This window comes from Xenopus laevis, chromosome 3S, assembly GCF_017654675.1.
Source record: "Xenopus laevis strain J_2021 chromosome 3S, Xenopus_laevis_v10.1, whole genome shotgun sequence".
In the NCBI taxonomy this organism is placed as follows: Eukaryota; Metazoa; Chordata; class Amphibia; order Anura; family Pipidae; genus Xenopus; species Xenopus laevis.
Window position 1 is genome coordinate 20,544,938 of NC_054376.1, and position 128,965 is coordinate 20,673,902.

Consider the following 128,965-nt stretch of genomic DNA (forward strand, 5'->3'; position numbering starts at 1 on the left):
CCGCTTTTTCTGTTGTATTATCTGGCGGCTCAACTAGTGTATGTAGCATGGAGCCTTAACCCATCAGCTGAGAACGCTGCCTTCCCTATCTTGGCAGAAGCAGCCGGGTCGGTTGAGGCACTCACCAATACTATACTCCGGGGAACTACCCATAGAGGATGTCCCCCCTCAACTCTAAAGTTGCTACCTTCAATTTGGGAAACAGCCCTTAGGTACGACAAAACACGACAAATTGATGTCTCCCCCTACACACCTATATGGTGCAATCCTAAACTAAGACACTTTCTGACAATACCGGACCCAGCACTTTGGGCAAGATTTAATATCAAATACCTTGGCCAGCTTTATGACAACCAAGGGTTTAAATCATATGAGGATCTGGCAACTGAGTTTAATCTTCCAAGAAACATGTGGTACAGATGTTTTCAAATAAGACATGCAGCATTTTGCCAATTTCCGACCGCCCCCAAGTTGTCCCTCTCCTTGCTTGAGGAAACTCTAAGGTCACCGAATCAGGGGAAGTTAGTGTCTCGCATTTATAACATTCTTAATAAACAAAGGGGCAACCCATATGCACAATGCCATACCAAATGCAAGACATACCACACTTAGATCTGGATGACTGGGATGATATTACGCATTCCTATCTGCCTTCAGTAATAGTTAGCAATGATATCCTAATACAATACCGTATGATACATAGAACCTACCTTACTCCGGCAAGGCTGCACTCCATGGGCCTTAAAGCTGATAATATATGCTTTAAATGTGGGATAGATCCGGGCACTTATCTCCACACCTTTTGGACATGCCCGCAGTTGATCAAATTTTGGGACAAGGTAGTTAACTACGTCACACAAACTCTTAATATACCGAGTGTGCGGACACCGGAGGCATGCCTTCTAGGTTTGGTTGAAAATATTACATTTGATAAATACCAACGTATTTTATTGAGGTTGCTGTACTTTTACGCAAGGAAGGCGATTACCCTAGTCTGGAAGTTACCCAGAGCTCCCTCCTTAAAATGTTGGAAATCTCTAGTGAATGCAGCTCTCCCCCTATACAAATTGACGTACCTAAGTAGAGGTTGCCCGGACCGGTTTGGAAAGATCTGGGGCCGTGGTTGGATGAACTCGACACAGCCTCTGTGCAGGACAATGGTTAATGTGCTACAAGATATTTATACTGAGTCGGTTATGTTGCATCGCTCTCGGCCTACCCCCCCCCCCTCTTTTCCTTCTGTTACCCTTCCCTCTATTACACCTGCTATCCTTTGTTAAAAAGGTTAAAAATGCTTGTAACATCTTTTCCTGTTTCAGTCTAAGTAGGTATTGCTGCGGTGATGGACATACAGGGACACGATAGACTGGTGTAAATTTGAACTGTTTAATACTGGGTTTTTTTCATGGATGTATCAAGCTTGAAAATAAAAACTTTAAAAAAAAAAAAAAAAAGACAGACTGCTTTCTCTGTCCTAGGATTGAGGCATTAGAAGAGAAGAAACTACTGAAGGAAAACTCAGTGGCAGAGGCTCCAGCAAAATACAATGAAGTAAAGATTAATCTTAAAACTGGGCCTATATGATGCAGAAATCCAGGAAAACATTGCAATTCAGCTAGAGCTATATTATGAATTACCTTGTGGCAAGCAATAAAGGTGGAATCATTACTAGATATTTATTAAGGGGCAGATTTACTAACGATCGAAGTGAATTTGAGGAAATTTTCGAAGTAAAAAAATTCGAAATTCAAACTAATTTTGGATTTAGGATACTACGAATTTGAATTTACTTTGACTTCGACTCGAAGTAAAAATTGTTTGAATATTCAACCATTCGATAATCGAAGTACTGTCTCTTTAAAAAAACTTTGACTTCAATACTTCGCCAAATTAAACCTGGCGAAGTGCTATGTTAGCCTATGGGGACCTTCTACAACATTTTTCGAAGTCTTTACGAATAAAAATCCTTCGAACGATCGCTAAAATCGTTGAATGATTTTTATTCGACCGCAGGATTGCCAAATTTGTTGAAAAAACTTCGAATTCGATATTCAAATTCAAAGTTTTTTAATTCGATGGTCGAATTTCGATGTTTTTTGTACTTCGAAATTTGACCCTTGATATTTCTGCCCCTAAGACTTATGGGACATTCTGAGATATTTTCTGATCACCTCTGTAATAATGCCAAAAAGAGTGAGACTCAAATTCCCACCCATCCAACTATTACAGTTCACCAGGTGATCCGTGGAGAATGAACGGCCTATGCACATTCCAATATAGGTTCAGAGACAGTTTGGTTGATTAACGGGATTCTATGATGATTTTTATGGTGTTGTTTTTATTTGTAAATTACACTCTTTACACTGCATGTTACACTCTTAACATGTAAAATTTCATTCCTAACCCAACAAGTGTATTTTATTTTAGTTGTAATATTGGTGCGTAGGAGCCATCTCAAGTCATTTTGCCTGGCCATGTGCTTTCAGAAAGCACTTTAGGATGGAACCGCTTTCTGGCAGGCTACGGTTTCTCCTACTCAATGTAACTGAATGAGTTGCATTGGGACATGGATTTTTACTATTGAGTGCTGTTCTTATATCTACCAGGAAGCTGTTATCTGGTTACTTTCCCATTGTTCTGCTGATGGGCTGCTGGGGGGGGGGTGATATCAGGGCCGCCATTAGAAATCACGGAGCCCCGTACAACAAAATTTTTGGGGCCCCCTGGGCCCCGCCCACACTGACGACCAAGCTCCACCCCATATCCCGCCCACTCCACATCGCAGTTAAAAGACCACACAGACATCAGCGCTAAAAAAGTAACCCCCCCCACACACAAATTGTAAAAAGCTATTGATGGTCAGGGTCCCCTTATAAAAAATTGGGGCCCCAAAAAAAAAAATTACATTTTTTTTTTTTTTTAAAAACATTGGTGGCAGGGGCCCCCTTATAAGTTAAAAAAAACTTGGGGCCCCAACAAAAAAAAATTAAAAAAAACTAAAAAATAAACAAACATTGGTGGCAGGGGCCCCCTTATAAGTTAAAAACAAATTGGGTCCCCAAAAAAAAATTAAAAAAAAAAAAAAATTAAAAAAAAAAAAAAAACTGATGGCAGGGGCCCCCTTACAAGTTAAAAACAAATTGGGGCCCCAAAAAAAAAATTGGAAATTTTTTTTTTAAAAAAAAAACAAACATTGGCGGCAGGGGCCCCCTTATAAGTTAAAAACAAATTGGGGCCCCAAAAAAAAATTTGAAAAAAAAATAATTTTTTTTGAAAAAAAAAAAAAAAAAAAACTGGTGGCAGGGGCCCCCTTACAAGTTAAAAAAATTTAGGGCCACCAAAAAGAAAATAATTTTTTTTTTTTTAAAAAAAACAAAAAAAAAAAATGGTGGCAAGGGGCCCCTTACGAGTTAAAAAAAAAATTGGGGCCCCAAAAAAAAAAAGTTTTAAAAAAAAGATTGGTGGCAGGGGCCTATAGAATATTAAAATAATACATTGGTGGCCAGGGGATTAAAAAAAAAAAAAAAAAAACACAAACTGGTGTTCAGTAGGATTGAACTCATGGCTTCAGTACTTCAACTTCGCCTCCTTTCGTGACTTCGGGTCTTTTCACCGCTTCAGGACTTCAATTTCGGCTGTTTTTGTGACTTCGGGTCTTTGCGCTGCTTCAGGACTTCGGCTGTTTTCGTGACTTCGGGTCTTTTCGGCGCTTCGTGACCGACTTTTTCCGTGACTTCGGGTCTTTTCGGTGCATCGGCTTCGGCTTTTCGGCACTTCCGCATTCGGCACGCAAGAGGCAAGACGTACGGCTCGGGCGCTCGTAAGGGGGGCTCGGATCTAATGCCCCCCTTCATGCCCGGGCCCGGTACGCTTGTCCCCCCGGTCCCCCCCTGATGGCGGCCCTGGGTGATATCACTACCAACGTGCAGTGCAGCAGTAAATAGTGACTGAATTTTATCAGAGCACAAGTCACATGACTGGGGGCACCTGGGAAATGGACAGTATGTCTAGCCCCATGTCAGATTTCAAAATTAAATATTAAAAAATCTGTTTGCTTTTTTGAAAAATGGATTTCAGTGCAAAAGTCTGCTGGAGCAGCACTATTAAATGATGCATTTTGAAAAAAAACATGGTTTCCCATCACAGTATGCCTTTAAGGCTTCTGCTTAGAACAACCTACTGCCTCAGATAAATGAACAACAGAAAGATACAGGTAGCCCCGGCAATATCTGCAATGGAGAAATTCATCAGGAGATTGCTGTAAGGGGCCCGAAGGCTCAGATAGAGGTAGCGGACCAAGGAGGAAGCACAGTCTCACCAGATCGAGGTATCCAAGGGGTTAAGAGAAGGCAAAATCAGGTCCAGGCAATAAGGTCGGTACAGGCGGCAAAGGTTCAATACACGGTATAAACAGGCAAGGTCAAGATCAGATAACAGAGGAATATAACGCACCCAGGAACTCACTAAGTGGAACCTATTGTAGGGCAAAGTCTGAAGTGCTCTGGTGCCTTAAATAGCCCTTCATTGGCGCCAAAAACTTACGTGGTGACGTCATCACACTGGCGTCTTTGAGCTGGCGTCTTTGCGCTGGCCTCCAACCCGGCGCTGGCGTCTTTGCGCTGGCGTCCAATCCGACGCTGGCGTCTTTGTGCTGGCATCTAGATGATGACGTCACTGAACTGCGCCCAGGACGATCCGCATGGAAGGAAGAGGCGCCGCCATCTTGGTACGGAATGCAACCATGCTGGTAAGCCTTCCTTACAATCGCATTAGTGTCATCAGAAAGTTCCTTTCCAAAAAAACCCCCTGAAGTCATGGAAGACACAGAGACATCTTAAAGAGCCCAGTGAAAACAGCTGCAACACAAAGAAACTCCCTAATCAATGTCTTATGTTAACACGGGCCACCACTTGTTAATTAAAGGGGACCTTTGGCTATTATAAAAAATACAGTGATATACTGTATAGTGAATGTTTCATAAATTAGTTTTATCGTTTTTATTATAGTTTTTAGCTATCAAACAACCCGACCATGCAGTCTGAGGTCCTTGTGAAATAAGACTTTGCAAAATCTGTTGGTGACTCACAGCATGAGTATGTTTACCACGTTTTTATTTTTAAACTGAACTGTTCCTTTAGATCTAGAATATCTCCAGAGACAAACAATCAAAACTGAGATAGGTGGAAACTAAGAAGCAATAATATAGCAGGTCTGCCATCAGTGGGGTACAGTAATACTGCAGTCAGATGCCTCATGGTAGAGCACAAAATAAAAACATCACTCATGGGCAGCGTCGGACTGGGGGGCCTGGGGCTTCTGAGTCGGGGGAACCCCCCTTACTTGCCATAGAGAGTAAAGCTACTGAGATGCCTCAGTTCAAGTCCTCCAGTAATGGTGGCAAATGGTCAACAATTATAAACCGGAGTTTTGTGACCCAGTATTGCTGGATTTTGTGGCATTCGCAGAACACATGTAGGGAAGGTGCCACTATCTAAATTACATTTGAGATAAACATCAGGGTAGCTATGACACATATGTGCCAATCTGTGTGGAGTCAGGTACACTCTGTTTTAAAATTTGGCATGAATAAAGCAGTCTTTAAAGGAGAACTAAAGCTTAACTAAAGAAGTAGCTTGAAATGTTGTACATTATGTTTTGGGCTTCTGTACCAGCCAAGGCAACCACAGTCCTTTAGCAGTAAAGGTCTGTAACATAGTAACCTGCCTAACTGCCAGTTGATCAAGAGGAAGGCAAAAAACCCCATCTGAAGCCTCTCAAATTTGCCTCAGAGGGGGAAAAATTCCTTCCAGACTCCAAAGTGGCAATTGGGCTGGATAGTTTTGTGTCATCTGCAAACACTGATACATTACTTACAATACCCTCCCTCTCCCCTAAGTCATTAATAAACAAGCCTAGCTGTCCCCCCGGGGCAAATGCCCCTAACTCACTACTTACCCTTCCGTGCAGATTCAGTCCAGCAGAGTTCACAGACGCTATCATCTCATGAAAATTGCCGAAGCGCTGGACTCATTCTGGAGATTACCGATTCGGCTGAAGATGGCACCCGGGAACTTCGCTGGACAGAATCTGCACAGAGTGTAATAAAGAGTATGGGGCATTTGCAGGGGGGGGGACAGCTAGGATGGGGGGGGGGAGCTGGGTCTATGTAGGGTAGTGTTTTTTTTTTATTAAGGGTTTGTTTCTCCGTTAATTGGCTTTTGGCAGCTGCCAGATGCAACTAAGATACTTAGTAACAATTTTGAGATAAATAAGAAATTGTAACAATTTAGATAAGGAGGTCCTTGGGAAAAGTTAGACTCGCAGCTTAAAGGCAATTTGTCTTCATTAAGGGATACTGTCATGGGAAAAAAAAAAATTTTCAAAATGAATCAGTTAATAGTGCTGCTCCAGCAGAATTCTGCACTGAAATCAATTTCTCAAAAGAGCAAACAGATTTTTTTATATTCAATTTGGAAATCTAACATGGGGCTAGACATTTTGTCAATTTCCCAGCTGCCCCATGTCATGTGACTTGTGCCTGCACTTCAGGAGAGAAATGCTTTCTGGCAGGCTGCTGTTTTTCCTTCTCAATGTAACTGAATGTGTCTCAGTGGGACATGGGTTTTTACTATTGAGTGTTGTTCTTAAAACTACCAGGCAGCTGTTATCTTGTGTTAGGGAGCTGCTATCTGGTTACCTTCCCATTGTGATATCACTACAACTTGCAGTACAGCAGTAAAGAGTGATTGAAGTTTATCAGAGCACAAGTCACATAACATGGGGCAGCTGGGAAATTGACAAAATGTCTAGCCCCATGTCAGATTTCAAAATTGAATATAAAAAAATCGGTTTGCTCTTTTGAGAAATGGATTTCAGTGCAGAATTCTGCTAGAGCAGCACTATTAACGGATTCATTTTGAAAAAAACATTTTTTCCCATGACGGTATCCCTTTAGTAAAACTGTAATAACTTAAAAAAACACAGAAATATGTTCAAACGTTAACCTGACAAATTTTGTAAAATTAACAAAGTTGAGAGGTATGGCCCGTATTTCACTAAGGGAAATGCCCACGTATTCCAAGAAAAAAACTAATTCTACAGAGCATAACCCAATACTCAGTTAAGCGCTGTGGCAGCGCCAGCATACTTCTCCAGGCAACCGTTTAAAGAAGGCGCCGAAAACGCGCCGAATATCACGTGACGAAGACGTTCCCCCCAGACGTTCACGTGTTCGTGACGTCACCCACGGCCTCTTATCAACTGGGAACTAGCAGCTCCCGTCTGCGGACGGATCGCCTTGTACCGGAGCCGCTCTTAAAGGGGCCATGCACCGCGAGAATGCCCCGGCACCCAGCAAGGGGTGAGACAGCGGGCCAGGGCATGGGGAGGAGGCTAAAACAGTTGGGGGAAAATGTCTAAAGGGCACCTGTCACTGGGGGCAGTGATAGAGGGGGTGGGCAAGTGCATAGCTGGGGGTAAATGTGTATATGTAAATGAACTGCCCTTTGGTGTATAATACCTTGGCACAGCTGAGTGATCCTGGCTTTCTGTATGTGTGAGTGCTGCCATTATTCCCTCTCTGACAGGGGCTGCCCGCCTGGCTGGCTCTGTTCCTGGCACTCTGATTCTGTCTGGGCTTGGCCCATTTTAGTGCTACCACAAGTACCAGGCTGAGGTGAAATATTATGGGCTCTTTATGAGTGTCATGCTGTTTGTGACTGTTCCATATTGTGTGTGTGTGTGGCCCAGCCAGCCAATCAGAGAGAGGTATGGGAAGAGATGCCATAGTGGAACGCATAGTTGCTTTCAACTTCATAGGATCAGTACAGTGTGTGCCCACATAGCCAGCCTGCATTTGTAGCCTGGTTACTTTAAGTATGTTTTACAATAGCTCATTCTAAGCAACTTTTCAATGAATTAATAATTTTTAATTATTTGCCTCCTTTTACTGATTCTTTTCAGCTTTCAAATGGGGGGGGTCACTGACCCCATCTACAATGCAAATGCAAAAAGCAAATTATTATTGTTATTGCTACTTTTTGACTCTTCTTTCTATTGAAGCCTCTCCTACTCCATCTCTTATTCAAATCAAAGCGTGGTTGCTAGGGTCATTTGGACCCTAGCTCCCAGACAGTTGAAATGTCAAACTGAAGAGCTGCTATATAAAAAGCAAAATAGCTCAAATAATAAAAAAAAAAAAGAGAACCCATTGCAAATTGGCTCAGAATATTACTCTCTCTACATCAGTGATCCCCAACCAGTAGCTCGTGAGCAACATGTTGCTCTCCAACCCCTTGGATGTTGCTCTCAGTGTCCTCAAAGCAGGGGCTTATTTTTGAATTCCAGGCTTGGAAGCAAGTTTTAATTGCATAAAAACTAAGTATAGTGCCAAGTAGAGCCTCTGGTAGGCTGCCAGTCCACATAGGGCCTACCAAATAGCCAATCACAGCCCTTATTTGGCACCCTAAGGGACCTTTTCCTGCTTGTGTTGCTCCCCCAACTCTTTTTACATTTGAATGTGGCTCACGGGTAAAAAAAGGTTGGGGATCCCTGCTCTACATCATGCTAAAAGATAAAGGAACAGTAACACCAAAAAATCAAAGCGGCTTAAACTAATGAAAATATAATGTAGTGCTGTGCTGCACTTGTAAAACTGATGTGTTTGCTTCAGAAACTCTACTATAGTTTATATAAACAATCTGCTGTGTAGTCATGGGGCCAGCCATTCAAAACTGAAAAAATGAGAAAAGGTACAGGATAAGCAGCAGATAACAGATAAGCTCTGTAGTATACAATGGGATTCTTCAGTACGTATCTGTTATCTACTATGGGGCAAATTCACTAACATTCGTAGTTTCGCCAGGCGCAACTTCGCCTCACTTCGCCAGGCGTAGTTTCGCCAGCGCTCCGCAAATTCACTAAAATCCGAAGTTGCACTCAGGGGTAGCATAAGGTTGCGAAGTTGCGCTAGCATTGATTCGCTATGTAAAGCGAAGTTACGCTAGTGAAGGCTAATTTGCATACGTCGCGAAATTCAAATTTCAATGGAGGAATACGTATCAGCACTACAAATGCCTAGAAAACCTTCAAATCAGCAAATAAAAATTTTATTTTGCCCTACACATGTGCCCACTGTCTAGGTAAGTTGCCATGAGTCAGGAAATGTAGGGGGGAAGTTCAGTACACTGCGCAAGTTAGTGAATTTGCGTAGTTACGTCGCTAGCGAAAATTCACCAGGCGTAAGGGTGCGAAGTAACACTAGCGAAACTACGCCAGCGTTCGTTAGTGAATTTGCACAGTAACGAAAATGCCAAACGCTAGCGAATTAACGCTAGCATTCGGCGCTTCGGCGCTTAGTGAATTTGCACCCCTGTATCCTATGCTGGAATGGCTGCCCCCATGGCTAAACAGCAACTTGTTTATAAAAACTATAATTTTGTTTCTGAAGCAAACACGCCAATTTACCAATACAGGGCAAGAGTACACTATATTGTCATTCTTTTAAAATACTTTAATTTTTTAGGTGTTACTGTTCCTTTAACTCAAAGGAAACTTGCAATACTTGTGATTGTAGAGCTGCCATACTGGTTGGTCTGAATACAGATTAGGAGACCTCATCAATAGATATTACTGTAATTAGCACATCTTTTCTATGGGATGCTGGGAGATGTGTTAAAAGTTGAGAGAAAGATGCAGGGTGTAGGTGTGTGCACATAACTTGGAAATGATCTGCATGTATGAATCAGGAATCTGAGCACTGTTGTGATACAGTGGCAGCTTTACAGTACCGGGCTAAGCATTTCTTCTCTGCACCCATTCACATTGCTGACTTTGTACTTGCAACTTTGTTGCAGCCAGAAATAGACTGATTGTCATTGTGGTTATTCAGGCTCACTCAGTATTATGATGTTCCCATGTGGGAGAGAGGTGTCTGTACTGATGTATCTCACTTTACCCCAGCCAACAGCTACTTAAGGGAATGTGAGTTTAGGGGATTCTGTCATGATTTTTATGATGTCGTTTTTATTTCTAAAGTACACTGTTTACACTGCAAATAATTCACTCCACTATATAAAATGTAATTCCCGAATCAGCAAGTGTATTTTTTTTAGTTGTAATATTGGTGTGTAGGTGCCATCTCAGGTAATTTTGCCTGGTCATGTGCTTTCAGAAAGAGCCAGTACTTTAGAATGGAACTGATTTCTGGCAGGCTGTTGTTTCTCCTACTCAACGTAACTGAATGTGTTGCAGTGGGACCTGGATTTTACTATTGAGTGCTGTATTTATATCTACCAGGCAGCTGTTATCTTGTTTTAGGGAGCTGCTATCTGGTTACCTTACCATTGTTTTGTTGTTAGGCTGCTGGGGGAATAGGGAGGGGATCATATCACTCCAACTTGCAGTACAACAGTAAAGTGTGACGGAAGTTTATCAGAGTACAAGTCACATAACTGGGGGCAGCTTGGAAACTGACAATATGCCCCATGTCATATTTCAAAATTAAATATAAAAAAATCTGTTTGCTTTTTTAAGAAACAGATTTCAGTGCAGATTTCTGCTGGAGCAGCACTATTAATTGATGTATTTTGAAAAAAAAAATTCCAATGAAAATATCCCATTAAGGTTTTTAGTGTAACAAATAGCTTGTGAGTGGGGCACAGCAATAGATAGAGTAGACCCAGAAGCTGCATGGGACAGCTTTTGCAAGAGCGTAGTTTGGGTTCCTATATGACCCCAAGGTTTTAATGATGCTGGTGACATAAACTGTGGGACCAATGATTTCAGTAATGTCACTGCTTGGGCAAATTAGGACTTGTCCTGCCAGCAGTTTCCTTCTATTTTGTCTTTGTATGAGAAAGGCCTGTATTGCTTTATTTACCATAAGTAGTATTAGTTCAGCACAGCACCACGTAGTTAAAAAAATGCCTTTATTCAAATTCTCATGGCAGACCCGTTCAGCAACGTTTTAGGCCTATATATGGCCTTTTATCAAGCAGGCCTGAAACATTGCTGAACGGGTCTGCCATGAGAATAAAGGCATTTTTTTAACTACCTGGTGCTGAACTAATTCTACTAATCTGAGTGGAGGATGGACCACTGATGGTACGTGCACCTTTTTGCTTTATTTAACATAAACAGGTATAGGACCTGTTATACGGAATGCTTGGGACCTTGGGCTTTCCAGAAGACGGATCTTTCCATAATTTGGACCTTTATACCTTAAGGGGCGGATGTATCAAAATGTGAGATTAGAACTCACCATAGGTCACAAAGGTCTTGAATTTCCTCCAAACTCTATTGAGATAGTCTTCTAACCTTTTCCAGCTTTATGGGCATCAACAATTATTTTTCTGAGGTCCCCAGATACCTCCTTTGTTTGAGCCACAAATATGTTGTATGTGTGTTCAGGCTTTGCTGAATCTCCCTTCTTTAAATAAAAACTTACACCTGATCATCCCATTGACTGAAAACACCAGTCTCTTAGAGGTCCATTTATTAAAGGTCGAATTTCGAATTCATGTGAGGTTTTTTTTCACTCTAATGAATTTGAATACATTTGAAATTCGATTTGGAGGTTATTTAAGAAAAAATTCTAACATCTAAAGCTCAAACTAATTTTACCATCTCGAAAACTTGAATCAAATTACATTCGAATACGACTAAACTCGAATCAAGTTTTTTCTCTGAAACAAACTCGAATGTCAGGAAGGCTTTTAACATCTTCAAATGAACCTCTCCTATTGACTTCTACAGTTAGGTTCATAAATCTTTGGACAGAGACAACTTTTTTTCTAATTTTGTTTTCTGTAGATTACCACAATGAATTTTAAATGAAACAAATGTACAGCCATCAAGAAATATAATAGCCCTAGTTTAAATCAGGGGTGTCCAACCTTTTGGGCCACATTGGAAGAAGAAGAATTTGTGTGGGCCACACTCGAAATACACACAAACACTAACGCTAGCTTTTGATTTATTTTATTGTAAAAGAAAAGAGGGTATCCTAAACCTAGTGAGATTTTTGACATTGTGTTTGAGAAACTAATGTATCAATATATGGTTGACTGGAAGTAGTTGCAATTCTCAATGAATTTTCAAGGTGCTCATCAGATAATTTGGTTCTAATTTTACTCTGTGAGTTCATTCTTGAAAAAAGTTGCTCACAAATGTAAGCGCTGCTGAAGAATGCTTACCTGCCTTTGTAAGTAACCGAACGCTCACTTGTTAACCGTTTTTTCTGCTCTAGGCAGCCACACACTGCACACCCCATGTCAAATTTAAACCACACATGCACACAATTAGCAACCGCGTACATACGATCTCTGTGCGTGACATTGCAACATGACGTTTCCTGGATTGACGGAAGTCCAAGCTGGGCCGCATTCATATCCATCCTGGGCATCATGCGGCCCTCAGGCCGCGGGTTGGACACCCCTGGTTTATATAGTCTCTGTAAATTTATATCACAGGCATTCCCAGCAACTTCCTAACTTTTTATGCACTTCTAATTAGTGCTGGAATGTTAATTTCTCTTATTTATATAAACTTATATTTATTTGTTTTGATGTGGCGTTGTTCCCTTTGACATGCTTAGCTTTCTTACCTCAATTTCTGCTAATTAAAAAAACCCGGTGGGCCCTAGCTGTTTTGTGCCCCGCCCTGCTTTCTGCACCTGCTCTCTTTACATCCCTCCCAGACATTCAAGTTTTTTCTTAAATAAACTCCCATGAGTATATTACAATTTATTAGAGTAAAAAAAAAAATTCACATTAATTGTACCTTTGATAAATATCCGTTTCAGATGGGATCTCGGAATATTGGGATATGAGTACTCTTGTAAAGATAGCAACATCAGCCATAAAGAATGACAGAACTGCTGCTTAATGTGAGAGAGGAAGGGGATTGGATTACGCTTCCCCATGGAAATAATAGTTTTTCACTTTTCCCCTTAAACCCCTATGTGACATATTGGTCTCACATACATATACAAGCTTTACTTTAATGATATGGTCTTCTTGGGGACAAAAAAACTTTACTATTTTATCTAGTGTTTTACCCAAATTCTATTCAACAAGAAGCTCTCTGCATTACCCGATTGTAGCACTGGGCTCCTGGTTTTAATTATTGCCAGGGAATTATCTGTAAGGAGTTTGTATGTTTTTCCCACAGCCATGTAGGTTTCCTGTTGTTGTGCCAGTTTTTACCCTCCGTATAAAGGTCTGGGATCTGTTATCCAGAAAGCTTTAAATTATGGAATGACTGTCTCCCATTGACTCCATTTTATACAAATAATCCAAACTTTTACAAATGATTTCCTTTTTCTGTGTAACAATAAAACATGTATAGAGATATGATTAATCCTTATTGGAAGCAAAACCAGTCTATTTATTTCATGTTTACATGATTTTCTATTAGAAGAAGATCCAAATTACAGATAGATCCGTTATATGGAAAACCACAGGTCCCGAGCATTCTGGATAACAGGTCACATACCTGTACTGGTACATTAAGGGCTTATTGTTAAATTGACCTAGCATTTGAATGTGTGGCAGGAAATTTAGATTGTAAGCGCCGCAGGGCAGAGGTTGATGTGATGGAGCACTGCGCTATATAAATAAAGGATGATACTAATAGTAGCACACACTTTTCCAGAAAGTGGAGAAGTGCCTGGTTCCACAACTGGTGCCTCCCATGCAAGTGGCTGTTTTTTGCTAGGGATGCAGGTTATGAAAGTTTGAACACATTTCTGTCGTTTTTATGTGTTATTACAGTTTTGCTAATGAAGGTGAATTGCCCTTTAAAGGACCAGTAACATCAAAAAAAGTTAAAAAAATTTGAAGTTATACCATGAAAAAGAACCCACCAAGACAAATTAAACTTTAAAATCCCACAGCCTTTAATAAGAAATAACTTACCTAAACTCCGCTTGTGCTCCTCTTCAGAAAAGGCGATCCATCGTGCAGCGCCCAATTTCTCCTCTCTGCCTTCCATATATAGAAGATAGCCAGGGAGGAGAAATCAAGTTCCACACGATGGATCATCGCTGTGTCTCCTTTTCTGAAGAGGAGAGCAAGCGGAGTTTGGTAAGTTATTTCTTAATAAAGGCTGTATGATTTTAAAGTTTAAATTAATTTTGCTGGGTTTTTTTCGTGGTATACTAACGATTTTTTAAAAAAAAGATTTTGATGTTACTGGTCCTTTAAGCTGAAAGTCACAGTTTCCCCAAGAAGAAGAAATCCAGCAGCACACTCGAATTGATGCAATAATCCGTAGTGTTTATTAGCCCATATATGAACAGACAAAAGGGCAACGTTTCGGGCCCTACTGGACCCTTTATCAAGCCTGATAAAGGGTCCAGTAGGGCCCGAAACGTCGCCCTTTTGTCTGTTCATATATGGGCTAATAAACACTACGGATTATTGCATCAATTTGAGTGTGCTGCTGGATTTCTTGTTCTGGATGTGAAGTGTACCCAAAAAGCAGGCGAGGGTCTTCCAGTTCAGGATCTGAGACCCACACGGGTTTAATGAAGGTAGAGCACTCCTAAATACTATTACTGACAGTTTCCCCAAGAGACCTGCTTATCTTAAATTGGTGTAATTGTTTCTTTGCTTATCTTAAATTGTTACAAATAAGTGCACCTGCCACGTATTCTGGGCTCTCGGCCAATAGCAAACTAAGTTTTAGAAACATTGTATCTTTTTTTGGCTGTTCAGTGCAGGAGATCAAATAGAAACTCGGGACATTTCAGTAACAATCCGGGACTGCGGGTTGAGCTTTCAAAATCGGGACTGTCCCACGAAAAACGGAACAGTTGGGAGGTATGAGATTTGGTTCAGCAAGGTACGAATCTTGCTGAAAAAGGCCAAATTCTGGTCATATCCGAGACTGAATCCTTGATGTGGTACATCCCTAGTTTTTGCCCTGGCTGATATGAGAAAAATATGAACAGTGTGTTATTATTATTACTACAGGGACTGTCTACCTTTTGGCAAAGTGATAGGACATTCAAAAAAAAAAATGCTTTTCCCAATACCCGATTGGGTGGAAAGACTGGCATGCCTAAACTTCTTGTTCATCTGCATAAGTGTTAAGGATTGTATAATGCAATGCAAATGGAAAATGAAAAGACCAGGCATGTTCAGAAGCACTGGATCCCTAATAACATCCAAAATCTCTCTCTGTTGCTGAATTTCTGCATCTGCATAAATGAGTTTGGGATCAGCGGTCACCTTTTTCAGAGGTGCAGCTCAATTCTCCTGTATCAGTAGGCACAGACTTAATTTTATTACAGAAATAGGAGGCCTTTTAGATTCAGCCTTCAAAATGCTGAGGGCCTGGGTTTTTCCAGATAACGGATCTTTCCGTAATTTGGATCTTCATACCTTAAGGGGCAGATTTATTAATGGTTGAATTTCGAAGTGGAAAAAACTTCGAAATTCGACCATCGAATTAGATTACTTCGACTTCGAATGTCGACGTTTTTTTTTCTCTAATTTGCCAGTTTTCGGTCGAACGAAAATCGTTTGATCGTACGATGAAATCCTTCTAATCTAAACTATTTCATCGATCGATCGAACGATTTTCCTTCGACCTCTAAAGACTTAGCCAAATGTTGGCTATGGGTTCTAGGGGGTCCCCATAGGCTAACATAGCAATTCGGCATATTTAAGATGGTGAAATGTCAAAGTCAAACTTTTTTAAAGAGACAGTACTTCGATTTCAAATTTAGGCCTATTCGATGGTCGAAGTACCCAAAAAATAGTTTGAAATTCAAAGTTTTTAACTTCAAAAATTGACTTCGACCCTTAGTAAATCTGCCCCCAAGTCTACTAGGAAATCATGTGAACATTAAATAAACGCAATAGACTGGTTTTGCCTGTATAAAGGGTTTCCAGTTAGATCCAATACCTATATTATTAAATGTGCTTGTTTTGTAAAGTCCTACCACTTTGGAGTTTCAGGTAAGATTTTTTTTTTTAAAAAAAACAACTATATTGTGGAGAAGTGATATCAATTTTATTACCACCTCAGTTGTGGTAGTTTTGTTGGAGGCCTGAATGTTGCTCCTTGTTCTGTGGCTTAGTTCCTACACAGTATAAAATATAAATAATATCTATAAAATATATCTAACCACACACAAACACCTGTGTACAGCTTCTCCTACATTCTGATGTGACTCATGCTTTGCTAGGGTACACAATGGTGTATGGCTTGTGTAGCAACATGGTAAAAGTGTTCCCCTAATCAGTAAGCTATTCTAACCAATCAGGAGTCAGGTTTTTCTGGTCTAGTTGAGTTCTAATAATGAAAGCAAACATCTCATTGGTTGATCTTAATTCGTGCAATCAGGCAAACATTTGACCATGTTTTCCTGCACCTTGTAAAGTAATTGTGTATTCTGAATGTTCTGCTTGTAGCAATTTGTACAAAATACAGGTATGGGATCCATTATCCAGAACCCGTTATCCATAAAGCTCAGAATAACCGCATGCTCATCTCCCATAGACTCCATTTTACACAAATAATCCAATTTTTAAAATATGATTTCTGTTTTCTCTGTGATGATAAAACAGTAGCTTGTACTTGATCCAAACTGAGATATAATTGATCCTTATTAGAAGCAAAACCAGCCTATTGGGTTTATTTAATGTTTTCATGATGTAAGACATGAAGATCCAAATTATGGAAAGATCCCTTATCAGGAAAACCCCAGGTCCCAAGCATTCTGGATAACCGTTCCCAAATCTGTATTCGGTTTAAAATATTAGTGTCATGATCCGGGCGGCGTGTCTCCTCCCTCCGGTGTCACTCCCAAGATGGCGCCAGATTTGTAAAAAAAAAAGTGCGCCCAGTTCAACGGATCCTTGCCCAAGTATAGGACGTAATTGCTATTTTGTTCCTGGGTACCTTATGCATTATTATAACTGTTCTTGGAACCTTGACTCCTGCCTGAAACTGTCTCTGTGAACCTGCGCTGCCTGCCTTCTGAATTCCTGCCTGGACTTTGACATTGAGATTGCCTTAACCCTTGTCTGTACCTGAACTTTGACCCTAAGGGCTTCCTCCTTGGTCCTGACTCCCCCACTGGGAGCCAAAAGGCCCCCTGACATTATACTTGGGCCATGGACCCCACTGAGGAAGCTCAGCCTGACTTCGGCAGGGCCTTTTGTGGTCTGCATTCTCGCATGGAGGCATACGAAGCGTGGCAGTCCTATGTTTGGAAAAACTGTCCATTCTTACGCCAACTACATCAGTGCCAGTTGCCGCAGCTGCGGTCCAACAGTCTTCCACTACTGGTCCACGTATTCTGGCACCACCTCTCTACAGTGGTGATCCTCAAGCCTGTCGTGGTTTTGTGAACCAGTGTCAGATCCGGTTTGCCCTGCAATCCTGTGAATTAGACTCCGAGCGAGCTAAAATGGGATTTGTAATTACTCGCCTGGCTGGAAAAGCACTCGAATGGGCGTCTCCGCATTGGGAGAAAGAGTCTCCTTTAATTGATGATGCCAAAGCTTTCCTCCAAGAATTCCGGACGGTGTTTGATGCATCCGGTCGGGTTGCGACCACATCTTCCCGCTTGTTCCAGATTCGCCAACGGAATCGCAGCGTGGCTGAATATGCTATCGAAGTCCGTAAGCTTGCTGCAGAGACTAGTTGCAACAATGATGCCTATCATGCTGCAATGGTCTCTCTATCCGCCTAAAAGACGACCTGGTCTCCCGTGAATTACCAACTCAGGTAGAAGACCTTATTGCTTTGGCTGTCAAGGTCGACACTCGGCTGAGAGAACATCAAGCAGATAGGGACCGAGTCGAGAGATTTCAACCCATGCTGGCTCCTCGATTTCAAAGACCTCTGTTGCCTCCTTCTCCTCAGCAGACTTCTGTGATTCCACCGGAGGAACCTATGCAGATTGGAAGAGCACGTCTCTCTGAGCAGGAAAAACTCCGGAGGTGTTTGGCGGGGCTTTGTCTATATTGTGGTGGTCAGTCTCACTTTGCCAACTCCTGTCCCATGAAGCCCAAGGGTCCTCTTCTTCAAAGTAACCATGGAAAGACATATGTCATCAAGTTCCCAAGAGAATTCTCATCGGTTTCTTCTGCCTTTTCAGATTCGTCTGGCCACTAGGACTATTGGTTCTGCCGTCATTGATTCTGGGGCTGCCGGGAATTTCATGGACGCTCTCTTTGCCAAGTATATGGAGGTTCCTTGAATCCATTGACCACTCCCCTTTGGGTTACAGCTATTGATGACAGACCACTTACTTCCAAAATAATTTCCATGACGACTGGGGAATTGCCGGTGCAGGTTGGGACTTTACACAAGGAGAAGTTGTCGTTCCTGATTATTTCCTGCCCCTCCGTTCCTGTCGTCTTGGGTCTACCCTGGCTTCGTCTGCATAACCCCACCATTGATGGGTCCTCTGGACAGATATCTCGTTGGAGTCCATTCTGTCAACAGCACTGTCTTCCAGTGAATCCCCTCCAGAGGGTGAATGTCTCTTCAACGGATCTGAAAACTCTGCCATCCTTCTCCAAGGAATTCTCTGACGTTTTCTGTAAAAAGTCTGCAGAATTTCTCCCTCCTCATCGACCCTACAACTGCCCAGTCGAGCTCCTTCCCGGAACCATGCCCCCCAGAGGTCGCACTTATCCTCTCTCTCCTGCGGAGACTGCCGCCATGAAGAATTATATTCAAGAAAATCTCCAGCGGGATTTATTCGTCCTTCTACTTCTTCGGCAGGGGCTGGTTTCTTCTTCTTGGAGAAGGACGGTGGTCTGCGACCCTGCATTGATTATCGTGGACTTAATAAAATTACGGTTAAAAACCGTTACCCTTTGCCTTTGATTGCAGAACTTTTTGACCAGCTGAAAGGGGCTAAAATCTTTACAAAGTTGGATCTACGTGGGGCGTACAACCTCATCCGCATTCGTGAAGGTGACGAATGGCCTTCAACACTCGAGATGGGCATTATGAATCTCGTGATGCCCTTTGGCCTCTGTATTGCCCCCGCCGTCTTTCAGGAATTTGTGAACGACATATTCCGGGATCTCTTGGGAAAATCCGTGGCCGTGTACCTAGATGACATCCTGATCTTCTCCAAGGACCTAGAAAGCCATCGCTCCCAGGTAAAGGAAGTACTCTCTTGTCTGAGAAAGAACTCTCTCTTTGCCAAGCTGCAGAAATGTGTCTTTGAGGTGTCCAAGATCCCTTTCCTAGGTTACATCATCTCCCCAGGGGGTTTCGAGATGGATCCAAAGTGTCTGCAATTCAGGAGTGGCCCCTTCCGCTGAGTGCCAAGGCGATTCAGAGATTCATTGGATTTGCTAATTATCGGCAGTTTATTAAGGGGTTCTGTCTCGCATTGCACCTATCCTTACCCTTATCGGTAAAGGGGGTAAACCTAACTCTTGGCCCCCGTAGAAGCATTTCAGTCCCTGAAGGATGCCTTCACTTCTGCCTCGGTCCTCCGTCATCCTGATCCAGAATTATCCTTTTTCATTGAGGTGGATGCCTCTGAGGTTACATCATCTCCCCAGGGGGTTTCGAGATGGATCCCGCCAAAGTGTCTGCAATTCAGGAGTGGCCCCTTCCGCTGAGTACCAAGGCGATTCAGAGATTCATTGGATTTGCTAATTATCGACAGTTTATTAAGGGGTTCTGTTCTCGCATTGCACCTATCCTTACCCTTATCGGTAAAGGGGGTAAACCTAACTCTTGGCCCCCGTAGAAGCATTTCAGTCCCTGAAGGATGCCTTCACTTCTGCCTCGGTCCTCTGTCATCCTGATCCAGAATTATCCTTTTTCATTGAGGTGGATGCCTCTGAGGTTGGAGCTGGCGCTATCCTGTCCCAAAGACATTCTGCGATGGTAAACTACACCCTTGTGCCTATTTCTCCAAAAAGTTCTCTCCTGCAGAGCAGAATTACGATGTGGGGAATTGTGAACTCTTGGCAGTCAAGCTTGCTCTCGAGGAGTGGCGTCACCTCGTTGAAGGATCTTTGATCCTGGTCACGATCTATATGGACCATAAGAATTTAGAGTTCATACAAGCTCTCAAGAGACTGAATCCTCGACAGCCAAGGTGGGCTCCCTTCTTTTCCCGCTTCAACTTTATCCTGACTTATCGCCCTGGCTCCAAGAAAAGCTGATGCTCTTTCCCGAAGCTTCTCCCCGGCTGATCGTTGTTCTGAAAGGCAAGAACCAATTGTTCCTCCTGTCAAGATTATTGCATCCCTGTTTCCTCAATTTGCTGAACAAATCTTGGCTGGCCAGTTTTCTGCTACTGCTGATGCTCCCATTGAGATGGCATTTGTACCCTCTGAGCTTTGTCTGCCCATCCTACAACAGACGTATTGTTCCAGACAAGCTGGACATCCTGGTCCGACTACATGGCTTTCCAGCAGAAATAGTCTCTGACAGGGGATCCCAGTTCATATCCAGGTTCTGGCGTTCCTTATGCAAAGCTTTGGGTATCTCTTTCTAATTCTCTTCTGCCTATCCCCCTCAAACTAATGGGGCAGCGGAGTGAGTGAACCAAGCCCTTGAGCAATTTCTAAGGAATCATGTCTCCCTCTGTCAAGACGACTGGTCCGATCTCCTCCTGTGGGCGGAATTCGCTTATAACAATGCTAGTCACACTTCCACTGGAAGATCTCCTTTCCTATCGGTGTATGGTCAGCATCCGCAAGCATTCCCTCAGGACTTTCTACTATCTGACGTCCCAGCTGCTGATGATCACGCGGCCCATATGTCTGCTATTTGGGCTGCAACCAAATCTAATCTTGAAAAAAGTGCTTTGGTGCATAAGACTTTTGCGGACCGCAGAAGGAGATCCTCTCCACCATATAAAGTTGGAGATAAAGTGTGGCTCTCTTCTAAGAACATTCCTCTAAAGATTCCTTCTCCCAAATTGGGTCCAAATTTCATTGGTCCTTTTCCTATCTCTGAGATTATTAATCCTGTGGCTGTTCGGCTTCAACTTCCCCCTGAGATGCGACTTCCCAATGTGTTTCATGTCTCCTTGGTGAAACCAGTTGTTTCCAACCGCTTCTCTTCTAACCAGTCTCCTCCTTCTGTCACCTCCGTGGATGGCCAACAAGAAAATGAAGTAGAAAAGATCTTAGATTCTAGATTCTCCAGGGGATCTCTCCAATACCTCATCAAGTGGAAGAGCTTTGGTCCTGAAGAATGCTCTTGGGAGAAACACTCTGATGTTCATGCTCCCCACTTTGAAAGGGAATTCTACTCTAAGTTTCCTCAAAAGCCTAGACTTGGTGGTCCAGTGGCTCCCCGTGGGGAGGGGGGGTACTTCATGATCGCCGCCTGAAACTGTCTCTGTGAACCTGCGCTGCCTGCCTTCTGAATTCCTGCCTGGACTTTGACCTTGAGATTGCCTTAACCCTTGCCTGACCTTGTACCTGAATTTTGACCCTAAGGGCTTCCTCCTTGGTCCTGATTTCCCCACTGGGAGCCAATAGGCCCCCTGACAATTAGACCAATGATGCTCAACAGGTGGCCCTCCTGTAGTAACGGTGGTCCGGTTGCAGAGCAGCCCTTCAGCCTGGTAGTCTACAAGAATTTCAGTGGAGATAAATCTTTGCCCTTCCGCTTCCCGAGAAAGTGAAAAGAGAGAGAGGGCCAGATGAGCCTGAGCATGTATTGTCTATACATAGTGTGACATGCCACTCGCCGCACACGACTTTTATGGGGGAATTAGTGTTTGGTAGGCAGGTAGCGTAGGATTTTGGAGCTTAGAGACAGGGACACCAAGGTTTAGGACAAAAACACAGGTTTATTAAGCACTGGACATTCCCAACAAAAAGGCAACAGAAAAATGTTCAAGTTAAAGTTCAACTTCGCTGTAGAACATGCAGGGTACAGTTCAGTAAATACACTGCAAAACATTCAGGGTTTCCCCCCCCCTCTGGTCGCTCACCATCAAGAGAAACTCACCCTCTTGCACCTTGAAGTATTTGGTGGCTTACCCTCCTGGGACTCAGACTCACTAGCCTCTGCCAGTCCTTTCCTCTTTCTTTCCCCACAAGGGATTTAGGCTCCAAGCTCTGGAACTCTCTTGCTGGCAGCAAAGCTTCTTCTGCCCAGCTCTGTCTCTCACAGCACCTCACTTCCCTGGAGAGCCCTGAACTGTGCCCACACAGCCCTTTTACATGGTCAGGTAGATCCTCTCTCAGCTGCCACTTAATTACCTGGCTGAGAGGGAATATTAACCCTACCTGAGCCAAGTATTCCTTTGCAGCACATACAATGCAGTTTAAATGCACTCTTTTATGTGCCTTTTTCTCTAAGACAGTGGTGTTTTCCAAACACTCTGTCACAATAGAAATAGAATATTTGTATTTTATACAGCTGTTTTTTTAAATATATAGTATACCCATTTAATTTTTAAGTACAACCTGGTTTTCAAAATAGTTCGGACACTAAAATATAAAGAAAAAGAGAATAGGAGGATTTGCGAATCATTTAAACCCTGTATGTAATGGAAAACACAGGTATGGGACCTGTTATCCAGAATACTTGGGACCTGGGGTTTTCTGCATAAGAGACCTCTCTGTAATTTGAATCATTAAAAAGTTACTTATTAAAATCAATTTCCTGATGTAGTAAGTATAGAAAAAAAGTCAGACCAAACTAGAATCTATTATTTGGCCTTATAATTATCATTAAAAAAACTCAACAAAATCGGTTCGGAAAAAAAACTCAAAAATTCGGATTTTTGCTAACTAAACCTGATTTTTTTTGTGTTTTATGCCCAAAATGCTAAAATTTTTCATGAAACTTCTTAAAACCCCCGTTTTTTTTTTTTTTGGATTTTTGTTTGAAACTCCGCGCAGACCATAATATCTTCAAATTTGAAATGGGACCTTTACCATCGAGTTCCACAACTTGGAGATGGAGTATTTTTGGACTTGGACTTTTAGCAGCAACTCAGGTGACCAGTTTAGCACCTGGACTGTAATGTGTACAGAATGCATTTTGGCGTTGTCTTGCTGATATAAACACAGCCTTATTCTAAAAGACGACACCAGGATTGTCACATATGTTGCTCCAAAACCTATATCTATCTATCTATCTATCTCATTCAGTATTAGTTTTTTTCGCTGATGTGTGTGCATCCCATGGCATGTGCACTAATGCCTCCCCCTCCCATAACATCACATCCAGATGATCCTTCTCCTCTTGAGCCCTGTTGCAGAGTCCTGCATTGGGTCGGGTACCTGCAGAATACCGACATGGAAAAGAGGTAGCAGCACTCCCATCATAGAATAAAACCGCCTTTATTTCAGAATTACATCTGGCACAGCAACGTTTCGGACCTCTTGGTCCTTTTTCAAGCTGACAAAGTATAAAACTGCAGAATGTAACTTCCTTAAATACCCACATTAGCAATGCCCTCTAGTGGTTGTACTTATCCACCGAGTATATTTTAAACTTAGCAGTAACCATCTGTAACCAATTACAATTACACTTTTTAAATACAATGTTAAAGTTCACTTATTTGTTACATAAGGCTAACTTAGCTTCTTGTTGCTTCAATAGTATCTAGTAGTCACTAAAAGAGAAGCAAAGCAATGTGTCATATTAAAATCAGTTTAAAAATCAAAATGCCATATTTATAACAGAGGATACAATTCATATTCCTTATTCAAACCACCAGGCATTAGGGTACCAAGCTTCCTGATCCAATTTGCCTCAAATTTTAATAGTTCTATATTGTCATGACTGGGGCACCTGGGAAACTGACAATTTGTCTAGCCCCAGATTTCAAAATTGCTAATATTGAAAATAGTATCCCTTTAAATATTGTCTATGCTTGCATCAGTGGGAAAACTTTGTGGATCTGATGTCATGTTAGGAGTAAGGGTAAGGCCAGACGAGGAGATCGGGGAGATTTTGTCGCCTGGCGACTTATCGCCACGTCTTTTGCGCGACTATCTCCCCGAACTGCCTCAGCGTCTTTTCCCCATAGGCTACAGCGCAAAATCGCCTGTGCTAATGCACACGCGGCGATGCGTTTTCAATAGTCGCCCAAAGTTGCCTCACTGAGGCAACTTTAGGCGATCAGGAAGCTTGGTACCCTAATGCCTGACGAATCTCCTCGTCTGGCTTTACCCTTACTCCTAACATGACATCAGATCCACAAAGCATGGTGACCAAAAAACAATGTGTTCATTGTCTCTTAAGATCTTAATCAAAAATAGTCGGTGCACTCAAAATACCTGATTAAAGCCTAGGTGCTAGAACATGAAGTCATGAATACGAATAAACCAAAAGAGTCCGCACTCATAGATCTTGTGAAGAAAAAAAGTGAATTTAATCAACGTTTCGGCTCTTAAACGTGAGCCGAAACATTGATTAAATTCACTTTTTTTCTTCACAAGACCTATGAGTGCGGACTCTTTTTGTTTGTTTGTTTATATATATATATATATATATATATATATATATATATATATATATATATATATATATATATATATATATATATATATAATCTATCTGTGTCAAGCGACCGCACTATTAAGACCGGACTTAGCTTAATCTTTGTGGGTGCTCGGTCAAAAAATTCATATAGAGATTTGCTTGCAAAGACCCGCACACAAAAGTTATTTTCTTCAAAATTAGTGATTTTATTTAGTACATAAATCCGACGTTTCGGCCCACATTTGGGCCTTTTTGAAAAATTTGAAGAAAATAACTTTGGTGTGCGGGTCTTTGCAAGCAAGAGCTGCTTGGTATAATGTTTTCACGTTAGCTCGTACCTCTTGGTAACCTCTCTGATACACCTCTGTTTGTGCTTAGCCAACCAGTTTGGAGGGGTAGCCAGGGTCTTGGCGTTACAAGATACTTCAACAGCTTGAATGTGTTCCAAGATATATTTGGCTTCCCTATGTGTTCTGAAGTTATTGAACTAGTACACTATAGCAGAGGATGAGCCACAGAACCGAGTTTTTGACTGGAACAGTAATTAGATTTACTTCATTAAACAAGTTTTTTTTTTGTTTTTTTTTTTAAATTAAAGATTTTTATTGATTTAAATAAACAAGTGAAAACATACAGTGTTTTGAAATAAAGCCATCGTATCATCTTACTAGACATACGAGCCTTCAGTAAACATTTGGCAATGCTTCTTGTCACTTTTTCGGTATGTGTGGGATGTAGTAACCAAATGAAAATTTATATTTTATATAATATATATGTTATATAATAAAGCCATCATATCATCTTAATAAGTATATTGGCCATTAATAAATATTTGGCAATGCTTCTTGGCACTCTTTCGGTATGTGTGGGGAGTAAAGAGGATGGGGTGTGGAAGAGGGAGAAATAGAGATAGAAACGAAGGATGGAAAAAAGAAAAGTGGAGGGAAGAGAGGAGGGGAGAAAAGAAAAAATAAATAACACTGAGGGAAAGATGTCATTCAATCTGTTGGGTTATTAGTTAACGGGTGCTATTTCCATTTCTTGCTGGAAGGTTTACGATTCTTTGAAGAGAATCCATCTGAGCCACTTATTAGAAAAATTTGTAAATTGTGCATCTGTTACTGTGGAGAGCTCTTCAAAATGAAACTATTCCTGTATTTTTATCAACCATTCACGTGTGGTAGGCAGTTGCTGGGATGTCCAGTGTAAAGGAATTAATAATTTCCCGGCGTTTAGGAGGAAAGGTTCAGGTGAATTATAAAATTGTGAGAGAGGCTTATCCAAATGGAACAGCAAGATGTACGCAGGATTGTATGGCTGTTCCCAGGATTTCTTCAGAGATCTGTAGTATTTTATCCCAGTAGGGGCGTATTACGGGGCATTCCCAAAAGATATGTACTAAGGTACCTGTGGCGGATGAGCAACTCCAGCAAAGGTCAGAGATGTGTTCTCATATTTTCTTTAGACGAGTTGGAGTATAGTACCACCAAGTCAGTTGGTCAATGGTAGTAGTGGGAAGGGATGCCTTGACATTTCACCTGATTTTTTGATTTTATCCCATACTGCCATAGTGTTTTTTAAGGTGGGGTGATCTTTGTATGTGATACGGCGATGTATAAGGTTAATATCAGATAGGTGTATGTGGCTTGTTGCTCTATTGAGATCCAGCTCTTAGTGTCAGCATGATGAGACCAATCGAGTATTCTGTTAAGGATTGCTGTATGGTAGTATCTAAGTGTATTAGGGAGTGCCAGTCTGCCAGCTTGTTTGTTGTTTGTTAGAATCTTGATCTTAATTCTGGGATGCTTGCCCTGCTAGATGAAGTTCCTGATTGTCTTGTCTACTTTGGCAAAAAATCCTTTGGGGGCAGGTAGGGGTATTGCTTGAAATATGTATAGTAATCGTGGCATTACGTTCATTTTTATGACATTTATACAGCAAATCCATGAGATGGGCTTATCCTTCCATTTGGTGAGGTCTGCTGTAATTTTTGTAGCTATTCTAGGGTAATTTAGGGATGTCCAGTTTGAGTAATCATTTGAATATGCACTCCCAAGTACTGCATGGGGTTGTTGGCTGTACTGAAAATTTGTCCCAAGAGAGGATTTTGTATGAGCTGAGAGATATAAGTCAAGGGCAAAGGATTTTTTGGGGCTGATTTTGAAATGACTGAGATTCTCATATGATTTTACTTCTTGTTCAAGGTTAGCAAGGGAGTCTTTGGGACTGGTCAGGAAAAATAGATCGTTCGCGTATGCTGCCACTTTGTGATGCTTATCTTGAATGTGGATGCCCTGAATTTGGGGGTTGGATCTGATTTTACAAAGCAATGACTCTAGTGTTAGTATGAGTAATGTGGGGGGACATGGGGCAGCCTTGATGGGTTCCGTTTCTTATCATGATTGGGTTTGTTAGGAATTGGTTAACCCTAATTCTGGTGTTCGGGGAGTGATATAGGGCGTATATCCAACGCTTCATGTTATTGCCGAATCCATAATGTGAAAGGCAAGACAGCGTAAAGTTCCCGTTTACTCTGTCGGTTTTTCTGCATCGGTAAAGAGCATTAAAGTTTGTTGGTTATTTTTTTTTAGCCATGTAGTTTTAAGTTTATCAGCCTATTTAAATTATCCCTAGCTTCTCTGCCTGGTACAGAACCAACTTGGTCCAAATGTATAAGTTTGTTAAGATTCTAGAGAGGTTATTTTTCCAAGCAAGTCCTGAAATTTCTTGTCTCTGTCTCGTTTACGTTGTGTGCCTATTTGGATAAGTTGGCCACGTATTATACATTTATGTGCCTCCCAGGTGATTATTGGGGATACCTCTGGTGTGGTGTCTTCTTTGAAATATAAGCCTATTTAAGTATTAAGGTCTTTTACTATTGTTTTGTCTTTAAGTAGAGATTCATTGAGGTGCCAGGAGAATGTTTTGGGTTGTGATGTGGGGATTGTAAGTGACATCGAGACCATTGCATGATCGGACCAGGTCCTAGTGTGAACCTCAGTTTTTATTACATTTGGAAGTAAATTGTGGGATATAAGTATGTAGTCGATTCTAGTGTACTGTTGAAATCTGTGTAGTAGTAGGTATATTCTTTTTCCTTAGGGTGTTGAACTTGCCACGCATCTATCACTTGTAGTTGGTGAAGTGTGTTTTTACAGCGGGATATCTGACGATATGGTATGCTGGATCTGCCAATGGAGCAATCAAGAACTGGGTCTAGGGGGAGGTTAAAGTCTCCACCTATGATCAGTGTTCCTTCAGCAAAGTTGTCTAATTTACTTGTTATACGCTGTAACGCGTCATCTTGCAAAGTGTTGGATAGGTAGATGTTAGCAAATGTGTACTGGTGGTTAGCAAGCTGGCCTTTCACAAACACATATCTGCCCTCTTTATCTCTTATGCAATCTGCCAATTGGAATTGTATATTTTGGGAGAAATATTCTATATAGGTTGCTGCGGAGTTGTAAGGGGTGAACGGGGGTAGCCCCGTGCCTAGGGCTAAAAACATAAAGATAATATATACAAACATAAACCATAAACAGTGGGGAATAAATCCCAGGAAGCAATAATGAGTCAAACCAGTAAGTGTGTGGCGGGAGGGGCACCCATGATGAGCGAATTTTCCTCATTCTGCGCTTTAAGAGGTCATGTTGGTATATTGTTTAAGTTAATGAGGTCAGGAAATGTTATCTAGGGGCTTCGTATTGCATCAGATATTCCCCCCCCCCCCGACATGCACTTGATTGCTTATTTCTAATATCCTGATATGCTGAAATGTTACTGTTTTAAAGTAGAAAAAATGGATGTTCACCTTTATGTTAACATATGGAGGCAGCTTTATCAAAATTAATTTTTAAATATTTTCCGAGTTTGAAAAAAATTGATAATCTCAGTTGTTCACTTATTTAAGAAACAACTTGAACCTCGAAAATGCATTCGAAAACAACGTGAACATAAGAACATATTTTGAATGTGTCTGCAAAATTTCTAATTTATCGCGAAAACTGGAATATTAAAAGTACAGTAGAATACCACTTTAACGTTTGTCAAGAAAACAAGCAAAATAAACACTGAATTTGGGGAAATAAAAATGTGGTTTTTTTTTGCGCTCAATAAATCTCAAATGTCAGACAGTGTCTATCCATTTTCATTTATTTTTAATTGCATATATTTTTTTTTCTGGCCATCTCCTATTTAACATTTTTAGCAATAATGGCTTAAAGTCTTTTAGGGGTAGCTTTCAACAATAACTTTGCCCATTTGTAGACTTTCTCTAGGGGAAGCTTTATTTTGCCTGGAAGATGTATTTGAGCTCACCCTATTAAAATCACTAGACATCATGTCTCTCTACATGCAGGATTTGTGCAAAAGGCAGTTATTTTGTTTGTACTGAAATAAGTTGAGTAAGCTCTAATACATCTGCTAGGAAAGGAAGCCCCCCCCCCCATAAGAGATATTGTATCTAACTGTCAATGAATATCTGACACCCAACTGCTGCATGAAGAGAGAATGAAGAGAAACAGATGCTGAGAGAGGCATATGAATATAAAAGTTGATTATTTCGGAAACGGTACAAAATGTTTAATTGATCATATTTATAAAGTTTCTTATTTCATTATGATGATGATATTACATTTTCATTTCGCAAAAGTTTCCATTTAAGAAAAAGAGATCACCTCAGACAATATTAGATTTGCACATCTATTGGTTTGAACTTTGGTGAAAAAGTTCTTGGTCTTATCCAACCATAAGATCTTGCCCTTTCATCTAAACTTTCCAGAAAACTTTATAAATACATATTAATAATAACTCACTATATGCTTTAGATTTTTCCTTTGGCTTATGGCTTCCTTTGTACCACCATCCCACCCTTCTCCTACACTTAATATCCTTAGTGGGCAGGTAGGTAACATAGGTGGTTAGATGAATCTTCCACATCCTAATAGTTGAACTAACAGAGCCCACTTGTACTGCCAAACACTTTCGTGACACAAGAACAAGAATTATAACAGATTACATCACCAAGCATTCTTGATAAGAATATATTTTACAGGTTAATAGCTCGAATGTAAATTCAAATGTGAGATTTATCACACCTGTATCATGGATTCACTACCTAAAACCTGTCGAGTTAATTTACAAGTCAACGGCAGAGGTCCATTGAGCCATTTGGAGATGTTAATAGCCATCCTCACATTCAAGGTTTTTTGGGAGAAAAACTTGATTCGTACAAATCAAATATGATTCAAATATGATTTGAATTTTCAGGTCAGAACCATAGAATACTAGACATTCAAGTTTTTAATTAAATAATCTCCCAGTCGAATTGTGAGTATATTCGAATCTAAATAAATTCACATGAATTCGAAATTCGACCCTTTGATAAATGGGCCTCTAAGCGATTTCAGGAAGCCAAAGCAATGTATGTGTGTTACCACCGATTATTCACTTTTTATTGCTGGTGGGAAAGCATTTGAAGTAGATTAGTTGCCCGTAGAAGAGGAGATTTGTTGCGGGGGACTAATCATAACCACCATTGCCCTTATAAGGATGTTTTTTATTGAATTGTGTGTACTTGTTCATTGTGTATGTCTATAGATTCTTACTTTAAAATATCAAATAATGCAACTTATAAGGTTCTTAAGGTTGGCTTAAAAATTAAAGAATTATAAGACTCAATATACCTATTATTATTATTATTAGTTGTAGATTTCTGTTGAGTATTTACTAATGGTTCTTCCATACTCTCTCTCTCTCTTTTGTTTTGCCAATTTCCCACTCCCTGTTAAAATGTTTTTCCTCCGTATCTAAACCTTCTTCTATGCACAATGCTTCTTTACCTTTATTTTTTTATTCCCTCATTTCTAATATTATTTTATTTGGTCCCTTTTATACCTCTTTTTAGTTCTTTCACACTGTGATTTCAGTCTACTCACATCTGTGATAGTTACCTGCTTTACATTTCACCCTCCTTTGTCTATCATTCCCTTGTTCCTTGTCTCTCCACCATCTTTCTCTCCTGCCTTCGTCTCTGATGGAGGAGGACCCTTCTTCGTATCACTCTGGCCATGAAGATCTGGATAATATACCCTTTCCCCGCCCTTCCATGGGGCAGAATGAAGCCTGTCCTTCTTCCATGCCCTGCCCTAGGGGTGTAGAAATTGTCTTGGTAGGGGGTGGCAAACCTGCCATCGGGGTTTATCCTGAGGAGAGCAATGTTATAACATCCTTCTTGGAACTTGGAAAGGAACACCGAGAAGGTGAGCAGCGTCATACTATGTTTTTTTGCATCTTTTCTGGAATATCAGTGTGTGTGGTACTGAGATGACATTAGTGTGGGATTCGTCAGGTTCAGTTGCATGTGTAGCTGCAACAGAAAAGAAAGTAGTAGTTGTAACAGCTCTGCAAGGCAGGTGAAATTTACTTTTTACCTTGCATCTTCAACAAAGCAACAGCCACTAGTGTTATTGTGCAAGTGTAGAAGAGCACGAGTTGACACTGTTGCAAAATTTTGGACTCATTTTTTGCGCTTTGCACTTTTTCTTTGGTTAGTAAATGAAGTGTAGAGTCTGTAATTTAGTCTGTATATAAGTGCGGTAGCGTCCCTAACCCATTTTAGCCTGGCTGTTAAGAGGGAAAAATTCCAGTAGGACTGCTCCATGCTTACTACTTACTGTTTATATAATTCTAGTGAATTATAAAATCATTTAATCAGTTATTTAACTTGATAGCCATACATTTCACATATCAACACTACCACCAAATAGTTCTGCTATCCTTACAGCAGAGACTGAAAGCATATTAAAAGTACACCTTTATATATTTGGACATTTGTAATTTTGATATCATGGCTGCCAATCTTCCTCCAAATAATAATAACTGAACCCTGAGTGATATGCATTTAGGAAAAAAAGAACTGTGAATGAGCCAGTAAGCAGTACTTGCTGCAAATGTGTTTATTCCAACACATTTCCAATTTGCAGCAAGTACTGCTTACTGGCTCATTCACAGTTCTTTTTTTCCTAAATGCATATTGCTATTACACCTGTGGCAGGGGTGTGTACTGCAGAATTGAGCCTATAATTGTTCCACACTTAGCCACCTCTACGCTTTGATTGAACCCTGAGTGATTTGTAGCCCTTTACTGATATGTGAAGTTTTATGTTACTTTGGGTTCTGTTGACCTGCAGCTTGTTCATTGGGACCACCAGGATAACTCTGTACATAAAATATACTGTGCAATTTGGGTATGTTTATAAAATTTGCACTGAACTTCTTGGTCAGCTGATTTGTCAGATCAACTCTTGAAAGTGTAGGTTTGTGCAGTCCAAGTTAACCATTCCATTTCACTTTTATTCCTGAATATTTTACTATTACTGACGGTGATTTGTGATTTTTTTAAATTGCCCAACAAAAGTAGAATCCACGATTTGATCTTATTTATTATTTAAAAAGCGGTAGAAAACTCGATAAAATCAAGCCGAATTGTACAAGTTTTCCCAGGCTTTTTCCCAAAATCCCCGAATTTTCAGGCTAATTCCAGTGCCAGGGTATAATTAAATTCTTTCACTAAAAATTCTGATTTTTATAGTAAAAAAACTAAATTTTTTTGAGTTTTTAGTCTGGTGCATATTTTATGTTTGATAGAACATTGCAGCCCCTTCACCCCCCCCCCCCATAACACATTTTTATTATAGGTTACTATTTGTGTTCTGCTTGCTAGCAGGGGATGTTTGTAGCTTGTTGTAGCAAATGTGATCAGGTCTGAAGATTCAACATCCACATCCAGTTGAGTCCAGAATACTTATAATATGACCCAGATCTGACCCTACCCATTCCAATGTTGTTATCAATAGGGAGGGGCCAAAGCAATAAATCAAAAAGTGCACCAGGCAAGAGACCAATTGTGTCTTTCTACCCTAATACTAACCTTACCATTGACAATGTTTTTCAGCCTAAAGCTGCATGTACAGTGAGTAGGCCAACCTGTGCATCACTAATATGCATCCAAAATTTCTGTGTATATGTATATCCCTGCAATATATATTCCATTCATGTGACATAACTGTTCTTCTGTTCCTTCAGGAATGCGCCTGACTCACCCCATGGAGCCTGATGGAATGGCCCGTGGCCTTATGGGATGGTGAGGATTGTATATAGGGTGGGAAATTGGTCAAATGATGTGTAATTTTCATGGGTATGTTTATCTTATAATTAACTTTAAGTATGATGTATACATTAAAATCAAAATTCCAGTTGGTCTTCTTTTTTGCATTTTATGTGAGTGGGGGTTCCCCCCCCCATAATTATTTTGTCTTTTTTTAATCTCAAATTTCTGTTGCTATGGTCAATGCACCTGAATGGTGAATTATGACCCTTGACTGGCTGCAAGAGGCATGATTCTTGTATAAGCTTCACCTCATATAAAAGTTTCTAAATATAACGGATTAAAAAGCGCCTTGCTTCAGTATCATCAAGTTGCTCTTCACTGCCCTCCTCTCAGCAAGCCATCTCTGTCCCTACGTGCATGCTTTGTACTAATTCAGTTTTATTGACAGAGATACTGTATAGCTGTAATACATGACTGATACTGTCAGGGGGCCTATTGGCTCCCAGCGGGAGTAGTCTTGACCAAGGAGGAAGCTTATGGTGTTAAATTCCAAGTTCGCAGTACAAATAAGGCAGAAGTTCAATAGGCAGGCAGATTAATAGCAAAGTCGAGATTCAGGCAGGTTCAGAAGTCCAGAAATCAGTTTAACAAGAATTATAAAGCACCCAGGAATGTTCCAAACAAAACCTATAATCGGGCATTGAACCGGCATCATGGGTGTCCTTTTATTTCGAATTTTCGCGCCGACTGTGTGACGTCATCTCCGCTAGCGCCGTAGAGGAAGGATGTGCCAGCAGGCGGTCCTGACAGTACCCCCTCCTCCACGGGGGGCTGCTGGACCACCAAGCCTTGGTTCTGGGGAAATTATCTGTAGAATTCCCTTACCAAAGTGAGGGGTATGTACATCGGAGTGTTTCTCCCAAGAGCTTTCCTCGGGACTGAAACCCTTCCACTTAATTAGGAACTGTAAAGACCCCCTGGAGAGCCTGGAATCCAAAATATTTTCTGCCTCATACTCTTGTTGATCATCCACTGAGATAGATGAAGGGGAAGACTGATCTGACGAGAAGCGATTGGAAATTGCTGTTTTTACCAGGGAGACATGAAACACATTGGGAATTGGCATCTCAGGTCGGAGTAGTAGTTGGACAGCTACAGGATTAACTATCTCTGAAATGGAGAAAGGACCAATACATTTTGGACCCAATTTGGGAGAGGGAACCTTTAAATGAATGTTCCTAGTAGATAACCACACCTTGTCACCAACTTTGTAAGGAGGAGAGGATCTCCGTCTGTGATCAGCGAAAGTCCACCAAAGTGCACCAAATCGCTCTTTTCCAAATTTGCTTTGGTCGCAGCCCAAATAGCGGACATATGGGCTGCGTGATCATCTGCGGCGGGGACATCCGACAAGAAGAAGTCTTGTGGAAAGGACTGAGGATGTTGTCCGTACACTGTCAAAAAAGGGGACCTCCCACTGGAAGTGTGGCATGCATTGTTATGAGCGAATTCTGCCCACGGGAGGAGATTGGACCAATCGTGCTGACAGAGAGAGAAATGATTCCTCAGGAATTGTTCTAATGCATGATTCACCCGCTCTGCTGCCCCGTTAGTTTGGAGATGGTAAGCAGAAGAGAACCGAAGAGTGATACCCAGAGTTTTACAGAACCTAGAAATGAACTGAGATCCCCTGTCAGAGACTATTTCCGCTGGGGCCATGCAGCCGGAAAATGAGTTGAATAAATAACTGAGACAGTTCTACCGCTAAGGGGAGTTTCCACAGAGGAATGAAGTGTGCCGTCTTACTGAAGCGATCTATAAGCACCCAAATGACGGTGTTCCCTTTTGAGGGTGGTAACTCTTCAATAAAGTCCATAGCAAGGTGAGTCCACGGATGAGAGGGAATGGGTAGAGGTTGTCATAGACCACTGCTACAGTATGGCTCGCTTTGGTGGTAGCACAAACAGCAACAAAGTCTTTGACATCTTTTTGAATAGTTGACCACCAGACTAAACGTTGCAAAAGCTCTAGAGTCTTTTAAGGACTGGGATATCCAGCCTGCCTAGAACAATGGGTTTGTTGCAAAATGAGGAGGCGAAGCTCAGGGGGTACAAACACCATCCCATCCCGAAGGAGCGGAAGACTGACCAGACAAGATTTGCTCAGCAAACTGAGGAAAAAGGTTAGCAATAATTCTGGCCAGAGGAATGACTGGATCTTGCGCTTCAGAATGAAGATCCACTGGAGTGAAGCTTCGGGATAGTGCATCTGCTTTACGATTCTTGGAGCCTGGACGATAGGTCAAAACAAAGTTGAAGCGGGAAAAGAAGAGAGCCCACCTCACCTGTCGGGGATTCAGTCTTTTAAGAGTTTGTATAAATTCTAGGATTTTTTGGTCAGTATAGATGGTGACTGGGTTAGAAGGTTGCGGCACTCCTTCGAGAGCAAGCTTCACTGCCAAAAGTTCACGGTTCCCAACATCATAGTTTTGCTCTGCCAGAGAGAATTTCTTGGAAAAGTATGCACACAGATGTCATTTCCCACCAGCAGAATGTCTTTGGGAAATAATAGCACCTAATAGCACCTGCTCCGACATCGGAAGCATCAACTTGAATCAAGAAGTGTAATTGAGGGTTAGGATGACGGAGAACCAAGGCTGAAGTGAAAGCATCTTTCAGGGACTGGAAGGCTTCCATGGCAGGAGTAGGCCAGGAAAACCCTTTAATGAATTGCCGGTAATAGTTTGCAAATCCAATAAATCTCTGTTTGGCCTTAGTACTTAAAGGGATCCTGTCATCGGAAAACATGTTTTTTTTCAAAACGCATCAGTTAATAGTGCTACTCCAGCAGAATTCTGCACTGAAATCCATTTCTCAAAAGAGCAAACAGATTTTTTTATATTCAATTTTGAAATCTGACATGGGTCTATACATTTTGTCAATTTCCCAGCTGCCCCTGGTCATGTGACATGGGCCTGCACTTTAGGAGAGAAATGCTTTCTGGCAGGCTGCTGTTTTTCCTTCTTAATGTAACTGAATGTGTCTCAGTGGGACATGGGTTTTTACTATTGAGTGTGTTCTTAGATCTACCAGGCAGCTGTTATCTTGTGTTAGGGAGCTGCTATCTGGTTACCTTCCCATTGTTCTTTTGTTTGGCTGCTGGGGGGGAAAAGGGAGGGGGTGATATCACTCCAACTTGCAGTACAGCAGTAAAGAGTGATTGAAGTTTATCAGAGCACAAGTCACATGACTTGGGGCAGCTGGGAAATGGACAAAATGTCTAGCTCCATGTCCGATTTCAAAATTGAATATAAAAAATCTGTTTGCTCTTTTGAGAAATGGATTTCAGTGCAGAATTCTGCTGGAGCAGCACTATTAACTGATGCGTTTTGAAAAAAAACATGTTTTCCGATGACAGGATCCCTTTAAGTACTAAGGCCAAACAGAGATTTATTGGATTTGCAAACTATTACCGGCAATTCATTAAAGGGTTTTCCTGGCCTACTCCTGCCATGACAGTATCCCTTTAAGGGAAGGGGCCACTGTATAGCCTAAATCTTGACGGTGTCCAGCTCGAAATCCTCGGGGGAAATGACATACCCAAGGAACGGGATCTTAGACACCTCAAAGATGCACTTCTTCATTTTGGCAAAGAGGGAGTTTTTCCTTAAATGAGAGAGTACCTCCTTTTTACAAGTCTTTGGAGAAGAATAGGATATCGTCTAGGTACACAACCACCGATTTCCCGAGTTGATCCCGAAAAATGTAAAACTCCTGGAAGACGGCAGGGGCATTGCAGAGGCCGAAGGGCATTACGAGATATGCGTAATGCCCAGCCTGGGTGTTGAATGCCATCTTCCATTCGTCTCCTTCACTTATGCGGATGAGGTTTTCTAACATGGTGAAGATTTTAGACCCTTTCAGTTGGTCAAAAAGTTCAGAGATAAAACGCAAGGGGTATCGTTTTTTTAACCGTAATTTTATTAAGTCCTCGGTAGTCCATGCAGGGACGCAGACCACCATCCTTCTTTTCCATGAAGAAGCCAGCCCCAGCCGGAGAGGTAGAGGTACGAATAAACCTCCACTGGAGATTTTCCTGTATATAGTCCTTCATATGGAAAGGTTTCCGCATAAATCCCACCTTAGCCCGCTCGTTGGAGAACTGCGAGGGTTGAAACTCGAACTGGATGAAGCACTGGGTCTCAAAGCCTCTAAAGGCCTGAGGATCCCCATTATAGCGGGGTGGTGGAAGAATGCAGGGTTCACTAGCTGAAGAGACCGCAGAAAGAGTCGCAGAGGGAGGATTTCCGGCGACTGAAGTGGCGGATGGCATCCGAGAAAGGAGAGTGTCCAGTACTTGCCCAATGCGGACTTGGTGACCTTCATAAGCTTCCATGCAGGATGAAAATCCCCGGAGAGCTCTTTCTACATCAGGCATAGCTTCCTCAGTGGGGTCCATGGCCCAATTATAATGTCAGAGGTCTATCGGCTCCCAGCAGGTTTAGCTTGGACCAAGGAGGAAGCTTAGGGGTTAAAGTCCAAGTCCAGGATCAGGTTTAGTCATAGTCAGTATCCATCGCTGGCCTCAGGACGGTCCTGACAGATACATGATAAGGGCTGTCCAACAACAGGGCAGATGTTGCCCTCAAATGGATTTTATGGCCCTTTGTCTGCTCAGAGGCTCCATAGACTTCACACTCAAACATGCTGTTTGAGAAATAATCAACCCACTACATGTAATATGTTGGACAGTACTGGATAAAGCAAGAGCCAAGATGTATTTCACCTCCATCACATCATTCTTGGATTTGGCCAAAAACCAAATCCTCTATAGCAGAATCAGCCTGAATCGTACCTATCTAAGGTAAAATTCAGCTGTCCAGAAGCCTGTGCATGCATGCTATATTAAAATCATATATATATTTTTCAAGATTATCAACTTGAATTATATAATGAATTCCCAGGTCACTGGGTGCCGTGTTTTTTTCTTTACTGGAAATAGAACTGAAGGTATAGGTATGTATGAACGGCACCTGTTCAGCCAATGCTGGTTTTCAGAATAAACTTGTATTCTGGTACTGTGAATGTGAATTTTAAAGACAATACTTGTTTGTTTGTTGAATGGCTCAGGTTCATGTAGCGTGACCTTTACTTTGTAATGACTGGGGGGTTAATTATTAAAATGTGAATGCCAAAAATTCGAGGTTTTTTTTTTTTAACTATAAAATGCAAATTTTTAGTGGAAAAAAATGTTGGGTTTTCGCTCGATTTTATCGAGTTTTCCTTAATAATAAGTCAAATCATGGATTCTAGTTTGGTCTGAAATTTTTATTTTCAAAAATCAGAAAAATTCAGATTTTTATAAATAACCCCTTAAACTGCAAATATTTTTCTCATTGTTTCTAGTCATATGATGCCATGTCTGTCAAATTCTATATTGTGCTTTTACAAAATATTAAAAAAAAAAAAAGTCCTGACACTTTGAAACATAAAAAAGGCTGGGAAGTAATTTGCGGTGCCCATGTTCTTTCCCACATACTTTAAAGGCAACTAAAGCCCCAAGTACCCATAATAATTAAAATGCTGCACTAATAACCATGTACTGGATTATTCTTAATACTTACCTTTGGGTGCTGCTGCCCTCCATAGGCTTCACACACGCTAAAGTACTCTGCGGGTTGCAGGTAGGAGTTTAAGGAGCGGGTATAGATGCGGGTCAGCGGTTCTCCGGGTTTGCAGGTCGTGGGTCAGGTCACGGGTCTTCTCAATAGTAAGTTTTACTACCTCCCGTTTTGCTCCTTTTTTTCTGATCACGCCTACTTCTAATGATGTCCCTTCCGGTTTACAATGACAGCACTTCCTGTTTCTTGATGGTCATCGGGTCGTGGATAAGGTACTTGCGGGTCGGGGGTCCAAGCAGGTAAGTATGCAGGTTGCGGGTCGGGTTTAACAAATTGGTTCCGCGCAGGACTGTACCTCTAACCATTACCGCTCTATGCAGTTTCAGCTAGTTCGTCCCCACTTAAAGGAAAACTATACCCCCAAAATGAACACTAGCAACAGATAGTTTAGATCATATTAAAGAATCAAACTGGAATATATATTTAAATAAATATTGTCATTTTAAATCTCTTGCCTTGAACCACCACTTCATTATGGTCTCTGTGCTGCCTCAGAGATCACCTGACCAGAAATACTGCAACTCTAACTGTAACAGGAAGAAGTGTTGAAGCAAAAGACACAACTCCTGTGTTAACTGTCTGTTAATTGACTCAGGTGACCTAAGAAGTATAGTTTGTTTGGTTTGTTTGTGTGCACAGTGAATCGTACAATCTCAGGGGGTGGCCCTTATTTTTTTAAAATGGCAATTTTCTATTTATGATTACTCAATGGCACATACTACTAGAAAAGTATATTATTATGAAAATAGTTTATTTACATAAAGCAGAGTTTTACATATGAGCTGTTTATGCAATATTTTTTTATAGAGACCTACATTGGTTGGGGGGGGTATAGTTTTCCTTTAATGTTCATTGTTAAGGTGGCCATAGACATTACAATTACAATCTTTCCAAGAAAGATTGTTTCAACACACATGTGTAGAGCTGAATTTGTCAGATATACAGGTAGAATTCTACCTGTATCTAATGATTCAGCACTAACAATGGCTGATGTTCAGGTGCCTTCAAAGGCAGCCAATCAAAATTTTCCGGCGAGCCGATCGATATTCAAGTCTTCTGTCGATATTGGTTGGCTCGTCTCCTGCCATACATGCACCGATCATTGGATAATCATACGATATTATTGCTGTGCAGTCAACTTCTTTCAACTTCTTTCTCTTCATACTTTATACACCCAACCCAGAGTGGTGTGCTGAACATTTGCTTGCCCAAGACACCTAGAGGATGTGCACCCAACTAGAAAAAAAGCATAAGCTAAATGCTGTGGTATGACGGTCTACATCTTGCTCCTTGGTTCAGCAGCCCAATGCCTTTTATACTCTTAAAATTAAATCTTTTCCTGAGCCTGACAACAGAAGGAAAAATACTCTTACCAAATTTTGGAGGAATGCCAGTCTAAAACTATTAGAAATGGCCGTTCGTTGTCTTTTAGGGTAAAAATCAGGTTTACTTTCCCTTTGTAGGCAGCAAAATCCAGTGTTTGACAGTATGTACAGAATTAGATTTGAGTATGCAGCCTATAGTATAATCGTGTGGTTTAACTTCCAGACCCCATATGTATGTTATCTGTGGTCTAATAATGATGTTTGCAGAGGTGTTAACTGGCAATGAGCCAGATTCAGTTCAATGAGAAAAAGTTATCTCACGGTTTACCACATAAAAACTAATGGACAAGATTCAATTTGAGAAGAAAAACCTTTTCTACTACTTCTCGTTTTTCTGAATTGAATTGCATCTCAAATTTAATTTTCTCCATGGGTTTTCATGTGATAAACCTTTTTCTCACTGAATTGAATATGGTCCATGTGATAAACCTTTTTCTCACTGAATTGAATATGGTCCAATATAAGAAGTTACTCTCTTTTTTCTTTATATGACTAATCACTTTCTGGTTTTTTTTTTTTCAAAAATTTTTTGCAGCCCTGAACAAGACCATCAAACTCCCACTTTAGCCTCTCCAAAATTCTCTTTAACCCCTGATGATTCTCGCTCTCTGTATCAGATGAATACCCATCCAGCTTCTAATCTTGCTTCTCCATGGGGCTTTCCAGCTGGAGATCCACAGGATGAAGGGGACAGTGGAGAATTGGATGTATCTTCAGATGGACAGTATGTGCAAGATAGGGGGTATGAATGGGCCTCAGGGTTAGAAGATGAGGCTGAAGATCAGTCTGATCATATGATGGTTAGATCAGAGCTAACACCCATTACCATGCCAGTATTCAGAAGAGCCCTACAGTTGGGTGGCATGCCAGGATCCTGGCAGGTAGACAGCTATTCAGAAGAGGAAGCACAGGTTGAAGTGGAAGAGGAAGAAGAGGAAGAAGAAGGCTCAGTTTACACTTGCATAGAATGTAGTATCTACTTCAAGAAAAAAGCTCATTTGCTGGAACATATGTTTCAGCATTCACAAGAAGGGGACAGTGAAGGGTTTCAGGTGGGGGAAGGTTCCCAAGCCTGTAGCGAATGTGGTAAGGGTTTTGTGGATGAGGGAAGCCTTGCAGTACATCGACGTCTTCATCAGGAATCCAGGCAGAAAATTATAGAAGAGATAAGCAAGTTGGAGAATTTGGCAGATGAGGGTAGAGGTGCCCGTTTACAATGCCCAAAATGTCTTTTTGGCACAAACTCTTCCAAGGTTTTTGTCCAGCATGCCAAAAGCCATGTGAAAAAGGGCACTAACGATGGTCGGGGTGGTCCAACCCCCTTAAAAACTCAAGGAGAGACTGTAGAAGGAGGTGAAAGTTCTGAGCTGATGAATGATGACACATGGAGAAATTCAGAGGCTGGGTCTGACACTGGCCCAGTATGGAATGAGGATGTGCACCAGGAAAGCATGGGTTTTTTGGGACAAAGGTTGGGTAAGGCAAAAAAGAAAACTCTACCCAGAGAAAGTTGGAGTCTTAAAAGTGGGCTATGGCGAGAGGGCGAAGGTCATAAACCCACAAAAAGCCCCAGATTGCCTGAGGAAGCAGTAGCACTTAAGAGGCAGTATCGCAATGCTTTAAAGGCTGGTGGGGGTAGAGGGGAAGGGGAAAAGCGGCAACTAAGAGAAGAAGTTGCCATTGTAGTACTGGAAAATATAGGTCCCTTCAGAAGAAAAGAGAAAGGATATAGGGCTTGGGGTTATGGGAAAAAACTCTCTGGGAGTAGCGAGAGGACACGACTGCACAGCAATGAACATCGGTTGCCTAAAGATACATGGGCAGAAGATGGAGAAGGAAGTATTCCATTGGATGTTTTGTTGATGGACCCTAATTATGAGGGCCAACTTGAGGCACTTGGGCTTAGGAGTGAGGAACGGGAGTGCCCATATTGCCCTGACCGCTTTCACAATGGGATAGGTCTTGCCAACCATGTTAGAGGCCATCTAAACCGAGTTGGAGTCAGTTACAATGTACGTCACTTTATATCAGCAGAGGAAGTCAAGGCTATAGAGCAAAACTATTCCTTTCAGAAGAAGCGCAAGAAAGGTAAGCATAACTTAGCCACTATTATACACAGAATAAATCTCATTATGAAGTGCTGTGTCATAGCCTGGATTCTGTTTTCTGCTTTAATTTACCTCTGTTAACTGTACCAGATTATTCCATGATTTATTTGAGGCCTACTATTGTCTTAATTTACAATATATCATTATATATACCAAGGAACTGAGTTAAATATCACTTGCTGCTAGCTAAGTGGGAGTTAGTAGAATAGCCTAGACTAGAAAAGTTGGTTAAGCAGTACTGCCTATCCAGTCTAGATCTGCATGGCATGACATTTTGGATGAGTTGTATAATGCTGAAGGCGAATGGTTCTGCAGTAAGAAAGCTAGATGAGTCCAGCTGTGTGGTGTAGGGCAAGTGAGACCATGTTATAAACTGCATTGTATGTGATGGGCATGAAGTAGTACCAGCTACAGGCTCTGTAATGCACTACAGGTGGTAAATATGGAATTAAAAATTATGTTTAGCATGGTATGACTCATAGACTTGGTAGCTGTATGATTGATGCTTCTGACCATATAACCTTTTATGATGGAGCAAATATGTTGACATTGAAACGTTAGGACATGATAGCTTTATACTGGATGCTTATGATCATGTTATCCTCTATGATGGGTGGCATTGGACATGTAGCTTTATTGGCTGAAGTGATGTACTAATAGTAGGTTTGGCATGGTATGGCTCATGGACTTTGTAGCTGTTACAATGCATGTTTTTGACTATGGTAGCCACTATGATGGGTGGAATTGAACACACATATCTCTGTGCTATACACATGGTGGGGACTGTACCTCCATATGATAGGTAATAGAGCTCAGAAAGCTACATGTAGAGTAGCTGGGCAAGTGAGAGCCTGTATATGCAGAGCACTGCACATACCTGTTTGGTACGGTACAGTACACAGGGTTGGCTATGGCTGATTAGAGCTTTATGATGGGTGTTTGACCAGTCATGCTATATGTCTGACTGGATAAAATAGTGTGGCAGTTAGGTTTGGCAAGTTGGTGAAACTGTGTCCACTGGATGTAAAAAAATTATTAATTCCTGTCTGAAGCTGGCCATAGACATTCAAATATTAGTGTTGGTTAATATGATGAATCATCAGATATCGATCATTCAGGTTTGATGCAATGATCTAAAAATAACCATTTTAAAACTGTAGGATTAAAGTAGGAAAAATAACAAATCAGATGATGTTCTGGGTATTAGTTGACAGACAGCAATTGTATGAAAGTTATGTCCCGGAAATTGTAGTGACAGTTTCCCATAGATATCTTCAGATGTTGGCTAATGCAAAGATATTATCATTAGCCGAAATTTTCGAACATGTATGATGGACTAAATAACTGATCGCTGTGGTATGGATGAGTTAATGGGGTTAATGGGTGAGTCAGGATGATTAATGCAGGACACAGTTAAGATATACACTTACATACACTGTCTTGAGTGTGTGCCATTATCCTAATGTAAAACTTTTGCATGATGCTGGGCTGAGTAGCTCAGGATGTCAGGATAGATTTGTTCAGCAGTGTTGTCAAACACAGTAGTACAGAATGCCAGGGAAGCTGGGCTGATCAGAACAGAATTCTGTGTGAACCAGTTAGATTGGATAAATGGCAACAAATAATGACCGGGATGGGTTGATTAGCCCAAGATGTATTGAAGCCAAGCTGAGTAGTAGATTAAGTTATTAGGAAGACAGGTGTGACTGGCTGAGTAGCAGGGGATGCCAGAAAAGCTTGGTGGATTGGCACAGGATATTGTGGGATCTAGGCTGCATAGCATAGATCATAGCATAGGGTGAGCTGAATAGGCTTAATAGCACTGTTGGTAGAACTGGGCAAGTTGAGCGAGAAGCGCAGGATGTCGGGTGAGTTGGACTGAGTAGCGCAGGATATCGTGTGAGTTGGGCTGAGTAGCTCAGGATACCGTGTGAGTTGGGCTGAGTAGCTCAGGATGCCGTGTGAGTTGGGCTGAGTAGCTCAGGATGCCGCGTGAGTTGGGATGAGTAGCTCAGGATGCCGCGTGAGTTGGGCTGAGTAGCGCATTTTGCCAGGTGAGTTGGGCCGAGTAGCGCAGTTTGCCATGTGAGTTGGGCCGAGTAGCGCAGTTTGCCAGGTGAGTTGGGCCAAGTAGCGCAGTTTGCCAGGTGAGTTGGGCCGAGTAGCGCAGTTTGCCAGGTGAGTTGGGCCGAGTAGCGCAGTTTGCCAGGTGAGTTGGGCCGAATAGCGCAGTTTGCCAGATGAGTTGGGCCGAGTAGCGCAGTTTGCCAGGTGACTTGGGCCGAGTAGTGCAGGATGCCAGGTGACTTGGGCCGAGTAGCGCAGGATGCCAAGTGAGTTGGGCCGAGTAGCGCAGGATGCCGGCTGAGTTGGGCTGAATAGAGCAGGATGCCGGGTGAGTTGGGCTGAGTAGCGCAGGATGCTGGGAGAGCTGTGCTGGGCAGTAGAGGATTCCAGGTGATCTCCTCTCCCCCCTCTGCAGTGGCGAACTTTGATCCCAGTACATTCAGCCTGATGCGGTGTGAATTCTGTGGTGCTGGCTTCGACACCCGCGCTGGCCTTTCCAGTCACGCCCGTGCCCACCTGCGAGACTTTGGTATCACCAACTGGGAACTCACAGTTTCTCCCATCCATGTCCTTGCACGACTTCTTGCCCGCTCGCCCGGCCGTCCTCTTCCCCAGTTTTCATCCTGGCACCAGGACAATGATACAGACGGTAAGAAGTGTTTTGTGCTTGTTTATGCCATGACCAATGACATAACATTGCATCATAATCTGCCTGCTGTCAAGTCCTGTTTATTTCATTCAATCACACTGTTACCCCATTCCCTGCCTGTGATCTGCTTACATAACCACATCAGACTTCTTTAATTCCCTGCTCGACATTTCATGGTCTTATAACCATAATGCATTTATTGTGAATGTTGTATCATTATTTTGATATGCACTACTGAGTATTCTTGTTATAAATGTTTTTTTTTTTTTTACCCAAGAAAAATAGTAATGCCTAAATATGGTAGAGTTTTAGAAATACAGCTGTTTTCAGAATAATAGCAGTTTGTTTAAAAAAGTTAATAAAGCTCATAATCCTTAATAGCTTTTTTTTCCATACACACAAATGCATTGGAAACACTGCACATTCTATTCCATATCAAAACTTGAAGAAAAATTGATCAAATTTGTTTTATTGCTTTACAGAAAGTGGGAATATTACGCTGTTCTAAAAAATAGCAGTGTCTGCATTCTTCTTTACAAACTCAAACATCCACTGTATAAACTGAAAAATGTTTCAAGATTTTGCTTTCCTTTGAATGACTGAACTAATATTAAGTTTTATAAGCAGTGTTTCTGAGAACTGCTGCACATCTGTGTTGTATGGAGCCCACCAACTTCTGGCACCTGTTACATTCAACAATTCTTCTGCATTTCTTGCTTTTGCTTCAGAAGCAGCATTTTGTCACCCCACAAGTTTTCTACTGGATTATGGTCCGGGGATTGGGCTGGCCACTCCATAACATCAAGTCGCACAGACACCACTATTTCCTCTTGCTTAAATTAATTCCCAAATTCTTCAGACATACAAGGAATATTTGTTCAATATATAATTAAAAAAGGAGAAAAAGCAAAAGAACCTTGTTTGTGACTGTTTAATCTCTCAATTACCAACACCCACTTAACAACTGTTTTCAATGCTACTTGGATGAAAAATCTCTTAACGACCAATTAATTACTTCTGACTATAAGTTTATCACTTGTTAGCTAACCCAATTGATTTTTATTAATCAGTGATTGATTTAGCTGAAATATATATATATATATATATATATATATATATATATATATATATATATATATATATATATATATATATATATATATATATATATATATATATATATATATATATAATATACAAAGATAAATTAACACACCGTCAATTCTATGTATAACAATTAATCGGTGAAACTAAAAATGAATAAATTAGAGTGATTACTTATAAAGTGCAAGTGCTTTTCAATGAATTATTTCACTCCAGATCCATTTTCAATTCAGTATATACGGTAACTTCATTCATTCATAAAGTGACCAGTGCTCAAAATAAATTAGTATGCCATCAATCCTGTTTCAGGGAGCTCGGATGCTCCCACCAGGGAGGAGGTCAGGATCTAGGAGGAAGCCCTCAGAGGGATCAAAAGTCGCGGTGTCCAAAGGGTTAATCAAAAGGATAGTCAGAGTCCAGGCAAGGGTTCAAGGGCTGGCAGAATAATCTGCAAAATCCAAAGTCCAGGCAAGGGGTCAGGAACAATTAGGAATAAGAACCAGTCTTAAATAGTTCACAGGAAACCCAGGATACACACCAGGAAGGTATACTATACTTGGGCGCCATTCTGGCGTCTTGGCTTCTTTAAGCCGACGTCGATGCGCAGGCGCTCCTGCCCGCGCTGACGTCATTGCGCTGGCGCCGCTGGCGGCCATGGGCGCCGCCATTTTGGGAGCGACGCCGGCGGAGAGGGACACGCCGCCCGGAGCTCCTAGGACTGCTCCAGGCGGCGATCGTGACAGTACCCCCCCCCCACCGGGGGCCACTGGACCACCAGGACTTGGCTTCTGGGGAAACTTGGAGTGGAACTCCCTCACAAGACGAGGAGCATGAACATCAGGATGTCCTTCCCAGGAGCATTTTCAGGGCCAAAGCCCTTCCACTTGATAAGGTACTGAAGAGAACCCATGGAGATTCTGTAGTCAAGGATCTTTTCCACCTCATATTCTTGTTGACCATCCACAGAGATAGTAGGAGGGGGAGGCTGGATAACAGAAAAGCGGTTGGAGGTAGCGGGTTTCACCAAGGAGACCTGAAACACATTGGGGATTTGCATCTCAGGGGGAAGCTGAAGTCTGACAGACACAGGATTGATCACTTCTGAGATGGAGAATGGACCCACAAACTTCGGACCCAATTTAGGAGATGGCAACTTCACCCGAAGGTTCCTGGAAGACAACCAGACTTTATCACCAACCTTGTAGGGAGGAGAGGGTCTAAGTCTTCGATCTGCAAACGTCTTGTGAACCAGAGCTCTCTTCTCCAAGTTCGACTTGGTTGCAGCCCAGATAGCAGACATGTGGGCTGCATGGTCATCTGCAGCCGGGACGTCAGATAAGGCTTGTGGGAAGGCTTGAGGATGCTGACCATACACCGACATGAATGGAGACCTTCCAGTGGAAGTGTGGCAAGCATTGTTATGAGTGAATTCCGCCCACGGTAGGAGGTCAGACCAGTCATCTTGACAAAGGGAGATGTGGTTCCTTTAGGAACTGTTCCAAAGCTTGGTTCACTCGTTCAGCTGCTCCTTTTGTCTGGGGATGATAAGCGGAGGAGAACTGGAGAGTAATACCCAGATCTTTGCACAGGGAACGCCAAAACTTAGCTGTAAACTGGGAACCTCTGTCGGAGACAACTTCCACAGGAAAACCATGCAACGGAAAATATACTGGATGAAGAGCTGAGACAACTCCACAGCAGAGGGAAGCTTCCGCAGGGGAATGAAATGGGCCATCTTGCTAAAGCGGTCAATCACAACCCAGATCACAGTGTTTCCACTAGAGGGAGGAAGTTCAACAATGAAGTCCATTGCTAAATGAGTCCATGGACGAGAGGGAATAGGCAATGGTTGCAATAACCCACTGGGGCGAGAATGGATAGGCTTGGATGTGGCACAAAAGGTACAAGCAGCAACAAAGTCTTTGACGTCTTTTCGGATAGTCGGCCACCAGACTAGGCATCGAAGGAGTTCAAGAGTCTTTTCAGGACCAGGATGTCCTGCTTGCTTGGAACAGTGGGTCTGTTGAAGAATAGGCAGACGTAGCTCGGAGGGAACAAACGCCATCCCAATGGGGGTATCCAGAGGAGCAGAAGACTGACCAGCCAAGATTCGTTCGGCAAATTGAGGAAACAGGGATGCAATAATCTTGGCGGGAGGAATAATTGGTTCAGGCCTTACAGGAAGCCGATCCACCGGAGAGAAACTTCGGGAAAGAGCATCGGCTTTCCGGTTCTTAGAACCAGGACGAAAGGTCAGAACAAAGTTGAAACGGGAGAAGAATAGAGCCCACCTGGCCTGACGAGGATTCAGTCTCTTGAGAGAGTGTATGAACTCCCAAGTTCTTATGATCCGGATGAGGTTGTACGCCCTACGGAGATCCAATTTAGTGAAAATTTTAGCCCCTTTCAATTGGTCAAAGAGTTCAGCAATCAGAGGCAAGGGGTACCGGTTTTTAACTGTGATTTTATTAAGGCCCCGGTAGTCAATGCAAGGACGTAGGCCTCCATCATTCTTTTCCACGCAGAAGAAACCTGCCCGGGCAGGAGAAGTAGAAGGGCGGATAAACCCCCCGCTGGAGATTCTCCTGAATATAGTCTTTCATAGCGGAAGTCTCAGCTGGAGAAAGAGGATAGGTGCGACCTCTAGGGGTCATGGTTCCAGGCAGAAGATTGAAAGCACAATCGTATGGTCGATGTGGAGGAAGAAATTCTGCAGACTTCTTACAGAAAACATCGGAGAATTCCTTGTAGAAGGAGGGTAGAGTCTTCAGATCAGACGTAGAGATATTAATCCTCTGGAGGGGTTCAGCAGGAAGACAGTGCTGCTGGCAAAATGGGCTCCAACAGGAAATCTGCCCTGCGGACCAATCAATGGTGGGATTATGCAGGCGCAGCCAAGGAAGACCCAAAACAACTGGAACGGATGGGCAGGAAATAATTAAGAACAATAATCTTTCTTTATGAGTCCCAACCTGCACAGGCAATTCCCCAGTCGTCGTAGAAATAAACTCAGCCTCCAGGGGTCTGTCGTCAATGGCAGTGACACGAAGAGGAGTAGACAATGGGAATAAGGGAACTTCCATATATTTGGCAAATAGAGCGTCCATGAAGTTCCCAGCAGCTCCGGAATCAATGAAAGCTGAGCTGACAATGGTCTTAGTGGCCAGACGAATCTGTAAAGGAAGGAGAAACCTGTGAGTGTTCTCTTGAGACTTCGGAGTAGTGCCCCCTACATGAGTTACCCTAGATATACCTCGGGGAACAGAACTCGTGGGCTTCACCGGACAAGAGTTCGCAAAATGAGACTGTCCGCCACAATACAGACATAGGCAAGCCATCCGTCTGCGGAGCCTTTCTTGCTCGGAGAGACGAGCTCTTCCAACTTGCATAGGTTCCTCCGGGGGAGAAGTAGAAGCTTGAGTAGCTGGAGTATGCAAGAGAGGTCTTTGGAAGCGGGGTGCCAACAAGGGTTGAAATCTTTTACTGCGCTCCTTCTCTACTTGATGCTCTCTGAGATGAGTGTCTACCTTAATGGATAGTGCAATCAGATCTTCCAGCAGGTCAAGGAACTCCCTGGAGACAAGATCATCTTTAATTCGAATAGACAGACCTTGATAGATTACGGCCTTATAGGCATCGTCATTCCAGGAAGTCTCAGCCATCAAAGTTCTAAAGTCAATAGCATAGTCACTGACACTGCGGTTTCCCTGCTGGAGTTGCAGAAGACGAGAAGGGGCATTTGTAACCCGACCCGGGGCATCAAACACAGTACGAAATGCTTGAAGAAAAGCCTTAGCATCAAAAGTCAGTGGAGAATTCTTCTCCCAAAGAGATGTTGCTCACTCAAGCGGTTTTCCCACCAAACGAGACATCACATACCCCACCTTGGAACGTTCATTGGGGAAGTGCGAGGGTTGAAATTTGAACTGGATCTGGCACTGTGTAGCGAAACCTCTGCAGGCTTGTGGGTCCCCACTGAAGCGAGGAGGAGGCGGAATGCGAGGCTCACCAGACGAGGAACCTGCGGTAGACGACTGCCATGGGAGGATTTACAGCAGTTTGGGAAGCAGGGGGCGCTGGAGGCATACGAGAGAGAATGGTATTCAGTGCCTGCCCTATGCGATACTGCTGGGCTTGATATTCCTCCATGCGGGATGCCAGTCCGCGGAGCACTCATCTGACATCAGGTGTAGCTTCCCAGTAGGATCCATGGCCCAAGTATAATGTCAGGGAGCTTCCACCAGGGAGGAGGTCAGGATCTAGGAGGAAGCCCTCAGAGGGATCAAAAGTCACGGTGTCCAAAGGGTTAATCAAAAGGATAGTCAGAGTCCAGGCAAGCGTTCAAGGGCTGGCAGAATAATCAGCAAAATCCAACATCCAGGCAAGGGGTCAATAACAATTAGGAATAAGAACCAGTCTTAAATAGTTCACAGGAAACCCAGGATACACACCAGGAAGGTATACTATACTTGGGCGCCATTCTGGCATCTTGGCTGTGCTTTTATGCGCAAATTTGGCGCCATAGTGACGTCATTGGCGTCTTTCCGCCGACGTCGATGCGCAGGCGCTCCTGCCCGCGCTGACGTCATTGCGCCGGCGCCGCTACCCACGTGGCGGCCATGGGCGCTGCCATTTTGGGAGCGACGCCGGCGGAGAGGGACAGTCCTAGGAGCTCCGGGCGGCGATCGTGACATCCTGTATATAGCTATTAATCTATAGAAAATTAATTAAATAAATTTGAGGGATTACTTATAAAGTGCAAGTGCTTTTTCCATTAACTATTTTCACTCCAAATCCCATTTCAATTCATTCTAAAAATTAATTAATTTATCAAGTGATCAGTGCTGATAAGTTGGTATAAAAATATTAAGGTCTATTGATTTTGTATCCTAAGTTGCTCCTTGATTAAAAACCAAAAAATTGAAAATAGATAGTTGTCGGAGTTACTCCCATAGAGTCTAACTCAATTATATCTAGTCCCTCGGAGTACCACAAAGTGGGAGAAGGCAGAAGCTGTAGGGCTGTGGTCTCAAAATTAATCTTTTCTGTTTTCAATTGGAAGAAGGCTATTATACCCTACAAAACCGGAAACCCAACAGATCTTGGAAAGGAAAATCGATTAAGGTAAAAGACAAGAAAAGTTTGTACGCTAAATATGCTTTTGCAATCTCCAATCACTCTCCGGTGAATAAACCTTCTAAAGTAATTTCTTGCCCTGACGCGTGTTTCGTCAGCAGCTTTATCAAAAGGCAATTACATGTCTTTATCTGCATTTTTTATAGCTGCATGGTATCCTTTGCATAGGTTTCCGTTCTACTGAGCTTCACTTCCACCCTCCTTCACCCCTTACATACATACTTCCACCCTTCCATTACGCATGCAATGGGGGCGTAATCAAGAGCCGAGATGATTATAGTGACACGGTCAAAGGGAGGCTTTCAATTAGAAAACCCTCCATCTTTCTTGTCGCCGATTCCCCATACAGCACATCACATCTGCCAATGTGAATCATAGGTACCACCTCTATGACTGCTCCAACTAAATTCGTCATTGGCTTTATGAGGGGGAGACCAAATATTGAGGGTTTCAAAATATGGGACGAGTCACACTAGTTTCTATTTTAATCATATATCTGATCCTAAGGGTTAGGATTATGTTTTTTTCTCTTCGGTCAGTCTAAATAAAGGCTGTAAAGAGATTATTTTAATTTATACTACATGGGGAAACAGTATTTAGGTTAAACATTCAATAACTTTCTCTCTTAAGGAGTTCTTGCTCCAAGTTGCCACCTCTAATTCCCAGTTATTGGATATTTAACCAAAATATTGTTTCCCCATGTGGTATAAATGAAAATAATCTCTTTACAGCCTATAGACTGATCGAAGAGAAAAAACATCATCCTAACCCTTAGGGTCAGATATATTATTAAAATAGAAACTAGTGTGTCTCGTCCCATATTTTGGATCCCTCTATATTTGGTCTCCCCTTCATAAGGCCAATGATGAATTTAGTTGGAGCGGTCATAGAGGTGGTACCTATGATTCACATTGGCAGATGTGATGTGCTGAATGGGGAATCGGCGAGGAGAAATAAGGAGGGTTTTCTAATTGAAAGCCTCCCCTTGACTACATTACTGTAATCATCTCGGCTCTCGATTACGCCCCGACTGCATGCGTAATGGAAGGGCGGAAGTATGTATGCAAGGGGTGAAGGAGGATGGAAGTGATGCTCACTAGAATGAAAACCGATGCGAAGGATACCATGCGGCTATAAAAAAAAAACGCAGAGACAGAGGGACATATAATTGCCTTTTGATAAAGCTGCTGGCAAACGCGCGTCAGGGCAAGAATTTACTCATTATTTATTTTAAAAAGCTTATTCAACGGAGAGTGATTGGAGATTGCAAAAGTATATTTAGCGTACAAACTTTTCTTTTCTTTTACCTTAATCGATTTTTCTTTCCAAGATTTGTTGGGTTTGCGGTTTTGTAGGGTATAATAGCCTTCTTATGTATAGAACAGAAGAGGAGCTTGACAAAGGGGCGTGACCCCGAAACGTTACAGTCCGCACAATAAACGAGCAGGTAACACTGCAATTTGAATGCCTGTGCGCCGATCCTCTTCTGTTCTATACATACGTGAGTCTGCCGGATCCTTTGGGATTGTGCACCGGGCTGATCTGGTGAAGGGTGTGCGTTGGTTCCTTCTACTTTGGTGATAATAGCCTTCTTACAATTGAGAACAGGAAAGATACATTTTGAGACCGCAGCCCTTCAGCTTCTGGCTTCTCCCACTTTGTGGTACTCCCAGGGACTAGAAAAAAATTTAGTTTGATTCTATGGGAGTAACTTACCCAACTATCTATTTTCAATTTCTTGGTTTTTAATCAAGAAGCAATACAAAATCAATAGAACTTAATATTTTTATACCAACGTATCAGCACTGATCACTTTATAAATTAAATAATTTTTAAAATGAATTGGAATGAGATTTGGAGTGAAATAGTTAATCACTCCAATTTATTTAATTAATTTTCTATAGATAAATAGCTATATACAGGATTGGTGGCATACTAAATTATTTTGAGAACTGGTCACTTTATGAATTTATGAAGTTATATACTGAATTGAAAGTGGATCTGGAGTGAAATAATTCATTACAAAGCACTTGCACTTTATAAGTAATCACTCTTGTTTATTCATTTTTAGTTTGATAAATTGTTATACACAGAATTTATGGTTTGTTAATTTATCTTTGGATATATATATTTCAGCTAAATCAATCACTGATTAATAAAAATCGATTGAGTTAACCAACAAGTGATAAACTGATAGTCGGAATTAATTAGTAGGTCGTTAGGAGATTTTTCATCCAAGTAGTATTGAAAACTGTTGTTAAGTGGGTGTTGATTTTTCCTTTTTCTCCTTTTTTTAATTATAAACTCCATAACATCAATCTTGTTGGTCTGGAACCAAGATATTGCTGGTTTACTAGTGTGTTTGGGGTTGTTGTCTTGTTGAAACCCCCATTTCAAAGGCATTTCCTCTTCGACCAAGGCAACATGACCTCTTCAAGTTTTTTGATGTATTGAAACTGATCCATGATCCCTGGTATGTGATAAATAGTCCCAACACAATAGTATGAGAAACACCCCCATATCATGTTACTTGTGGCACCATTCTTCACTGGCTTCACTATGTACTGTGGCCTCAATTCAGTGTTTGTTTGGGTGTCGTCTGACAAACTGTCTGCAGCCCCTACACCCAAAAAGAGCAATCTTGCTTTCATCAGTCCACAAAATGTTGCACCATTTCTCTTCAGGTCAGTGTGTTTTTTGGCAAATTGTAAGCTCTTCAGCACGTCTTTTTTTCAGCAATGGGACTTTGCGGGGGCTTCTTGCCGATAGCTTGGCTTCACACAGTCGTCTTCTAATTGTAACAGTATCACAGGTAACTTTACACCTTCTTTGATCTTCCTGGAGCTGATAATTGGCGGAGTCTTTGCCATTTTGGATATTCTTCTATCCATTCAAACGGTCGTTTTCCTGTTTTCTTCCACGTCTTTCAGGTTTGGTTGCCATTTAAAGCATTTAAGATCATTAGCTAAGCAGCCTATTAGTTTCTGCATGTCTTTATATGTTTTCCCCTCTTCAATCAATTTTTTAATCTTTAAGTACGCTGTTCTTCTGAACAATGTCTGGAACGAGCCATTTGACTCAGATTTTCAGAGAGAAATGCACTATAACCAGCAGACAAAAGAGCAAAAAAAGGGCCGCAAACAGTTCACCGCTCTCCCCTCAGGCCAGGTGCTCAGTCAAACAGTGTCCCCACTGTACACACAACAAAAATCGAAAAGCAGAAAGCACATCTGAAAATGGGGTTTATTGGAGTTCCTGCTGGAAACCAGCAGACACAACATTTACTTCTTCCTTCTTTAAACAAGGGCTGGAATTGACAACTGTTTATTTACAGAATAAATGAGCTCACTAATTGAACTCCACACTGCTATTATTTGGAAAAAGCTATAATTATTTGGAACACTGCTATTATTTGGAACAAGCCTCAATGAATGATTAATTATTTGCAATGTAGAGGTATAATTTCTACCAAAAAAAGTGATTGATCAGGTTACTGATGTCAAACTGCTATTATTCTGAACACAACTGTGTATAAATTGGCTATTCTAGTGAACATGGAGAATAAAATCCAAGGGAAAGTGCAAAGGAGTGTTAGCTTGCACTATATGGGCAAAAGTATCCGGACACCTGCCTATCCAAAATTGTATTCTGACAACCAGGGTTTTATTAGGAGGTTGGACCATCCTTTGATTTTCTAAAATCTCACTGCTGCTGGTATGGCTTTCCACTGGACGTGGAAACATTGTTGATTAGGTTTGTTTGCGTTCGGCCACAAGAGCATTAGTGATGTTGGGGATCAGGCCTAGCTTACACTTAGTGTTGCAATCAACCCATGGGGCTTCAGTTGGGTTGTGTTTAGAGCTTTGTGCAGAACAGTCTTCCATTCTTCCATTCCCATATCAGCAAACCGACTCTGAACAAACCGCAAACCTTGCCCAAACTGTTGCTGTAAGGTGGGAAGCACATAATTATTGAGATAGTCATTGGGGCAGATTTACTAAAGGGCAAAGTGATGCTAGCGGAAATTCGCAAGAAATCCAATCTGAAGGGACATCGCCAATATACAAACAGGCGTAGAGGACAATTCGCTAGCGAAAGAAACCATGGCTAGTGTAGTTTCGCGCCCTATCGTCAGGCAAAATTTTGCTCAGGCGAACGATCGTTACCCCCACAAATATACTAAAGTGTGAATTTTACAGAACGTTACCTCTCTCCACCTTAAACCTGGTGAACTGATGAGATGAAGCTGTATCCTCCTCAATCTTATGTCAGTGACATCATATCTTGTATGCAAAAAAGTCATAAAAATGGGTTGGCCCGTGGATGGGATTTCTGACGAATTTTTGTTAGCGACGGACACTTCACCCTTTAGTAAATCTGCCTCATAATGTAACATTTCTACCCTACTTCTCTGTTAAACTTTAGTTTAGTTCTCCTTTAAAGTGACCTCTACACCTTAGAACTGCACTGGTAAAACTGGTGTGTTTGCTTCAGAAACGCTACTATAGTTTATTTAAACAAGCTGCTGTGTGGCCTTGGGGGCAGCCATTCAATGCTTATAAGAGCAGTAACACCAAAAAATAAAAGTGGCTTAAAGTGGCCTTGGGGGGCAGCCATTCAATGCTTATAGGAGCAGTAGCACCAAAAAATAAAAGTGGCTTAAAGGCATTCTGTCATGATTTTTTTGGTGTAGTTTTTATTTCTAAATTACACTGTTTACACTGCAAATAATTCACTCTACCATGTAAAATTTCATTCCTGTATATTTTTTATCATTTATAATAGTGTGTAAGCAGCCATCTCAGGTCATTTTGCATGGTCATGTGCTTTCAGAAAGAGCTAGCACTTTAGGATGGAACTGCTTTCTGGAAGGTTGTTGTTTCTCCAACTCAATGTAACTGAATGTGTCTCAGTGGGACTTGGCTTTTTACTGTTCTTAGATCTACTAGGGATCTTGTATCAGGGAGCTGTCATCGGGTTACCTTCCCATTGTTCTGTTGTTAGGTTGCTGGGGGAGAAAGGGAGGGGGTATATTACTCCAAGCAGTAAAGAGTGACTGAAGTTTATCAGAGCACAAGTCACATGACTGGGGGCAGCTGGGAAATTGACTATGTCTAGCCCTGTGTCAGATTTCAAAATTAAATGTAAAAAAATCTGTTTGCTCTTTTGAGAAATGGATTTTAGTGCAGAATTCTGCTGGAGCAGCGCTATTAATCAGGGCCGGAACTAGGGGTAGGCAGAGTAGGCACGTGCCTAGGGCGCAAAGCTGGAGGGGCGTCAGGCACGCACCTTCTCTGCCTCTGCTATCCCCTAGTCCGGTCCCTGCTCTGGCCGACGTGCGCGTTTGCGCGAGTGCGCATTGCCGATAAATACTAGTGCGCATGCATGAAAAATGAAAGTGCGCATGCGCACTCGTATTTTTTCGCGCATGCACACTTGTCTTTTCGCGTATGCGCCCTCGCGTATTGGGAGGTTTGCCAGGCCAGCCTGCCCGCGTTGGCCTGGCACTGCTATTAACTGATACATTTTGGAAAAAAAAACATGTTTTCCCATGACAATTTCCATTTAAAGTAATGAACATATAATGTAGTGTTGCCCTGCACTGGTAAAACTGGTGTGTTTGCTTCAGAAACACCACTATAGCTCATCTGTTATCTACTGTGTGCCCTCTGCTTGAATGGCTGCCTCATGGCTACAGAGCAGCTTGTTTATTTAAACTATAGATGTGTTTCTGAAGCACCCATTTTACCAGTGCAGGGCAACACTACATTATATTGACATTCCCTTAAAACAATTAAAGTGGACCTGTCACCTACACATAAAAAATTGCATAATGAAAGTCCTTTCCAAATTAAATATGGAACCCCAAAAAAAATTTTCATTAAAACATCCATACCTGTTATAAAGGTGTTTAAATATCTTAACTGTCAATCAAACATTACCTGCCCCACCTCTATGCCCATGGCATAGAGGAGGGGCAGTCAATTACTTTCACTTTCCATTCAGCACTTCCTAGATGTCACTGCTCTCCTCACATTCCCCCTTCAATCCTCAGGCTCTATAATTGTGTAGGACACTGCACATGGACATTAGGTCCCGCATTCTGGTTCATACACAAGATTTTGGGGTGATTCACAATTTCCCTTAATAACCGTGTCCACAAAATGGCAGCTGCCTGCTTGCTGTGATTGTATAATTCCAAAACAGAAGGAAACTGAATTTAAATAATAAATACAGTGTAAGTAAAGTTTATTTTGCTCAACTAACATGATAGAAAAGAATTTGAAATTATTTCTTAGGGTGACAGGTCCCCTTTAAATTTTTTGGTGTTACTGTTCCTTTAAGTATGAATTAAACTGTGAAGATTGGGGTTGTTTTCTTTGAAGAAAATGTGCTTGCAAGGGAACATAATTACGTGTTTATGTGTACATTAGAGGGCATTATAGACAGATAGCAGGGGGTCATTGACTCAAACTAACTGTCTCTTTAATTGCTAGAAAATGTGTAAGAAAGTTTTAACTGCAACAATTTACACTACCTAGTATGGAAAGAAACTTTGGGTCACTGCAACAAATGCAAACCCTTGTTTCCATATTAAAATTTAAAAAAACTATTGAGGAAAAACAATTTGTGATCCAATTGGGCTTTGACCATGTGTTAAGGATATGGCAAGATCCTTTAAAAAGTGCTGAGATTCTATTGAATCCTGGATTTGGTGCATCCATAGTTGCAGCTGCCGGACTATCAGTTTATTTATGCATTATGCATAACCTGACACTGGAGGACCCGCACCCAACCCTAACTCTACTCGACCCTGCTTTCCTGTTCATATGCCTGCCCCACTTTGATGTCACAGAAGGGGGTGGGGCACACCAGCGTGAGTATGCAAAAAGGTGTGCAAAAATTTGCCCCGAACCTGCCAGTCCTGCAGACTTCGGGTTGGCCTGCACATCATTAGAGGGGAGGTCATTTTTAGCCACCAGTTAGGATTGCCACCCTTTTGTTGGGTCCTTACTGGCCAATGCCGTGGGGGTAGATCAATTAAGTGAAAGGAATAGGACTATGATGTTGCCGGCCGAAGCCAACAGAGAATTTATAAAAAGATAATGGATGGTATGAAGGTGGAGCCTAGTTGGCATTTTAACAAGTAGACTGGTGAAATACCAGCCAGTTGGCAAACCAACCCCTGTCAATATAATCACTAACATTTACACCTTTCTCCTGAGTACCTTACGACTGTCTTCCACTATTTTCCAGGCAAGCATGTAGCTAGCATTGCCACTAGGCTAGTTTTTTACTGGCCTGGCCATTAAAAATTTTGCTTCATGCCAATATTATTAAAAAAGTTGTTCCCCTTTCAAGACTTTTTTTTTCGGTTTAGTTTTCAGATAGTTCACTCGAAATAAAGACCTTTTTACAATTATTTTCTAATTGTGACCACTTTTTTATATTGAAGTATAAATTTTTATTTTTTACCTTCTTATGTCTTTCTGAAGCAGTTGGGGGAATGACTAACTCTGTAAAACTGTTGTAATTTGTTACATTAGTTGATACATTTCTAATGTTTGTCCCTGCTGAGCAGAATCCCTGAGTGTCATTAAAGGCAGCTGTTAGAATTGGATACAATAGTTGTTAATATTCCATAGATGCTGCTGAGAAATGTACAGTATCAACTAAATGTAGCAAATTGTAACAGTTCAGAATATACTCCTGGATCACTGAGCTGCCAAATAGAGACCTGCACACATCTGTTTTTAAAGACCCGCACCCAACCTGCCTGCCTGCTTATCTTAAGCTGTACCGGTCCTTTTGATGCCCATCAATTTTCTCCTGACCTGCTCCACGAAGCAATCATGGGGCGCTCGGAAGTTACATTGTGTCGATTGGAAGTGACATCATATGATCGCTTTTTTTACATTGGGAAATAGCTTTTTTTTATGTTTACCCCACTGCATCGAATCCAGTACCTGTGGGCCACCTGCAAAGTGGGCACAAAAGGTATAATCCGGCTTCCTGATCACATTGCGGGTTTTCCGTGGGTTCCCGACCCGATGCAGGACTCTACTGCCAGACTCAAACACCTGAGGCAGGAACTTTAAAACTTTAATTCTGGGGAAAATGGTTAAAAATAAAACACTGAAGACAATTGAAAAAAAAGCAAAGTATTTTTCTAGTGAACAATCTGAAAACAACTGAAATTAAAAAAGGGGCTTTGGAAGGTGAACAACTCCTCTAATAGGGAAGAATGCTAAAAACACCTGAGGCAGGAACTTTAAAACTTTAATTCTGGGGAAAATGGTTAAAAATAAAACACTGAAGACAATTGAAAAAAAAGTAAAGTATTTTTCTAGTGAATAATCTGAAAACAACTGAAATTAAAAAAGGGGCTTTGGAAGGTGAACAACTCCTCTAATAGGGAAGAATGCTAAAAATATATGAAATCTGTTTTTTTTTTTTTCTAGAAAGGGTGGCAACCCTACTTGCAGCTGCCTGGGACTATTCGCATACACAGTCGTTTATATCACAAGTCACTGATAGTAGCATAGGGAATATAACTATATTGCACATGTAAATGGTTCTGGGAAATACTGTGCCCAGAAGTGATAATGAAAATAAACTTTGGTCCCATTAGGTAGTTAGTAATTAAATTCGCTGGGGGTGCCAAAATCTGTCAGGGAAGGTTAAAGGGGACCTGTCACAGTTGTATAATAAACATCCTTTTCAAATTAAACATGAAGCCCAAATTCTGTATTTTATAAAAACATCCATTCCTGTTATAAACGTTTTAAAACTCTCAGCTGTCAATCATATACCGTTAGGCCCATAAATCTTTGGACATAGACAACCTTTTTCTAATTTTGGTTCTGTACATTACCACAATGAATTTTAAATGAAACAACACAGATGCAGTTGAATTGCAGACTTTCAGCTTTAATTCAGTGGGTTGAACAAAAAGATTGCATAAAAAATGTGAGGAACTAAAGCCTTTTTTATATCACAATCGCTTCATTTCAGGGACTCAAAAGTAATTCGACCATTGACTCAAAGGCTATTTCATGGGCAGGTGTGGGCAATTCATTTGTTATGTTATCAATTCAGCAGATAAAAGCCCTGGAGTTGATTTGAGGGGGGGGTGCTTGTATGTGGAAGATTTTGCTGTGAACAGACAACATGTGGTCAAAAGAGCTCTCCATGCAGGTGAAACAAGCCATCCTTAAGCTGCAAAAACAGAAAAAACCCATCCGAGAAATTGCTACAATATTAGGAGTGTCAAAAAATACAGTTTGGTACATCCTGAGAAAGACAGAAAGCCCCGCGGTGAACTCGGCAACGCACAAAGACCTGGATGTCCATGGAAGACAACAGTGGTGGATGATTGTAGATGAATTTCTATGGTGAAGAGAAACCCCTTCACAACAGCCAAACAAGTGAACAACACTCTCCAGGAGGTAGGCATATCGATATCCAAGTCTACCATAAAGAGAAGACTGCATGGAAGTAAATAAAGAGGGTTCACTACAAGGTACTCATAAGCACCAAGAATAGAAAAGCTAGATTGGACTTTGCTAACAAAAAAAATCTAAAAAAGCCAGCACAGTTCTGGAAAAACATAATTTGGACAGATGAAACCAAGATCAAGGCATGGAACAGCTCATGATCCAAAGCATTCCACATCATATATAAAACATGGCGGAGACAGTGTGATGGCGTGGGCGTGCATGGCTGCCAGTGGCACATAGTGTTTATCGATGATGTGACACAGGACAGAAGCAGCCAAATGAATTCTGAGGTGTTCAGAGACAATTTGACTGCATTTAGCTGGATTTGAGCAGACAGTATGATTGGCAGGCGTTGCATAATACAGATGGACAATAACCCAAAACATGCAGCCAAAGCAACCCATGATTTTTTTAAAGCAAAGAAGTGGAATATTCTTGAATGGCCAAGTCAGTCACCTGATCTGAACCCATTTGGGCATGCATTTTACTTGTTGAAGACTAAACTTCAGACAGAAAGGCCCACAAACAAAGAGCAACTGAAAGCCGCTGCAGTAAATGCCTGGCAGAGCATTATATAAACCAGAATCTGGTGATGTCCATGAGTTCAAGACTTCAGGCTGTCATTGCCAGCAAAGGGTTTTCAACCAAGTATTAGAAATTAACATTTTATTTTTAGTTTTTTTAATTTGTACAATTACTTTTGAGCCCCTGAAATTGTTATTGTGTAAAAAAAAAAAAAAAAAAAAAAAAGGCTTTAGTTCCTCACATTTTTATGCAATCTTTTTGTTCAACACACTGAATTAAAACTAAAAGTCTGCAGTTAAACTGAATCAGAGTTGTTTCATTTTAAATTCATTGTGGTAATGTACAGAACCAAAATCAGAAAAAAGTTGGCTCTGTCCAAAGATTTATGGGCCTAACTGTATTGCCTTTCACTTTCCATTTATCCCTTCTAATTGTCACTGCTCTCTCCACATTACCCCCCATCTCCCCTCTTCACCATCTAATTGTGTAGTCTATGCATGAACACAGGCATCAGGTACCCCATCTTAGCACATAAACAAGAATTTGGCATAATGCAAAGCTTGTCTTAAAGGAACAGTTCAGTGTAAAAATAAAAACTGTGTAAATAGGTTGTGCAAAATAAAAAATGTTCCTAATATAGTAAGCCAAAAATGTAATGTATAAAGGCTGGAGTCAACAGATCTCTAATAAAACAGCCAGAATCCAACATCCTGCCTTTCAGCTCTATAACTCTTGAGTTAGTCAGCGACTTGAAGGGGGGCCACATGGTACATTTCTGTTCAGTGAGTTTGCAATTGATTCTTAGCATTTAGCTCAGATTCAAAAGCAACATATGACCCATGTGGCCCCCCCTAAAGTCTCTGATTGGGTACTGCCTGGTAACCAGGGTAACCAGTCAGTGTAAACCAAGAGAGCTGAAAAGCAGGAAGTAGTGTTCTGACTGACATGTTATACATCAAATCACTCCAGCCTTTATACATTACATTTCTGGCCAACTTACTATATTAGAAACATTTTTTATTTTGCACAGCCTATCTATTTACCCAGTTTTTATTTTTACACTGAACAATTCCTTTAATAACTGTGGCTGCTTTAAGCTTGATGTGATTGTGAATTCCACAACTTAAAGGAAAACTAAAGCCTAACTAAAGAAGTAGACATTATGTTTTGGGCTTCTGTACCAGCCCAAGGCAACCACAGCCCTTTAGCAGTAAAGATCTGTGTCTCCAAAGATGCCCTAGTAGCTCCCCATCTTCTTTTCTGCTGATTCACTGCACATGCTCTGTGCCGCTGTCACTTACTGAGCTTAGGGACCCACTCACAATATACAGTATACATACTGTAGAATAGAAATGTCACAATATAAGGCTGATTAGCAATTAATACAGATAATTACTACATGGCAGCTCAGAAACCAGTGCAACTAGCATCAGAATTTAATAATCAGACTTTTAGCATCAGCTTATATTACAGACCAACCTGATTTTCTGATTGATAACTTGCAGGCCTGGATTTGTGGAAAGGCCACAGGGCGGCAGGATTTTAGGGGGGGCGGCATGCTGCCCAACCACAGCCATATTGGTTCAAAAACACTGGGGATGCGCTGGAGATAATGAGCCAATCCCCATTGCTCCTGTTCTCCTGGAGGGGACAGGGTCGACGAACGGTAGTGGGCCTAGGAGCGCCCACTATATAAATCTGTCCCTGATAACTTGTGACGACCCCTAAGCTTAGCTTCTCAACAGCTGCTCAGAGCCCACTGAGCATGTGAGTGTCACAGACACTTTCCAAGATGGTGACCCCCTGTGACAATTTTGGAGTCCTGTATCATTGCTGATATTGAGAAGCTGAAACTTTAGGCTAGTGCAATAAGTTCAGTATATAAAATATGGCATTTTTAGCCATATTCATTGTTAGGGTTTAGTTCTCTTTTAACACAATATAGCGTAAGTTAAGTTAATTTGCTTGACTGACATCATAAACTAGGATTTGTAATTATTCTTATAGGGTGACAGGTCCCCTTTGAGTATCAGTGGTAAGATAATTCCTGAGCCATAACTATAAGAAAAGCAAAACATAACTGCTAGTGGGCACTGATAATCCAAAATATGTTTGATACAAAAGAGCCACACATATCGTGCAAGTCATATCCTTATAAGGGCTAAAATACACAGGAGATTTTGATCAGAGTTGTGGGCCAGCGTTAGACTTGTAAGTGTAGGTTCCTATAAAATCTGATTCCCCACAGCAGTAATGTAGGTCGGATAAGATAAAGTCGGACAGTGTGTTTTGTTCATCTGACAGTCAGTGTATTTCCATAAAAAAAAAGTCTGTGAGACGACATTAGTTTTGATCTCGTTAGACGAATACACAGCATTCCCTTTTGACAGGTGTGTCAGGTGGCAAACTTTCCATGTAGTTTCCAATTAGCCCCCATTATTTGTTTTAACACATACAACTACATACGACTCATATGATGTGCTCTGTTGATCTGACCCAGCCCTACAACATCTCCATGAATATTTTGTAAATGATATCCTTAGAGACTGTGACTAGTGATAAACGGTGAGTAGTGATGCCATTTTTGTCACATGACTCACTAAACTTGTGTATTATAATAAATAAAGTACCCCTTGTTAGAAGTAACCTTGGAGATCAATGACCTGTATAAAGCACTTGGCCTTTGGCCTCGTACTTTTATGCGGTCATGGAACTCATCGGTGACTTATAATATCCTTATAATACACAAAAGCCATGAATATCTTGTAAATTATATCCTTATAAACAGTGAGTTCTGATGTCATTTCTGTCACATGACTCACTGAAATTTGTGTATTATAATAAATAAAGTACCCCCTGTTGTAAAATAGGAGGCTATTAGAAGTTACCTCGGAGTTCCATGACCTGTATAAAAACACTCGGCCTTCAATCTTGTGTTTTTATATGGTCATGAAACTCCTCGGTAACTTATAATATCCTTATAATTTACAAGAGGGGGTACTTTATTCACTCTTTATTTGACAAAAGGGGGTACTTTATTCACTATATAATTTACAGGACATTAATGGCTTCTGTGTATTATAAAGATACTATAAATCATTAAGGAGTCCCACTACCATATAAAGGCACAAGGCCAATTGCCTTATAATATCCTAATTATTTACAATGGGGATTTTTTTTATCCTACACGTTTCATTGCGTCACGTGACAATTGACATCACTAAGCTCAGTTTATAAATGATGACATCACTAAGAGTCATTTATATAGTGAATAAAGTACCCCTCTTGTAAATGTTAAGGATATTATAAGTTACCGAGGAGTTTAATGACCATATAGGTCAGGGCTGTCCAACTGGCGGCCAACGGGCCGCATGCGGCCCGTGACCCCCCCTTCTTTGGCCCCCCAGATGCTGTGTCTGTTTACCATATGTAATCTTTAAAAGGTATCACTGTAGAGATAAACTGGCCCCTGCATTGTTTAAACCTCATTCTAATCCCCTGTATCACACCTGTGATTCCCCTGTATTGTTTATTGTTTATATCCTAAGGCTAAGGGCACACTAGGCTTTTCGCCGCGACTTTTAATCCGCAATCGCTGTGGAAACTTTTGCGCTGGCGTCTATGGGGAATCGCGAGCGTAAAAACACACGCGGCGATCTTTTTTCTATTGTCGCTCGAAATCGCCTCGCTAGGCGATTTCGAGCGACAATAGAAAAAAGATCGCCGCGTGTGTTTTTACGCTGGCGATTTGTCGCGATTCCCCATAGACGCCAGCGCCAAAGTTTCCCCAGTGTCCCCGAGTCAAATCGCGGCGCTATCGCCTAGTGGTGCCCTTAGCCTAAAGGCCTGTACTGTTCACACCTGAGACCCAGACTGAAACTGACCACAGTGTTCATCTGTTCACACTTTATTCAAAATGCTAATGGGGCAACAGCACTGTGTCACTGTATGTAGTACACATTAGACTGATAGCTTTATTTGTCTCCTGCTCTGTTCTGCCTTCCCTCCCTGCAGGGCTGGAACTAGGGGCAGGCAGAGTAGGCGCCCACCTAGGGGCAATCATGAGCAGGGCACACTTTTAAGGGGAATTTCCTTTCTTTCTTTTTTAAACCCTGATTTGCTTGGCCTTTAATAGTTTTTCAACTTTATAAACCCCCTGTTCCAGACAGAATCACTCCCCAGCACCCTTTTGGCAGCTGCTGGCACAGTTACATATTTGTGGGCAATATCTTGGCTGCTACTTGCACAGGTAAACAGATGATATGGTGGATATTTGGCTGCTGCTGGCACAAGTACATATATGGAGGCAATAGTGTGGATTTTTGGCTGATGCTGGCACAGGTACAGATTGGGGGCAATATAAGGGATTGGTTGCTGCTGGCTCAGGTACATGAGGCAATATGGTGGCTGCTGGCACAGGTACACATATGTTTGAGGGCAATATGATGGATTTTTGGCTACTGCTGGAACAGATGCAAATTGGGGCAATATGATGGATTCTTTTGGTTGCCGCTGGCATAGGTACAGATGATGGATGTTTTGTCTTATGCTGGCACAGGTACAGATTGGGGCCTGGGGGCAATCTGAGGGATTGACTGCCATTGGTATAGGTACAAATGGAGGCAATATGATAGGTGCTGGCACAGGTACAGGGGGCTATATGACTGGTATGGTGGGAAATGGTAATGCAAGACTGGGTGAGGGGGCACTGATTGAAGCCTTTGCCTAGGGTGCAAAAATACCTTGGCCTGGCCCTGCCTCCCTGTGTGTGCCATTCTCTGCTTGCCCAGTGCTGCTTGCCCTACCCTACCTGTGGGATGTAAGCCTGTTAGGGGTTTGTTAGCATTTGGAAATTGTTGTTAAGGGCCCCTAAGGTGTTTAATCATGTGTTGGGGGGTTGTTGTATTATCCACAGGGGAGGATGAGGCATATGGATTTAAGGTTTTTAACATGACTTAAATTTTTCACATATGAGTCATGAGGGATTTCCCTGCAGTGAGCACCAACCATTTGGTTTTTTGGTGTACTACCACCGTTAATGTGGATACGATCTTAAAAGTTCGGGGAGTGGCCAACACTGACTTCCATTATCGGCCCTCCTCCACATAGGCCAGTAAAATTTTGGCCCTCGGTACCACAGAACTTGGACAGCACTCATATAGGTCATGGAACTCCAAGGTAACTTCTAATATCCTCATATAATCTACAGTCTGGTCATTTCCCTATGGGACCAGACTGTAAATTATATCCTTATAAACGGCGCGTTCTGACGTCGGAACGCGCCGTTTATTGGGTCAGCACTTCCTCTGCTGCTCACCACTTCCGTCTCCCTGCAGCTTTACTGTACCTCCGCTCTTGCCCTCTCCCTTCTGACTGCTGGGATTAAATCGTACTAACTCACGCAGCGCATACGGCATGGAACGCTCCTCTCCCCAGAGCCAAAACTCTAAGCCCCAGGGAGCGGAGATGTCAGGCAGTGAGTGCCGTCTAAGGAGGCGGCCTTTGACCTAATTCCCTCCCCCTCCTGTTAGGAGCAGCGCCGCTGTTTAGTGACTGCTGCAGCCTCACGCAGAGTTCGGGCTGCCAAATAGCCCTGCTGCAGGGAGGCTCTTTAAGAGCAGCAGAAAAACTTGTGCTCCAGAAACACAAATCAATGGGGAATGATCAGCGCCTCTCTCCCTCTTCTGCCCCCTCCCACACCCTGTCACTCTTCAGTCTTGGAGACTGGGTGGGTGGGGAGACAGAGTGTGGACGTCACAGCTGTGCTGCACCGGCACGCCCCCCTCCCCTCTGCTTCGCTGGCTGGAGTCAGACTGTGTGACTGCCCTGTGTGGAGTCTGGGGAGACAGAGTGTGGAGGTCTCGGCTCACGAGACTTGAACAGAGAGACTGCCTACTGCAGTGTGCCACCACCCACCATGACCACATGGTAAGCCTCAGTCAGTCTGTGTAGGAGTCTTCTCTCCCTCAGCACTCACACAGGCACACCCCTCCACAACTACCCTTCTCTCTCTGAAACTTTAGATTATAATGAATAATGTACCCCCTACTTGAAATTTATAAAGATATTAAAAGTCACCTCGGAGTTATGTGACCTGTATATTTTATATGGTCACATAACTCCTCGGTAACATAATATCTTTATAAATTACAGTAGGGGGGTACATTATCCACTATATAATTTGCAAATGGGGATACTTTATTATAATACACAAATTTCAGTGAGTCATGTGACAGAAATGACATCAGAACTCAATGTTTATAACTGATGACATCAGAACTCACGTTTATATAGTGACTAAAGTACCCCCTCTTGTAAAATATAAGGATATTATAAGTTACCGAGGAGTTTCATTATACAGGTCATCAGGGCCGGAACTAGGGGTAGGAAGAGTAGGCGGTTGCCTAGGGCGCCACCAGTGATGGGCGCATTTTAAAGAGGATTTTTTTTTCATTTCGTGTTTTTTTAATCACTTATTTAAAATGTATTTATATAATCATGGCACTCAGAGTCGGGCGGCATCTACCTCCCACCTCACCTCCCTCGCCTTATCCCTCTTGCCGGCAAGTACTAGACAGCTGCTTCTGTCCAGTGGAGCAGACGATGTCCGTACGCATGTCACTAATGTCAATGACACGGTGATGCCATTGGGTTTTCTCTGACATAGCTGACGAACAGTTCACGCAAAAGAACTCTTTCTCCTGTCATTTCCCGCGAGCGGCTTGTCCGTAGAGGTTTCTTTGAGAAGGGATAGGCCCGGGGCTGGAGCAGGGCATTTAATATTTGTTGTTGGAGTGGTTGCGGGTTTGTGCAGTGGAAGGCGGCTGCGGGGACAGGTATGGGTTGATGCCTTTGCGCTTTATTCCTGCCGTTATGTTTAAATGGTTGGTGCCATTGTTCTGCTGATAGTAACACTTGGTTTCTCTGTAACTGAGGGGTTGGTAAGCAACCCCCACAAATGCTAATAAACACACACACAAAGGGGTCTCTATTATATCAACATACAGCGTATGATTCTATAAATCCTTCCAACTCCCTCTGCTGCCAGCAAATGCCCAACAACAAGGGGTTAAAAGGGTTGTACCTTTAAATTAAAGGGGAACTATTGTGAAATAAAAATTTAATATAAGCTTCCTCATACTGAAATAAGAAACGAAATACAATCAATTAAATATTCTGTACCGTTTCTGAAATAATCAAGTTTATCTTCACTATTTCTCTCTCAGCATCTGTTTCTCTTCATTCTGTCTTCATGCAGCAGTTGGGTGTCAGATATTCATTGACAGATCTAATATATCTTATAGGGGGGCTCCTTTCCTAGCAGATGTATGAAAGCTTACCAGGGCCAGAACTAGGGGTTGGCAGAGTAGGCGGTTGCCTAAGGCGCCATCATTGAGGGGCGCATTTTAAAGCAAAAATTTTTTTTGTTTTTCATTTTGTTTTGTTTTTTGAGTGCTTATTTATTTATATAATAATGCCACCTATCGCCTCACCTCCCTCACCTTATACCTCTTGCTGGCAAGTGCTAGACAGCTTAAGAGCTGCTTCTGTCCGGTGTGGTGGAGCAGCGCAATGTGCGTACACATGACTGACGTCAATGACGCACCAGAGAGAGGCAGAGAGCTGTCGGCCTGGCGCGTTGGTGTGGCTCAGTGCTCGCAGCCTTGCACAGTTGCATTGAAGAATCACATTAAAGATATTCTTTCTGTATTGTGAAGCTTCCTGCTGGCACAGCCAGGTACAGATTTGGGAGTCATATTTTTTAATGTTGCTGCTGGGCAGGTACATAGATACTTGGGGTGGGGGCAGTATGATTTGATTTATTTATGGCTGCTGCAGCTGGCACAGGTAAAGATTGGGGGCAATATAATGACTGCTGGGCTTGTGTGCCAGGTACAGGGGGCAGTATGATGGATGGCTGCTGGGCTTGCTGGCAGAGGTACAGGGGGGCTGTATGATGGATTCTTTATTTAAATATCGTCATGGTAAGGTGGGAAATGGCAATGCTCGACGGGGGGGGTGCTGATTCAAGCTCTTGCCTAGGGTGCTAAACTACCTTGGCCCTGCCCTGCAGGTCATAGAGCTCCAAGGCAACTTCCAATATCCTCATATTTTGCAAATGGGGGTAATTTATTATTTGTTATAATAAACACGTTTCCATGAGTCGTGACAAAACGAGACCTCACAGTTTATAACTGATGACATCAGAACTCACCGTTTATAAGGATATAATTTACAAGATATTCATGGCTTTTGTGTATTATAAGGATATATTTTACAACGGGTGATTTTGTTTACGATATAAAACGTCTTGTTCCCAAGGTTTAGGGGAGCCCCTTTAAGTTAAATAGATGAAACCACTCCGGCAACATGTGACATTCAGCGGAGCCTTTTGCTAGGCTTGCTTGGCTGGAAGAATAGGCAGCCCCTGGTTGGTGAGAATGCAAAACTATACCTATGTATGCCACAGTTAAAGACACAGTGAATGCGAGCTGCAAGCTCCCTGAGGTACTAATTCTCTTGGCGAGCGGCTTCAGGAAGGTCGCGCCTCCTTGTAACTGGTTGATACGCCTCAGCGCGCCGACTCCTGATTGGCTGAGCATTTCCAGTGTTTGTTCCTCGCGCCAGTCATCCTCTCAGGAACGTGCGCGTGCCCCCTTTCGCCTGCCTCATGCACGCGCTTATGTTTCGCATCATGGCGGCGCCCAGCGAGCGGACAAAGGAGGCCGGGGAATTAGGAAAGTGCGGGGAACAGAAACCTGGCGTGGCACAGGAGGCGGGGAAACCGGGGAGGAGAATACAAGAGGAGGAAACGAAAAGAGGCGGGGGGCAGGGGCAACGGGAGGAAGCTGAAGTATCGGGGCGGGGTGAGGAGAGTGACGGGGCTGGAGCGTCGCTAAGGCCCGGGAACGGAGGGCTTAAAGCAGGTGAGTAGAGAAGAGACAGAGTTGAAGGGGTGACAGGGCGATTGAGCGTAGTCTGCGCACGGGAGAAGGACTTGTATGTAGAGGGGTATGTGGTACTGCACGTGGGGGTATGGCGATGGACCCCTTTCTGCGAACTGTAGATATCCCGCAGGTTTAGGACTTGTTGATCAAGCATGCGCGTTGGTTTCCGTCTGTTGGGGGAGATGGCGGTTTGCTTAGATGGGGGCCCATGAGTCTGAACTGCTGGATGAGTCTTTCACTGTAAATATAGTCTTCGGGAACTTCATTAGGGTGACCAACTGGTCCAGCTGAAGCTGCGCTGGCCTCACTTCCGGCTGGCTGGATTCTCCTTTGGGGGGGGGGTTACTAGGAGCAGTAAATACCGGTTAGAGTAGCCTCATTGTTTGCACTTACCTCGGCTTTGGACTGGGGGGAAGGAGCTGAAGGCTGACAGCCTGAGTTTGCTTCTGAAAAAATCTGCTACTCTTACAGCAAGGGGACTTGACTTGTACCTTCATCCCTGTCCCAGTAGAGCTTAAAGTCTATTTCACAGTAGGGTCAGTTCTGTCAGGAGCCAATTAACCTGCCTGTATGTTTTCGGAGGGTGGGAGGAAACATACATATCAGGGTCACCAAGGCCACCATGCCAACCATTGTGCAAAAAGGCTTTGGAAAGAACATTAGGGATGAGAACAGTGTTTGTTTGTAAAACCGCTGTAAATGTGTATTGGAAAGCTTAATCTTAAAGGACCAGTAACATCAAAATTTTTTTTACAAAAATTAGTTAGAATACAACAAAAAAAACCCACCAAGACAAATTAAATGTTAAAATAGCAAAGCATTTATTAAGAAATAACTTACCGAAACTCCACTTCCTGTCCTCTACAGAAAAGGCGACCATCCATACTGCAGCGCTCGATTTCTTCTCCCTGGCTATTCACTGACAGTGTGTCCTCTGCCCCGATCTCCTTCTCCAGCTCTTGGTGCCGATACCTTTTCCTCGCTGCCAGTACATTATCCGTCCTTCACTACAGTCAGTTAGCGGTGCCTGTTCTACTTCTATTTGCTGCTAGAGGAGGAGTTGATGCTTGTGGTTCTCATACTGGTTCTGCTGGGACAAGTTTCCATTCTTATTCTGTAGGATGGGACTGATGGAGCTGACTGAGGTCACATTGGTCGTCGCACACTCCATCAGCCTGCAGCCGGTCCCTGATCTTCATGCGAATATCCCCAGGTCGCTGTGTTTGTCTGTATGTGTATCAGCGCGACGTACGACCCCGCCGTGCTCCTGCCGACCCCGCCGCCTTGTATGGGTCTTTGGTGGAGGATCAGCGCGGGAAGCGGGGCATCAGCAGGTCCCCATCCTCTTCTTCCTCTGCCCGCCGTTTGTCCTGCATGATCTCCTCTGCTGTGCGAGAGCCCTATGAGCCTAATGGACCGATATAGGTGCCGCGCTCACTAGTGACCGTCATGCAAGTCATCTGCAGCTGCTTCAACTTAGTAGCTCCATGCGATGCGCTTGGGTTCTAGTGATCCCCAACACAGCAGCTCCCCAGGGCTTTTTCTCTGCCTGGGACCCGGCAGCCTTAGCTTCTCCCAAAGCTACCGGAGAGCTGAATGAATGAGCAGCCAGAGAAGTGGCACAGGGAGCAAACGCTCGTCCACTTCTGCTGATCCATAACTTAGCAGCAACTGCAGCAATCCAGCTGGACAGCTGTTTGTGCAAACCCTGCGCTCTCGCAGGAATTGGTATCGGCACCGGTTCGGCTCCCCCCGCAGACTGCACGTTGGTGTCCGCACGCTTTTGTTTGGAATCGATCTTCCATTCCTGTCCAGCTGGAACCCAAGCGCATCGCATGGAGCTACTAAGTTGAAGCAGCTGCAGATGACTTGCATGACGGTCACTAGTGAGCGCGGCACCTGTATCGGTCCATTAGGCTCATAGGGCTCTCGCACAGCAGAGGAGATCATGCAGGACGAACGGCGGGCAGAGGAAGAAGAGGATGGGGACCTGCTGATGCCCTGCTTCCCGCGCTGATCTTCCACCAAAGACCCATACAAGGCGGGGGGGCGGCAGGAGCACGGCGGGGTCGTACATCGCGCTGATACACATACAGACAAACACAGCGACCTGGGGATATTCGCGTGAAGATCAGGGACCGGCTGCAGGCTGATGGAGTGTGCGACGACCAATGTGACCTCAGTCAGCTCCATCAGTCCCATCCTACAGAATAAGAATGGAAACTTGCCCAGCAGAACCAGTATGAGAACCACAAGCATCAACTCCTCCTCTAGCAGCAAATAGAAGTAGAACAGGCACCGCTAACTGACTGTAGCGAAGGACGGATAATGAACTGGCAGCGAGGAAGAGGTATCGGCACCGAGAGCTGGAGAACGAGATCGGGGCAGAGGACACACTGTCAGTGAATAGCCAGGGAGAAGAAATCGAGCGCTGCAGTATGGATGGTCGCCGTGTCGCCTTTTCTGTAGAGGACAGGAAGTGGAGTTTCGGTAAGTTATTTCTTAATAAATGCTTTGCTATTTTAACATTTAATTTGTCTTGGCTGTTTTTTTTTTTTGTTGTATTCTACTAATTTTTGTAAAAGATTTTTTGATGTTACTGGTCCTTTAAAAAGCTTTTCGGTGGAGGTACCTTTTAGTCAATGCCCTGAGATCTTTCTGGTGATAACCAAGGCAGCCAGTAAGCGTTAAAAGCGGCGGCTCATAAAAGATATTGCATAAAACCGATCATATGAAAAACCCTGCTTCATGTAAATAAATCATTTTCATAATCATATACTTTTCTAGTAGTATGTGCCATTGAATAGAAAATAACCATTTTAAAAAATAAGGGCTGCCCCCTGGGATTGAACAATTCATTGTGCACACAAACCATACTTGTTAGGTCACATGAAACAATTAACAGACAGAGTTCTGTCTTTTGCTTCAACACTTCTTCCTGTTTCAGTTAGAGTTGTAGTATTTCTGGTCAGGTGATCTCTGAGGCAGCACAGAGACCATCACAAAATGGTGGTTCAAGGCAAGAGATGTAAAAGGGCAATATTTACTTAAAGGAGAAGGAAAGCTACGGAGGCATTTTATTGCCAATAGATTAGCTGCAATAGTGCAGGCTAGAATGCTATATTTATTTTGTAGAATGTTTTACCATACCTGAGTAAAAAGCTCTAGAAACTCTCTGTTTGTTTAGAATAGGAGCTGCAGTATTAACCTGGTGTGACATCACTTCCTGCCTGAGTCTCTCCCTGCTCTGGGCTCAGATTACAGTAGAGAAGGGAGGAGGGGGGAGGGAGAGGAGAAAACTGAGCATGCTCTTGCCCAGGGCAATGAGGTTTAAGCTGAAGGCAGGAAGTCTGATACAGAAGCCCATGTGTACACAATAGAAGGAAAGAAATGCTGTGTTTCTTTTGACAGGGGACTCAGAGCAACATTACTTTGGGGGTTTACTGGTATATTTAGATGGACCTTTCTGATAAGGCTTACTTAGTTTTAACCTTTCCTTCTCCTTTAAATATATTACCAGTTTGATCAGATTCTTTTAATATGATATAAACTTTTTGCTTAAATATTCATTTTGGGGGTATAGTTTTCTTTTAAGTTAACTTTTAGTTTGTTATAGAATGTATAATTCTAAGCAACTTTTCAATTTGTCTTTGTTCTTCCCTCCTTTTTTTTTTTTTTTTTTTATATATATATAGTTTTTTGAATTATTTGCCTTTTTCTTCTGACTCTTCAGCTTTCAAATGGGAGGTCACTGATCCCATCTCAAAACCAATGCTTTGTAAGGCTACACGTGTATTGTTTTTTTTTTTTTTAATTTTTATTGCTCATCTTCCTATTCCTTATTCATATTCCAGTCTCATTCAAATCAATGCATGGGACTATGGTAATTTGGACTCTAGCAACCAGATTGCTGAAATTGCAAAATGGAGAGCTGCTGAAGAAAAAGCTACATAACTCAAAAAGCACAAATAATATAAAACCAACTGCAAATTGTCTCAGAATATCACGCTCTACATCATATTAAAAGTTAATTTAAAGGTGAACAACCCCTTTAATTATGGGGCAGACTCATGGCTGTGATGGTATAATGGAAACTGACTGGACCACCAGCAAAATCACTTCCTTCTAACACCTATAAACATGTATAATAAATATGTTTATGGAATATATAGAATGCATATTTCTTAAATTGTTCATAGCACATACTGCATTAAGAATTCATTTGGTCCCGGTGACTAACCTTTGCCGATATTATTTATGTTTGTCTTTTAACTGTCGCCCTTATCAAGAATTGTCCTTCTGTTGGGTTAGATTTCCTAAACCCAAGCCTTTTGAACTCTTACAGCACTGGGCTCAGAAGAGGAAGATGGTGATTCACTGGATCTAATCAGATCCCAAACCTTGAGACCGGATTCTGGGCACACTGCAGAGAAAATGCCTTCTGAACAGAGCGCAGACGCAAAAGGTACATTAGACCTTAGAATAGAATTACAGTGGCGATGTTATCTGGGACCTGCCCAAATAATATCTGTGCCAAACTAAATCCCAAGTTCCCCTTGAGCCCTATGCCTGGTCTTAGGGGTGTAACTACAGAGGAAGCAGAAAGGGAGGGCCCAGGAGATATATATCAGCAATTTCAACATATATTGGTAAAACAGGACAACCTCTGGATATGTTGGGGTCCCTAAAATTAATTTGCTGTGGGGCCCAGTAGCATCTAGTTAAGTCACTGCCTGCTGTCATAACTTTTTAATTTTACTTAAAGGAACAGTTACACCAAAAAATGTAAGTGTTTTAAAGTAATGAAGATATCATGTACTGTTGCCCTGCACTGGTAAAACTGATCTGTTTGCTTCAGAAACACTACTATAGTTCATATAAACAAGCTGCTGTGGAGCAATGGCGGAAATTGAAAAACGGCTATATGGCACAGGTTAACTAATGGATAACACCATTAAACAGAGCTTATTTGCTACCTGCTGTGTAACCTGAGCCTTTTCTCCTTTGAATGGCTGCACCCATTGCTACACAGCAGCTTATTTATATAAACAACAGTAGAGTTTCGTAAGCAAACACAGCAGTTTTACCAGTGTAGGGCAACACTGCATTATATTTTCATTACTTTAAAACACTTTTATTTTTTGACGTTACTGGTCCTTTAAACTGTTGCATACAGTGTATTTGTAACACATCACTCATTACCTTAAATAAGGAAGTATCACCCACCTGATAAATCTTTAGATGCCACTTACACTGCACACGTTCAGTGCAGGAGCAGCTGATTATTGCAGCCATTACAGGTAAATTGAATATAGACATCATGAACAGAGATGACTGAAGATAGAAGTTCTATGACAGACTTTTTTTTTTTTTTTCATTTTCAAATTTTTTTTGCCATTTCAGCTGTCTGATTATTAAGGTCCAGGGTAGTTGAAATGCTAAATGTAAGAGCTGTAAAATAACAGACATATTCAAAAAACACATGACAATTTATCAAATTGGAATTTAATTACATACAGTGGATCTACTCCTTTAAAGGAACAGTAACATCAAAAACATTTTTTTAAAAATTTATTTATATAGAATGAAATAAAAAACACCAAGACAAATTAAATTTAAAATAGCAAAGCCTTTATTAAGAAATAACTTACAGAAACTCTGCTTCCTGTACTCTACAGAAAAGGCGACATCAATCCATTGTGCGGCACTATTTCTTCTCCCATCTTCTACTGGCAGCGTGTGGAAGGCGATGTATCCGAGCACTTGTTCAGCAGTGCCGACAACTGCCCTCCTTCTTGGTGCCCTGCAGTGTCGGACTGGACCCAGACACGCTCCCCACTGAAAACTGATGTTGCCCACCCCCGTGCGTGGGGGCGGCATCAGAGAGTTGCTAAATCTGACAATGGGGAGGGGGGCCCTGAGGCGGTATGGGGGCTTCTTAGGTGGCAGCCCCAGTGGGCCCCTGAACCCCAGTCCTATGCTGGTGTCCGGTAACTGTCCTCAGAGAAGCGCTCCACACACACACTGGAACAGACTCCAGTAGCTCCCTGCCTGTAAGAAAAGTATAACAACGCATCCGGCTCCAACGTTTGGCCCACCCCTTACCTGCCGGACACTATCACCTTCCAGCCGCTTCCCATGTAGACTGAGAAAGCACATACCGATGATACACACCGCCCGCTCCTCCAGCAGGAAGCCTGGTGTACCTGGTTGGGTTGCCAGTTGGGAGGACACAGGGCACCAGCATAGGACTGGGGTTTAGCAACTCGCTGATGCCGCCCCCACGCATATCGTATACATAACTGCTGTGGATGCTGTCGGGGAAGGTCCTACATGGGAAGCGGCTAGAAGGTGATACTGTCCTGCAGGTAAGGGGTGGGCTGAACGTTGGGGCCGAACGCGCTGTTATACTTTTCTTACAGGCAGGGAGCTACTGGAGTCTGTTCCAGTGTGTGTGTCGCTTCTCTGAGGACATTTACCGGACAGTGGCACAGGGCACCAGCATAGGACTGGGGTTCAGGGGCCCACTGTAGCTGCCTCCTTAGAATCCCCCATACCGCCTCAGGGCCCCCCTCCCGATTGTCGGATTTAGCAACTCTCTGATGCCGCCCCCACGCATATCGTATACATAACTGCTGTGGATGCTGTCGGGGAAGGTCCAGGGGGGTGCAACATCAGTTTTCGATGGGGAGCGTGTCTGGGTCCAGTCCGACACTGCAGGGCACCGAGAACGAGTTGTATCCGAGCACTTGTTCAGCAGTGCCAATATCGCTTTACACGCACTGCCAGTAGAAGATGGGAGAAGAAATCAAGTGCCGCACAATGGATTGTTGTCGCCTTTTCTGTAGAGGACAGGAAGCAGAGTTTCTGTAAGTTATTTCTTAATAAAGGCTTTGCTATTTTAAAGTTTAATTTGTCTTGGTGTTTTTATTTCGTTCTATACTAACAAATTTTTTTAAAAAAAATTTGATGTTACTGTTCCTTTAAGGGGTATTTAGTGTTGGCTAAGTGGGGCTTTAATGTTACTTGTATGTCGGCTGGTAAGATCATCATGGCCCCTTACCGTTCTCCCAGTAATTCAACTTGTGATTGGTACCCGCCAGGCCCAAGTCAGACCACGTGTGAGGTGTGTGGCGCTTGCTTCGAGACCCGGAAGGGCCTGTCCAGCCATGCACGCTCCCACCTGAGGCACCTGGGGGTGGCAGAGTCGGAAAGCAGTGGGGCCCCCATTGACCTGCTGTATGAGCTGGCTAAGCAGGGCAAGTTGCCACAGGATGAATCCATATTGGGGGCCAAGAAGTCAGGAAGCCCCCGGACAGGATCCCCAAGGGGCCAATGGGGGGACGAGGAAGGGCCCCTGAATCTGAGTGAGTGCTGCTGTGAAGCCTCTGACTGGGGGGTTGTGGGAGCTTCTATTGATGCCAGTTGGTGAAAGGCAGGCACTTCTATTAATATTTAGCTTATTTCACCACTTTCTTCCCCCACTTACCTTCTTCCCTCCTCCCATTCCTTCCATAATTATTTTTTGTTACTTGCATCTCTACTGGCTGTGTCCTATATCCACTGCATGCATCTTCAACTTACTGTATCTTGATATCCCTATAAATCATCCTCACTTTTTTTTTGTAATTGTGGAACTTGTCATTTTTTCTTCCCTGTCCTTCCTGTCATTTCCTTATCTCCCTTTTTACTTCCTTTCGCCCTTTTCTCCATTTTTGCACGTCATTTCATAAACGCCTTTCCCTTGTGTCTTCTCCTTTCATGTTTTCTTTCTCTTTAGCCTTGGATGGAGAATCTGGCAAAGAAACCGACTGCCAGTTTTGCGGTGCCTGGTTTGAGACTCGCAAAGGACTTTCAAGCCACGCCCGAGCGCACTTGCGCCACCTCGGAGTAAACGATCCTGATGCCAAAGGTTCCCCTATTGCCGCGCTTAACTCCCTCATCAAAAGTGGAGAGTTCAAAAAGCGTCTGTCTAGTCAGGGAACCAATGAAACAGACTCTCTCACCGAGGCTGCTGAGGAGCGCACCTCTACTGAAGCTGCTATGAGCACAAGTCAGGCCAGCAGTGGGGCAGCTCGTGCCAAGTTGATAGACGACGGTGCTTTTACCAAGATAGCAGACGCTATGGTTAAAGGTGCCAATGGCCCTCCTAAAACTCCTGAAAGTAGCTCCCACTCCTTGAATGCAGAAGGTGCTAGTAGAATTGCTGCAAGTAGTGGCTCTTCAGAGACATCTCCACATTTTAAGAGCCCCGGTGGATCGTCCGCTGGCCCTCGTACCACAATTAGTAATGCCACTTCCCCACATTCCATGGCACCCGATGCTGGAGTTCACCAAAAGTTAGCGGAGCCCCTACATGCTCGGGTTAAGACAGAAGTTGGACGTTCCCATGGTAAGGTGGCAGATGCTGGACCTCGGTCCAGATCATCCCTAACAGGCCTTACTCACTCCAGACCAGCGGGCAACAGTACCCCACCAGCTAAGAAACTGAAAATGACTCCAGCCTGCAAGGCAAGCTCAGAAGCTTTTTGGTCACCCAACAGTTCGCCCTCACCTTTAAATTTGTGTAAGTAAATGTAAAGATTCTAAACGTTGGTTGTAGTTGACAGTGAGCTGTAGAACTGGGCAGGGGAACATCAGGAGACTCTTCTTGCATAGTAGCTTAACTATCTAATGGTTAGCCAGCCAAACAGAACAGCCCGTAGAGCTTCTGTTTCAATTACTCAAAAAAAGAAAAGAAAATTATTTAAGAATTCAAATTCAACTAATCGCCACCTAAAACCTGCAGAATTACTGTTTATGTCCATGGGAGAGGTCCAGGGATCAATTTGGTGACATTCGGGGTTTTTTTGAGAAAAAAACTTGAATCGAGTTTGATTCAAGTTTTCGAGTGGTTTAAATTTATTTGACTTTTAATAATTCAATTTTATTAATAAATTTCACCTAGTTGAATTTCTAATTCATTCGAATTTGAGGGAGTTCGAAAAAAAACTTCCATTCATTTGAAATTTGTCACTTGATAAATGTGCCTCATACTGTATGTGTTGGGTTGTTTGTTGCAGCACAACAGGTACTTTGAGTACTGACATCCTCTATGCTCACAGCATTCAAATGGGGGCCACTGCCCCATCTTAAAAATAAATGCTCTGTATGGCTACAGAGGAATTGTTCCTACTTTATTTCTTCACTTTCTATTCAGACCCTCTCCTATTCATGCTCGTCTTTTATTTAATTCAATAAATGGTTGCTAGGGAAGCTTGGACCCTAGCAATCCAATTTCTGAAACTTAACTGGAGAGCTGCCGAATAAAAAGCTAAATGACTCAAAACAACCATGTGATAAATGAAAACCAATTGCAAATTGTCTCAGAATATTACTCTGTACATCATACTAAAAATGAAAGGTGAACAAGCCCTTTAACATTTTTAGTTTCTTTTTTTGTCATCTGGCTCAAGTGCACTGAGCTCCAGAGCCAACGACATTCTTTTGTGCAGATTACAATCTGAATATGCAGGTGAGCATTCAGGATTCTGATCTTTGTGACCAGATTTAGGGGCTCTTCCAGGTCCAAAAGTTTTTTTGATTTGGTGAATCTCTGCAGAAAGGTAAGTCAAGGACTAGAAGATTTTTTTTCAAAGAGCTGCTTTACATATGAGGTGGTAAGACTGTGCTATACAATGAAAGAAATGTTAAGGAAAAAAAGCTAGTTTTGACTTTCACCCACACTACATTCTGTGAGTAAACTGGTAAAACATGTCCGAGAAAGAATAACTGTAACTTTAAGGCCTCTATTCATAGCAGGCTACCTATGGAACTTCCCAATGTAGATAACTAATGGTACAAACTTAATCTGCCTTTGAAAGGAGAAGGAATCCCATTTTAAACTAGGGGGTGCCAAAAGTTAGGCACCCCAAGTGATTATGTATACTTATCTGACACCCCGGGCTGGTGCTTGTATCAGCAGAAAACCACACCAGCCCAATGTTATTTCAGCTAGCACCATGGAGTGATCCTCTTTCTGCTTCTTCGGTTTTCAAATTTGCCAGAGCTTTGACTTTTCGCTCTACTGCACACTCATAAGAAGAAGCCGGAAGACGATTGTTCCATGGTGCTTGCTAGGCCATTGCAGTTTTCTGCTGATAGGATCACTGGCCCAGGGTGTCAGGTAAGTATATATCACTTGGGGGTGCCTAACTTTTGGCACCCCAAGAGTAAAATGGTATTCCTCCTATAAAGTGAGCATATTACAATCGGGCCAAGCACTACTGCTGACTTCATTGGTGCATAAATTTACATTTGTTATTGCTTACATGGGGTTTTGCTAAGGGGCGCTTTATAAATGCCTTAGTCTCCTTAAAGGAGAATTCAACCTGTAATAAAAATTAAAAAAAAACCCTCCCCTGGACCTAGAACTTTCCTCCCCTCAGCCTACCTGCGCCCCCCCCCCCCCCGCCGGGCAAATGGCCCTAATACTCACCTCCTCCATGCAGATTCTGTCCTCGTAGTCCACGGGCGCCCTTAAACACAAATTACCGGAGAAGAAGATGGCTGCTGTGAGTAAAACATAAGGGGCATTTGCTCGGGGGGAGGGGAGTTTTTTTTTTTTTTTTATTACGGGTTGAATTCTCCTTTAAGACTGGTGTTTAGTGCGTTTTCTCTGCTGATAAAGAGCACTCCAGGATAGCCGTATAACAACTGGTGCCGACAGTCTCAAGTCACTGATTGGTTACTGCTGGCATGACTGGATGTCTACAATAATAGCCAGAACACTACTTCCTGCTTTGTGGCTCTCTTGGTTTCCACTGATTGGTTACCAGGCAGTAACCAATCGGTGACTTGAGGCGGGGGGGGAGGCACATACATTTTTATACATTAAATTTTTGGCTAACTGTTTCTAAAACATTTTTTATTTTCTCTAGCGGCCATCCTGTCAGTGCAGACGTAATGCGTTATTTTATCCTTCACCTTTGGAGGCAGGACAGAAGATTGTTGATTCTTGGCCCCTCCCTTTGCATATAAGGTCTGGCTTCACCTCGGTTCTTTTGTCCTGCCTTGGAGATGAAGGGCAGCGGATTTTTAAATTCTCTATTATTTTCCTTTTTTAATAAATTTTGTTTATCAATTTCTTCTTGGATCAAAAATACAGCAACACGCAAACTTGAGGGTACGCAGAGCTGCTCTCTAGTGCGTGTTTTAGGCACAGGATTCGTGCTAGCATTCTGCAAGGACCCAGTAGGAACACAGGTCATAATGGACACACAGAGTTGTCCTAGGATAATTGTTACCCGGTACACAGAGCTACCCGCCCCAAAATCTGGCACAAAGAAATGGCCCACGTATGCTGCGGTGAAACCCTTGAGAAGTCCCCAGGGTTCAACAGGCAGACAATACCGCAGTTACAGTCACCCTTGACTTAAGCGGTAGAGGGATCACAGTGTCCTTGGAACAGGGAGTAGACTAGGTACGGAGGACTCTGCCGCAGATCTTGTCGGAATTCCCTATAATATATAGAATAGCGGGCTATTCTCCGCACAGTCGGCCACGAGTAGTTGCTAGGCAACGTATACGCGAGCATGAGGAATCTCGCGGTGGCTCGGCTGTCCAGTCACACAGCGTTACCAGCCGAGGAAGCCGCTTTTAGAGAACCTTTAGACCGCCGCATGGAGTCCACACTAAAAAAAATCATATGTCCAAGCAGCTGCAATATTAAGACCAGCGACTTGCATCTGCTGGCCTAGCTTGTACAGGAAAATACTGGGCACAGGAATTGGCCCGAAACCCACCATCATCAAAATAGGAGCTACAGGGGGACGTGGAAAGACTAATTGAGGCAGCAATGGAAGTTGTTTAACTAGCAGCCAAGTCTACGGCAGATGCAGTTTTCACAAGATGTGCCCTGTGGCTCCGTCACTGGTCCAGAGACACAGCCTCCAAGCTGAGACTGCTTGCCCTTAAAGGAGAAACAAACCCCCTCCTCCTCCCCAGCCTAGCTGCTACCCCGGGCAAATGCCCCTAACTTTTACTTACCCCTCAGTGCAGATTCAGGGATCAGAGTTCACTGCAGCCATCTTCTGGGTCTTCGCGTTCTCTTCCGGCGCTTCAGCAATTTTGGCGCATGTGCAGTTATTTAGGACCGGGACATTGCCCCAACTGTGCATGCACCACCACGCTGGTCTCGTTGTCCAATTATTGAAGATCCGGAAAATGGCTGCCGTGAATTCCAATCCCCGAATCTGCACCAAGGGTAAAGTAAATAATTAGGGGTATTTGCCCAGGGTAGCAGCTAGGCGAGGGGAGGTGGGGTCGGGTTTTTTTAATAAGGGGTTTGTTTCTCCTTTAAATTCACAGGCGAGTCACTGTTCGGCCCTGACCTCAAGCAAATTATAGCAGAAGTAACTGGAAGGGAAAATCACTTTCCTTCCTATGGGAAAGAAACAAAGATTTGATAATTCAAATAGATTCTCTAATAGAAAAGGTTGGGCTACCCAATGCAGACCTTTTCACTCCTTTCGTTCTACAGGTGGGGGGCAGACTACAGAGATATCTGGGAGAATGGGAAACACATGTGACTCTTGGGTGCTGACAGTAATCCAACAAGGTTACAGAAATCCCTTTTCAAATCTACCGCCAAGGAAATTCCACACATCGTGGTTGCACCCCCCACTACTACTGCTGTTTCCCATATCAAGCCCTTCTCTCTTGCAGCTCCTTATATTTGGAATGCCATTCCTGAAACTCTCCGGAGAGAATCCCCCTTCAGTATTTTTAAATCTAAAATCAAAGACTACCTCTGGGAGAACCTGGATAACACGGGAACTGGCACTTATATGACTGTAACCTACAGCATACCCCTCCGAATTGTCTGTATGTTACCCTCACATTTAGACTGTACGCCCTACGGTGTAGGGTCCTCTAGCCTTTTGTCTTCTTGACACTGAGCACTTAATCTGTATTGTAATTATATTACACTTATTGTTATATAATACATATAATTATATAATACACTTATTGTTACTTTTTATTTCCATGACCCCTTGTTTGTTACTACTAATTTATTGTTTTGCTGTACAGTGCTTTGCCCTCAAGGAGCGCTATACAAATAAAAATATACATACATACACTCCTCTTAGATCAGGCAGTTTGTCTGCTCCACCAGACAGGAGTGATACAGGTTGTCCCACGAGAACAACAATACAGAAGGTTCTACTGAAAACTCTTCCTCGTAAGAATAAAGCAGGGCAGCTTCAGACCAGTCCTAATTTTAAAATCACAACACAAGGGTCGCCACTCAAAAGTTCAAGATGGAATCTGTCATCGCAGCCATGGAACCAAACAATTTTATGACTCCCATAGACTTACAGGATGCTTACCTACATATACCTATTTCCCCAGAATCTCGCAGATTTCTTCGATTTGCCATCAGGGACCGCCACTACCAATTTACAGCATTACCCTTGGGGCTCTGTACTGCGCCACATGTTTTTACAAAAGTTCTTACTCCAATAATAGCCTACCTCAGATCACTGGGGATAAATATCTGGACGACTTACCGATTACAGTACCATCAGAATCCTAAGCAGTCAAGGACATACCGCAACATGGATGGCTGATAAACTACAAGTGTGTTCTACAGCCAAGCCAAAATATTCTGTTTCTAGGCTTACAGTTCTACTCTTAAGCTCAAAGTATTCCTGCCACAGGACAAGAGTAACAGACCCACAGATGCCAGCCTCACCGGCTGGGAAACGGTTTACCAAAATCATACCCTACAGGGCAGATGGGCACCAGGAGAAATCTCGCCACCCATCAATGTCCTAGAACTCAGAGCGATAGCGCTAGCCCTGGAATGCTGGTCATCACTCCTACAATATCACTCGGTCAGAGTACAATCGGACAATGCTGTGGCGTACGTCAACAAGTAGGGAGGAACACGCAGCAGGTTTGCCATGCAGGAAGTCACACAGATCATAAAATGGGCAGAGCAGACAGTGCCAGGAGTACAGAACTGGGAGGCAGACTACCTAAGCAGAACAACAGTAGACCAGGGAGAATGGTCACTCAACGGCAAAGTATTTCACCAACTGAAGCCCCGATGAGGCAACCCAGAGATCGACATGTTAGCCTCAAGACACAATTCCAAACTTCCAGTTTATTGTGCCAGAACAAACGATCCAGGGGTGGCATCCGTGGATGCCCTAGTGATTCCATGGGCCTTCAGTCTGGTGTACCCATTTCCACCTCCAGCAAAACCACCACAATCCTCATAGCACCCGACTGGCCAAACCGTATATGGTACATGGACCTATTTCAACTATCTATATCCAGATCCTGGCGATTACCTCCCCGACCCAACTTGCTCACTCAGGGACCACTCACTCATCCCAACCTACTACTACTTTGTTTGACAGCATGGTTGTTGAGACCGGGTGGTGGACTCGTCGGGGATACTCACAGCCATAGACATTCTATTGCAAGCATGTAAGAAATCCACAGCAATAGTGTACTAAAGTGTGTAGGACATTCCTAGCCTGGTGCCAACAAAAGGGTCTACATTGGAAATGCGAATTTCCATGCCTCATTATACAGTTTCTCACGAAGGCTTCCGGAAAGGCTTAGCTCTCCCCACACTTAAGACCCAGGTGTCAGCCATGACAGTCTTAACTCACTCATGTTGGACAGACACAGCAGAGATCCAAAAAATTTTAAGGGGGTAGCCAGAGTGTGCCCCCCACTGAAGCAACCACTTTCAACCTAGGACCTGCCATTATTACTGACTGCATTGCAACCAGAACCCCCCTTTGAACCACTGACATTGTGCGATCACAAGTGGTTGTCACTTAAAGTTTCATTTTTGATAGCCACCACAGGTGTCCGAACTGGCCACCCTCTCTTGCAAAGAGCCATGGACATCTCTCCACTCTGATAAAGCGGTACTCAGGACTATTCCGGGTTTCCTGCCCAAGGTAGTGTCGGAATTCCACATCAACCAGGACATTATAGTACCGTCTTTTTGCCCACATCCGACACACGAGAGAGGAAAACTTTTACATACACTAGATGTGAGAGCACTGAAAGTTTACTTTAAAAGATCATCATTGTACCAACGTTCTGATAACTTGTTTATTTTCTATGCTATTACACACAAAGGACTAGCCGTATCGAAAAGGACAGTTGCCCTCTGGTTGGTAGAGAATATCAACGCTGCTCACGATTACCAACAGAAGCCCAGCCCTTTTTCAGTAAAGGCCCATTCCACAAGGGCACAGAGCACATCTTGGGCACTTTACAATATGGCAACAGCAGAACAGATTTGCAAGGCAGCCATCTGGGCTTCACCAAATACATTTAAATGTTTTTGCTTCACAACCGGCTGCGTTTGGCCAAAAAGTTCTTCAGGCTGCTGTTGCACAATGAGCGTGCACATTATGCTACGCATCCAAGGGTCATACCCACCCTGATAGAGGGACAAATTTTGGACATCCCATTATGTCTGCACTGACAGGAGGGTCAATACAGAAAAGGAGATTCTGGATTCACCATAAAATTATTTTTTCTTAGGCCCAAACTGTCAGTGCAATAAGTTCCACCCAGGCGGATTTTAGTATGGGCCAAGGCACCTTTTCTGTCGCTATCATCTCTTATCTGTTGAGCTTTTCAAAAGAACTGAGATGAAGAGGTGGAACCAGACCTTATATGCAAAGGGAGTGGCCAAGAATCCACAATCTTCTGTCCTGCCTCCAAAGGTGAAGGATAACATAACCCATTACATCTGCACTGACGGTTCGCGCCTACAAGAAAAGGATTTTCTGGTGTGTCCAAAATCTCCTTTTGCACAGCCTGTCTATTTACCCAGTTTTTAGTTTTATACTGAATAATTCCTTTAATAGTGAGGTCCTGGTCAGTTTGCACATGTAAGCGATTTCATGCAGAAATGCACATTTGAGTGTGATCTGCTCTGTGTACAGAACCATTAAAGTCAAGGTTGGCTGCATGCCCTTTTTGGAAAAAGTACTGGTGAATTATAACGAATTGCTGCTGGTGGGGTTTTTTTTTGGTGGTACACCCCTTGAGCAAACAGCCATTCAGACTCTTCTCAGTGGCTGTTTAGGGAGTACGATTGTTCAGATCTTAGCATGCCACTCGGTCTGTTGCTCCCCCCCCCCATTTTTAATTTTTTTTTTTTGCTGTTAATGGCTTTCCAATGTGATCAAAGATTCATAAATTTGAATATATCCAATGTAGTGTGTTCTTGCTTGCTTTCCTTCTGCTAACCTGTCTCTCTCTCCTTCTCTGCTCCTTTAAAGGTTATTAAACCGTTGCCTGCCCAAGACCGTAAAATCTATGGGTCTGGCTGACAACTACCTGACAGCCATCACCATAGGTTCTACTGTTCCGTGTCCTGTTTTTCCAAGCTGCACCCTGTATTGCCCAGCGGCTTGTGGCACTTGCAGGATCAAAGAGGGCTGACCAATGGTGAGAGGGTTAAACTCAAGAATTTTCTTTTGCTTAACTGCACCTAGTACAGGGCACTTAAACATCAGCCAGAGTAAGTGGTTGTTTGTCTCTGCTTCTCCATGGCTTTTCCCAAAGTTACCCTAGACTGCTCCCATATAATTGAGATGTGACTAAAGTGGAGCCTATGGAAACAATGTTTGACTGAGCTGCAGGCCACTTGGTTGTGTGAGTAAAATCGGTTGTCAGGTTAGACCATTTGAGGTCACCTTTTTGGGACATGGGCGTTTCTGGCTCCGCTCCCAGCTGTCGGAAAACAGCAGTGGGTCAATGTGAGTGCTATGAAGATGTGGAATTCTCTCCCTGAATCAGTCACACAGGCTAATAAATTAGATGGGTATAAGAAGGGGTTGGATGGCTTTTTAGCAAGGAAGGGAATACAGGGTTATGAAATAGGAATTTATATTACAAATTGATCCAGGGACTGATCCAATTGCCATCTTTGATTCAGGAAGGAATTTTTCCCCCTCTGAGGCAAATTGGAGAGGCTTCAAACAGGGTTTTTTAGCCTTCCTCTGGATAAACTAGCAGTTAGGCAGGTTATTCATAGACTTAAATGGTTGAGCTTGATGGATGTGTATCTTTTTTCAACCTAACTTACTATGTTACTATGAAGCCTTTTGTCTCCCTGTAACCAATTCTACAGTTACTCAATGGGAAATACTTTATATATTATGCAAGCAGACTGGTGTAGATTTGCGTACAAAATCGATCACATTGAATAACATCTGATGGTAGCACTGGTTAAAATGGATGGAAGGCTTTCTGTGAAGATAAGGATTTTGTGTCAGAGAAAACTCTTCTCTAGTGCAGAGTTATATCTTCTAGTGGTTAGACCTAAAGGAGCACCTCCAATTGCTTCTGGTACCATGCCTATCCCAGTTTTTCCTGGCTCTTTGCTTTGTGTGCAATTCTTGGCTTCTTACCCCAGCGCCCCCCCCCCCCTCCGGGTCACTTCTGATTTGTTTTTGCTTTGTCAGAGGAAATCTTTCCTGTGTTCTGTCTGCTGCTTTGCATCCTTGCTGACGCTACTATAAATGTGGCTCGACTTTTGGCAGCGTGTAACTTTATAGAGAACAGACTTTCCACTTCAATATAGAGTACAGTCTGTCTGGTGGTGATTTTTCCAGTCAGGAGTCCCACACCACTGTTCAGCCTTTCTCTTAGTAGGATAGGTTCTAATATATCAGAAGTAAGGAATGATTGTGGATCTGCATAGATCAACAAAGGTATGAAAATGTTATCATGTCTTATTTCTTTACCATGCTGTTTATCATAAAAGGAAACACACAAAAAAGTGGTTTTACTTTCCCACATGGCTTGTTTGGTCTCGTTATTCTCTGTTACTAGTCCTCCCTTTTCAAGCCTGGATACTCACTTCTCATCCGCTCCTTCCTCAGCCCCAGGTTCAGAGGAAGTCCGCTGCGAGTTCTGCGGCGAGTTCTTTGAGAACCGAAAGGGCCTGTCGAGCCATGCACGATCCCACCTGCGCCAGATGGGGGTCACGGAGTGGCATGTCAACGGCTCACCCATCGACACCTTGCGGGAAATCTTGGCCAGAGGGACCTATCCCAGGGCTGCCAACAGAGTTGGAGGTTCTGGCTCAGAGAAGCTTCTTGCCCTTCCTTCTCCATCATCCCCCTCAAGGCCTCTCGCTTACAGTGGGTTGTCTCCAGCCATGCATCGCAAGCCACACAGGCTTCCCTCCTATCCACACGGCGACTGGTCCTCTGATCTCTCACCTCTCAATCTGTGTAAGTGAGCTATTTCCACTCATATGTACTTGCTCATCATGCTCATTGCTTCTAAACGCATCTGTTGCAGCCATCATCCTTAGTCAAGGTTATCCTCTGAAGCTGCTTCTAGTTATGGAACATTGTGGTTTAATGATAGAATAAGCGGAGAATATTGCCCTCCATTGTGCCCATGTTTCAGGTCCAGTAAAGCAAACAAAAATTAAATAATTGTTGGTCCATCAATTATTGCATGTCAAGCCCTGGCATTAGTGCTTGCAGCAGATTGTCATTAGGGGGCGGCCAAACATTTTGGCACCACGTTTTTGGGATTTTCCGCAGTGCTCAATAGTACCCTATGTTCCTTTGCAGGATTTTTTTTTTTTTTACCACAATTGTTTGTTCTGTTTATGCCCAACTGATGCATGAAGACAGAATGAAGAGAAACAGATGCTGAGAGAGAGATAGTGAACATAAACTTGATTATTTCAAAAACGGTACAGAAAATTTAATTGGTCATATTTAGTTTTTTTACTTCAGTATGAGGAAGCTTATATTATATTAAATTTAAATTTTCGCGATAGTTCCCCGTTAATAGAGGAGCCTGTGATGACACATCTTTTTTTTGTTTTTTTTTTCCCGTTACTTGATTTTCCTCTTTTTATTTCCTCCTGCTTTTTTTCCCCCTCACCATCTTAATTTTCTCTTTTGCACAATTCGTTTGCCTTGTAATTTTCCTTGTTTCCCCGCAGCCTCTCGAGCAGATCCATCACGTGATATCCGCTGTGAGTTCTGCAACGAGTTCTTCGAAAATCGAAAAGGCCTGTCGAGCCACGCGCGGTCTCACCTGCGCCAGATGGGCGTTACTGAGTGGCATGTCAACGGCTCTCCGATTGATACACTACGGGAAATAATCCGAAAGAGGCGTCCACATGTCTCGAACATTAAAAAAGAGCCACGGGCAAATGATGAGCCTACTAGTCCTTCACGCACTCTATCATCCCTTGGTCTCGGGCCATCAGGTATGGAGCAGGACCACCCTGTCTCACCTCTTATAGGAAGACCCCACAGCACATTCTTATCACCAATGTCTCCTAAGCGGCCAGCATCTCATGAGCCTCGGCTAAGCCACTCTGATCCAAAAAGCTATGTCCATTTAGAACCAAAGCCCAGCAACCAAGGAAAGGTTTACCTGCAAGGGGAGGGACGGCCCAAACTCTACATTCAGGAGGACAACCGACCTAAGTCGTATTTGCAAACCGAAGGGAGGCCCAAAGCATATATACAAAGCCAAGGAAGGCCTAAAGTGTTCCTCCAAGGTGAAGGAAGGGCCAAGACTTATGTGCAAGGAGAAGGAAGGCCTAAGCAGTTTTTGCCAGGGGAAGCCAAGGCCAGAGCCTACAACAAACCATATCTACATGGAGAAGGGAAACCTAAAACATTCATGCATGGAGAAGGCAAGCTTAAATCATACCTGCACAATGAGAGCAAAGCAAAGCCTTTCATGCACGGAGAGGGCAAACTCAAGACATTTGTTCACACTGAAGGCAAGCCCAAGCCATACTTGCAAGGAGATGGAAAGCCTAAGGCCTACATTCAAACTGAGCTGCCATTCAAAGGCAAAGTAAAAGCATCTCCAGACAAAACCCCCGCAACGTGTAAGTAGAAACCGTGCTTAATTCTTTTGCTTCTTCTGCTTTTCTAACCCTATTAAATGGCGTTGGCAGGAAAAGAGTAAGGTGTTGGCCAGTTAGACTCAATTGTGACTATGCATGGCCCAGCCTGGAAGCAGCATTCTTAACATCTTTGCTAAGTTATAGCCATTTACTTAATTGCTGGCAGTGTCTCAGGCTTACAGAGGAGGAGGGCTCATTATACAGGTGGTTTAACTAGGAGAGACGCGCTGCTTAAAGGATAATAAAACCTTAAAAATAAGTTAATGTAAAATGAGTGCTATTCTAAGCAATTATGCAATGTACATTCATTATTTTTTTTAATTCCAAGATACATGTACTGTAAACATCAATTAATTTTGTTACAGCAGCGCCATCTGCTGGTCCTGACCATTCTGATCACCAAGTATTCAAGGAAGTTGTCAGGAGAAACAAAGAAGCAGCTCTGATGTTTGTCTGGTTAAGGAAAGATTTGAGAAAGGTTTCTAATTTTATTCCTAAGCAGAAGAATATCCGAGCAGCCTCTTTCTTTCTTCTAACAACTTCCTTGAATACTTGGGGGTCAGAAAAATGACCAGCAGGTGGCACGTTGTCACAAAATGTATTCATATTAACAGTACACGTATTCCTTAATATATTGGGATTAAAAAAAAATAAATGAATGTACATTGCCAAAGTGTTTAGACTAGCACCCTCATCAATTTTACTTTCACTTATTTTTAAGGTTTACTTATCCTTTAAATGCCGCCTTCTAAATAATTGATCAGAAATAAATTGATAGAATGCACTTCCACTAAAGCATAATACATACATATATTTATGCTTTTTTTTTATTATTATTATTATTGAACTCATTTTACCACCCTACTTTTCTTTGTGCAGTAGAGGCATGCTGTGAACTGTGCGGCCTGTACTTTGAGAACAGGAAGGCCCTTGCGAGCCATGCTCGAGCACACTTGCGGCAGTTTGGGGTCACTGAATGGTGTGTCAATGGCTCTCCTATTGAGACGCTGAGAGAATGGATGAAGCAAAGACCTCAGAAAGCTGGAGCCTATCTCAGTTATATACAGGGAGGGCGCCCTTTCTCCAAGAAATTTAAGCGCTCCAATCAAACACCCAAAGCGGGGGCAGCTGAGAGCCCAGTGTCACCATCTGCAAAGATGTCTGAGGCAGAGAGGAGCCATGTCACCCCATCATCAGCAGCAACAGAAAAGCAAGCAGATGGACCAGTACAGAGTAAGGCTGATTGATCACTTGTCTGTGTACACCAGGAGTGCCCATACTTTACTAATGCAAGGTCTACTTTTAGTGATGTTGGCTCATTATGATCTACATCCATAAAAGCATTCGTAGCATTGGTTTTATGGAAAATATTACTTCAGTATTACATTTATTTTTGAGAATATATAACAACCATTTCTTATGTAGCCTTAACATAATAAATATCTGAATAAAACGAGGGTTATTTAGTCAAGCTGTTTGTTGTTGGGATCCACCGAATTCAGGATTGGATTCAGGATTCGGCCTGTTTTCAGCAGGATTCGGCTGAATCCATGTACCTAGTGCACCGAATCCTAATTTGTATATGCCAATTAGGGGCAGGAAGGGAAATTGTGACTTTTTGCCACAAAACAAGGAAGTAAAAAAAATGTTTCCCCTTTTTCCTTTCCTGACCCTAATTTGCATATTCAGATTTGGTTCGGTATTCGCCAAATCTTTCACTAAGGATTCTGCAGAATCCTAAATAGTGTATTTGGTGCATCCCTAGTTTGTTGAGTGTCTTCAGATCTACTGACCACCAGTTAAAGGTCTATTGGTAGATCCCAATCTACATTTTGGGAACTCCTGGTGTAGATCAATGATTTCAGTATAGAAACTCAGCCCTGTTTTGTGCATTAAAGGAATTGTTCAGTGTAAAAATAAAAACTGGGTAAATAGATAGGCTGTGCAAAAGAAAAAATATTTCTAATATAGTTAGTTAGCCAAAAATGTAATGTATAAAGGCTGGAGTGACTGTATGTGTAATATAACAGCTACAACACTACTTCCTGCTTTTCAGCTCTCTTGGGTTACACTGACTGGTTACCCTGGTTACCAGGCAGTAACCAATCAGAGACTTGAGGGGGCGCCACATGGGTCATATCTGTTGCTTTTGAATCTGAGTTGAATGCTGAGGATCAATTACAAACTCACTGAACAGAAATGTACCATGTGCCCCCCCTTCAAGTCGCTGACTGACTCAGCTGAAGAGCTGAAAAGCAGGAAGTTGGATTCTGGCTGTTTTGTTAGACATCTGTTCACTCCAGCCTTTATACATTACTTTTTTGGCTAACTAACTATATTAGAAACATTTGTTATTTTGCACAGTCTATCTATTTACACAGTTTTTAGTTTCACACTGAACTATTCCTTTAAAAAGAAAAAAAAAAAGCTATCGGGAACCAATGGGCTGAGACAAAGCAATGAAGTAGCCTGGTTCTACTAACCTTTTTAGGAGGCATTTGCCTTTGAAAGTACATTCCCTGCCTGGTGGTTAGGGAGTATACACTTGTGTTATTTCTTATGTCTTCATGCTCGGCTCCATGCTACCCATATTGTTCATTTTAGGATATAGACATGCATTATATATGTAGATTTTTATTTGTATAGTGCTTGCTGAGGGGGAATCACTGTAGTATTCCTTATTCACTGGGTGGATTGTGGCAGTGTATGTGACGTTGCCCTTTTAGAGTGCAGCAATTCTATTGTAAGCTTTCTTTGGTGATGTGTATTCTAGTGTTATTCTGCAGTGCTTCAGACTTAAAGGGTAACTTGAACCCTAGCAACCAGAGTGCTAAAAATTGCAAACTGTAGAGCTGCTGCATAAAAAAACTAAATAACTCAAAAAACACTAATAAAAATGAAAAACAATTGCAAATTGTCTCAGAATATCACTCTTAACATCATACTAAAAGTTAATTTAAAGGTGAACAACCCCTTTAACAGCAGCCTCCAGCATGCTACTGAGAGCCAGGGGCTGTGATGTGTTGTTCAACATCATCTGTAGATTATTTAAATGTGGTATAAACCTTCCTACTTGTATGTTTGTGCTACAGAGACGGAGCGGCGCCAGCCTAAGCCACCTGAGATTCCTCCATCAGGGGAAGATGGAGTCGGTGAGCACAGCCCCAAAACAGAAGAAACAAGACCACCTCCAAGGCCACGCCCTGTCCCATCCCTGGTTCCCAGGCCGCCCCAGACCTCCTTAGTGAAATTTGTGGGGAACATATACACACTGAAGTGCAGGTGAGTTTTATTTCATGGGGTGTGTTTGGCTAAGCCAATAGAGATCCTTCCCTGTCATTTCCCTGTTGTGTACCCTTACTTTCACAATAATAATCCTGTCTGTCGTCTTTTTTTTTTTTTTATCCAGTACAGGTTTTTTTTCTTCCTTTAAAGGAGAACTAACCCCTAAAAATGCCATTTTATATAGTGAACTTATTGCACCAAAAGTTTCAGCTTATCAATAGCAGCAATGATTCAGGACTTCAAACTTGTGACATATGCTCAGACAGTCCATGCTGTCATAAAAGGGAGGTTCACTTTTAAGTTAACTATTTGTATGTTATAGAATTTCTAATTCTAAGCAACTTTTCAGTTGGCCTACCTTTCATTATTATTTTTTTTTTTTGTATTTTTTTAATTACTTCCCTTCTCATGATTCTTTCCAGCTTCCAAATGGGTGTCCTTGACCCCATCTATAAAAAAAAAAGTGCTCTGTAAGGCTACAAATGTATTGTTGTTGCTACTGTTTCTCTAGAACGGCCCTTCCTGTCAGTGCAAACCACTATGGGGGTTAAGTATCCACCTCCAGAGGCAGGACAGAAGAAACTAGAATCTCTGTCCACCCTCCTCATACAAGTCTCTGCTCCACCTGTTCCCCTCAGTTTTTTTTCTTCTGTCCTACGTGGAGGTTAGGACAGCTCCTATTTATTAGGTCAAGGACACGGTGAGCAGAACACATTCTGGCTCAGATGCCTACAAATGCCATCAGCCCGAACACCACTCCTCAGGACTGGTGGGCTTGAGGAGAGGAATGTGCCTCATTACCACAGTAACCATCTCTCAGAGATTTGGCTGAGGTCCACATGAGGTCCACATGAAATTGTTCTTTTCCCAGCCAGGGAATCGTGCGCACCGTCTTTTCGCGCCGGTACTAAGTGGAGTAACTGCACTTCCGGGTTGGCGCCAAAGCTGCAGATGGATGCGGCTGCCATCTTAGATTCAATGACCGCGCATAGTGGTACACGGAGAGAAGCACTAAACTGCCACGTTTAGCTCAAAGAACAGTCTTACAGCCGGTAGGCTAAGAAAGACTGCATGGGCAAATTACTTCTGGGGAACAATTCTCTCCAACGCTTCCGCCTAAAAATGCAGGCAAGGGGATCAGCCACATAACCCAAGCAGGGTAATGGGCAGGGGTCACATACCTAATGCCTACAAGGCAGTAAGGTTTAAATCATAGTTGTATACAGTGCCCCCTGAAGAGTGGTACGTATACAAGTATGTTAACTACAGGACACACCGTCCTTAGGTTACTAGTTCATGGGTATTAAACACCATTTTTTCTTCCCATACAGAATCGCAACATGGAAGCAGACATGGGTCTATAGGATCTTAGGAAAGACATGACCAGTAACATCTCTACACCTAAGACAAAAATGTGACTGCTAAAAGATCACACAACCAATTTAAAAAATGTAAAATCTTTAAACATACTTTACGCAAAGGAGAACAGGTCTGTCTAGACTGCGCAGAAACACCAGACTCTGCACCAACTTTATTACCACATCCAATCCCATTACAGCAGACAGAGGGTAGCCCTCAACACCATGATACACAGGGTCCTTCTACCTCAGTAAAACCTCCCCAATTGGAGGAATTATTTGACTGGATTAAAGCTACCATTCAAACATCCATCAGGCAACCCCCTACTCATACTAAGAAGCAAAAGGCAAAGCTGCTTTTAGATACGTAGTCATAGCCTATGCCTAAGTATCTTTGATACGAAACGCGTCAGGACTGAAATGTTTTTAATCTGCTGAAATATACTTGAATAATTTTACCCTAAGAGTGGACTGCGGAGTGCTTGCCACTAATTTTGGTTTGGAGTGCACATTACCTACAGCTACGGGCCACTCGTCTACCTTCGTGAGTGCAGCCTTTTCCCAAAACCTCTACGTATTTAGAAAAAGTGTTGTTAGCCCAGAAGCGTGGGCCCTGGGGTATGTACACCCAGGTCATCGGGTTTAAAGGGTGAGCATGTTTATGGCTTTGAGGAGGCTATTGATTGTTTATATAAATACACGGGCTTTAATAGTGGGATCGAGATATTCCCCAAAAAGAATATTTCTTTTTGTATACCTGTGCCTCAAAAAATTAGAGGTTGGGATTGAGCTTAATTTTTGTTTAATGCAGAATGAAAATCATACAATAGACCATGGAACTCTCAAGGGCGACCCTTTCGAAACCCTTCATTTCACAACTCTCAGGCAACACGGGTGGATCGTAAACCACAAGAAGAGCCAACTCACAACAACACAGCGCATACAATTCTTAGTAATGTTGTTGGACTCTTCTCTGCAAAAGATATTCCTCACAACCGACAAAATTCAGACAATCGGGCACACAGCACAACAGGTCTGCAGCCAGACTACAATATCAGCAGAGCTGTGCCTCAGACTACTAGGCTACATGGTGGCAGCATTAGAGGCTCTGCCATTCGGCAGGTTCCACATGAGAGACCTACAGAATCATTTCCTCAGCCACTGGAACAAGAACCACTCCAACCTAACACAACCTATCACGATCACTATACAGTCAACAGATCACTGGGATGGTGGACTATACTACACAACTTGGCCCATGGAAAGGCTTGGACCTTATCCCAGTGGACAGTAGTGACCATGGATGCCAGCCTCAGAGGGTGGGGGGCGACATGGCCACCCTGCACCTGCCAGGGGACTTGGTCACAACAGGAGTCAAGCATTCCCATAAATGTACTAGAGATCAGAGCAGTTCGGCATGCCAATAATGCATTGGGCACAGAAGTTGATAAATCAACCTCTCAAATTCAATCCGACAATGCTACAACGGTGGCCTATGTAAACAAGCAGGGCGCACACGCAGCAACCAGGCAATGCAAGAGGTTGCTCAGATACTCAGCTGGGCGGAGTCGCATGTTCTGGCCATATCTGCAGTTTTCATACCAGTTGTAGACACATTAGTAATACCGTGGCATTTCAGCAAGGAGGCCTTTCCCCCTCTTGCTCTATTACCAAGGATAATACGAAAGATTCAGCAGGAAGGAACTGTAACCATCCTAATCACTCCGGATTGGCCGAGAAGGCCATGGTACTCAGATCTCATCAATTTGTCCGTAGCTCCGCCATGGCGACTCCCTCTACGTCCAGACTTACTAATGCAAGGACGAATAAAACACGACAATTTGCCACGTCTACATTTGACGGCATGGCTGTTGAAACAGATATGTGGCGTGCCAAGGGTTTCTCTTAAAGTGCAACAACTATTCTCATGATGGCAAGAAAGCCATCCACAAAGAAGGTTTACCATAGTACATGGAGAGCAAATATAAAATGGTGTAATTCCATGTGCGTACCCTGGAGACAGGCACAAATTCAAACAATCATTGAGTTTCTCACACAGGGTTTCGATTTAGGTTTATCCTTAGCCACCATGAAAGGAAAAATTTCAGCGATTTCTTTACTACTCCAGCATCAGTGGGCGGTAGAACCAGAATAGGTACAATTTTTGCAAGGAGTAGGAAGGGTCAGACCACCATATAGGGATCCAACACCTCCCTGGGACCTTACTACAATATTAACGGCTCTACAAGGACCTCCCTTGAAACCGTTAGCTTGCTGTGCACTTAAATTCCTTGCCTGGAAATTGACTTTCCTGTTAGCAATTACATCTGCAATATGTGTATCTGACATTGCAGCTTTATCATGCAAGGAGCCCTGGCTGATAATACAAGATAGAGCAGTTTTCAGAACAATACCTTCATTTACACCCAAAGTGGTTTCTGCTTTCCACATATGAGATTAATGCTTTCCACATATGAGATTAATACCTTCACTGTGTCCAAACCCACTGAATGACAAGGGGAAAGCCCATAGCCAGATGGCTTGTAGAAACAATAAATTGTGCATATGATCTCTGTAAAAAACACAGACCATTCAAGGTCAAAGAACATTCCACCAGAGCTTTAAGTACATCTTGGGCCTCATTATGTACTTTTGCAAAGTTTTACAGACTACATGTCTTCCATTCAACCCCTGCAGCATTTGGTAGAAAAGTTTTACAGGCTGCAGTGAGGCATTAATTCATAGATATTCAAGTACCCAGCCCTAGAAGGGGGGACAGCTTTGGGACGTCCCCATAGTGGTCTGCACTTACAGGAAGGGCCAGTCTAGAGAAATGAGGATTTTTTGCTTGCCGGAAAATCCTTTTCTAGATGGGCCGGACTGTCCGTGCACCTAGCACTTCCTCTTTTACCTCAGGTTTTCAAGTGTACTGTCCACAGGAGGAAGGACCTGCTGGTCATTAGGAGACCCAACTAAAAGACTTCTTCGGTCAGCAGTTAGCGCTGACACTTGGGGCAGACTTCTTGTTCCCCCCCCCCAACGCGGGAATTTAGACTGCTAAGGCCAGATTCTCTTATCATACAAAGAGGCCTCCCAGACCAAAACCTGTTTCCTGAGGGGGACTAGGGACTCTGGCTGGGAACCGCAAAGAAATGGCAGTAAGAGGAACACCTTACCCCTGACTGGACGCATGGCAGAAGGTAGGACAGGGGGGCCATTTACAAGGGGTGGAGGATAAGCTGCATCAGCAGCAGGGGTGACTCAAGTTACCTATTTTGCCTGTCATTCTAAATTATCGAATGGGCAAGTACCTATAGACCCACCCCTACAGGTACAAGGAGCTCAATCAATAGTCTCTTTCCCAAGAGGGGAATTCCAGAATTCAGCCCCCAGAATGCAAACAGACATGTCGGCACTATCGTGGGCTATTCAGCTGTATTTGTCGCTGGCATCGCTCCAGAATATAGCTGATTCCATTGCAGGCACGATTGCTAACTCCATTGGAAAAGCTGTGTCGAAGATACAAGAAGGGTCTGGGAGAAAACGTAAGCGTCAAATCCCTAGCCACAAATCACCTTTTCCCTCCAACTAGGACCCTTGAAGCCTCAGACTCCTCAGAGCAGGAGGGCGGAATCTCTTCTAGCTCCCCCTCTGGGGACGGGGAAAAAGGGTGGCGCAGACAAAGAAATGTTGCATGATGCAGAGCGTATCATAAGGGCAGTTCTAGAAACACTGAAACTTGATCCACCTAAAGATCAACAATCACAGTCTAAGGGTCTTTTTAAGAGACAACACGAAACTGTAACCGACTTCCCTTCTCAACTACAAGCAGTCATCCAGGATGAATGGCATACACTGAATAGAAAGTTTCAACCTAACCACAAATTTTCTAAAATGTACCCATTTCCAAAAGAACTTATTGATCAATGGACGGTACCTCCAGATGTGGACGCACCGGTTTCAAGGTTATCTAGGAATGCCACATTGCCGGTTACGGATGCGGCAGCATTCAAGGATCCAACTGATAAGTGAATGGAAGGATTCTTGATCCTCAAGATCAGCACTTTGTCCAGCACTAGCCGCAGCATTGGTCTGTAGACCCATGGAGACTTTGTCTATTTCTCTATCAGGATTTCAAGATGGTTCTTCCAGAGCAAGCCGTCTCGAAGTGGCTCAAGAAATGGCAGATGCAAGCGCTTATCTTAGTAAAGCAGCACTACACACAGCCCAGCTGGCAGCACGTACCTTAGCCTTGGCAGTATCCGTGCGTCGCACTCTATGGCTTAAGAACTGTTCGGATGACCTTAGTTATAAGAAGTCGCTGATTGCGCTGCCATTCAAGGGATCGTGCCTTTTCGAGGGGGAACTGGAAAAGATCATTTCTCAAGCCACAGATGGCAAGAGTATATTCCTTCATCAGTCCAAATCTAGATCAACACATTTCGCAGAGGGAAATTTTTTCAAGGCCAAAGTAACAGAATAACTAAGCGTTCTACTTCCCCGCACAGAACTACCTTTTGCAACAGATTCTCTGACAAGTCTCAAGTTGGAAGCCAAATAAAACCCAGGGTAAGTCCGCCCAGGACAAGCCCAATTCCGCATTGGGCTTGAGCCGCAGTTAACAATAGGGATCAGACTACTGCGGTTTCAGGACCATTCCACCGACGCCTGGGTGCGAGAAATAATTTCAGAAAGATTTCACATAGACTTCTGGATAACCTCTCCTCGGAAATTCTTCGTCAATAGTGCCCACTGATCCGATAAAAGCGCAAGCATTCCACAACTGTGTAACAACATTACTGAAAACAGGAGGGATCGTCCCAGTACCACACCAGCAGAGATTTTAGTTTTGACTCCAAATTTATTCATAGTAACGAGTAAGGAGGGAACGTTTCAACCATCTCTGAACCTCAAGGACCAGAACCTATATATCAGGGCTGTAAAATTCAAAATGGAAACATTACGGTCAGTTATAAAAGGGATGGAGCCAAGTCAACTACCTATGTTTATTAGGGATCAAAGATCTACACGTCCCAATCTGGACAGCTCACCAATGTTATCTGAGGTTTGCATTCCACAATGTAACGATCGCCGCCCGGAGCAGGCCCAGGAGCTCCGGGCGGCGCGTCCTCTCCTGCCGGCGTCGCTCCCAAGATGGCGGCGCCCATGGCCGCCACGTGGGTAAGCGGCGCCGGCGCGATGACGTCAGTGCGCCGACGTCGGCGCAAGGACGTCAATGACGTCATTAAGGCGCCAAATTCAAATAAAAAGCCTGTTTAGACGCCAGGATGGCGCCCAAGTATAGGAAACCTTGCCCTAAGTATTTCCTGGGTTCCCTGTGTGTTAATATTCCTTATCCTGATCCTGATTATTATCCTTGACCCCTGCCTGGCCTTTGGACTTTGCTGTTATCTGCCTGCCCCTGAACTCTTGCCTGGATTCTGACTACTCTCTGGATTAACCCCTTGGACACCGCGACCTTGCACCCTCAAGAAGGCTTCCTCCTTGATCCCGACTACCTCCCTGGAGGGAGCTCCCGGCTCCCTGACATTATACTTGGGCCATGGATCCTACTGAGGAAGCTACGCCTGATGTCGGACGAGCGCTCCGCGGACTGGCATCCCGCATGGAGGAATATGAAGCCCAGCAGTACCACATTGCACAGGCACTCGATACCCTTCTCTCCCGAGTGCCTCCAGCGCCTCCTGCTTCCCAAGCGGCTGCAAATCCTCCCTTGGCGGACGTCTCATCTAACACAGGTTTCTCGTCTGGTGAGCCTCGTATTCCGCCTCCTCCTCGCTTCAGTGGGGACCCACAGGCCTGCAGAGGTTTTGCTACACAGTGCCAGATCCAGTTCGAGTTTCAACCCTCGCACTTCCCCAATGAACGTTCCAAGGTGGGGTATGTAATGTCTCGTTTGGTGGGCAAACCGCTTGAGTGGGCAACATCTCTTTGGGAGAAGAATTCTCCACTGACTTTTGATGCCAAGGCTTTTCTGCAAACATTCCGTACTGTGTTTGATGCCCCGGGTCGGGTCACTAATGCTCCTTCTCGTCTCCTGCAACTCCGACAGGGAAACCGCAGCGTCAGTGACTATGCTATTGACTTTAGAACTTTGATGGCTGAAACTTCCTGGAATGACGATGCCTATAAGGCCGTATTCTATCAAGGTCTGTCTATTCGCATTAAAGATGATCTTGTCTCCAGGGAGTTCCCTGATCTGCTGGAAGATCTGATTGCACTGTCCATTAAAGTGGACACTCGTCTCAGAGAGCATCAAGTAGAGAGGGAGCATTGTAAACGATTTCAACCCGTGTTGGCACCTCGCTTCCAGAGACCTCTCTTGCAAACTCCAGCTGCTCAAGCTCCTCCTTCTCCTCCGGAGGAACCGATGCAGGTTGGAAGGGCTCGTCTCTCCGAACAAGAAAGACTCCGTAGATGAATGGCTGGCTTATGTCTGTATTGTGGCGGACAGTCTCATTTTGCGAATTCTTGTCCAGCGAAGCCCACGAGTTCTGTTCCCCGAGGTATATCTAGGGTAACACATGTAGGGGGCACTACTCCAAAGTCTCAAGAGAACACTCACAGGTTTCTCCTTCCTTTACAGATTCGCCTAGCCACTAAGACTATTGTTGGCTCTGCTTTCATTGACTCTGGAGCTGCTGGGAACTTCATGGACGCTCTGTTCGCCAAACACTTGGAAGTTCCCTTATTCCCATTGTCTACTCCTCTCCGAGTCACAGCCATTGACGACAGACCCCTGGAGGCTGAATTTATCTCCATGACGACTGGGGAATTGCCTGTGCAGGTTGGGACATTGCATAAAGAAAGACTTTCGTTCCTAATTATTTCCTGCCCATCCGTTCCAGTTGTGTTGGGTCTTCCTTGGCTGCGCCTGCATAATCCTTCCATTGATTGGTCCGCAGGACAGATTTCCCGTTGGAGCCCATTTTGCCAGCAGCACTGCCTTCCTGCTGAACCCCTCCGGAGGGTGAATATCTCTTTGTCTGATCTGAAGACTCTACCCCCCTTTTACAAGGAATTCGCTGATGTGTTCTGTAAGAAGTCTGCAGAATTCCTTCCTCCACATCGACAATACGATTGTCCTGTCGATCTCCTGCCTGGAACCATGCCCCCTAGAGGTCGTACTTATCCTCTCTCTCCAGCGGAGACCACTGCTATGAAGCAGTATATCCAAGAAAATCTTCAGCGGGGGTTTATTCGCCCTTCTACCTCTCCTGCCGGGGCTGGATTCTTCTTCGTGGAAAAGAAGGATGGAGGCCTTCGTCCTTGCATCGACTACCGGGGTCTTAATAAGATTACGGTTAAGAACCGGTATCCCTTGCCCTTGATTGCCGAACTCTTTGACCAATTGAAGGGGGCTAAAAACTTCACTAAGTTGGATCTCCGTGGGGCGTACAACCTCATTCGCATCCGTGAGGGTGATGAATGGAAGACGGCTTTCAACACTCGTGACGGGCACTATGAATATCTCGTTATGCCCTTTGGCCTTTGCAATGCCCCTGCCGTCTTCCAGGAGTTTGTTAACGATGTGTTCCGGGATCTCCTAGGAAGGTTCGTAGTCGTGTACCTGGACGACATCCTGATCTTTTCTAAAGACCTAGAAAGCCATCGCTCCCAGGTGAAGGAGGTACTCTCTCGTTTGAGGAAGAACTCTCTCTTCGCCAAGTTGGAGAAGTGCGTCTTCGAGGTGTCTAAGATCCCCTTCCTAGGATACATTATCTCTCCTGAGGGATTTGAGATGGATCCCGTGAAAGTGTCTGCCATCCAGGAGTGGCCTCTCCCGCTGTGTACCAAGGCAATCCAGAGATTTATCGGATTTGCTAATTACTATCGGCAGTTCATCCGGGGGTTCTCTTCCCGCATTGCACCTATCCTGGCCCTCATCCGGAAAGGGGGTAAACCCAGCTTGTGGCCTCCATCTGCCATTGATGCTTTTCAGTCCTTGAAAGAGGCCTTCACGTCCGCTTCTGTCCTCCGACACCCCAATCCTGAACTACCCTTCTGCATCGAAGTTGATGCTTCTGAAGTCGGAGCCCCCACTGATGGGAAGTTGCACCCCTGTGCTTATTTCTCCAAGAAGTTCTCGTCCGCAGAGCAGAACTACGATGTCGGGAACCGAGAACTCTTGGCTGTTAAACTCGCCCTTGAAGAATGGCGTCACCTCTTGGAGGGTTCTCTGATTCCTGTTCAGATTTACACCGATCATAAGAATCTCGAGTTCATCCAGTCCCTCAAGAGGCTAAACCCCAGACAGGCAAGGTGGGCTCTCTTCTTCTCTCGATTTAATTTTATCTTGACTTATCGCCCAGGCTCCAAGAATCGGAAGGCCGATGCCTTGTCTCGTAGCTTCACTCCGGTGGACCGCTCTCCTGAGAGACAAGAGCCAATCATCCCTCCAGTCAAGATTATTGCCTCCCTGTATCCACAGTTTGCCGACCAAATCCTGGCTGGTCAGTCTGCCTGCTCCTTCCGGTACTCCCATTGGGATGGCATTTGTTCCTCCTGAGCTGCGTCTGCCTATCCTGCAACAGACCCATTGCTCCAGGCAAGCCGGACACCCTGGCCCAGCTAAAACTCTTGAACTCTTACGACGCCTGGTCTGGTGGCCTGATATCCGCAAAGATGTGAAAGACTTTGTTGCTGCTTGTAATGTTTGTGCCACATCTAAGTCAAGTCACTCCCGCCCCAGTGGGTTACTACAGCCCTTGCCAGTTCCTTCCTGTCCCTGGACCCACCTGTCCATGGACTTCATTGTCGAACTTCCTCCCTCCTGTGGGAACACGGTGATCTGGGTTGTCATTGATCGTTTCTCCAAAATGGCCCATTTCATCCCTCTGAAGAAGTTGCCCTCTGCGGTGGAGTTGTCCCAGCTATTTATCCAGTACATCTTCCGCCTTCATGGTTTCCCGGTGGAGATTGTCTCCGATAGAGGCACACAGTTTACTGCCAAGTTCTGGCTTTCCCTATGCAAAGACCTGGGAATTGTTCTTCAGTTTTCATCTGCATACCACCCGCAGACGAATGGGGCAGCTGAACGTGTCAACCAAGCCCTGGAACAGTTCTTGAGGAACCACGTTTCCCTTTGTCAAGATGATTGGTCTGATCTCCTCCCGTGGGCGGAATTTGCTCATAACAATGCCTGCCACACTTCCAACTGGAAGGTCCCCATTTATGGCGGTGTATGGTCAACATCCTCAAGCCTTCCCACAAGACTTTGTGTTGTCCGATGTTCCGGCCGCTGATGACCATGCAGCCCACATGTCTGCTATTTGGGCCGCAACCAAGTCCAATCTGGAGAAGAGTGCTCTGGTTCTTAAGACGTTTGCAGATCGTAGACGTAGACCCTCTCCTCCCTACAAGGTCGGTGATAAAGTCTGGTTGTCTTCCAGGAACATTCGGTTGAAGGTACCATCTCCTAAGTTGGGTCCGAGGTTCGTAGGTCCTTTTTCCATCCTGGAGGTGATCAATCCTGTGGCTGTCAGACTTCAGCTTCCTCCTGAGATGCGAATTCCCAACGTGTTTCATGTCTCCTTGGTGAAACCCGCTACCTCCAACCGCTTTTCTGTTGTCCAGCCTCCTCCTCCTACTATCTCTGTGGATGGTCAACAAGAATATGAAGTGGAGAAGATCCTTGACTCCAGAATCTCCAGGGGGTCTCTTCAGTACCTCATCAAGTGGAAGGGCTTTGGCCCTGAAGAATGCTCCTGGGAAGGATACTCTGATGTCCATGCTCCTCGTCTGGTGAGGGAGTTCCATTCCAAGTTTCCCCAGAAGCCAAGTCCTGGTGGTCCGGAGGCCCCCCGTGAAGGGGGGGGTACTGTAACGATCGCCGCCCGGAGCAGGCCCAGGAGCTCCGGGCGGCGCGTCCTCTCCTGCCGGCGTCGCTCCCAAGATGGCGGCGCCCATGGCCGCCACGTGGGTAAGCGGCGCCGGCGCGATGACGTCAGTGCGCCGACGTCGGCGCAAGGACGTCAATGACGTCATTAAGGCGCCAAATTCAAATAAAAAGCCTGTTTAGACGCCAGGATGGCGCCCAAGTATAGGAAACCTTGCCCTAAGTATTTCCTGGGTTCCCTGTGTGTTAATATTCCTTATCCTGATCCTGATTATTATCCTTGACCCCTGCCTGGCCTTTGGACTTTGCTGTTATCTGCCTGCCCCTGAACTCTTGCCTGGATTCTGACTACTCTCTGGATTAACCCCTTGGACACCGCGACCTTGCACCCTCAAGAAGGCTTCCTCCTTGATCCCGACTACCTCCCTGGAGGGAGCTCCCGGCTCCCTGACACACAATCACCATTACCAGTTTGTGGCTCTGCCGTTTGGCCTATCCTCGACCCCAAGGGTGTTCACAAAGCTAGTGGCAGTCATGGCAGCATTGATGAGACTCAAAGGAATATCACTGATGCCCTATTTGAAAGACCTTCTTCTCAAGGCCAACACACTGGAAATTACATTTAGTCAAGCAACCGAATTAATACAACAATTCGGATGGTAGATCAACTGTTCGGCCATCACGCCGAATGGTCTTTCTGGGTCTGGAGTTTGACTCTTCGTCACAGAGAAGAATATATCGGAGTATGGAAAAGTTACTATTCGTGGTGCCAACAAAATGGGGTTTCATTTGAGGAATTTTCTGTATCTGCAATTTTTTCTTTTCTGCAAAAAGGCCTAGACATGGGTCTGCAACTTAATTCGCTCAAGGTGCAGATTTCAGCCACAGCGCAGTTAAGGAGTTTCTTCAAGGAGTGGCACATGTAACTCCGCCATCACCACCCACCTGGGACTTAAACCTAGTGCTAACAACATTATTGGATCCTCGTTTGAGCCAATTTCATCAGTGGAACTTTAATGGCTCACTTGGAAAGAAGTATTCCTGGTAGCTATTTCAACGGCCCGAAGAGTCTCAGAACTAGGAGCACTGTCATGCGATCCAAATCTGATAGTATTCCACAAGGATAAAGCTGTGCTACACACTAAGCCATCATTAAGGTGGTGTCCGCATTCCTTCTCAACCAAGAGATAGTGGTACCATCTCTATGCTCTGATTTGAAGAATCCCAAGGAAAAACGCCTCTATGCACTGGATGTCGTCTATGCACTGGAGCCCTCAAAGTCTATATCAATCGCACACAAAATTTGTCGCTCTGATTCGCTATTCGTTATCCCTTCAGGCCAGAAGGCAGGTCAGTCAGTATCCAAGACCACCATATCAAGATGGATCATAGAAGCTATTGGGAAAGCATATATATCAAAAGGGAAGTCCTCACCTCTTCACCTGAGAGCACGTTCTATGAGAGCAATGGGGGCATCCTGTGCCTGGAGGAACTCCGTCTTGGTGGAGCAGATTTGCAGAGCGGCTACCTGGTCATCCATTCATACATTTACAAAATGTTACCGCATGGATACCTTTGCATCAGCGGAAACAGCTTTTAGCCATAAAGTACTGCAGGCAGTGGTGCAGGCCTAAATGGCTAGCATTCCCACACACTGTGTCCCCTCCCCCCTGTTGCATGTGGGGCTGCTTTGGTATTTCCCCATATGTCTCCTGTGTCCCCCCCGAGACGTCAGAGAAAATAGAATTTATGTACTCACCGTTAAAACCATTTCTCTGAAGTCAACAGGGTGACACAGGACATCCCACCCAGTTCATGCATGTATATAGTTAAAATGGTGTTCCTGTTCTGTTTTCTTCCTGGTGTCCAGTCTTTGGTACCATTGGAGGTAAGAGAGGAAGTGCTAGGGGTAAAGCTGGAGTAGTCCTGGCATGCCCTCTTTCAACTGTCAAAGTGTCCTGCCTCCTGGATGATGGAGCTTTACCCCATAGGTCTCCTGTGTCCCCCTGTGGACTTCAGAGAAACGGATTTAACGGTGAGTACATAAATCCTATTTTTCTGTGAGAGAAATGGTTTAGAACAAATTTTTTGCTCCAACACCTGGATTTGATGTGTAAGTGTGAGAACACAAGTCCTTTCACCCCGACATGAAGAGAGCAGTGCCTTAGCCTATAGCTATAGTGATTCTTTCTCCCTCTCACAGGTTCTGCGACATCCAGTTCCAGGGTCCCCTTTCCATCCAGGAACAATGGGTTCGCCATCTGCAGCATCACATCCTGGAAACGAATTTCTCCAAGCCTCTGAGTCCTCCAACACCCCCAGCACAGCCAGAGCCTGCTGAAGCTCAGTAAGGGCCCCCCCACAAAGGGCCCATATGGACTGTGACTAACTGCAAACACCAGAGCACCAGTTGCGCATAAAATCTGGAGTTTGAGGGTCCATGGAATAAGGTTCTGGATGGAACGCAAGTGTTGTGATAGGCCTGCAAAATTCTTTCAGACTATTATTTTTAATCTATGTTGGAAACTGGGATGTTGCTGAAGGGGGAGTAGCCGGGTAGGCAGAGTGAGGGGGAAAACTTGGCCTGTTCTGTAGGGATGATTGATTGGTGTGTGAGGGAAAGGTTGGACGTTTGGTCAGGGTTATTTGTGCCAGGAGCAAGAGCGGTGAGGTTGGAGATTTCTTTAGAGCAGGGCTGTCCAACTGGAGCCCCGCGGTCAGGATGTTCCCCTCCAAACAATTTTTATGGCCCCCAGTCTACTTACATACGTCATAGACTTCACTGTCATCATTTTAATTCAGTCCAGATCTCCAACATGTTGTATGACATACAATTTGGCCACTATACTGTATGTAATAAGTTGGACAGCACTGCTTTAGAGTGATCTAAAGGCCTCTATCCACTTAGGCTCCATTTTGCCTACTCACTGATTTCTCCCTTTCTTGCCATTTCCCTGGGTTTGTAAGCTCTATCTCACAGCCAATATTCTGAATGAAATCTCTCTGCACTAAACAGCAGTGTGCAGGCATATGGCTGTGTTGGCATAATATGGTTATTTGGAAGAGTTTTGGGGACATGTGAGTACTTAAAGTGTTTTTAATTGACTCTTGGGTAGACAATTGGGGCGGGGGATGTGATGGTCCGTTCAACTGCAACCTACGCTGGGAGTCATGTCATATTGAAATGGGAAAAAAACACACTGGACCGTAAAGAACAATGAAATTGTGACTGTGAGGTCAATTTGTTGGGCACTCCCAGTGACTCTTACTACTTACCAGGGGCAGGTGCTCATCTTTTAGAAAGTAGGGGTAGTTTTTGGCAGGATAAGTTCCCAGCATCTTCCCAAGTATCCTCCGTTCCACTCCACATTTGGTGTATACCCAGTGCACAGCTCTTTGGAAAGGTTCTCTCCTGCACAAGTCTGAATGTCTAAGACACAGTGGATGCTTGGGAAGATGCCAGTGGACTGCTCTGCAGAAAACTACCCTGGGCCAGTGTATTTATTTCAGCATACTGAAATAAGAAAACTTTCTAAATACAATCAATTAGAAATTCTCTACCGTTTCTGAAATAATCAAGTTAATCTGTTCATTCAGGAGTTGGGTGCCAGCTGAATGATCCAATATATCTTATTGGGGGGACCCTTTTACCTAGAAGATTTATTAAGAGCTCACTTTATTAAAATCACCAGACATCGTGTGTCTCTCTACGTTCAGAATTTGTGCAAAAGTCAGTTATTTTGTTAGATTTTGTTTGTAACGGAATCCGTTATTTGAGTGAGCTCTAATTCAATCTGATATATTGGATCATTCACCTGACACCCAACTGCTGCATGAAGACAGAATGAAGAGAAACAGATGCTGAGAGAGGGATAGTGAATATAAACTTGATATTTCAGAAACAATGCAGAATCTTAATTGATTGTATTTAAATTAAATTTCTTACTTCAGTATGAGGAAGCTTATACAAATGATGGAGTCACTTGGAGGAACCCAACAAATTGGCCCATTGACTTTCCTTGTGCTTTAAAGGAGAATTCAATCTGTTTGGGGAAAAAAAACCCATACCCCCCACCCCAGGTAGACCCCCTCCCTCCTCCCCCAAGCTAACTACCCCCACCCCCGGGGAAATGCCCCATACACACATGCAACTCTTCCAGCGGAGTTGCACGCCTCCATCTTCCGCAATCTCTGTAAGCTGACTGAGAGGTAATTTTACGCATGTGCAGTTGTCGCAATCCAGAAAACTGCTTCAACTGCGCATGTGGAGAAATACCGATCTACCAGTCAGTTTACAGAGATCGCTGAAGATGGATTTGTGGAACTCCGCTGGAAGAATCTGCGCCGAGGGGTAAGTATGGAGTATGGGGCATTTTCCAGAGGGGGTAGTTAGCCTGGGGGGAGGAGGAAGGGGGGTCTACCTGGGGTGGGGTGGTACAGATTTTTTCCCCCGAACAGGTTGTATTCTCCTTTAAATGCAGTTTCTGGTTGCAAACACTTCCATTAGAAATCCAAGTAATCTAGTGCCTGGGTGATAGCAATAACATCCTATAAAACTGCTAACCCTTAACCCTGTAGACAGCTGCTATTGTACCACTACCTGGACATTAATCCACGTCAGCAAATCAAAATGTTGCTTTCATTGCTCTACCAGCAGCTGGCTGAGCAAAGCTAGAAGTAGTGGCTACTGGGAGTTATGACAGATTTGCCTAGTGGACCCCAGCTGGTATAAAACCCCAAATCCCACTTCAGCCATCCCCCTAGTGTTCCACATTATTAAACTTCGGGTCACTTTTTTTGGGGGGGGCTATTATGTATATAATATATACGTTGTAATATTGTGGTTGTATATCTTGTCATTCTCCCCCTTTTCGGGGCAATATCTATTTGGGGTTTTAGTCACTCTAACATTTTTAAAGGGTCCCTTCCAGGTTGCGTCAGTCTCCTCTTCTTCTTTTTTTTTTTTTTAATCTATAGCAGCACATCCCATTATAATCCCCATGAAATGTAGCATTTCCTCATCACTCCGATTATCTATTGCTTTCGGATATATTAGGTACATTGTAGGGCCCGTAGCGGACTTCTTCAGGATTCTGGATTGAAATCTCCCATTTCCGAGACTGTGATTTCTTGGAAATCTATATATCTGGAGGAGCCAAATATTTATTGGGGCAATTCTAGGATTTGTCCTAAAATCCACATGGGGTGTGTCACGTGACATCCTCTTGCAGCCTTCAGTTTTTTTTTAATATTTGACTGTATAGCTATCATACTCTTATACATGAGCATCTTTTATTGCACGTTGTCTTCCACTATGATTCTTTCTCCTGCCCATAAAGTCTACTTGGTAGGACAGACGTGATCTGTATATTGTGTCTGCTATTCTAACATGGGGGAGAACCAAAGCCACTTCCTGGTTCCTACTGCTCAAACCATAACTGTCTGTTATTAGTGAGGGTTCACCCAGTCATGTATTGTTTTATGAATAAATATGTCCTTCCTCATTTAGACGGTGAAGTGTTCTATTCCTTTTATTGTCTTATTAAAGGGTAAGTATACAGCATGGCTATTGAGCTGGGCACATGCTGCTAAGGCAGAGAAGACTGTAAAGTGACCCATCTGTTCTATGTCCCCCAGAGCCCCATCTCCTCTCTATTAATTCCTGCTGCATAACCTGCTATTTTTGATTTTTACTTTTTTGTTAATTTGTTATATACTGATGTGTAGCATTGAAGTAAAGCAATCGATTTTTACCCCATCACAAAGCCAGTGTCTTCATTTAAACATACTTTTGTTGATTTCCCACAGAAAGTGCCAAACAAAAAGGTCGACCAAAAGAGCAAACTGATTTTTTTTTTTTTGTATTCAATTTGGAAATCTGACATGGGGCTAGACATATTGTCAAGTTTCCCAGGTGCCCTTATTCATGTCATTTATGCTCTGATAAACTTTAGTCACTCTTTACTGCTGCACTGCAAGTTGAGTGATATCACCCCCTCCCTTCTCCCCCCAGAAGCCTAACAACCTAACCAGATAACAGCTCCCTGGTAGATCTAAGAACAGCACTCAATAGTAAAAATCAATGTCCCACTTTGACTTCTTCAGTTACATTGAGTAGAAGAAACGATCGCCTGCCAGAAAGCAGTTCCATCCTGAAGTGCTGGCTCTTTCTGAAAGCACATGACCAGTCAAAATGATCTGAGATGGCACCTACACACCAATATTACAACTTAAAAGAAACTTGCTGGGTTAGGTATGAAATGGGACATGGTAAAGTGGCCTTACATGTTAATTACTATTTTGCCTGCAACCATTCTTTCGCTTTGTTTTCAAAACAAACGCTAAGCTGAATCATCAGGTAGATGACCGTCAGCAGTAACTTTGACTGATGTTCAGGCATCTTCAAAGGTGCCCCATAAAAATAATCCTTCTTGGCCAATCGGCAAGGCAACCAATATCTGAGGCTTTTGCCAATCTCAGTTGTCCTGTCTCCCACCATACACACACCTACTATACTACCTATTTTGAAGGCAGATCAAATGATGGAACCAAATTGAGTGCAGTGCATGAGGGTAAAGACTGCCTACAGCAGAAACTGTTACAGTGAATCTTACCACAAATGCCCAGACAACAGTGCATGATCTGGAATCCATATTATAATCTGTCCAAGGAGAGAAGCAGTTGGCGACAGTTTAGGTCATACAGGTAGCTGCAGGAGGAGTCGGGAGGACCCTTTTGAAAAAGTAAACCACCAATTAATTTGTTAATAACTGAACCACAGTGTGAGAAACCTATTAATGTGTTTGAATACCTCATTTGCAAAGGTCTAGAGCTCAAAACTTAAACAGTTGAGGACTATGAGAAGCAAAATGGTTTTGAAATTCCCTGTAATGTTGGTGAGAAGCTTCCAGGTCCCAGCCAAAACCCTCTATGAACCCTGGCTGTTCGAGAATCCACCATATAGAACGTTGATCACTAAACTTTCTGTTATGAATCATTGTGTTTTTAGAACTCCTGTGTTGAGGGAGTCTTGTGCTAGGTGTCCCACTAAGGTAAAGGATAGGTAAACCTTAAAATAATTGTTCAGTATAAAAAATAATAAATAGATAACTAGCCTGTCCAAAATAAAAAATGTTTCTAATATTTATTCTAAAAATGTAATGTATAAAGGCTGGAGTGACTGGATGTCTAATATAATAACCAGAACACTACTTCCTGCTTTGCAGCTCTCATGGTTTCCACTGATTGGTTACCATGCAGTAATTAATCAGCGATATCTATTTACCCAGTATTTATTTTCACACTGAACTGTTCCTTTAAAAATAAGTGAATGTAAAATTGATGAGGGTGCTATTCTAAGCACTTTTGCAATGTACATTCATTATTTTTCTTTTAATACCAAAATATTAAAGGGTACATGTACTGTTGCAATGAGTAAGTTTTGTTACAACAGTGCCACCTGCTGGTCATTGTCTGACCACCAAGTTGTCAGGAGAAAGAAAGGCTGTTCTTCTTAGGAAAAAAAAATTAGAAACCTTTCTCAAATCTTCCTAAGCAGAAGAACATCTGAGCAGGCTCTTTCTTTCTCCTCACAACTTCCTTGACTACTTGGTGGTCAGAAAATGACCAGCAGGTGGTGCTGTTGTAACAAAATCCATTCATCGTAACAGTACATGTATCCTTTAATATCCCTTAGTATTAAAAAAAAAAATAATGAATGTACATGGCAGAGGTGCTTAGAATAGCACTCAAAAAAAGTAGTTCTTAGTGACTAGAATGCTTAGTCCTTGCATTCTAGTATTCCTCTAACCCAGCGGTCCCCAACCTTTTTTACCTGTGAGCCACATTCAAATGTAAAAAGAGTTGGGGAGCAACACAAGCATGAAAAGGTCCCTCGTGGTGCCAAATATGGGCTGTGATTGGCTATTTAGTAGCCCCTATGTGTACTGGCAACCTACAGGAGGCTTAACTTGGCAGTATACTTAGTTTTTATGCAATTAAAACTTGCCACCAAGCCTGGAATTCAAAAATAAGCACCTGCTTTGAGGCCACTGAGAGCAACATCCAAGGGGTTGGAGAGCAACATGTTGCTCATGAGCTACTGGTTGGGGATCACTGCTCTAACCTGTAGGCTCATAGAACCCTTGAGCACCAGGCACGATTCACCTCTACTTCAGAGTTGTTGGCCAGAAAGTTGTGAGACACACGGTTAAGACTTGAATATATCCTATTTTGGAATGTTCTGTAGGGGTTTGGGAAGGTTCCCTGAGCAGAGAGGCCCTGAAACTAGGATCATTACCAAATCCATAACTTCCTACATGGGGCCAGAGAAACAGAATCTGCAACTGAACTTTGCCAGCATAGAGACAAGATCAGAGCTTTCAGGCAGGTCATTACGAAATATGTGAGGAGCCGCCTCCACTGTACCATATAGAGCAGGGGTCAGCAACCTTTACTATCAAAAGAGCCATTTTGCCCCCTCTTCCACTAAAGAAAAATAGTCTGGAGCCGCAAAACATAACACAGATTATAAACTTTTAAACGTTTTAAGACAAACAGAAGAGAAGTGTGCATGTGTAGGACTACTTTGAAATAAATTAAACACTGGATAACCCTATTAAATGCTAGTGTTCTCATCTATTTAATGTAAATTCTGTTTCTGAAGTTCAATGCTGATCTTCCCTCTATTGTTTTGAGTTTGTGACCGCTGTAAGGACCATGATGAATCATCTTGCTGCGGCTCGGTCTTGCCTGTCACTCCTGGGACGTCTATACTGCCCTTACACCTGCTGGCAGCTTCCTGAGTGTGCGACTGCAGTAAGCTAGCCGTAACCGCAGGTGCGACGGCAGTATAGCCGTATAGCCAACCTGATAGACAAAGCCACAAGACCGAGCCGCAGCAAGCAGGATAAAGAGCCGCATGAGGCTCCGGAGCCTCAGGTTGCCTACCCCTGATATAGAGTGACACTTGGGTGAGTTAAAAGAACAGTAACATCGAAAAATTAAAGGGTTTTAAAATAATAAACAGTGTTTCCCTGCACTGGTAAAACTCCTGTGTTTGCTTCAGAAACATTACTTTAGCTTATATAAATAAGCTGCTGTTTAGCAATGGGGGTAGCCATTCAAAGGAGAAAAGGCTCATGTTACACAGCACATGAATTCTGTGTAGAACATAATGGTGTTATCTGTTATCCACTATTTACCTTTGCCATATAGTCTTGTTTTTAATTTCCACCATTGCTACACAGTAGCTTGTTTACATGAGCTATAGCAGGGAAGCAAACACATCAGTTTTATCAGTGCATGGCAACATCACATGGTATTTTCATTACTTTTTTGTTGTTACTGTTCCTTTAACTGCCTCAACCCAGTAAAGGCTGTGTATCCAATTGCTGTTCCTGGTCCAGTACCTGAGCCCCCCAAAAAAATGCTCTGTAGGTTCTGGAAGGAATTTGCTATAAATCAGTTTCCAGGTCCCAGTTATTGGGTAATCAAAGACATGGCTAGCTGTATGGCTACTTAAAGGGTATCTATCGCAAAATTGCAGATTTAATATGAGTCATCTCTCTGAAATAAGAAACTTTCTAAATATATCAATTAAATATTCTGTACCATTTATGAAATAATCAAATGACTCTTCACTCTCCCCCTCTGAGCAACTTCATGCAGTAGGTGGAGTCAGTTTTTGATTGACAGGTCTAATAGTTTGGGGGGGTCGCACCCTTTGCCTAGTATTAGAGCTCACTCTTTAAAACTAACCAGCTCTCATGGAAATACTTTTTCCATCAGAGCCCCTATATGCCACCTGCTTAGGTAAACCTATACACATTGGGCATCAAACTGGGTCTTCATTTTTGGGCCCCTATATGCCAAACTATGTAAATGTGTTGATTTTGCAGAAATGAAATGACAGACCATATGGGGGGGTCTTCAATTTGGGGCCCTATATGACACGTGCTTAGGTACACCTATACATATTGGGCATCAAACTGTTCAGGGGAACCCATGCTTTCATATTTGGGGTGATTTATATTGATACATAATAGTATGTGGGAGTCCACGAGGTAGCCAGCACTCTTGATAAATTGTTTACATTGCCTGGGTGCAGTGTCAAAAATTTCAATTTAAATCCACTAAAAGAGATCCGCACTCACAGGTCTTAAAAAATTATAAGAAGTTTTATTGTTTAAATGTGAGACTAACGTTTCAGCCTCCTCTGAGGCCTTTCTCAAAGTGTCTAATTAGTTGTAAGAATGCCTTAAATAAGGGAATTTAGCGGGAAGAATAGACAAATTGGAACTGACGTATTGTTATCATCATAGAAACGCAACAGCCATTTACATCTTTCACATTAAAAACACTTAACTGTCTAAAAAATGCATTTAACATACTTTAATTACATCTGTTATTCATTTCTTCTAACAAGTGTATCTCTTTTGTTAAAAACACGATACTTTGCAACTCTGTTTAATTATGTTACATTTGCTATCACAACATAATTCCTTATCACATCGTTCAACTATGTTGCCAAAGATATATCATAAGTTTGAGCACAGTTAACAGGCCTGCTCTGAAGGTCTTTCCACCGCTTGTACTGATAAACTAATCCTGCTTGACAAACTATCGTTCGGTAACGGCTTAGTTGCCCCTGCAACTAATCTAATCTCTGGGCCCCTGACTATATGTCCCGTTATAACATTGTATGTAGCCTCTATCATTTTTACCCCTCTTCAGTGTGTCCCTTGTGACAGACAATCAATGTGTATATAAACCGACTAATTTAGGATCTATAATCTATATACTACACGGGCACATTTACTTGTGTCACTCTTTTACATATAAGTGTAATAAAGTCAAAAGCCATTAATGTGTATAAATTTAGTAAACCTCCCGTGCTGTGTTAAATAATTAATATGTACCCGCTGTATCCCTTTGTTACAAGTGGTGAGTTAAACCCATGAATACCCAATACCACTATTTTTGAAAGTGTGTATGTGCAAAATCCCAAATATAATATCACATCAATATAATCAGCCATTGTATGAATATAAGAATAATCTAACCCCACAAACATAACAATAAACAAAAACGTTTAAAAAAGAAAAAGAATAAAAAATTTTGAAAAAATAAAATAATTTTTTAAAAAATATAGAGACAGTATAAGAACAAAAAATACACTCAATGTGTATAAATCAAGTGCAAAGTGTCCCAATATCATACTTTATTTAGAGTTCAATCCATGTGAAAAGTCATTATTAGATCCTCAGTCTCACCACACGAGTAAGTGCACCATCCGCAGTGTGTTCAAGATCCGCCCACTTCAGTCCGCAATGTGTGTCGGTAGGGTATATGCATAGCTGTCAACTTTATATATCTTTTTCAATCAGCCATTAACTTACACAGACCGCACCACAATCCTCAGGGAAGTCAGAGATATTTAGCTCTCAATATTAGGTGCTTATGTCTCTCACTACAGACTGTTTTAGTATCAATAAAGTATATGTCCGATTATAACAGTCTCTGCATGTAATCCTTTAATATATAAGTGTGAGCACACTATGCAGGGATGTGGTCTGTGTGTAGGGCATAAGGGGAGACTTTGGAGCATTGGGGAAAACTCTGCATTGTACTCACAACCAGGATGTTGAATGGCATTCACCTCAACCGAACTCAGGTGATAATAGAAGGTGGATCCTCCTTACACAGCCTTGTTGTGCCTAATGATGTACTGTGTAAGTACGCGGAGCAATATAGAAATTTACGTAAAGGGCATATCTGGGCGGTCAGCTCACACCCGTCTATGTGAACCATCAAGGGGATCCCCACATATACATCTGCCGTTTAAGGTTAAATGTACCTCTGCGATTTTCTTCCCGTGTCCCTCCGTCCATCGATCTTTGTACACTGGGGATAGTTAGCAGATGGAATCCAATTGCATCGCCAAAAGGTTTAAATCAACATCATAGGCTTCAAATTGTCAATCTCCACTCCAGACCATTGTAGGCATCTGGGGGATGTGTCGATAGTCAGCCACCATATTAGTCTTCCAACACCAATCACACCATAAGCATTCTATGGAATAAACTGTTTTCATGTCAAAAATATTTCAATAGTATGTGGGAAATATGATGCTGCAGGTTGGAATTGTTTAGGTGATTTTAGAAAATGTCACCAAAATTGTCAAATTTAGGAAGGGTTTGCGGCTTGGTGCTTTGGAGTAGAAAGACGTGCAATTTGGATTTGGGGGGAATGTGTACTTTCCAAAAATATATGGTTTTCTGGAGTGAAAATACTTTTTTCTACCTTTGCCCTCCCCAAAACGATGTAAATTTGTTGATTTTGCAGAATCTGGAATTACAGAACTGATAGTTCAAATGGGGTGTCTACATTTTGGGGCCCCTATATACCACATGCTTAGGTAAACCTATACATATTGGGCATCAACCTGTTCAGTGGACCACCAATACTTCCTGTTTTATTTCTTTTTTTCTGATCACGGCTACTTCCAATGATGTCACTTCCGGTGTACAATGACAGCACTTCCTGATTCTTAATGGTCAGGGGTCGCGGGTCCAGGTTGCAAATAAGATACTTGCGGGTTGGGTAGCGGGTCCAAGCATGTAAAAATGTGGGTTGCGGGTCCGGGTTGCAGATTGCAGGTTGCGAGTACTTGTCCCAAAAAATGGACCCACGCAGGACTAGAAAGATGAGTAATAAAATGTAGAAATAACAATAAATGTGTAGCCTTAAAGAGCATTTGTTTTTTAGTTGGGGTCGGTGACCCCCCCATTTGAAAGCTGAAAAGAGTAAAGAGGAAGAAGGCAAATAATTCAAAATCAATATAAATAATGAAGACCAATTGAAAAGTTACTTACAACTTGCCATTCTAGAACACAGGACACTTGGTCCCTTTTGTACACTTATTTACATGTATTTGTACACTCAGACAACTTTTAGAAGTGCACAAATATGTAAACACAAAAACTCACAAACAGGTGTTTGTTTTTACTTGTTAATTGTACCGTTTGTTTTGCCTAAAAACATGTTATTTTGACAGCGTGACTATTGGATAATTGTTTTCGGCCACTAATTACGCTGTTGGATCAATTATTTTGTTATTGCATTAATTTACGCTATTTTGGCAGTTTTATTGAAATTTTATCCCTGCATTATTGTTCCTTATGTATCTTTAGTATAGTTTTGCTGTTTGGTGCTTTTGTATAAAAAGATGTATTTTACTTAGTTTGGTCCACGAGAATATATGCTTCCCAAAAATATATGGTTTTCTGGGGGTCTTTTTACAGTTTGGGGGTCTTACGGCACATAACGCACAGTTGGGGCTCTCTTTTCTGCAGCTTAGTTGGCTAGCATGAAAATTCATATGCATGTTTTTCATTTGGGGTCCGTACACGCCACATACTTTGGTAAATCTATGCATATTTGGCATCAGACTATTCAGTAGACCTCTGACGCCCATATTTAGAGTGATTTTTCTTTGTAAGTAAAACATTGTGTGCGATAAATGTTAAAAACGGCAACATTTTTAGAAATGTTGTAAAAACCTCTACGTTTAGAAAAGCTTTGCAGTTTGGTAGTTTGGTGTAGAAAGGCGTCTTTATCTTTCGAATGTGTATTTTCCAAAAATATATGGTTTTGGGGTGTCTTTGCTGTTAGGAGGGTCTTGAGGCACATAATATGAAGTCAAGGGTCTATGTTCACAGGAGGTGAATCGGCAGTGGAGAAAACTCATATGCACTATTTTCATTTGGGGTCCGCACATGCCAGCTGCCTTGGTATATCTATGCATATTGGGCATCAAACTGCTCAACAGACCCTTGGCATTAGTATTTATAGTGTTTTACAATTGTATGTAAAAAATTGGGTGAGGAAAGGCTTGCGACTTGGTACTTTGGAGTACAAAGACATGCATACCCAATTTGGATTCGCGGGAATGTGTTCTTTCCGAAAATATATGGTTTTCTGGGGGGAATGTACTTTTTTCTATCTTTGCCCCCCCCCCCAAAACTATGGATATGTCTTGATTTTGCAGTACCTGAAATGACAGACCATATGGGGGGTCTTCCTTTTGGGGCCCCTATATGCCACGTGCTTGGGTACACCTATACATATTGGACATCAAACTGTTCAGAGGACCCTAGGCTTTCATATTTGGGGTGATTTATCTTGATACCTAAAAGTATGTGGGAAATTCGATGCTGCAGGGTGGAAATATTTAGGTGATTTTTGGAAATGTCACCAAAATCACCAAATTTAGGAATGGTTTACGGCTTGGTACTTTGGAGTAGAAAGACATGCATAACCAATTTAGATTCGTGGGAATGTGTACTTTCTGAAAATATATGGTTTTCTGGGGCGTACGTACTTTTTTCTACCTTTGCCCCCCCCAAAACAATGTAAATGTGTTGATTTTGCAGCACCTGAAATGACAGACCATATGGGGTCTTCATTTTGGGGCCCCTATATGCCATGTGCTTAGGTACACCTATACATATTGGGCATCAAACTGTTCAGAGGACCCCAGGCTTTCATATTTGGGGTGTGATTTATCTTGATACTCAATAGTATGTGGGACATACAATGCAGCAGGGTGTAAGCTTTGAGGTGATTTTTGAAAATGTACCTAAAATTGCCAAACTTAGGAAAGTTTTGCAGCTTGGTGCTTTGGAGTTGAAAGACATGCATACCCAATTTGGATTTGGAGCAATGTGTACTTTCCAAAAAATATATGGTTTTCTGGGGTGAACGTACTTTTTTCTACCTTTGCCGCCCCCCCAAAACAATGTAAATGTGTTGATTTTGCAGCACCTGAAATGACAGACCATATGGGGTCTTCATTTTGGGGCCCCTGTATGCCACATGCTTAGGTACACCTATACATATTGGGCATCAAACTGATCCGAGGACCCCAGGCTTTCATATTTGGGGTGATTTATCTAGATACTCAATAGTATGTGGGACATACAATGTGGCAGGGTGGAAGCTTTGAGGTGATTTTTGGAAATGTCACCAAAATTGCCAAATTTAGGAACGTTTTGCAGCTTGGTGCTTTGGAGTAGAAATACATGCATACCCAATTTGGATTTGAGGAATGTGTACTTTCCAAAAATATATGGTGTTCTGGGGTGAATGTACTTTTTTTCTACCTTTGCCGCCTCCCAAAACGATGTAAATGTGTTGATTTTGCAGCACCTAAAATGACAGACCATTTGGGGTCTTCATTTTGGGGCCCGTGTATGCCACGTGCTTAGGTACACCTATACATATTGGGCATTAAACTGTTCAGAGGACCCCAGGCTTTCATATTTGTGGTGATTTATCTTGATACTCAATAGTATGTGGGACATACAATGTGGCAGGGTGGAAGCTTTGAAGTGATTTTTGGAAATGTCACCAAAATTGCCAAATTTAGGAATGTTTTGCAGCTTGGTGCTTTGGTGTAGAAAGACATGCATACCCAATTTGGATTCAGAGGAATGTGTACTTTCCGAAAACATATGGTTTTCTGGGGTTAACGTACTTTTTTCTACCTTTGCCGCCCCCCAAAACGATGTAAATGTGTTGATTTTGCAGCACCTGAAATGACAGACCATATGGAGTCTTCATTTTGGGGCCCCTATATGCCATATGCTTAGGTACACCTATAAATAGTGGGCGTCAAACTGTTCAGAGGACCCCATGCTTTCATATTTGGGGTGATTTATCTTGATACTCAATAGTATGTGGGACATACAATGCGGCAGGGTGGAAGCTTTGAGGTGATTTTTGTAAATGTCACCAAAATTGCCAAATTTAGGAACGTTTTGCAGCTTGATGCTTTGGAGTAGAAAGACATGCATATACAATTTGGATTTGGGGGAATGTGTACTTTCCGAAAATATGTGGTTTTCTGGGTTGAACGTACTTTTTTTCTAGCTTTACCGCCCCCCAAAATTATGTAAATGTGTTGATTTTGCAGCACCTCAAATGACAGACCATATGGGGTCTTAATTTTGGGGCCCCTATATGCCACATGCTTAGGTACACCTATACATTTTGGGCATCAAACTGTTTAGAGGACCCCAGGCTTTCATATTTGGGGTGATTTATCTTGATATTCAATAGTATGTGGGACATACAATGCGGCAGGGTGGAAGCTTTGAGGTGATTTTTGAAAATGTCCCTAAAATTGCCAAACTTAGGAAAGTTTGGCAGCTTGGTGCTTTGGAGTAGAAAGACATGCATACCCAATTTGGATTCAGAGGAATGTGTACTTTCTGAAAATATATGGTTTTCTGGGGTGAACATGCTTTTTTCTACCTTTGCCATCCCCCAAAACTATGTAAATGCGTTGATTTTGCAACACCTGAAATGACAGACCATATGGGGGTTCTTCATTTTGGGGCCCTTATATGCCACATGCTTGGATACACCTATACATATTGGGCATCAAACTGTTCAGAGGACCCCAGGCTTACATATTTGGGGTGATTTAACTTGATATTCAATAGTATGTGGGACATACAATGCTGCAAGTTGGAAGTTTTGAGGTGATTTTTGGAAATGTCACCAAAATTGCCAAATTTAGGAAAGGTTTGCGGCTTGGTGCTTTGGAGTAGAAAGACATGCATACCCAATTTGGATTCAGGGGAATGTGTACTTTCCAAATATATATGGTTTTCTGGGGTAAACATACTTTTTCTACTTTTGCCCCCCCCCAAACTATGTAAATGTGTTGATTTTGCAGTTCCTGAAATGACAGACCATATGGGGTGTCTTCATTTTGGGGCCCCTATATGCCACGTGCTTAGGTACACCTATACATATTGGGCATCAAACTGTTCAGGGGACCCCAGGCTTTCACGTTTCACATACCCAATTTGGATTCGGGGGAATGTTTACTTTCCAAAAATATATGGTTTTCTTGGGTGAACGTACTTTTTTCTAACTTTGCCGTCCCCCCCAAACTTTAGGAAACAATTGCAACTTGGTAGTTTGGAGAACAAAGATATATTTACCAATTTTTGATTCACCAGAATCTGTTCTTTCTAATAATGGGTAGTTTTCTAGGGTAAACCTACTGTTAGTGGAATGTTTGGCCTTGAAATCAGAAGTAAAATTGCTCTAATAGCAATATTTCATACTGTCCTAAATGCGACGAGACTAATGTCACTTTTCCATTATCTATGGTCCTGTGCAAAGATTGATCTATATTGGAAGGAAATCACTGTTTTTTTGAATTATCAATTGAAGATAAGATAATTTGTCTCTGTGCTTTACTTTTTTGCATCTAGATAATATAGTGTTTTCTTCAATTCCTAACACAAATTTTATTTCCCATGAAGATAAATTGACAGTTTTTTTTCCTAGCTGCTTCCAAGAAAGCTTTATTTAATTCTTGGTTACAAAAAGAACCCCCCTCATTAGCAGATGCTATTTATTTTATGAACCAGCTTAGTTGGCAAGAAGCCTTATTATCCAAAACCAAAGGAAATAATTCCATAGACTCTTTTAAACTGATTTGGTCTCCTTATTATGAAGCTTGTAATTCTGCAAACTTATCTTGAAGCTTGTAATTCTAATTCTAATAGGACGGTTTCTCCAATTGTAAGGTGTGCTTTCAGACATTCCAGTAGACGAATGGTCATTTTTCTTTCTTTCAATATGTGTACATCCACTGGCTTAGTTAGTTAATTTTAATTAATTTCAGTTAGTTGTTGTCAGTCTCTTTAAATGGTATTTAGTTTTTTTTTGTTTTTTTTAACAATACTATGCCATTGTATCGATTACAACATAACTTTCTTCATCTGCATTATATTTGCTGTCATACTGTTACTACTTGTTTAACTTGAAAATAAAATAAAATATTTTCAAACACAGAAGTATGCCGTTTGGGGAGCGGTGCTTTGGAAATTTGTTAGTGTACTGCTTATAGATTTTGATCTATACAAGTGAGAAATCTCCATAAAACTATATATATTTGGTATTGCCGCGTCCAGGAGACAAAATCGTCTGTGTTCTCATACATAAAATAAATGATGTTTCTGATATATATGATTGTTCTTTGTGAAACATGATTTTTTTCATTTTATTAGACACTTAGAAGCCTATATTTTTTACAGAAGTAGAATTACACCAAAATTCTTGCATATTTTGAAAGTTCAGGTTGTCCTGAAAAAAACAATATATTGTTTTCCTGGATAAACTAAAAGACCGCCCCAGGAAAGGCCCTTAAAGTAAAAGAGTGCAAAATATGTAAAAACTGCTTGGCAGTAGATGTTCGCATCTAGGACAAAACGGCTGGCAGGGAAAGGGTTAAGGATTAAGGCGACATAAGTGTCAAAACATGAATTAGGTACAGTATTGCTCTTGTTAGTCCCATTGAATAAAACTGCCAATCTGGGGGCCAAAAAAATCTATGTATTTTTTATACCGTTCTATAGGTATCCGGTTAGGGCCAGGTGCTTTTCAGAAGGTAATGCTTAGAATTTGTCATTCTATAGCACACTAAAAATTAACCAAAAGATGAACCACCCCTTTAAGGTATGAAGGTCCAAATTATGGAAAGATCCGTTATCTGTAAAACCCCATGTCCTGAACATTCTGGATAACAGGTCCCATACCTGTATTTATACAGTCTTTCCTTGTAGCTAAGATTTTCCATACCTTTTACCAGCTTAGTTGCCCTTCTCTGTACCCTCTCTAATTCAATAATGTCCTGTTTGAGCACTGGAGACCAAAACTGTATGGCATATTCTAGATGGGGCCTTACCAGTGCTCTGTACAGTGGAAGAATGACTCGCTCCTCCCGTGAATCAATTCAACTTTTAATACAGCTCATGACTTTATTGCCCTTGATGCAGCTGACTGGCATTGCTTGTTACAGCCAAGTTTATTATCCACAAAATATTCATTGTATGTACTGTAGTAAGTCAAATCAATAACCTAATGCCAAAGGCTCAGTCGCTAATTCCACAAAAATGCACCAGCCCAGGGTACTTTTTTACAGATAGGCACCATCTCACTGCAGATTAGCACCTACAACCACTGAGTTTTAGTGTGCCTAATGTATTAAGCACCCACTATGAGTCGAGGTTCCTAGTCCTTTACCTTTACATTAACTTTTAGTGTGTTATAAAATGGCTAATTTTAAGCAACATTTCAGTTGGTCTTCATAATTTTTTTTATATAGTTTTTGCATTATTTGCCTTCTTCTGACTTATTCCAGCTTTCAAACGGGGGTCACTGACCCCATCTAAAAAAACAAATGCTCTGAAAGGCTCTGAAAAAGCTAAATATATTATCGCTACGTTTTTATTATTCGTCTTTCTATTCAGACCCTCTCCTATTCATGTTCTGGGCTCTTATGCAATTCAATGCATGGTTGGTAGGGTAACTTGGACCCTAACAACCAGATTGCTGAAATTGCAAACTGGAGAGCTGTTGAATGAAAAACCTAAATAACTCAAAAACCACAAATAAAAAATTATAACCAATTGCAAATATTCCAGAATATCACTCTCTACATCATACTAAACATTAACTCAAAAGTGAACAACCCCTTTAATGTTACACTATGGGGGGCATGTGCCTCTCTGCCAGTCACATGCACAAGTTAAAGGAACAGCAACATGAAAAAAAATAAGTGTTTTAAATTAATGAAAATATTGCCCTGCACTGGTAAAACTGATGTGTTTGCTGAAGAAACACTACTATAGTTTATATAAACAAGCTGCCGTGTAGCCATGGGGGCAACCATTCAAGCACAGGAGACAAAGTAAATAACAGATAAGCTCTGAAGAATCCCATTGTATACTACAGAGCTTTTCTGTTATCTGTTGTGTATCCTGTACCTTATTTAAATAGCTGCCCCCATGGCTTCACAGATATAAGTCCTTTAGACCAATTCGGCAGTTTATCTGCCTGTGTGTGGGGGTGTCAGGCAGGTCTCCCCAGTCTATATCATGCCAAAAAATCGGCCAGATATTGATTGGGCAGGTTTGATTTTGCATCGGCTAGTTAATGTGGCCCTACGACCTATCGGTGCCCAATGTTTGGATTTCGCCCTGTTGTTGGTGGGCATATCGGGGAAAGAGCTGCTCGTTTGGCATCCTAGTGTATGGCCACCCTTAACACATTATATTGTAATTACTTTAAAACACTTTTTTTGGTGTTACTGTTCCTTTAAAGGAATAAGTGATTGGCGTGTGACTGTATAAGGGGCAACACAAACACTTGGTGTAAAATCTGAAAAAATATTATGTAGAAATCAGTGAAATTCGTGGGACCACAAAAATACAGAGTAAAATGCATAAAATCAGTTAATAGTACTTCTCCAGCAGAATTCTGCATTTAAATCCGTTTCTCAAAAGAGCAAACAGATTTTTTTATATTTAATTTTGAAATCTAACATGGGACTAGACATATTGTCAATTTCCCATCTGCCCCATGTCATGTGACTTGTGCTCTGATAAACTTCAGTCACTCTTTACTGCAAGTTGGATTGACATCACCCCCTCCCTTTCCCCCCAGCAGCATAACAACAGAACAATGGGTAGGTAACTGGATAGCAGCTCCATTACACAAAATAACAGCTCCCTGGAAGATATACGAGAAAATCAATTCATACTTAACGAGATTTTCTTTTCCTGGGCTGAAACAAGCAAGTGGGCACACTATGGGTTAACCCCCCCTGCCACGTGATGGGACAGGTATTCCTCTTTGACCTACCCAAACAGGGTGGGAAGCTGTGCCCACTGCCATGTTCCAGTCCAGGAAAAGAAAATCTCAGTAAATATGACTTGATTTTCTCGTTTGTTGTTCCTTCCACATGGCAGTAAGCTCACTATGAGATGTACAAAATATCAACACAAAGTGCAGGGAGGAAATTTTTAATTTTAAAGTAAAGCGGACTGCAGAACAGCTGAGCCAAATGCAGAATACTTTTTCATGAAAACGTCAAATTGGTAGTGATTAGCAAAGGTTTGTAGAGAGGACCAGACTGCTGCCTTGCAGATGTCTTCCACTGAAGCCCTGGAATTGAATTCCCAGTACACTGCCAAAGCCCTGGTGGAGTGTGCTTTTACTTTGGAGGGTACAATATTATGTTGGGTGTTGTAAGCCAGGTGTATCCACTGTTTAATCCAATTGGCTATAGTTGGCTATAGCGGAGTTCCTGCTCTGGTTCCGGAACCAGCTGGTTGATGAAAACAAAATAAAAACGCAGATTCTGAGCTCATATTTTTCATCTGTCTACACAAATGAGGAACCAGTAAGTGAAGGTTTCCTTCTTAATAGTCCCAATTCTAGTAATACAACTAATGATGCATGGTTCACACATGAGGAAATTCAAAAGAGACTAGAACATGTTAAGATTAACAAAGGTCCAGGGCCAGATGGTATTCATCCCAGGGTACTTAGCGAGCTTAGCTCTGTGATTGCCAAACCTCTTTACTTAATTTTTCAGGATTCATTGAGATCTGGCATAGTGCCGAAAGACTGGCGAATTGCTAATGTGGTGCCTCTATTCAAAAAAGGATCCTGTTCTCTGCCTCAAAACTATAGGCCAGTTAGTCTGATGTCAGTGGTAGGAAAGCTTTTCGAAGGGTTAATAAAGGATAAAATACTTGACTTCATAGCAAATTATAATACTATGAGTTTGTGCCAGCATGGTTTTATGCATAATAGATTTTGCCAGACTAACTTAAGTAAGTAGAGACCTCGATTCTGGGATGGCAGTGGATGTGATTTACTTAGACTTTGCTAAAGCATTTGATACAGTGCCACACAAAAGGTTACTGGTTAAATTAAGGAATGTTGGCCTGGAAAATAGTATTTGTACCTGGATAGAGAACTGGCTAAAAGATAGACTACAAAGAGTGGTAGTAAATGGAACATTTTCTAATTGGACCAGTGTTGTTAGTGGAGTACCGCAGGGCTCTGTACTATGTCCCTTTCTTTTCAACTTGTTTATTAGTGACCTGGAGGTGGGCATTGAAAGTACTGTTTCTATTTTTGCAGATGATACTTAATTGTGTAGAACTATAGGTTCCATGCAGGATGCTGCCACTTTGCAGAGTTATTTGTCTAAATTGGAAAACTGGGCAGCAAACTGGAAAATGAGGTTCAATGTTGATAAATGCAAGGTTATGCACTTTGGCAAAAATAATATAAATGCAAGTTATACACTAAATGGCAGTGTGTTGGGAGTTTCCTTAAATGAGAAGGATCTAGGGGTTTTTGTAAATAACAAGTTGTCTAATTCTGGGCAGTGTCATTCTGTGGCTACTAAAGCAAATAAAGTTCTGTCTTGCATAAAAAAGGGCATTAACTCAAGGGATGAAAACATAATTATGCCTCTTTATAGGTCCCTGGTGAGGCCTCATCTGGAGTATGCAGTGCATACTAAATTGTTTAGAGGAATGGAAGACTTAAATTATGAGGGTAGACTGTCAAGGTTGGGGTTGTTTTCTCTGGAAAAAAGGCGCTTGTGAAGGGACATGATTACACTTTACAAGTACATTAGAGGACATTATAAACAAATAGCAGGGGACCTTTTTACCCATAAAGTGGATCACCGTACCAGTGGCCACCCCTTTAGACTAGAAGAAAAGAACTTTCATTTGAAGCAAGGTATGGGGTCCTTCACAGTCAGGATAGTGAGTTTGTGGAATGCACTGCTGGGTGATGTTGTGATGGCTGATTCAGTTAATGCCTTTAAGAATGGCTTGGATGATTTTTTGGACAGACATAATATCAGACTATTGTGATACTAAGCTCTATATTTAGTATAGGTATGGGTATATAGAATTTATGTAGAAGTAGGGAGGGTGTGTATATGGATGCTGGGTTTTCATTTGGAGGGGTTGAACTTGATGGACTTTGTCTTTTTTCAACCCAATTTAACTATGTAACTATGTAACCAAGAGGGATTCAGATTTTCTGAAGGACTTGACCCTTTCTAAAGGGAGATGGATAAGCATCTGATTATGTCCAGAGTATGTAGCCGAGCTTCCTGGTCACACTTGGGGTCTTGGAAAAGGATGGCAAGACAATCTCTTGTGATGTGTGAAAGTCAGAGAGCATCTTTGGTCGAAAGTTGTCTGCTGTTTTTATGATGACTGTCTTGGAGGATTGTTTGTTTACCTTCTTGGATTGACAGGGCCTGAAATTCACAGACTCTCCTAGCGGATGTAATGGCTAGCAGGAAACACATCTTGAGGATCAGGAACTTGAGGAGTACTTGATCCAATGGTTCTTGTGAGCAGACTCTCCTCTAAGTCTCCTCAGTCCTTGGAAAAACCTTCTGATCAGGGGCTGTTGAGCCGAAGGAGTTTCAGAGAAGTGAGATATTGCCAAATCTTGTCCTTTTAAGGTTGAGTTGCTGAGACCTTTATAGGCTCCTTGTCGTAGAAATTCGATCAGCTTGATTTCTGAAAGGTTTTGATGTTTCATATCATTAGATTTTTCCAATGTGATGAAATACTTCTGAATTGTAGAGCCAAGCCGTCAGGTGAAATCTTTCTGGATGCAGATGGAGTATTTTACTCTGTGGCTGAGGAGATCCGGAAAGATTGGGAGACAGAGTCGTTTTACGACTTGACAAGTCGTAGGAGAAGAGGGAACCAAGGCCTCCTCGGCCAATGTGGGGCTACCAGTACCACTTCTGCTTGATCTTCCTTGATATTTTTCAAGATCCGAGGAGATCAAGGGAAACGGGGGAATCAGATAAGGTCTGTTGAAGTTCCACTTTTTTGAGAACGCATCCGCAAATGCGCTTTTTTGTCCTTGCCCCAAGGCACAAAAGTTGCTAATTTCTTGCTCATAGCCATTAGGGCTAGGGAAAATGGGCCCATTTTAACTGGACTAGGTTGAATGCTTTCTGATGTAGTTCCCATTCTCCCGGTACTATACGGGAGCGGCTTAGTTTGTCTGCCAGTGAGTTCAGTATACCGGGAACGTGTACTGCCTTCAGATCTATCAGTTGATGTTCTGCCTATAAATACATAAGAGTGGTCAAAGCTAATAGCTCTTTGGACCTTGTTCCACCTTGCTTGTTACAGTACATCACGGCAGTCGTTTTGTCGGACTTGATCAGTACAGCATTTCCCTGGACTATGTGTTGGAAGTCCAGGAAGCCCAAGTGTATGGCTTTCAGTTCCTTTCAAATGGATGATTTGGGTATATCTTCCTCTTGCCAGGTCCCCTGTATTCTGAAATCTTCTAGGTGGGCTTCCCAGCCTCTCTTGCTAGCGTCAGTTGTCATAGTTATCCATACTCTTGGAAGGAGACATATTGGTCTGAGAAGGTTGTCTTCCTCAAGCCACCATTTGAGGGATGCTAGGGCCTCTGGGCTTAGACAAATGAGCTGGTAGGGATTCGCATAGTCGTGGTCCCATTTCGAGAGAAATTACATCTGAAGAGCTCTGGTGTGGATTCAAGCCCATTTGACACATTATGAGGTGTATCCTAGTTTCCCCAAGGTTTGCCGACATATTCTCACGGTTGTCATGGGCAACAGTGAGAGAAAGAACTGCCCCTCTGATGTCTGGAATCTTCCTTGCCGGGAGGCTTAAGAACATAGCAGGACTCCCAGAAACTCCAACTTTTGGGTAGGCTGAGTGTGGCTCTTTTACCTATTGACCAGCCAACCCAAGTTTTGTAGGTATGATGTGGTCATTAGAAGGTGTGATGTCAGAAGATCCCTGGATGGGCCATGATTAGGAGATCGTCTAGGTATGTGAATACCTGGATTCCTGCTAGTCGGAGGTTGGCTACAACAGGTGCCAGGACCTTGGAGAATATTCTTGGTACTGTAGCGAGTCCAAAGGGTAGGGCTCTGTATTAGTGTCGGTTAAGAATTTTGAAATGAGGTAGTTATCTT

General features: G+C 42.7%; 1 protein-coding gene across 6 annotated transcripts; it reads left to right on the forward strand.

The window, feature by feature from the left end:
• Positions 1-7,216: 7,216 nt before the first annotated feature.
• wiz.S (widely interspaced zinc finger motifs S homeolog) lies at positions 7,217-107,709 on the forward strand. Of its 6 annotated transcripts, none has more exons than XM_018254981.2 (13): positions 7,217-7,360; positions 30,356-30,710; positions 32,536-32,593; positions 40,161-41,713; positions 44,216-44,449; positions 74,008-74,127; positions 76,766-77,029; positions 77,443-78,228; positions 87,575-87,928; positions 88,660-89,565; positions 90,463-90,816; positions 92,676-92,865; positions 106,289-107,709. In XM_018254981.2, exons 2-13 carry the CDS (start codon positions 30,485-30,487, stop codon positions 106,434-106,436), a joined length of 5,193 nt encoding a protein of 1,730 aa, XP_018110470.1. In that variant the 5' UTR covers positions 7,217-7,360; positions 30,356-30,484; the 3' UTR covers positions 106,437-107,709. The 6 variants fall into 6 exon arrangements, with proteins under 6 accessions (XP_018110470.1, XP_018110471.1, XP_018110474.1 ...); XM_018254982.2 differs by lacking the exon at positions 106,289-107,709 and adding an exon at positions 94,200-99,394; XM_018254985.2 differs by lacking the exon at positions 87,575-87,928.
• The last annotated feature ends 21,256 nt before the right edge of the window (positions 107,710-128,965 follow it).

Bases quoted from the DNA above. Each gene is read 5' to 3' on its own strand.
- wiz.S (XM_018254981.2), top strand. From the start codon at position 30,485: ATGGAGGAGGACCCTTCTTCGTATCACTCTGGCCATGAAGATCTGGAT. The intron at 32,594-40,160 runs GTGAGGATTGTA...AATTTTTTGCAG, and splicing joins GCCCGTGGCCTTATGGGATG to CCCTGAACAAGACCATCAAA. The intron at 87,929-88,659 runs GTAAGTGAGCTA...GTTTCCCCGCAG, and splicing joins TCTCTCACCTCTCAATCTGT to CCTCTCGAGCAGATCCATCA.